The sequence below is a fragment of the Oncorhynchus tshawytscha genome, linkage group LG28, assembly GCF_018296145.1.
Source record: "Oncorhynchus tshawytscha isolate Ot180627B linkage group LG28, Otsh_v2.0, whole genome shotgun sequence".
In the NCBI taxonomy this organism is placed as follows: domain Eukaryota; kingdom Metazoa; phylum Chordata; class Actinopteri; order Salmoniformes; family Salmonidae; genus Oncorhynchus; species Oncorhynchus tshawytscha.
Genome location: NC_056456.1, coordinates 42,888,358 through 43,032,536, shown reverse-complemented (window position 1 = coordinate 43,032,536; position 144,179 = coordinate 42,888,358). Strand labels below are relative to the sequence as shown.

The following is a 144,179-nucleotide window of genomic DNA, read 5'->3' as shown; positions in this document are numbered from 1 at the left end:
CTAAACACATGACTATAGAACACATGACTATAGAACACTACGAATAAAGAACACTAAACACATGACTAAAGAACACTAAACACATGATAAAGAACACTAAACACATGACTATATGAACACTAAAGAACACTAAACACATGACTATAGAACACTAAACACATGACTATAGAACACTAAACACATGACTATAGACACTAAACACATGACTATAGAACACTAAACACATGACTAAAGAACACTAAACACATGACTAAGAACACTAAACACATGACTATAGAACACTAAACACATGACTATAGAACACTAAACACATGACTATAGAACACTGACTAAAGAACACTAAACACATGACTAAGAACACTAAAGAACACTAAACACATGACTATAGAACACTAAACACATGACTATAGAACACTAAAACACATGACTATAGAACACTAAACACTAAACACATGATGACTAAAGAACACTAAACACATGATAAAGAACACTAAACACATGACTATAGAACACTAAACACATGACTAAAGAACACTAAACACATGACATGACTATAGAACACTAAACACATGACTATAGAACACTAAACACATGACTATAGAACATAGAACACTAAACACATGACTATAGAACACTAAACACATGACTATAGAGAACACTAAACACATGACTATAGAACACTAAACACATGACTATAGAACACTAAACACATGACTATAGAACACTAAACACATGACTATAGAACACTAAACACATGACTATAGAACACTAAACACATGACTATAGAACACTAAACACATGACTATAGAACACTAAACACATGACTAACACTAAACACATGACTAAAGAACACTACATGACTATAGAACACTAAACAATGAAAGAACACTAAACACATGACTATAGAACACTAAACACATGACTATAGAACACTAAACACATGACTAAAGAACACTAAACACATGACTAAAGAACACATGACTATAGAAATAAAGAACACTAAACACATGACTATAGAACACTAAACACATGACTATAGAACACTAAACACATGACTATAGAACACATGACTATAGAAACACGAATAAAGAACACTAAACACATGACTATAGAACACATGACTATAGAACACTAAAACATGACTAGAACACGAATAAAGAACACACTAAACACATGACTATAGAACACTAAACACATGACTATAGAACACTAAACACATGATAAAGAACACTAAACACATGACTATAGAACACTAAACACATGACTATAGAACACTAAACACATGACTAAAGAACACTAAACACATGACTATAGAACACTAAACACATGACTATAGAACACTAAACACATGACTATAGAACACTAAACACTAAACACATGACTATAGAACACTAAACACATGACTATAGAACACTAAACACATGACTATAGAACACTAAACACATGACTATAGAACACTAAACACATGACTATAGAACACTAAACACATGACTATAGAACACACATGACTATAGAAAACACATGACTATAGAACACTAAACACATGACTATAGAACACTAAACACATGACTATAGAACACTAAACACATGACTATAGAACACTAAACACATGACTATAGAACACTAAACACATGACTATAGAACACATGACTATAGAACACTAAACACATGACTATAGAACACATGACTATAGAACACTAAACACATGACTATAGAACACTAAACACATGACTATAGAACACTAAACACATGACTAAAGAACACTACGAATAAAGAACACTAAACACATGACTATAGAACACTAAACACATGACTATAGAACACTAAACACATGACTATAGAACACTAAACACATGACTATAGAACACTAAACACATGACTAAAGAACACTAAACACATGACTATAGAACACTAAACACATGACTATAGAACACTAAACACATGACTATAGAACACTAAACACATGACTATAGAACACTAAACACATGACTATAGAACACTAAACACATGACTATAGAACACTAAACACATGACTATAGAACACTAAACACATGACTATAGAACACTAAACACATGACTATAGAACACTAAACACATGACTATAGAACACTAAACACATGACTATAGAACACATGACTATAGAACACTAAACACATGACTATAGAACACTAAACACATGACTATAGAACACTAAACACATGACTATAGAACACTAAACACATGACTATAGAACACTAAACACATGACTATAGAACACTAAACACATGACTAAAGAACACTAAACACATGACTATAGAACACTAAACACATGACTATAGAACACTAAACACATGACTATAGAACACTAAACACATGACTATAGAACACTAAACACATGACTATAGAACACTAAACACATGACTATAGAACACATGACTATAGAACACATGACTATAGAACACTAAACACATGACTATAGAACACTAAACACATGACTATAGAACACTAAACACATGACTATAGAACACTAAACACATGACTATAGAACACTAAACACATGACTATAGAACACTAAACACATGACTATAGAACACTAAACACATGACTAAGAACACTAAACACATGACTATAGAACACTAAACACATGACTAAAGAACACTAAACACATGACTATAGAACACTAAACACATGACTAAAGAACACTAAACACATGACTATAGAACACAAAACACATGACTATAGAACACTACGAATAAAGAACACTAAACACATGACTATAGAACACTAAACACATGACTAAAGAACACTAAACACATGACTATAGAACACTAAACACATGACTATAGAACACTAAACACATGACTATAGAACACTACGAATAAAGAACACTAAACACATGACTATAGAACACTAAACACATGACTATAGAACACTAAACACATGACTATAGAACACTAAACACATGACTAAAGAACACTAAACACATGACTATAGAACACTAAACACATGACTATAGAACACTAAACACATGACTAAAGAACACTAAACACATGACTAAAGAACACTAAACACATGACTAAAGAACACTAATGACTATAGAACACTAAACACATGACTATAGAACACTAAACACATGACTATAGAACACACTAAACACATGACTATAGAACACATGACTATAGAACACTAAACACATGACTATAGAACACTAAACACATGACTATAGAACACATGACTATAGAACACTAAACACATGACTAAAGAACACATGACTAAAGAACACTAAACACATGACTATAGAACACTAAACACATGACTATAGAACACTACGAATAAAGAACACTAAACACATGACTATAGAACACTAAACACATGACTATAGAACACTAAACACATGACTATAGAACACTAAACACATGACTATAGAACACTAAACACATGAACACTAAACACATGACTATAGAACACTAAACACATGACTATAGAACACTAAACACATGACTAAAGAACACTAAACACATGACTATAGAACACTAAACACATGACTAAAGAACACTAAACACATGACTATAGAACACTAAGAATAAAGAACACTAAACACATGACTATAGAACACTAAACACATGACTAAAGAACACTAAACACATGACTAAAGAACACTAAACACATGACTATAGAACACTAAACACATGACTATAGAACACTAAACACATGACTATAGAACACTAAACACATGACTATAGAACACTAAACACATGACTATAGAACACTAAACACATGACTATAGAACACTAAACACATGACTATAGAACACTAAACACATGACTATAGAACACTACGAATAAAGAACACTAAACACATGACTATAGAACACTAAACACATGACTATAGAACACATGACTATAGAACACTAAACACATGACTATAGAACACATGACTATAGAACACTAAACACATGACTATAGAACACATGACTATAGAACACTAAACACATGACTATAGAACACATGACTATAGAACACTAAACACATGACTATAGAACACTAAACACATGACTATAGAACACATGACTATAGAACACTAAACACATGACTAAAGAACACTACGAATAAAGAACACTAAACATAGAACATGACAAAATACTGACAATAAGTTGGGTGAACTTTAGCCCATTCCTCCTGACAGAGCTGGTGTAACTGAGTCAGGTTTGTAGGCCTCCTTGCTCACACATGCTTTTTCAGTTCAGCCCACACATTTTCTATAGGATTTGAGGTCAGGGCTTTGTGATGGCCACTCCAATACCTGGACTTTGTTGTCCTTAAGCCATTTTGCCACAACTTTGGAAGTATGCTTGGGGTCATTGTCCATTTGGAAGACCCATTTGCGACCAAGCTTTAACTTCCTGCCTGATGTCTTGAGATGTTGCTTCAATATATCCACATCATTTTTGTTCCTCATGAAGCCATCTATTTTGTGAAGTGCACCAGTCCCTCCTGCAGCAAAGCACCCCCACAACATGATGCTGCCACCCCCGTGCTTCACGGTTGGGATGGTGTTCTTCGGCTTGCAAGCATCCCCCTTTTTCCTCCAAACATAATGATGGTCATTATGGCCAAACAGTTCTTTTTTTGTTTCATCAGACCAGAGGAAATTTGTCCAAAAAGTACAATCTTTGTCTCATATGCAGTTGCAAACCATAGTCTGTCTTTTTTATGGTGGTTTTGGAGCAGTGACTTCTTCCTTGCTGAGCGGCCTTTCAGGTTATGTCAATATAGGACTCGTTTTACTGTGGATATAGATACTTTTGTACCTGTTTCCTCCAGCATCTTCACAAGGTCCTTTGCTGTTGTTCTGGGATTGATTTGCACTTTTCACACCAAAGTACGTTCATCTCTAGGAGACAGAACGTGTCTCTGTCTTGAGCGGTGTGATGGCTGCGCGGTCCCATGGAGTTTATACTTGCATATTATTGTTTGTACAGATAAACGTGGTACCTTCAGGCATTTGGAAATTGCTCCCAAGGATGAACCAGACTTGTGGAAGTCTACCATTTTTCTTCTGAGGTCTTGGCTGATTTCTTTTGATTTTCCCATGATGTCAAGCAAAGAGGCACTGAGTTTGAAGGTAGACATTTAAATACACAATTACACCTCCAAATGACTCAAATGATGTCAATTAGCCTATCAGAAGCTTCTAAAGCCATGATATCATTTTCTGGAATTTTCCAAGCTGTTTAAAGGCACAGTCAACTTACTGTATGTAAACTTCTGACCCACTAGAATTGTGACACAGTGAATTATAAATGAAGTCATCTGTTTGTAAACAATTGTTGGAAAAATGACTTATGTCATACACAAGGTAGATGTCCTAACTGACTTGCCAAAACTATAGTTTGGTTGAAAAACTAGTTTTAATGACTCCAACCTAAGTGTATGTAAACTAGTTGTAATGACTCCAACCTAAGTGTATGTAAACTTTCATGGGCCAGCATCCCTGTGGAGCGCTTTCGACACCTTGTAGAGTCAACATGGGCCAGCATCCCTGTGGAGCGCTTTCGACACCTTGTAGAGTCAAGATGGGCCAGCATCCCTGTGGAGCGCTTTCGACACCTTGTAGAGTCAAGATGGGCCAGCATCCCTGTGGAGCGCTTTCGACACCTTGTAGAGTCAAGATGGGCCAGCATCCCTGTGGAGCGCTTTCGACACCTTGTAGAGTCAAGATGGGCCAGCATCCCTGTGGAGCGCTTTCGACACCTTGTAAAGTCAAGATGGGCCAGCATCCCTGTGGAGCGCTTTCGACACCTTGTAGAGTCAAGATGGGCCAGCATCCCTGTGGAGCGCTTTCGACACCTTGTAGAGTCAAGATGGGCCAGCATCCCTGTGGAGCGCTTTCGACACCTTGTAGAGTCAAGATGGGCCAGCATCCCTGTGGAGCGCTTTCGACACCTTGTAGAGTCAAGATGGGCCAGCATCCCTGTGGAGCGCTTTCGACACCTTGTAGAGTCAAGATGGGCCAGCATCCCTGTGGAGCGCTTTCGACACCTTGTAGAGTCAAGATGGGCCAGCATCCCTGTGGAGCGCTTTCGACACCTTGTAGAGTCAAGATGGGCCAGCATCCCTGTGGAGCGCTTTCGACACCTTGTAGAGTCAAGATGGGCCAGCATCCCTGTGGAGCGCTTTCGACACCTTGTAGAGTCAAGATGGGCCAGCATCCCTGTGGAGCGCTTTCGACACCTTGTAGAGTCAAGATGGGCCAGCATCCCTGTGGAGCGCTTTCGACACCTTGTAGAGTCAAGATGGGCCAGCATCCCTGTGGAGCGCTTTCGACACCTTGTAGAGTCAAGATGGGCCAGCATCCCTGTGGAGCGCTTTCGACACCTTGTAGAGTCAAGATGGGCCAGCATCCCTGTGGAGCGCTTTCGACACCTTGTAGAGTCAAGATGGGCCAGCATCCCTGTGGAACGCTTTCGACACCTTGTAGAGTCCATACCCCGACCCATTGAAGCACCGACAAATTGAGGCTGTTCTGAGGGTGAAAAGGGGAACTCTATTAGGCAGGTGTTCTTAATGTTTTGTACACTCACTGTTTGTTTTTCACAAAATTGCTCAGGTTCAGTAAATTTAGTTGGGAACCATTATTAATTAACAGCAATCGTCAAACCTTGTCTCTGATTTTCAAGCAAATTTAAGTCAGGACTGAGACTAGACCACTCATGAAAACCTTTTGGAAAGCGACTCTGGTGTGTCTTTGACATAAACATTTGTAATTGTCCCGCTGAAAAATTTAACTATCCCAGGGTTATGTTTGAAGAAGACTGAGGATGGTTTTCCTCTAACTTTTTACCTCCTTTTCATATTTATTTTAATCCTGACAAACTCCCCAGTCCCTGCCGATGACAAGCATACCCATAACATGATGCTGCCACCAGAATACTAAAAAATACTGAGGGGTTGTGTTGGGTTTTACAAAACCTTTAGTATTTAATTCAGGACATAAAAGTTCATATCTTTGCCATGTTGTCTTGCAGTATTACATAATGGCCTTTTTGCAAAGGGAATAGATGATTTGGAGATTATATTTTTAAATAGGCTTCCTTTTCACTTTGTCCTACATGCCAGTAATGTTTTTTACATTTTTATTTAACCTTTATTTAACTCGGCAAGTCAGTTAAGAACAAATTCTTATTTCAATGACAGACTAGGAACAGTGGGTTAACTGCCTGTTCAGGGGCAGAACAACAGATTTGTACCTTGTCAGCTCAGGGAATCGAACTTGCAACCGTTACTAGTCCAACGCTCTAACCACTAGGCTACCCTGCCGCCCCAATGTGGAGTGAATCTAATGTTGTTGATCCCTTTGTGTTTTTTGAGTGTTGTGGTGGCAGCATCATGTTATGGTTATGGCTGTCACACCCATTCACACCCCTGATTTACACATGTGTTTTAGGTTATTGTCCTGCTGAAAGGTCCATTTGTCTCCAGTGTCTGGTGGACTGAACCAGGTTTTCCTAGAGGATTTTGCCTGTGCTTTGCTCTATTCTGTATTCTGCATCGCAGTGCTAGAGGAGTCACTCCAGACCCGAGGTCAATCCCGGGCTGTGTCGCAGCCGGCTGCAACTTGGAGACCCATGAGGCGGCGCACAATTGGCCCAGCGTCGTCCGAGTTAGGGGAGGGTTTGGCCGGGTGGGCTGTTCTTGTCCCATCTAGTGACTCCTTGTGGTGGGCCGGGCGCATAAACGCAGACTCCGGTCGCCCGCTGTACTGTGTTTCCTCACACATTGTTGCGGCTGGCTTCCGGGTTAAGCGAGCAGTGTCGCTTGGCGGGGTCATGTTTCGGAAAATGCATTGCTCTCGACCTTCACCTCTCCCGAGTCCGTACGGGAGTTGCAGTGATGGGACAACACTGTAACTACCAATTGGATACCACAAAATATATATACAGTACCAGTCTGGACACACCTACTCATTCAAGGGTTTTTCTTTATTTGTACTATTTTATACATTGTAGAATAATAGTGAAGACATCAACACTATGAAATAACACATATGGAATCATGTAGTAACCAGAAAAGTGTAATACAAATCAAAATATATTTTATATTTGAGATTCTTCAAAGTAGCCACCTTGATGACAGCTTCGCACACACTTGGCATTCTCTCAACCAGCTTCATGAAGTAGTCACCTGGAATACATTTCAATTAATAGGTGTGCCTTGTTAAATGTGAATTTATGGAATTTCTTTCATTTTTTAAATTTTTTAAAAATATATATTTTTTATTATTATTATTATTTTTTGAATTTTAGCCCTTTTATCTCCCCAATTTCGTGGTATCCAATTGTTGTAGTAGCTACTATCTTGTCTCATCGCTACAACTCCCATACGGGCTCGGGAGAGACGAAGGTTGAAAGTCATGCGTCCTCCGATACACAACCCAACGCTAGGCCACGGACCTCCCGGTCACGGCCGGTTATGACAGAGCCTGGGCGCGAACCCAGGGACTCTGATGGCACAGCTGGCGCTGCAGTACAGCCCTTAACCACTGCGCCACCCAGGAGGCCCTAGAATTTCTTTCATTTTTAATGCGTTTGAGCCAATCAGTTGTGTTGTGACAAAGTAGGGGTGATATACAGAATATTTGGTAAAAGACCAAGTCCATATTATGGCAAGAACAGCTCAAATAAACAAAGAGAAACGACAGTCCATCATTACTTTTAGAAATGAAGGTCAGTCAATCCGGAACATTTCAAGAACTTTGAAAGTTTCAAGTGCAGTCGCAAAAACCATCAAGTGCTAGGATGAAACTGGAAAGGAAGCCCCAAAGTTACCTCTGCTGCAGAGGATAAGTTCATTAGAGTTACCAGCCTCAGAAATTGCAGCCCAAATAAATGCTTCACAGAGTTCAAGTAACAGACACATCTCAACATCAACTGTTCAAAGGAGACTGTGTGATTTAGGCCTTCATAGTCAAATTACTGCAAGGAAAACACTTCTAAAGGACACCAATAATAAGAAGAGACTTGCTTGGGCCAAGAAACACGAGCATCGGACATTAGACCGATGGAAATCTGTCCTTTGGTCTGATGAGTCCAAATTTGAGATTTTTGGTTCCAACCACCAATTTTCATAAGAGCTTTTTTGTGGCACCTGACCACACAACTGAACAGTAGTCCAGGTGCAACAAAACTAGGGCCTGTAGGACCTGCCTTGTTGATAGTGCTGTTTAGAAGGCAGAGCAGCACTTTATTATGGACAGACTTCTCCCCATCTTAGCTACAGTTGTATCAATATGTTTTGACCATGACAGTTTCCAATCCAGGGTTACTCCAAGCAGTTTAGTCACCTCTACTTGCTCAATTTTCACATTATTTATTACAAGATTTAGTTGAGGTTTAGGTTTTAGTGAATGCTTTGTCCTAAATACAATGTGTTTAGTTTTAGAAATATTTAGGATTAACTTATTCTATGCCACCCACTCTGAAACTAACTGCAGCACTTTGCAACACTTAACAGTCATTTCAGTCACTGTTGTAGCTGACATGTATAGTGTGGAGTCATCTGCATACATAGACACATTGGCTTTTCTCAAAGAGTGAGTTTCAGAGATAGTCATCTGTTACTAGTGAATTATTGGTTTCATGAACCTTGTTTCTTAAGCTACATAAATTAACGTGGGTTATTTTGAGCACTTTTCTTCTGGGATGATTACTTGTTTTTATTGCTTTAATGGGAAGCTTAGCAGAAGTAGATGTGCTCATGTTATTGATGTTAGTGCAGGGTGAGCTGCACACAGTGGATGTCCTCCTAGGGCACACCGCCCCAGTGCTAACAGTATTTATCTGGTTCAGAGGCACATGATTACTGTATACAATAGCTGTAGGATCAGCAGAGGCATTCAGGGATTTATTTAGAATTCAAGGCACACTTAACCGGCCTGCCTACCACAGCATTCTGCAGCGATATGACATCCCATCTGCTTTGCGCTTAGTGGGACTATCATTTGTTTTTCAACAGGACAATGACCCAACAGAACTCCAGGCTGTGTAAGGGCTATTTGACCAAGAAGGAGAGTGATGGAGTGCTGCATCAGATAACCTGACCTCAACCCAAATGAGATGGTTTGGGATGAGTTGGAGAGCAGAGTGAAGGAAAAGCAGCCAACAATTGCTCATATGTGGGAACTCCTTCAAGACTGTTGGAAAAGCATTCCAGGTGAATCTGGTTGAGAGAATGCCAAGGGTGTGCAAAGTTGTGATCCATTATATTTTGATTTGTTTAACACTTTTTTTGGTTACTACATGATTCTATATGTGTATTTTATAGTTTTGATGTCTTCTACAATGTAGAAAATAAAGAAAAACCCTGGAATGAGTAGTTGTGTCCAAACTTTTGACTGGTACTGTGTATAATTTAATAACAGACACTCTTATCTGCAGCGACTTACATGAAGTAGTGAGTGCTTACATTTTCCTACTTTTCCCTTGTGAGAATTGAACGCACAGCCCCAGCGTTGCCAACGCCATGCCCTTACCAACTGAGCCGCACGGGACTTCCCGTTTTCACACGCACACTGAGTATACAAATCATTGAGAACACCTAGACTTTCCATGACATCGACTGACCAGGTGAATCCATGTCAAAGCCGTGATCCCTTATTGATGTCACTTAAATCCACTTCAATCCGTGTAGATCAGGCCTGGGTAACTCCAGTCCTCGGAGGCCTGATTGGTGTCACTGTTTTGACCCAGCCCCAGCTAACACACCTGACTCCAATAATCAACTAATCATGATCTTCAGTTTAGAATGCAATTTGTTTAAATCAGGTGTGTTTGCTAGGGATGGGGGTAAAAGTGTGACTCCAATCAGGCCCTAGGGATGGGGGTAAAAGTGTGACTCCAATCAGGCCCTAGGTATGGGGGTAAAAGTGTGACTCCAATCAGGCCCCCGAGGACTGGAATAGCCCAGGCCTGTTGTCGATGAAAGGGAGGAGACAGGTAAAAATATATATTTTCAAGCGTTGAGATAATTGAGACATGGATTGTGTATGTGTGCCATTCAGAGGGTGAATGGACAAGACAAAAGAGTGCCTTTGGGATATGGTAGTTGGTGACAGGCTCACCGGTTTAAGTGTGTCGAACTGCAATGCTGCTGGGTTTTTCACGCTCAACAGGGAATAGGGTGCACTATTTAGGGAATAACGTGCACTATTTAGGGAATAGGGTGCAATATTTAGGGAATAGGGTGCACTATTTAAGGAATAGCGTGCACCATCTAGGGAATAGCGTGCACTATCTAGGGAATAGCGTGCACCATCTAGGGAATAGCGTGCACTATCTAGGGGATAGCATGCACCATCTAGGGAATAGCGTGCACTATCTAGGGGATAGCATGCACCATCTAGGGAATAGCGTGCACTATCTAGGGGATAGCATGCACCATCTAGGGAATAGGGTGCACTATCTAGGGAATAGGGTGCCATTTGGGTAACTTCTCAGTCAAAAGCCGACATGGCTCAGCTCCTATAGATACCGATGTTGTGGCGCCCCCTGGTGGAACAGTCAAAGGTCATCTGTGTTTTAGTTACACTGTTATGTGTTAGTAACAGGCAGTAGTAGTTGGTTACAGCAGTTGTAGACACACACACACACACACACACAGTGGTGTAAAGTAACCAAGTACTTTAAGTATTTTTTGGGGGTATCTGTACTTTACATTACTATTTATATTTACTCCGCTACATTTACGAGGAGGACAGTTTGTGAATGATGTCTGAGTGTCGGAGCGTGCCCCTAGCCAGGGCCGTAACCAGGGAGATTTAAGTCAGGGAGGACAGTTTGTGAATGATGTCTGAGTGTCGGAGCGTGCCCCTAGCCAGGGCCGTAACCTGGGAGATTTAGGTCAGGGAGGACAGTTTGTGAATGATGTCTGAGTGTCGGAGCGTGCCCCTAGCCAGGGCCGTAACCAGGGAGATTTAGGTCAGGGAGGACAGTTTGTGAATGATGTCTGAGTGTCGGAGCGTGCCCCTAGCCAGGGCCGTAACCTGGGAGATTTAGGTCAGGGAGGACAGTTTGTGAATGATGTCTGAGTGTCGGAGCGTGCCCCTAGCCAGGGCCGTAACCTGGGAGATTTAGGTCAGGGAGGACAGTTTGTGAAAGTGGAACTCATTTATTACATTTACATACAATTAAAAAATGTTAAAACGCTGTTTGGAGAACAGCAACAACAAGCGAAAATGCCCCCAGCCATTATCACCTCGGCTGCTGTAGATTCATTCACCTCAGGAGATCTACAAACACGTTTGTATTTCATTTTTAGAACTGTATTGTTTGCTTTCTGATTATATTTTAATAGGATCTGTGGAGATGTTCCTATTGAAACATACAGGGGTTGTAGTTTAATGTCGGCCCGTGGGGAAGATAGGTCCTGTGGAGATGTTCCTATTGAAACATACAGGGGTTGTAGCTTAATGTCGGCCCGTGGGGAAGATAGGTCCTGTGGAGATGTTCCTATTGAAACATACAGGGGTTGTATTTTAATGTCTGCCCGTGGGGAAGATAGGTCCTGTGGAGATGTTCCTATTGAAACATACAGTGGTTGTATTTTAATGTCTGCCCGTGGGGAAGATAGGTCCTGTGGAGATGTTCCTATTGAAACATACAGTGGTTGTATTTTAATGTCGGCCCGTGGGGAAGATGGGTCCTGTGGAGATGTTCCTATTGAAACATACAGGGGTTGTAGTTTAATGTCGGCCCGTGGGGAAGATGGGTCCTGTGGAGATGTTCCTATTGAAACATACAGGGTTGTAGTTTAATGTCGGCCCGTGGGGAAGATAGGTCCTGTGGAGATGTTCCTATTGAAACATACAGTGGTTGTATTTTAATGTTGGCCCGTGGGGAAGATGGGTCCTGTGGAGATGTTCCTATTGAAACATACAGTGGTTGTATTTTAATGTAGACCTATAGGGAAGATAGGTCCTGTGGAGATGTTCATATTGATACAGTGGTTGTATTTTAATGTAGACCTATAGGGAAGATACAGTATATCACAAAAGTGAGTACACCCCTCACATTTTTGTAAATATTTGAGTATATATTTTCATGTGACAACACTGAAGAAATGACACTTTGCTACAATGTAAAGTAGTGAGTGTACAGCTTGTATAACAGTGTACATTTGCTGTCCCCTCAAAATAACTCCACACACAGCCATTAATGTCTAAACCGCTGGCAACAAAAGTGAGTACACCCCTAAGTGAAAATGTCCAAATTGGGCCCAAAGTGTCAATATTTTGTGGCCACCATAATTTTCCAGCACTGCCTTATGGAGTTCACCAGAGCTTCACAGGTTGCCACTGGAGTCCTCCTCCATGACGACATCACGGAGCTGGTGGATGTTAGAGACCTTGCACTCCTCCACCTTCCGTTTGAGGATGCCCCACAGATGCTCAATAGGGTTTAGGTCTGGAGACATGCTTGGCCAGTCCATCACCTTTACCCTCAGCTTCTTTAGCAAGGCAGTGGTCGTCTTGGAGAGGTGTGTTTGGGGTCGTTATCATGTTGAAATACTGCCCTGCAGCCCAGTCTCTGAAGGGAGGGGATCATGCTCTGCTTCAGTATTTCATTTTCTATGAAGGTATCTTTACTTTCACTGAAGTATGACAATTGGGTACTTTTTCCACCACTCTACACACACACACACACACACACACACACGGCTATATTTGCTCACTCATCACCTCTCTACACTGGGCCGTTTTGTGTTGAAACTGTTGGGCCTTTTTCCATGGTGTAAACAACATATCCAAATCTCGTTTCCTCCCCGTTGTCTAGTACGTTGGGTTACAAATGTTTATCATGAAAATATGTACAGTACCACGATGTAGCTAGCGGACTTAATGGATCAGGAAATGTAATGTGAATGTTACCCAGAACAATGAGGCCATTATAAATGATATACATTATATACATTAAAAGGACAGACATGTGCAGGTTTGAAAAGGGGCAAAACAAATCCCTCCACTCCCACATCTCCGCATGTTGTGTTACATTATAGAGGTCAACCTCTAATACACTATATAATGTGACTTTCCAAATGGCCCCCTATTCCGCCCTATAGGCCCTGGTCATAAGTAGCACACTATAAAGGGAATAGAGTGAAATTTGGGACTAAACAGGGAATAGGGTGCTATTTGAGACTAAATAGACAATAAGGTGCTATTTGGGACTAAATAGACAATAGGGTGCTATTTGAGACTAAATAGACAATAGGGTGCTATTTGGGACTAAATAGACAATAGGGTGCTATTTGGGACTAAATAGACAATAGGGTGCTATTTGGGACTAAATAGACAATAGGGTGCTATTTGGGACTAAATAGGGAATAGGGTGCAATTTGGGACTAAATAGGGACTAGGGTGCAATTTGGGACTAAATAGACAATAGGGTGCTATTTGAGACTAAATAGACAATAGGGTGCTATTTGAGACTAAATAGACAATAGGGTGCTATTTGGGACTAAATAGACAATAGGGTGCTATTTGGGACTAAATAGACAATAGGGTGCTATTTGGGACTAAATAGACAATAGGGTGCTATTTGGGACTAAATAGACAATAGGGTGCTATTTGGGACTAAATAGACAATAGGGTGCTATTTGGGACTAAATAGACAATAGGGTGCTATTTGGGACTAAATAGACAATAGGGTGCTATTTGGGACTAAATAGACAATAGGGTGCTATTTGGGACTAAATAGACAATAGGGTGCTATTTGGGACTAAATAGACAATAGGGTGCTATTTGGGACTAAATAGACAATAGGGTGCTATTTGGGACTAAATAGACAATAGGGTGCTATTTGGGACTAAATAGGGAATAGGGTGCAATTTGGGACTAAATAGACAATAGGGTGCTATTTGGGACTAAATAGGGAATAGGGTGCAATTTGGGACTATAGGTTTTCACCATATCATAGAAAACATAAGAGAGGTGAATGTGGAAAGAATCCACACAGTTAAGTCATGTTCAGATATCAACACACTCATTCGGACTGCATGCATGGCACATAGAAAAACATCAACCTATATCAATTATATTAACATTCACTTAGAAAGGGGTTTCATCTGTGAACATTCATCATTGTCCTTATGTGTGAGGAGGAGGAGAGGAGGAGGAGGAGAGAGAGAGAGGAGAGAGGAAGAGGAGAGAGGAGGATGAGAGAGAGAGGAGAGAGAGATGAGAGAGAGAGGAGAGAGGAGAGAGGAGGATGAGAGAGGAGGATGAGAGAGGAGAGAGGAGAGAGGGAGGATGAGAGAGAGGAGGATGAGAGAGAGGAGGATGAGAGAGAGAGAGAGGAGGGTGAGAGAAATGGAGAGAGAGAGAGGATGAGAGAGGAGGATGAGAGAGGGAGGAGAGGAGAGAGGAGGATGAGAGAGGGAGGAGAGAGAGGAGAGAGGAGGATGAGAGAGGGAGAGAGGAGGATGAGAGAGGAGGAGAGGAGGAGGATGAGAGAGAGAGAGAGAGAGAGAGAGAGAGAAAATGAGAGAGGAGAGGGAGAGAGGAGGATGAGAGAGGAGAGAGAGAGAGAGAGAGAGAGGAGAGGAGGGAGAGAGGAGGAGGATGAGAGAGAGAGAGGAGGAGGAGAGAGAGAGAGAGAGGAGAGAGGAGGATGAGAGGGAGAGAGAGAGATGAGAGAGAGAGAGAGGAGAGATGAGGAGAGAGGAGGATGAGAGAGAGGAGGAGAGAGAGAGAGAGAGAGGAGGATGAGAGAGAGAGAGAGGAGGAGGGAGAGAGGGAGAGAGGGAGAGAGGAGAGAGGGGAGAGAGGAGAGAGGAGGATGAGAGAGAGAGGAGAGAGGAGGATGAGAGAGAGAGAGAGAGGAGAGAGGAGGATGAGAGAGAGAGGAGAGAGAGAGAGAGAGAGAGAGAGAGAGAGGAGAGAGGAGAGAGGAAGAGGAGAGAGGAGGATGAGAGAGGAGAGAGGAGAGAGAGGAGGATGAGAGAGAGGAGAGAGGAGGATGAGAGAGAGAGAGGAGAGAGGAGGATGAGAGAAATGGAGAGAGAGAGAGGAGAGAGGAGGATGAGAGAAATGGAGAGAGAGAGAGGATGAGAGAGGAGGATGAGAGAGGGAGGAGAGGAGAGAGGAGGATGAGAGAGGGAGGAGAGAGAGGAGAGAGGGAGGATGAGAGAGGGAGGAGAGGAGGAGGAGAGGAGGATGAGAGAGAGAGAGAGAGAGGAAAATGAGAGAGAGGAGAGAGGAGGATGAGAGAGAGAATGAGAGAGAGGAGGGAGGAGGATGAGAGGTGAGAGAGGGAGAGAGAGTTTGTGTCTGAGGATGTCTGAGAGAGAGAGAGAGAGAGATACAGAGAGAGAGAGAGGATGAGAGAGAGAGAGAGAGAGGAGAGAGGAGGATGAGAGAGAGGGAGAGAGAGAGAGATGAGAGGGAGAGAGAGAGGAGAGAGGAGGAGAGAGAGAGAGGAGAGAGGAGGATGAGAGAGAGCGAGAGGAGAGGCAGGATGAGAGAGACAGTCTGAGAGAGGAGGGTTTTATCAGAGAGAGAGGAGGATGAGAGAGAGCGAGAGGAGAGAGCAGGATGAGAGAGAGAGAGGAGAAGGAGGATGAGAGAGAGCGAAGGAGAGTCACAGGATGAGAGAGAGAGAGAGGAGAGAGGAGGATGAGAGAGAGAGAGAGAGAGAGGAGAGGAGGATGAGAGAGAGAGAGGAGAGAGGAGGGAGAGAGAGAGGAGAGAGGAGGATAGAGAGAGACAGGAGAGAGAGAAGAGAGAGAGAGGAGGATGAGAGGGAGAGGAAGGAGAGAGAGGAGAGAAGAGGAGGAGAGTGTGAGAGCTGGCATGCTGATGTCACCCCTTTCTTTCTGTTGTCCAGGTGTGTCTGTGTTTGTGTCTGTATCCATGTCTGTTCTTCTAGGATACAGGTAAATGCCTCTTCAGGACATCCTTGGCGTTGCTGGGCAGGTTCTCTGGAAAGTTGACGTCAAACTCCACCACCAGGTCACCTCTCTGCTCGGGGTTCTTGGGTAAGGGGAGGCCCTGTCCTGCTACAGTCTGTTTCATGCCAGGTTTTATCACATCCGTGATCTTCATGTTACACGTCTTCCCGTCTATCGTAGACACCGTCACAGAGCAACCACACAGCGACTGGGAGAGGAGAGAAGAGAGAGTAGAGAGAGAGTAGAGAGAGAGAAGAGAGAGAGGAGAGAGTAGAGAGACGAGAGAGTAGAGAGAGGAGACGAGAGAGTAGAGAGAGGAGACGAGAGAGTAGAGACGAGAGAGTAGAGAGAGGAGACGAGAGAGTAGAGAGAGAGGAGAGTAGAGAGAGGAGAGGGAGAGAGGGGGGAGAGAGAGAGAGAGAGAGGAGAGGGTAGAGAGAGAGAGGAGGAGAGAGAGGAGAGGGTAGAGAGAGTAGAGGGAGAGAGTAGAGACAGGAGAGGGAGAGAGTAGAGACAAGAGAGGGAGAGAGTAGAGACAGGAGAGGGAGAGAGTAGAGACAGGAGAGGGAGAGAGTAGAGAGAGAGAGGAGAGAGGTAGAGAGAGGAGAGAGTAGAGAGGAGAGGGTAGAGACAGTAGAGAGAGAGGAGAGAGAGAGAGAGAGTAGAGCGAGAGAGGAGAGAAAGAGTAGGGAGAGGAGAGAGTAGAGAGAGAGAGGAGAGAGGGGAGAGGGTGGAGAGAGTAGAGAGAGAGGAGAGAGAGTAGAGAGAGAGAGGAGAGAGAGGAGAGAAAGAGTAGGAGAGGAGAGAGAGAGGAGAGAGGGAGGGAGGAGAGAGATAGGAGAGAGTCACACAGAGTGTTAAACACAGGGCACACATACATCACACAGTAACCTGCTAGTCATTAACAGAATGGGCATTTAGGTTTGTGGTTAGGTTTCTTTAACAGATTGCACTTGTGTTCTTCTGGTTTGGTGGTTTGCTAAAACAGGACTTTGCTTCTAAGCAGAAAATATGTTTCACTACTGATAAGCAAGGCTCAGGCAGTGATTTAAAGTAAAGCTGTTTTCATTGTATGAATTCCGACAACATTTCCAGAACATTCGCACAAGGGCGTCCCAAATGGCACCCTACTCCGTATTGTGGCACCCTACTCCCTGGTCGAAAGTAGTGCACCAAATAGGGAATAGGGTGTAATTTGGGATGCAAACACCATGACATTATACAGCATTACAGGCACTTTGTTGTTTTAATCAAAACACGACTGAGCTCAAGAGGAGGAGAGGGCAAGAGGAGAGAGAGAGAGGAGAGGACAAGAGGAGAGAGAGAGAGAGAGGAGAGGACAAGAGGAGAGGGTAAGAGGAGAGGGCAAGAGGAGAGGGCAAGAGGAGAGGGCAAGAGGAGAGGGCAAGAGGAGAGGGCAAGAGGAGAGGGCAAGAGGAGAGGGCAAGAGGAGAGGACAAGAGAAGAGGAGAGAGAGAGGAGAGGACAAGAGGAGAGGAGAGAGAGGAGAGGACAAGAGGAGAGCAAGAGAGGAGAGGACAAGAGGAGAGGAGAGAGGAGAGGACAAGAGGAGAGGAGGACAAGAGGAGAGGGCAAGAGGAGAGGGCAAGAGGAGAGGGACAAGAGGGAGAGGGCAAGAGGAGAGGACAAGAGGAGAGGGCAAGAGGAGAGGGCAAGAGGAGAGGACAAGAGAAGAGAGAGAGAGAGAGGAGAGGACAAGAGGAGAGAGAGAGAGGAGAGGACAAGAGGGAGAGAGAGAGAGGAGAGGACAAGAGGAGAGAGAGAGAGGAGAGGACAAGAGGAGAGAGAGAGAGGAGAGAGGAGAGGACAAGAGGAGAGAGAGAGAGGAGAGGACAAAGAGGAGAGGGTAAGAGGAGAGGACAAGAGGAGAGGGCAAGAGGAGAGAGAGAGAGAGGACAAGAGGAGAGGACAAGAGGAGAGGGCAAGAGGAGAGGAGAGGGCAAGAGGAGAGAGAGAGGAGAGGACAAGAGAGAGAGAGAGAGAGGAGAGGACAAGAGGAGAGGGTAAGTGGAGAGGGTAAGAGGAGAGGACAAGAGGAGAGGGTAAGAGGAGAGGACAAGAGGAGAGGACAAGAGGTGAGGGCAAGAGGAGAGGGAGAGAGGAGAGGACAAGAGGAGAGGGTAAGAGGAGAGAGAGAGGAGAGGACAAGAGGAGAGGGTAAGAGGAGAGGGAGAGAGGAGAGGGCGAGAGGAGAGGGCGAGAGGAGAGGGCGAGAGGAGAGGGCGAGAGGAGAGGGCGAGAGGAGAGGGCGAGAGGAGAGGGCAAGAGGAGAGGGGCAAGAGGAGAGAGAGAGAGGAGAGGGCAAGAGGAGAGGGCGAGAGGAGAGGGCAAGAGGAGAGGGCAAGAGGAGAGGGCAAGAGGAGAGAGAGGAGAGGAGAGAGAGAGAGAGGAGAGAGAGAGAGAGAGAGAGAGAGAGAGAGAGAGGGGGCAAGAGGAGAGGGCAAGAGGAGAAAGAGAGAGAGAGAGAGAGAGAGAGAGAGAGGAGGAGGGCAAGAGAGAGAGAGAGAGAGGAGAGGGCAAGAGGAGAAGAGAGGAGAGAGGCAAGAGGAAAGGGCAAGAGGAGAGAGAGAGAGACAAGGAGAGGGCAAGAGGAGAGAGAGAGGAGAGGGCAAGAGGAGAGAGAAGAGGGCAAGAGGAGAGAGAGAGAGAGAGAGAGAGAGGGCAAGAGAGAGAGAGAGAGCAAGAGGAGAGAGAGAGGGCAAGAGGAGAGAGAGAGAGGGCAAGAGGAGAGAAAGAGAGCGCAAGAGAGAGAGAGAGAGAGAGCAAGAGAGGGAGAGGGAGAGCAAGAGGAGAGAGTGAGAGCAAGAGAGAGAGAGGAGAGAGAGAGCAGGCCATATTAGTATTCCTAACTCAGTCAGTATGCGTGGGCTACCAGCCTGCTGTCTCTTCACACTCCTGAAGTGTTACTGCCTCCTCTCCTGTTTCTCTCCTTTACAGTGGGAATTACATAACATACTCCTTATATCATAATGTTCTCTGTCTGCACTGGTCTAAACCCTGTTCTCCCTCCAGTCTGCTGAACAATGACCAGGCTTGTGTTCAGTAGACCCGAAACAGGAGATTGTGAAATAAAGTGAAACAGGGAGGTATCACTTGAACTTGACCAACAAGATCAAAGATTTACATTTTCTGTTGCAAAATGTTTTGCTACGATGTGCCAACTGAACACGATCCAATCTGAATGCCTATTTCTATTGCATCTACACTAGCCAGACCAAGCTAGATTATTCCACACTGAACCACCTTCTACTGGAAGTGTTTCCCCTTACTCTCACTTTGAGGCGGGCCACCACGATCCGCCCCAAGCAAAACACATCTCACCTGTCGTAGACTAACTTTCACCGGGTACACAATGTCCGACCCCTCCCTTCTAAAGTGCATGTGGGGCTTGTCCTTGATGACGAACACGATATCAGCAGGGATGGTATTGGGCGACTCGTCTCCTTCTCTGGGGAATGTGATCTTGGTCCCCTCCTTCCACCCTCTCTTAATCTCTATGGTGAGAATCTTATCCTCCGTCCTCATGGTCCGTCCGTCAGGGTTCATCCTCTTCCTGCTGATCTTCATCCTCTTGGTGCAACCATGAAACACTTCCTCCAGCGATACCCGCAGCTCGTGATGAACGGCTGGGTCCTGCTTCCTCCTCTGCTGCCCACCAATCCCCACGTGACGGTCCCGAGGGAACCCGTTGAGGTTAAACGAGGTGAAGGAACCGAACGGGTCGTTGCCGTCCACCTCCATGTCCTCGTCGTCCCCGCCGCCTGGACCGCGTCCGTTGGCCTTACGGCCGAAGAACATCTCGAACGGGTTGGCGCCGCCGAAGAAGGTGGCGAAGGTAGCATGGGGGTCGCCGTGGAACGTGTAAGAGGTGAAGTTGCTGCCCTGTCCGTCTGGACCGTTGCCGGGGCCGCCACCTCCTTTGAGACCTGAGGGACAAAAGGGGGAACAAGGACACTGAAGTCATCAACAGTTCAGGTCATGATAATAACCTTTGTTTTGATAAAAGGGGGAACAAGGACACTGAAGTCATCAACAGTTCAGATAATATAGATGACAACCTACTATATACTGTACCAGACATAGGTCAAATATCCTTGAAATCCTTGAGCTGTACTTGAGTTTGCCCGGTATAATAAAATCAATTGAATACTCCCAAAAGTACAACCTCCTAAATCAAGTGCTCTGAACGTATTGTGTATGTGATCTGTACAGTCACAGAATAACCAGGTAGACTCTGTACAGTCACAGAATAACCAGGTAGACTCTGTACAGTCACAGAATAACCATGTAGACTCTGTACAGTCACAGAATAACCATGTAGACTCTGTACAGTCACAGAATAACCAGGTAGACTCTGTACAGTCACAGAATAACCATGTAGACTCTGTACAGTCACAGAATAACCAGGTAGACTCTGTCCCATACAGGGAAAGGGTTGCAATCCTACATTGATGCTGGTCTAATATAAACAGTAAGTTCATGAGTCCAATAGCCCCCAATGTCAAGACATCTGTCATATGGGGCAGGTCAGTGGATTCCTCCCACCCATAGCAAATCTGCTCTTTCCCCATCTGCTATTTGAAAGGGTCATGATGCCTTCAGCTAGTAACATTATCCATATTGACATGTTCAATATCAATTCATGTAATTGACAGTAGCCTAAAAATAATACAATCTGACATTTCCTGTATTTCTGACCAATCAACAGCCATGTCTACATGTTATGCGCAGACCGATATGCCACCCTGACAACAGGGTGGTTATTCTGCGTCTGCTTATTGGCTTTCTTATTATCATAAATGGTATGAATAAATAATGAGTGAAATGCTGTGTGGTCTCTTCTAACCAGTATGGTTAAAATATCGGTCTGTATGACTTGTATAATGGCCAATTATATTACAACATGTTCTGTTGTTTACTAAATAATGGACTGGATGAAATGACAAGAAACCCAGGAATTAATAAACATCCGAATGTGTCCTATTATCGTACCTTCCTCTCCATACTGATCATATATCTCCCTTTTCTTCGGATCACTGAGGACTTCATATGCCTCGGCGATCTCCTTAAATTTCTCCTCGGCGTTGGCTGCTTTGTTTTTGTCCGGGTGCCATTTCAGAGCCTGTTTTCTGTACGCCTTTTTAACGTCCTCGTCAGCCGCTCCTTTCACTATCCCCAGGATTTTATAATAGTCTTTCCCCATAGTTCCCCCGAAGCGGCCCCTCGCGGTAGCCAAAGAGAAGCTGCCTGTTAGTTTGATGGGGAAATATATCCAGGAGAGGAGAGACAAGAGACAAACCCCTCTGAGGAAGTTGATATGGCGACAAGCGAAAGAAAAACCCTGAACCGCTTCTCTCTGCCTCTCTGAACAACAATAACGAGTAGATAGACACGGAGACAGAGGAGGTTGAATCGTGAGAAGCTAGAGAACGGGATGTGATGTAGCGATGTTTAGAGTGGTTACTCAGCGCTGTGGATCCTGGGTTATTTATCCATCACCCTCCCCCGTTAGACTCCCTTTAAATAGCTGTGGCTCCCTCTCCTGCGTCCCGACCCACCGGCGGCGTTGCTCGCTGTCATCCAGGGGCTCTTCATAGATGCTAAATGCTGCTGAAGCACGTCATTTCCCATATTCGGCAAAGATTCCGGTTTTTATTTTATTATTTCTGTTTAAACACCCATCCACATGGAATTGACATCTCAACTTGAGTGAAAAGAACATGGTAGCCTACATAAAACAATAATTACACTGTAACAGCCTTGACAGGTTATTATAGGTCCTGTGATAAAGGGCTGGTGTTTGGTAAGAGGAGGACGATTTGAATTGAGAAATAGCCTAAATTTGGTGCCTTCCTGTTCAAATGATCAGCTACGCCAAGGAGGGGGTCCATAACCAGAGGACAGGCATCCTGTCAAGGCTTATCGACCTCTGACCTGTACCTACTGAGACAGACGCTAACCTCTGACCCGTACCTACTGAGACAGACACTAACCTCTGACCCGTACCTACTGAGACAGATACTAACCTCTGACCCATACCTACTGAGACAGACGCTAACCTCTGACCCGTACCTACTGAGACAGACACTAACCTCTGACCTGTACCTACTGAGACAGACACTAACCTCTGACCTGTACCTACTGAGACAGACGCTAACCTCTGACCCGTACCTACTGAGACAGACACTAACCTCTGACCTGTACCTACTGAGACAGACACTAACCTCTGACCTGTACCTACTGAGACAGACACTAACCTCTGACCTGTACCTACTGAGACAGACACTAACCTCTGACCTGTACCTACTGAGACAGACTCTAACCTCTGACCCGTACCTACTGAGACAGACTCTAACCTCTGACCCGTACCTACTGAGACAGATACTAACCTCTGACCCATACCTACTGAGACAGACACTAACCTCTGACCCGTACCTACTGAGACAGACACTAACCTCTGACCTGTACCTACTGAGACAGACGCTAACCTCTGACCTGTACCTACTGAGACAGACACTAACCTCTGACCTGTACCTACTGAGACAGACGCTAACCTCTGACCTGTACCTTCCGAGACAGACACTAACCTCTGACCTGTACCTACTGAGACTGACACTAACCTCTGACCCGTAGGCCTCCTGTCCAGGCTTATAGACAACACTTGAGACAGACACTAACCTCTGGCCCATAGGCCCACTAACCTTAAACCCTAACCCACACTGACTCACAGACTGTCCTTAAAATGATAAACTTGGATTAGCTAACACAACTTGCCATTGGAACACAGGAGTGATGGTTGCTGATAATGGGCCTCTGTACGCCTATGTAGATATTCCATTAAAAATCAGCTGTTTCCAGCTACAATAGTCATTTACAACATTAACAATGTCTACACTGTATTTCTGATCAATTTGATGTTATTTTAATGGACAAAAAAGTAGCTTTTCTTTCAAAAACAAGGACATTTCTCAGTGACCCCAAACTTTTGAACGCTAGTGTATATACTGTATTCTATTCTACTGTATCTTAGTCTATGCCTCTCTGACATTGCTCATCCAAATATTTATATATTCTTAATTCCATTCCTTTACTTTAGATTTGTGTGTATTGTTAGATTGCTGGATGACAGCGCAGCATTTGGTGTGCGCCAGGTGCAGAGAGAGGCTCAGGGAGGTTCACAGATATGAAATCAGTCATGATGTATCATATGCAGAGGCGGTAAGACCGGTTGTTGGCGCGACAGTGTAGGATTGATGGGAGCTTTACATGGATGTTCCTGTACTAAGTGGACCTACTGTCAGGCTGGTGTTTTTCTGGTCCTTCCGAGGCCTGTTCAGAAATTTTCAAGCTCAAGAACGTGAAGTGTCAAAGGAAACTTTGATAATGAAGTTGATAAGTTGACTTCATAGCATTTATTGGTAAGGTTATCAATATGACTTGGGTTGTGGAAAGCAGAAATGTCAGGTTGAAGGTTATTGTGGAGACAACAACAGATATTGTAGGTAGCGTTTTGGGGGGGAGAGGGTGTGGTAGAAGTTAGTCGGGATTTATTTTATTCATATTGTTGTTTCGAATTGTGTGGATCATGATTTAATCGTACATTCCAGCACAGTAGGTGGCGGCATGCACTTTAAACGTTTGTTTGCGGACCGCCATGATATCATCAAAGATGTTCTACTGTGATATCATAGTAGCAGCAAGCAGAATAATTCCACCTTCTTCTTTGATGGACGCATGACAGAGCCATTTCGCGAGATTTGTGTGGCCTTTTCTGCTGTGTCGCAGCACGCACAGCGACAGCAAATATTACTCAACCAAGACCACAGCCACAGTCGTTTCCAACCAGGAATAAATAAGTCAGAGTGGGCAGAACAAGCAAGTGGGTGGGCAGAGCCAAGCATATGTTAGCGAGATCCTATTGGCGCGTTCTAGCATTGATCTGCATATTTCCGTTAGGTAACACCTCCTCTGTGCAGTGCGCATGTGCATTAACTCAATTCGCCTTTGCACTCCTTCTGAACAACGATATTTTTTAAAACCTTTGCAAAGCGTAAAGTCTACAGAATTGAATACATTCTGTTCATAATATATTGTAGTTTTGAGAACAGAGTGCTGTATTGAAATCAAATGTTTAATCGATGAGAAAATGTGCAGAATATCGGACAAAATCAATCTCGTTCTATCTTCTGCCACAGCCGGCCAGTGGGCTTCCTCTCACTACCATATTTGGGTGTGGAAACGCCATAGCGGATGCTTCAGTTTTATACATCCGGTGAAAAATCTGTATCCTTGTTCTATCTGTGTGGTCAGGATCATTTCCGATGAGAACGGCCATTTTCTCTCTCTCCGGATTTGTTCATTTGCAACAGATATGGCCGACTATTCAAACGTGGCTCCGCCGTCGGGAAATGGCGCAGGAATGAACGACGCTTTTAAAGACGCACTTCAGCGAGCTAGACAGGTAAAGATAAATAATTTAATAGGGTTTTGTTGAAGCACGTCGAAATTGAAAACTCGTCAAAAGCAAATCAACTTTAGGCCTTAAACCTCCAACTTGGCAACGAGACGATTTTGCGGCCTTCGGGAAGATGCCTGTTGAATAAAGCTAAATAAATGTAGTTAAGTCTAGCTAATTAACCAGGTATTGCTACGCTAATTTAGCTATCAGTTTCAATGTGATGACCTTCGTCTGTGAATTGATCCACTAACTTACCGACTGTACAATGTTGATATCATTTTCTATAAGGGGGCTGTAAATCTAACAAAACTCTAAACTAAGTTAGCTCTCTACGATAACCATATTCCCTTATTAAAGTCCCTAATTGTATTGTTATTGAAAATCCTGTTGAATTCTGTGGAGTGTGATTGTGTGAAATGAATCAGAAAACGCACCCCACATGCCCTCTTAACTCTGCCGAGTTAGTTTATGCAGTATATGTAAGTTTTAGCTAACCAATTTGGAAACGCTTTGAGAAAATATTTAACGAAAGAAGTTGTGGTGTTTGTCGAGGAGCCTAGTTCAACGTTATGTTTCCGCTGGAACTGAGTGTTTTTGTGTTTCAGATTGCGGCAAAGATTGGGGGGGATGGCGTACCCCCCGCAGCGCCCTCAGGCAGTGAGTTTGGCTATGGAGGCCAGAAGCGACCCCTTGAAGATGCCGGTGAGTACGGTAGGCTACCCCCCCATTTCATACCTCCATTTCTTTATTGATCCATTATTTTGCCTGTCTGAATGTGCTTTTGCCTACTCTATTATCAAGACAGTACGTGTGTTAAAATAAACCCAACACATGGTTCAGTACCTATTGCTGTTTTGGGGTATTTTACTACAGAGGGAATATTTTGTTTAAGAAAAATGTTAGTTATGCCTTTTTCCATATATGAGTATATGCTTGATGAGAACACTATTCCTGAAAGACCTGCACGCACGCACAATGGTCTCACGCACAAGGGTCTCACGCACAAGGGTCTCACGCACAAGGGTCTCACGCACAAGGGTCTCACGCACAAGGGTCTCACGCACAAGGGTCTCACGCACAAGGGTCTCACGCACAAGGGTCTCACGCACAAGGGTCTCTGCGAACATGACAGGGTCATGAAACGTGACAAGTAACCAAACCACTAATATACTGATAGACATGGATTGTCTCAGAAATATGTGTAACAGTATAACTGTTCTCTCTCGCCCATACCCGGGCGCGAACCAGGGACCCTCTGCACACATCAACAACAGTCACCCACGAAGCATCATTACCCATCGCTCCACTAAAGCCGTGGCCCTTGCAGAGCAAGGGTAACCACTACTTCAAGGTCTCAGAGTGAGTGACGTCACCGATTGAACCGCTATTTAGCGCGCACCACCGCTAACTAAGCTAGCCGTTTCACATCCGTTACACATGATGACGCTATTTAGCGCGCAACACCGCTAACTAAGCTAGACGTTTCACATCCGTTACATATGCATAGTTCATCTTTAAAGGAGAAATCAAATCATTCTATTGGTCACATTCCCATATTTAGCAGTTATTGTGGGTGAAGCGAAATGCTTGTGTTCCTAGCTCAAACTGTGCAGTAATATCTAACAATTCAAACAATTCACAAATCCATGTCTGTTTATAGTGGGCAGCAGCCTATAAGGTGCAGAGTTGAGTAACCGGGTGATGGCCACTTAACAGTCTGATGGCCTTGAGATAGAAAGTGTTTTTCACTCTCTCCCAGCTTTTATGCACCTGTACTGACCTCAACTTCTGGATGGTAGTGGGGTGAACAGGCAGTGGCTCGGGTGGTTGTTGTCCTTGATGATCTTTTTGGCCTTCATGTGACGATCAACAGGGTGATATAGTCTGGTTAAACCCGCTAGCGGAACCAGCGTGTGAGACTCTGCCAGACCACTGACTCAAAGAGCTCTCATCCGGCCCCCCCCTTCACAGTAGAAGCCTGAAACAACGTTCTAAAGATGGTTGACCTCTAGTGGAAGTCTTAGGAAGTGCAACATGACCCATATCCCACTGTATATTCAATAGGGGCTGAGTTAAAAAACAACAAACCTCAGATTTCCCACTTCCTGTTTGGATTTTCAGGTTTTCGCCTGCCATATGAGTTTTGTTATACTCTCAAACAGTTTTAGAAACTTCAGAGTGTTTTCTATCCAATACTAATAATAGTATGCATATATTAGCATCTGGGACAGAGTATGAGGCAGTTCCCTCTGACTTTGATTTCATTTCATTAAAAAAATAACTTTTATTCAGTGCTTGCCACAAAATGCCTGACTTGTTTTAGTTCTATATTCCTTTAAAGGCAGGATAAAATCCCTGGTCGTGTATTCAGAGATGCCCCATTTTGTTTCTACAGAAATTCTGTTTTAATTCTATGGCTTGAAAGCTTTGCATTTCGCAGGGGGATTGTTGCCTAGGTCATAAACCGGGAACCCTTGCCTTTGTCCTTAAAAATAAATAAATAAATATATATATATATCGCACAGGAAGTGATGTCAAAAGGCCATTTTTCTTTCCAGAAGTATGAGCCCTCCCCAACTCACCGTTGACAGGGCTTTAACTCTGTCTTCATCTCAATAACGACAGTCTCCTCTTCTCCTTACAGACCAACCAGAGACCAAGAAGGTGGCACCTAATGACTGTGAGTATCTGCTAGGCCAGGGACCTCACAGTACAATGTTATCACCGTACTTAGGTGCGCCGCGATATGCCATTTTATTCCAGATTCTCACAATTCTATATGTATTGCGATTCGATGTTCCAGACGTCTTGTTCACCATGCAGGGGGGGACAAGGGGGAGATGGGAGAAAACGAACTTTGACCTTGGAACTAAAATGTCTGAAAACAAATTGGTTTCCTATTTATATAAATCAAGGAAAAATACAAAGATTTCTGGTGCAGCAAACTAGCGACAAAATGATAAGAATATATCGCCAATAATAATATCCTGTTAAGTGACCATCGATTGTTGTCCCTCATCTCTAGCTCGCTGTTAAAGGACAGGTGTAGGTTGTCCTGTCTAGACTAACCATGTAAGTGTTTTTAGTGATTCATCCTGTGGTAGCAGGATTACAAGATTCTGTTATATTTATGCACCAAATGGTTGTTTTTAATTAATAGAGTGAGGTTCTTAGGACCTCCCTCTCTGAGTTAGCTGAGGGGCCTTTTTTTTATGGAGCTTGGGCTAGCAACTGATTTTTAAGGGATGATTCCATAGATCAGATGTGGGTGTCACTGAGAGAGAGAGCCTGGAGCAACAGAACATAGGCCCCAGTGTTCATGATTATCCTAGCATCTAGGAGACGACACCTGAGGATGAACCCGAGGTGGCTTATGGTGCCCCTTAATATATTTGGGTTCGGAGGTTGAATCAGCTGAGACATTTTGGTATCGGGTATATATGGAACAGCATGGTCTGTGAGGGGTATGCTCTCAGCCCGACTTGTTTCATTATTGCAATAATGAATGGATATTGAATCAGGATGATTGATTGAAGAAATTACCGTCTCTTATTTGAATAGAATATTCCACCACAAGTCTCCTATTCTTCTCAATGTGTTGCATGGCAGCAATTAACGTTGGGTGGGCCTTGGGTCTTTCAGAGAGTAACTTGTCAACGTTGGGCCGTAAGATGAAAGGCTTTAGTCTAAAGTAGTGCACTGTATGTATAGTCGTGATGTGGGGGGAAAAGATTTGATATTTAAATAGCACAATATTATTTTGTGAGAATACTACATTGGTTCTTTGACTCGAAGTATCAATTTAGAAAAAGAAATTGGTAGGTAGCGTCAGCTAGTGCTAGTCGTCTGTACCTGCGCCAAAAGGCCTGCATTTTTCATGAGTCTTCTTGGGTTCGACGCTACAAGCTTGGCACACCTATATTTGGGGAGTTTCTCCCATTCTTCTCTGCAGATCCTCTCAAGCTCTGTCAGGTTGAAAGGGGAATGACTATGCAATATGTTCGGAACATCAAATTACAATAAAATCTCAGTATGGAATCGCATTACATAACGTATCGGCACCTAAGTACAATAGCTAATATCTTGTTGTGAGGTACCGGGTCATTCCCAGCCCTACTATATAGCGACTAGGGTTCCTGTTGGTACACCTGGACAGGGTCCTATTTTCAGCTTAGCTTCCTGTTCTACTTCAGTTCTGGTTATTTTACCAACGGGGTCTTTCTTCGTCGGTGCTCCCCCTTCTGATGTTTGTCTTTGGTTTCCTCGTTGCAGCGTTCTCAACAGCGATGGGAATGGGAGGAATGGGAGGTGGAGGAATGGGAGGTGGTGGACCACGATCGTCGTCAGAGGAGTTCAAGGTTCCTGACGGAATGGTTGGATTCAGTAAGTACCAACTCTTGCATGAGTTTTTATGCCCAACCCCTACCCATGCTCCATATGTTTAGGCCACATAACTTGGCCTGATTTGCTTGTGCCAAATGTTAGTCCCGAAACCTGAAATACTGGAATTTCCTTCCATTCGTAAATCTATTAGCTGCTCTTCTGTCATTTGCTCCCAGCTCGACTCTGGGTCTGAGTATCCATAGCAACGGTTCCGGTTGGGCCTGCTCTGCTCAATGACACGACTCGAGAGCGTTTGGCTCTTAGCTACTTTTCCTCCGTTTCCTCGGGAACTCACGACAACTCGAGGAACACTTAAAAAAATAAATGTTTTCCTGTGAAATGATCTTGGTTTTATGTTTTGACCTGCCTGCCCCCTAATGTAGTTTACTATCAGGGGCCTGCTGGCTAGCGGGGCTTTACCCCACACACACACACACACACACACACACACCGTGCAGATGGACGTTGGGGGGTTGATTGACAAATCTTCTCTGACCCCAGTTATTGGAAGAGGAGGAGAACAGATATCCCGCATGCAACAGGAAGCAGGCTGCAAAATCCAGATCGCCCCCGGTAAGGTTTCCTCCAGACTACTGATCTTATGTCCGGTAAGGTTTCCTCCAGACTACTGATCTTATGTCCGGTAAGGTTTCCTCCAGACTACTGATCTTATGTCCGGTAAGGTTTCCTCCAGACTACTGATCTTATGTCCGGTAAGGTTTCCTCCAGACTACTGATCTTATGTCCGGTAAGGTTTCCTCCAGACTACTGATCTTATGTCCGGTAAGGTTTCCTCCAGACTACTGATCTTATGTCCGGTAAGGTTTCCTCCAGACTACTGATCTTATGTCCGGTAAGGTTTCCTCCAGACTACTGATCTTATGTCCTGTAATAATGTATCCTGATTAGTGGGCACTTCTCCATATAACCTTGTCTTGTTTGTTGCACAGACCTGTAACTGAGGCCCAGAGTGTTTCCGGGTCATGAGACTCGTGACCCCTTGTCATAATGGGTTCATTTAACTGTCCTCTTGATCTCTCTGTGTTGTAGACAGTGGAGGAATGCCTGATAGGTCGGTGACACTGACTGGATCCCCAGACTCCATACTGTACGTATAGTTCCCCCCGCCCCCTGTTCTCTGTGGTGACTTTACATTAGTTGATATTTCCACTGCCATCGTTGTGTCCCTCGTCAGACACCGTAGCTGACTGTCCCTGATGTGTGTTACCCGGCTGTGCATAGTCCCACTGTCCATGCAGATGTTTTTGTCTCCAACCAGAGCTGCCAAGAGGCTGCTGACGGAGATCGTTGATAAGGGTCGTCCTTCTCCAGCCTTCCACCACAACGACGCCGGTGGCCCCGGTATGTCTGTCCAGGAGATGCTGGTCCCTGCCTCCAAGGCTGGCCTGGTCATCGGGAAGGGAGGAGAGACCATCAAACAGCTGCAGGAGAGGGCCGGGGTCAAGATGGTGATGATCCAGGAAGGGCCTCAGAACACAGGAGCGGACAAACCTCTACGCATCTCTGGGGAACCTTTTAAAGTCCAGGTTAGTGGTGCAGAGGGGACTGGTGTTGGTGGTGCAGAGGGGACTGGTGTTGGTGGTGCAGAGGGGACTGGTGTTGGTGGTGCAGAGGGGACTGGTGTTGGTGGTGCAGAGGGGACTGGTGTTGGTGGTGCAGAGGGGACTGGTGTTGGTGGTGCAGAGGGGACTGGTGTTGGTGGTGCAGAGGGGACTGGTGTTGGTGGTGCAGAGGGGACTGGTGTTGGTGGTGCAGAGGGGACTGGTGTTGGTGGTGCAGAGGGGACTGGTGTTGGTGGTGCAGAGGGGACTGGTGTTGGTGGTGCAGAGGGGACTGGTGTTGGTGGTGCAGAGGGGACTGGTGTTGGTGGTGCAGAGGGGACTGGTGTTGGTGGTGCAGAGGGGACTGGTGTTGGTGGTGCAGAGGGGACTGGTGTTGGTGGTGCAGAGGGGACTGGTGTTGGTGGTGCAGAGGGGACTGGTGTTGGTGGTGCAGAGGGGACTGGTGTTGGTGGTGCAGAGGGGACTGGTGTTGGTGGTGCAGAGGGGACTGGTGTTGGTGGTGCAGAGGGGACTGGTGTTGGTGGTGCAGAGGGGACTGGTGTTGGTGGTGCAGAGGGGACTGGTGTTGGTGGTGCAGAGGGGACTGGTGTTGGTGGTGCAGAGGGGACTGGTGTTGGTGGTGCAGAGGGGACTGGTGTTGGTGGTGCAGAGGGGACTGGTGTTGGTGGTGCAGAGGGGACTGGTGTTGGTGGTGCAGAGGGGACTGGTGTTGGTGGTGCAGAGGGGACTGGTGTTGGTGGTGCAGAGGGGACTGGTGTTGGTGGTGCAGAGGGGACTGGTGTTGGTGGTGCAGAGGGGACTGGTGTTGGTGGTGCAGAGGGGACTGGTGTTGGTGGTGCAGAGGGGACTGGTGTTGGTGGTGCAGAGGGGACTGGTGTTGGTGGTGCAGAGGGGACTGGTGTTGGTGGTGCAGAGGGGACTGGTGTTGGTGGTGCAGAGGGGACTGGTGTTGGTGGTGCAGAGGGGACTGGTGTTGGTGGTGCAGAGGGGACTGGTGTTGGTGGTGCAGAGGGGACTGGTGTTGGTGGTGCAGAGGGGACTGGTGTTGGTGGTGCAGAGGGGACTGGTGTTGGTGGTGCAGAGGGGACTGGTGTTGGTGGTGCAGAGGGGACTGGTGTTGGTGGTGCAGAGGGGACTGGTGTTGGTGGTGCAGAGGGGACTGGTGTTGGTGGTGCAGAGGGGACTGGTGTTGGTGGTGCAGAGGGGACTGGTGTTGGTGGTGCAGAGGGGACTGGTGTTGGTGGTGCAGAGGGGACTGGTGTTGGTGGTGCAGAGGGGACTGGTGTTGGTGGTGCAGGGGACTGGTGGTGGGACTAAAATTGTTGTTGCTGGTGCAGTTTAAACTTCACTCAACTTTCCTAGTTGACTGAAAGTGTAAATAGTTTGTTAGGAGCCTGGCATGGGCCTCTGTACCAGTTGGTTGAGCCTGGCACGTGCCTGGGACTGGTTGTTGGTGGCACGTGCCTGTATACCAGTTGGTTAGGAGTGGTGCACGTGCCTGGGACCTGGTTGTTGGTGGTGCCGAGGGGACTGGTGTTGGTGGTGCGAGGGGACTGGCATGTGCCTGTGCCGAGGGGACCAGTTGGTTGGAGCCTGGCATGTGCCTGTATACCAGTTGGTTGAGCCTGGCATGTGCCTCTGTACCAGTTGGTTAGGAGCCTGTGCCTGTATACCAGTTGGTTGGAGCCTGGCACGTGGACTGGTTGGTGGCACGTGGTACCAGTTGGGGACTGGTGGCCTGGTGGTGCCTGGCACGTGCCTGGACAGTTGGTTGAGCCTGGTGTGCCTCTGTACCAGTTGGTTAGGAGCCTGGCATGTGCCTGGTGGTTAGGAGCCTGGCATGTGCTGTATACCAGTTGGTTAGGAGCCTGGCATGCTGCGAGTTTAACCAGTTGGTTAGGAGCCTGGCATGTGCCTCTGTACCAGTTGGTTAGAAGCCTGGCATGTGCCTGACAAAGCCTGTAACCAGTTGGTTAGGAGCCTGGCATGTGCCTCTGTACCAGTTGGTTAGGAGCCTGGCATGTGCCTCTGTACCAGTTGGTTAGGAGCCTGGCATGTGCCTGTATACCAGTTGGTTAGGAGCCTGGCATGTGCCTGTACCAGTTGGTTAGGAGCCTGGCATGTGCCTGTATACCAGTTGGTTAGGAGCCTGGCATGTGCCTCTGTACCAGTTGGTTAGGAGCCTGGCATGTGCCTCTGTACCAGTTGGTTAGGAGCCTGGCATGTGCCTCTGTACCAGTTGGTTAGGAGCCTGGCATGTGCCTGTTTACCAGTTGGTTAGGAGCCTGGCATGTGCCTGTGTACCAGTTGGTTAGGAGCCTGGCATGTGCCTCTGTACCAGTTGGTTAGGAGCCTGGCATGTGCCTGTATACCAGTTGGTTAGGAGCCTGGCATGTGCCTGTTTACCAGTTGGTTAGGAGCCTGGCATGTGCCTCTGTACCCGTTGGTTAGGAGCCTGGCATGTGCTTGATTGACTGCGTTTACACCAGCAGCTCAATTCTAATCTTTTCCCACTAATTAGGAGAAGGTGTGTTGGGCTGCCAGTGCTGTCCCCTGAACAAGGTACCCGTGTGCTGCCATGCTGACTGGTCTCGTCTCTGGTCCTCAGCAAGCCAAGGACATGGTGATGGAGCTGATCAGAGAGCAGGGCTTCAGGGAGCAGAGAGGAGAGTATGGCTCCAGGATGGGAGGAGGAGGCGGCGGCGGTGGAGGAGGTGGTGGAGGAGGAGAGGGCCTAGATGTAAGTGTACAGTAACTCCCACACTACACTTGTCTTCACTGCCACATAATGGGTTCAGTTGACTCTGCGACTCAACCAGAAGCACGGCAGGTATTGAGCTTGCAGCGTCTCGCCATTTTTCCGTATTGAAGGTCAGTTGGTAAAGATCGGACCTGCCGTCTGGGATGGGAGACACTAACGGCTTTATTTTGAACGTGTAGGTTTATCTGAAGGCATTGGAGTTGACTTCCAACCAGGCCCGGTTTCCCGACAGCGATGACAATTAGAGTTACGAGTGTTTTTTTTCTTTTTTCTTTAACGATGCCTCTTTCCGACAATGGCCGAAGATGTAACGTGTGTTTTCCCAGAACACCACACTGAGAGAAGGTTCACTAAGTGTGTCCTTGAGGCGTAGCGTTGATACTGATAGGATGGAAACAAAGGGAGCTCTCAGATCAGCTCTCTCCATTCAAATCTGACCTTTAACATTAGAATTATTTCACCAAACTGACAATAGATCAGCTCCGAGAGAGAGATTACCAGCTGTGGCTGCAAGTAAATGAGGTGGCTTTTTCTAATGCTTAGCCAATAAAAATGCACTAAATCCCTGATTTGGCACATCATTGTGTTCATGTTAGGATACACATCATGAGACTAATTACAGACGGGAGCCGACAAGTAGTAAAATAGAACTCAACTGAATGAACATTAAATGTATTTCTATATGATTTGAAATAGGAATATATAGCTTACTGTGTATTTTATTGTGGTCCTCTCGTTTAAAAAAAATAATAATATTTGAAGCATATTTTTTTTAATGTCTTTTTTGTATCTATTGCGAAGACATTGACTCCTTTGTTCTGCTGTTGCCGCTGGTCACAGACCGGATCCCACGATCCAGCCGTGTTTATCAGCCATCTGTTATGCATAAAGTAACTAACGAGGCACTTGGTGGTTCTAGAGTGGTCTGATGCAGGAGTTGGATTACGAGCGTTTTCTTTAGAGTGCCGCGTTAACCACGGTTTTGGTAAATTGCTTTAATGATGCTCCTACAAAGTTTGAAACAATTAACTTAGCCTTTTAGATGCTTTTCGGGAAACTGGGCCTGCCTGTCCTCCCTCCTCAGGTTCCTGTCCCCAGGTTTGAGTTGATTTCTAACCTCAGGGTCCCCAGGTTTGTGTCCTCCTCCCTCCTCAGGGTCCCCAGGTTTGAGTTGACCTCTAACCGGGCCCGTGTCCTCCCTCCTCAGGTTCCTGTCCCCAGGTTTGAGTTGATTTCTAACCTGGCCTGTGTCCTCCTCCCTCAGTTGATTGTCCTCCCTCCTCAGGTTCCTGTCCCCAGGTTTGAGTTGATTTCTAACCTGGCCTGGCCCGTGTAACCGGGCCCTCCCCTCCCTTAGGTTCCTGTCCCCAGGTTTGAGTTGACCTCTGACCTGGCCTGTGTCCTCCCTCCTCAGGATTGAGTTGACCTCTAACCTGGCCTGTGTCCTCCCTCAGGTTCCTGTCCCCAGGTTTGAGTTGACCTCTAACCTGGCCTGTGTCCTCCCTCCCTTAGGTTCCTGTCCCCAGGTTTGCGGTAGGAATCGTGATCGGGAGAAACGGAGAGATGATCAAGAAGATCCAGAGCGACACAGGAGTCAGGATCCAGTTCAAACCAGGTGAGACCTCACTGACTGACAGTCTGTGCTTGTAAAGTTGGTTCAGTCGCGGGTCTCCAACCCTGTTCCTGGAGATCTACCGTCCTGTAGGTTTTACAGTCCAACCCTGTTCCTGGCTCTACCATGGTCAAGCCACTTGGGTGTTATATTGTACTGACAACCCATCATAAGTTCTGCTGCTTTCATGAAGACAAACCGGTGATTTAGTCGGACCCAGTTTCAATGTACAGTTAAGTGTCTCCCTAGAGGGAGACTTTACTGACAGTGCAGCTGACCAGGAGAGAGAGCCTGTCCTTAGTCTGACAATGGAAAGCACCAGAAACTAACCCTTTACGGCTGGGGGGGGGCGGCGCTGCTGAGGGAAATGCTAACATCTCTTAATCTCCTTTTTCTCTCTCCTCTCCCTTCCTCCCCTTCTCCAGATGACGGCACTACCCCGGAGAGGATAGCCCAGATCATAGGTCCTCCAGACCAGTCCCAGCATGCAGCAGAAATCATCACTGACCTTCTGAGGAGTGTCCAGCAGGGGGGCCGGGCGGTCCTAACGGAGGGGGCAGAGGGAGAGGCAGGGGGTAACGGGGGTGGTAACTGGAACATGGGTCCTCCGGGAGGATTGCAGGAGTTCACCTTCACCGTCCCGACCATGAAGACTGGACTCATCATCGGCAAAGGTAGATTAACTTAGATTGAGCTAGAGACACCTATGGGCTTTATAGGACCCTGTTATACCTCCTTCCTGTTATACCTCCTTCCTGTTCTACGTCCTTCCTGTTCTACGTCCTTCCTGTTCTACCTCCTTCCTGTTCTACCTCCTTCCTGTTCTACCTCCTTCCTGTTCTACCTCCTTCCTGTTCTACCTCCTTCCTGTTCTACCTCCTTCCTGTTCTACCTCCTTCCTGTTCTACCTCCTTCCTGTTCTACCTCCTTCCTGTTATACCTCCTTCCTGTTATACCTCCTTCCTGTTCTACGTCCTTCCTGTTCTACGTCCTTCCTGTTCTACGTCCTTCCTGTTCTACCTCCTTCCTGTTCTACGTCCTTCCTGTTCTACGTCCTTCCTGTTCTACGTCCTTCCTGTTCTACCTCCTTCCTGTTATACCTCCTTCCTGTTTTTAAAGGTTGGACGATTTAACAAAACATATCTGATACTTTCATACACAAGGTAGAACACACACACACACACACACACACACACAGCTATAACACTGTACTACACAGGCCTCGTACCAGGGTTGTAGTCACTAAACTTAGTCCTTAACTGGAGTAGTACAACATCGCCAAAAGCTGATGCAGCCTAGTCCGTTAGATGCTTGTGAGGACCGGCGATGCACGTTTCACAGTAAATTTGACCAACTTAGAGGAAAGATGGTTTGCTAGTTGAATTTCTTCTTCCTCGTGCCTGCTTCAGTGAGAATATGTTGACTAATATAGTTAATTGTGGGCAGCTGTGCCCCCTCCCAGCTCTCTCTGTAGTAGAGGGTCTGCCTCCACAGCTGCCCCAGAGCAAAGCAGAGGGTTTCTGTCCCGCCACCCAGAGAACCAGTGGAGGGTTCGTTCCCCTTCTCACACCCATCCCATGTCTAGGTCTCGATCTCCTTCTGGAATGGGATTTTTTCCCAGATTTAAAAAATAAAGTTGAATCCTCCATTCTTATAAATAATAGGAACTGAAACTACGTCCCCCTAGAAAACATTCCGGTTTTTATTATGTTTCCATGTTTGTCCTGATCACTTGTCTGTCGTAGGACAGTGTTTGTCCTGATCACTTGTCTGTCGTAGGACAGTGTTTGTCCTGATCACTTGTCTGTCGTAGGACAGTGTTTGTCCTGATCACTTGTCTGTCGTAGGACAGTGTTTGTCCTGATCACTTGTCTGTCGTAGGACAGTGTTTGTCCTGATCACTTGTCTGTCGTAGGACAGTGTTTGTCCTGATCACTTGTCTGTCGTAGGACAGTGTTTGTCCTGATCACTTGTCTGTCGTAGGACAGTGTTTGTCCTGATCACTTGTCTGTCGTAGGACAGTGTTTGTCCTGATCACTTGTCTGTCGTAGGACAGTGTTTGTCCTGATCACTTGTCTGTCGTAGGACAGTGTTTTTATAGTAGAATCCAAACCTCTTCGTAGGACAGTTTTGCCCTGTCCTTGTCTCCAGGAGTGAGAGACCATCGTAGGAAGTGGCATCACTTGTCTGTCAGGACAGTCTGGAGTCTGTCGTAGGACAGTGTTTGCCCTGACTTGTCTGTCAGAGAAGTGTTTGCCCTCCCCAACTCCGATCCTTGTCAACATAGGACAGTGTTTTCCACCTTGTCCGAGGATCTCACTTGTCAGGACAGTTTGACTCACTTGTCTGTCGTAGGACAGCTGGTCGAGGACAGTGTTTTATAAGATCGGGTTCTCTGTCCCTCTCCAGGAGTGGTTTTCAGTGTCCGTGTGTCTGTAGTAGATATCCTACATATCAATGTGACGCTCAGTCACCGGACGCTGGTGTAGAAGACTAGTTTAACTAGTAGAAGTGGCTGGTCGGTGAGCACTAAGCCTAGTTTAACTAGTAGAGGTGGCTGGTCGGTGAGCACTAAGCCTAGTTTAACTAGTAGAGGTGGCTGGTCGGTGAGCACTAAGCCTAGTTTAACTAGTAGAGGTGGCTGGTCGGTGAGCACTAAGCCTAGTTTAACTAGTAGAGGTGGCTGGTCGGTGAGCACTAAGCCTAGTTTAACTAGTAGAGGTGGCTGGTCGGTGAGCACTAAGCCTATAACTGGTATCTGTCTGGTTCGTTGACACGCCTGTCCTGTCCGCCTCTCCAGGGTCCAGTCAGTCCAATGGGTGGTCCTCACGGCCCCCCCGGCCCCCACGGAGGTCCCTCTCCCCACGGGCCCCCCGGCCCACCTGGACCCCCTGCTCAAATGGGCCCCTACAACCCCGGCCCCTACAACCAGGGACCCCCTGGACCACAGTAAGAGCACTTCTGCCGGCGGCTGGCCTTTCTCCCTACATATCTCGGTTGATCTGAAGTTCATTTAAGATAATTTGCACATGATTCATTAACGATACAATCAGAGGGAAAGCAATATAAAAAATCTCAAATCTAAACGAGTCTGACACAGGCTTGTATGGTGTTGTAATGGTTCTCTTCTTCTTCTCTTAGTGGTCCTCCGGCTCCCTACCAGCCTCAGGGTTGGGGCAACGGCTTCCCCCATTGGCAGCAAGGACAGCCAGACCCTGGTGAGATTGTGTAGCCACCATCTGTTCTGATGGTGCCGGTTTTGAGCACTTTGTGTCCGTTGTGTTTTTGTACAGTTCTGCTGTGCGAATACTGGTCAAAATAGATAAACAAATGGTCCTTTTTGCCTAGAAAAGACAGTTGCTAGTGTTTTAGCCCTTATCTCCTGTTGATTTGCCCCTTATGTGTTGCAAGACCATAAGATAAAGCAAGTTTAACCCGTTTGTAGGTAAGGCAACCCGGGATGTATCTCATGTTTGTTTTGTTTGTAGGTAAGGCAGCCCGGGATGTATCTCATGTTTGTTTTGTTTGTAGGTAAGGCAGCCCGGGATGTATCTCATGTTTGTTTTGTTTGTAGGTAAGGCAACCCGGGATGTATCTCATGTTTGTTTTGTTTGTAGGTAAGGCAGCCCGGGATGTATCTCATGTTTGTTTTGTTTGTAGGTAAAGCTGCAGCTGATGCCAACGCGGCGGCCTGGGCAGCGTATTACTCCCAGTACCAGCAGCAACCCCAGGCTCCCATGACACCCACCGGCGGAGCCCCCGGCAACCCACAGGCCAATGGGCAAGGTAGCTACCACCTCCTCCAATCTCAACCTCAGCCTGTGGTTTTCTGCTGGACTGTGTTCACTAGGAACCAAATGGGGAGGGACCAACCTCAATTTGTCTCCTTTTCAACCTCGCGTAGTGTCCGTGTCTCAAATCTGTCTGGCCTACGACTTACTAAAACGATATACTGTGTACGAATCATGCTACGTGCTATTTAGAAACGTACTGTTGGGTTGAAAGATATGCTGTTAGCAACATATATCAACATACCACTCGTTCAATTAATTTTTACCTTAATTTAACTAGGCAAGTCAGTTAACAACAAATTCTTATTTTCAATGACGGCCTAGGAACAGTGGGTTAACTGCCTGTTCAGGGGCAGAACGACAGATTTGTCGGGGGATTTGAACATGAAACCTTCCGGTTACTAGTCCACCGCTCTAACCACTAGGCTACCCTGCCGCCCCATACCACTCGTTCATACTGAGAGGGCGTCACTGAATACGCAATCGCACTTGTTCCATTCATTCATTATTTTTTTTGTAGAGTTTGTCCCCTATTCAAATGTTGTCGCAGACACGTGGGTGTTGGAAGTCATCTGACAACGTAGCACCCATCTTGACTGCATCAAACCGAGAGAGCTAGCCAGTGAGGCTAATCGAGACTACAGTTAATAATTACCTGTTGGCTCTTGGTGGTGTCGCCTGTCCTTCTCGTTTAACTTGTACTTCTGTCATTTTAGTGCCGTCTTCCATTGACTAGATATCTCCTATCTTGCCTCGTGCCGGTTTGATGAGGCCCAAGAACAAGGCCAGCAGCAGCATAAATGATAACATTTCTCTCGTCAAGGAAGCCCGATGTCTTCCATCTGTAGTCCATCCACATTGTGGAGTTATGTTTATTTTTTTTCTTGTTTAATGGAAAACCTGGTGAATTAAAACGATAAGTGTTTAGCCATTTGTCATCCGGAGCATAAACATAAATCAATGTTTTGCGGCCTGCGTTTGATCTTTCTAGTAGGACTAACCAGGGATCCGTGTGTACAGCTGTTGTGCTTTGAAAGTCGTCAGTCCGTTTTCCACCTGAATGTGGTGTGATGAGAGCCGTGGTGATCAGCTGTGGTTGTGGTCCACTCACTGTTATGTTTATAGCTGTTTAGACTGCTGTTTTGTCTACCCATCAGTCTTGCTTTCCACAGGTCCAGGTTATACTGGGAATGCAGAAGAGCTTTATTTCAAGAGGAGACAACCAGCCGTATGGATTCGTTCGGGCCCATACCGATTTCTGTGGGTCAATGAACCAGTGTTTTTGTTGTAATTTCAGGTCAGCAACCACAGGACTACACTAAGGCCTGGGAAGAGTACTATAAGAAACAAGGTGAGAAACGACAAAATATCAGTTGAAACTTATGTTTATAATAGTTTAGTAAGGCCAGCTGTCATTGGTCATGTTGTGGGCAGCTGTGCCCCCTCCCAGCTCTCTCTGTAGTAGAGGGTCTGCCTCCACAGCTGCCCCAGAGCAAAGCAGAGGGTTTCTGTCCCACCACCCAGAGAACCAGTGGAGGGTTCGTTCCCCTTCTCACACTCGCAAGAAAATATAAACGCAACAATGTAAAAAATGATAGTTACAGTTCACGTAGGGAAAGAGTTAAATTAAAATAAATAAATGATTCACTAATCTATGGATTTCACATGACGGAGTTCAGACATGCCTCCGTTGGTCACAGATGCCTTAAAAATTAAAAAAAAAAAAAAATAAGGTAGGGACTCGTATCAGAAAACCAGTCAGTATCTGGTGTGACCACCTCGTGCAGCGCGACACATCGCCTAGAGTTGATCAGGCCTGTGGAAATGTTGTCCCACTCCTCTTGTGGGAGTGTTGATTCTCTAGCAACAGCCCTGGTGGACAGTCAGCATGCCAATTGTACTAAGAGCCATTGTGTTTGAAAACTGCACATTTTAGTGACCTTTTATTGTCCCCAGCACAAGGTGCACCTGTGTAATGATTGTGCTGTTTTTATTTATTCATTTTACCCCCTTTTCTCCCCAATTTCGTGGTATCCAATTGTTTAGTAGCTACTATCTTGTCTCATCGCTACAACTCCCGTACGGGCTCGGGAGAGACGAAGGTTGAAAGTCATGCGTCCTCCGATACACAACCCAACCAAACCGCACTGCTTCTTAACACAGCGCCATCCAACCCGGAAGCCAGCCGCACCAATGTATCGGAGGAAACACTGTGCACCTGGCAACCTTGGTTAGCGCGCACTGCGCCCTGCCCGCCACAGGAGTCGCTGGTGCGCGATGAGACAAGAATATCCCTACCTGGTCCCCCCAGTAGCGTTGTCCCCCCAGTAGCGTTGTCCCCCCAGTAGCGTGGTCCTGCATGATCTCCTCTGGTCCAGTTTGGTTGCCTTGGGTACTGATTATAATCCCAAAGTTTTTACATTTGACTATTAGTTCTTATTGTTGCTGTTTTTAATCCTTATTGACGATGACCTTGTTGCTTAGGCAACATTAACCTTGTCATTTGTCCCCTTAAATCATATTGAAATTAGTGTTAATGCTGTTACCACCTCCCCCAGGTCAAGCTGCCCCCCAGGCATCAGCAGCAGGTGGTCAGCCAGGCGGTCAGCCAGCCGGGCAGCCAGCCGGTCAGCCGGACTACAGTGCTGCCTGGGCAGAGTACTACCGTCAGCAGGCTGCTTACTACGGACAGGGAAGCCCACAGGCCATGGGAGCCCAGCCGCAAGCACCTCAGGTACACCCCCAATAAGACCAATACCGTCCACCTGTACCCCCCTCTTGCCCTGGTTCCCTCCCCTCTCACCCCCTCGTTCGACGTCTCAACTACCGGTTTCTGTTTTACTGTATTGCCCATTTTGTCCGAGCTATTTTTGATGCTTGTGCTGTGACTATGAACGACTGATTTCTCCTACTGTGTTTTATAAAGCGTCTGTGACCCGCTTCCTTCCTCCTAGGTGTTCTAGGGAACAGGAGTCGTCGGTGTAGCCCAGAAGAAACTAATGCTACTCTTACCTCCTTTTAAACAGGGTTAATATTATATATACATATACATATACACAGTCCAGTCAAATGTTTTGATGCACCTACTCATTCACTCAGGGTTGTTTTACTTTTTAAAATGCTTTTTTTTAACCATTTGCTACGTTGTACAATAATAGTAGGAGACTTCAACTATGAAATCATAAAATATATTTGAGATTCTTTAAATTAGTCACCCATTGCCTTTGACAGCTTTGCACATTCTTGGCATTCTCTCAACCAGCTTCACCCGGAATGCTTTTCCAACAGTCTTGAAGAAGTTCCCACATATGCTGAGCATTTTTTTGGCTGCTTTTCCTTCACTCTGCGCTCCAAACCATCTCAATTGTGTTGAGGTCAGGTGATTGTGGAGGTCAGGTCATCTGATGCAACACTCCATCACTCTCCTTCTTGGTCAAATAGCCCTTACACAGCCTGGAGGTGTGTTGGGTCCTTGTCCTGTTGAAAATATAGTCCAATTAAGCGCAAACCAGATGGGATGGAGTATCGCTGCAGAATGCTGTGGTAGCCATGCTGGTTAAGTGTGCCTTGAATTCTAAATAAATCAGACAGTGTCACCAGAAAAGCACCCCCAAAATATCACACCTCCTCCTCCATGCTTCACGGTGGGAACCACACATGCGGACATCATCCTTTCACCTACTCTGCGTCTCACAAAGACACAGCAGATGAACCAAAAATCTTACATTTGGACTCATCAGACCAAAGGACAGTTTTCCTCCGGTCTAATGTCAATTGCTCGTGTTTCTTGGCCCAAGCAAGTCTCTTCTTATTGGTGTTCTTTAGTAGTGGTTTCTTTGCAGAAATTTGACCATGAAGGCCTGATTCACACAGTCTCCTCTGAACAGTTGATGTTGAGATGTGTCTGTTTCTTGAACTCTGAAGCATTTATTTGGGCTGCAATTTCTGAGGCTGGTAACTCTAATGAACTTATCCTCTTCAGCAGAGGTAACTCTGGGTCTTCCTTTCCTGTGGCGGTCCTCATGAGAGCCAGTTTCATCATAGCACTTGATGTTTTTGCGACTGCACTAGAAATGGACTTTCGTTTCTCTTTTCTTATTTGAGCTGTTTTTTGCCATAATATGGACTTATCCCTATTTGGTCAAAGACCATCTTCTGTCCCAACACAACAAACGCATAAAGACGTTCCACAAACCTGTTGAAATGTATTCCAGGTGACTACCACATGAAGCTGGTTGAGAGAATGCCAGGAGTGCAACACTGTAAAGGCAAAGGGTGGCTACTTTGAAGAATCTGAAATATAAACTATATTTTGATTTTTAACACTTAAAAAAACAAACATTTTTACTACATGATTCCATAATGTGTTATTTCATAGTTTTGATGTCTTCACTATTATTCTACAATGTAGAAAATAATAAAAAATGAGTAGGTGTGTCCAAACTTGTGACTGATACTGTCTATACAAATATGTGTGTGTATACATAGGTATCTGGAGAGAGAAGCTCTGTGTTCTGCTGTTAACATGGCCTGTATGTTCTATGTATTCTGCACAGGGCCAGTAATGTGAAGTGGACAAAAAGTTCATGCTACATTGTCGAGAAAAAAAACAAACAAAAAAAGTCCTTTTTTGTTAAATGTGTTGGATGGTGCAGATGACGTCTTGATGAAGATCTTAATATCCCCCCTGTTGGTTGGTTTAAAAAAAAAAAAAATGTTTCACAATAGATGTGTTGGCCACGAAGTCACTCCGGAGACACGACACAAACCACCGTCCTATTTATCTCTTTTGTTTGTTGATTTTCTTGTAAATTAACGGTTTTGTTTTTAGTGAGGTAATATGGTGATTTCTATTCTTCTGTCATGCTATGTGGTTAGAGCTCCTGTTATTATCTCTAGTCGTCTACCATGTGATATCAGCTCCATTTTTAAATAATATGCCTGTGTTTTGCAATAAACTAAAGTGAAACCTACTGTGTTGGTAAGTTGGGTCGGTAATAGATGTGACTAAATATGAACTCAACTTAAAAAATCATGTACATATATTCTTTGTTTTGACCGTAATGGAAACTTGGGAAAAATGTTTTAAAAAAAACTAAATGCAGGGCCCTCACTTCTCTCTCTACTCTCGCTCTCCTTTGACTGTCAAAATGATTTTTTCTGACTGCCTGAAAGTTGTTGTCCTGTCTCTCCAACGGTCTACACATCTCCTGGTAACAGTACGGTGGTTTATTTAGATGTGAGTTCATCGTTCTGCCTGTCTTTGACTGGGGTCTGGTTTCGGTGTTCCCCAAGGTTCTGTTCTAGGACCAATTTTGAAATATTACCCAGTCTCGACTTGTTTATATTATTAGTCTTTGTTTTTCTGCCTGTACTGCTCTGCCTGTACTGCTCTGCCTGTTCTGTATGACCAGGCAGATGTCTCCTTATCCCATAATGTAGTACTGGTAGAGTTGGTGGCTTTACCGTTCTGATCTACGTGTCTCATTACCTGCAGTGTTCTGGCATCTCTGTCAAACTCAACTGATGTAATCTGACTGTCTGCGGCCCTAACGTGTTACCCTATTCCAGTTATAGTGCACTTGGCTCCCTATGGCTCTGGTCTAAAGTAGTGCACTATACTGTGAATAGGGTGCCATTTGGGGAGGGACTCAACCTGAACTAAGGTAACTATAAGGTTGCGTTTTACACATGCAGCCCATTTTTCAGATTATCGTTTCGTCTCACCAACTGGTATTTTGACCAATTTTGGATCAGCATTGAATCCAGATCTGATGTGATTGGTCCAAAGGCCAATTAGTGGACAAAATATTGGATTTGGGCTGCCTGTGTCAACACGGCCTTCGTGTGCTTTACTGTTTATATAATGAGTTACTTCCTCCCTCACACTCAAGCTTAGACAAGCGGTAAGCAAAGCAAGTATATATTATAATTTTTTTTTAAACAATCCAAAATGTTCCTCAGAAAAAAAATGTCTCACTGCAAAAATGTTGCGTTAGTGTATTTCTGTTCTACTCCCTCTGTCTTCCAGGACAGGTAACTGGTCTGTTATGCTGCCTTTGAGACATGCCCTGCATTGAAACGTTTGTTCTCTCCCCTACCCCTCTAAAATGTGTACATACATTTATTTGCTGGCATTTTCTAAACTCTTTTTTTTGATACTATAAAAACAATGCAGAAGACGTGTGTAAATTGACTCTACCCAATGCATTGTTCTGTTTAGTCAACGTAAGAACGTAGGTTGTTGGTAGGGCCGAGGGTTTGGCTGGTCTGAGCGGTGCCAACAGTTGACCTCTTACTCTGTTTGTACAATACTGTGACTATAACAACCCCTGTGACTGAGCACTACTGCCGTGACGATATAACAACCCCTGTGACTGAGCACTACTGCCGTGACGATATAACAACCCCTGTGACTGAGCACTACTGCCGTGACAATATAACAACCCCTGTGACTGAGCACTACTGCCGTGACTATATAACAGTGACTGAGCACTACTGCCGTGACTATATACAGTGACTGAGCACTACTGCTGTGACTATATAACAGCCCCTGTGACTGAGCACTACTGCTGTGACTATATAACAACCCCTGTGACTGAGCACTACTGCTGTGACTATATAACAACCCCTGTGACTGAGCACTACTGCTGTGACTATATAACAGTGACTATATAGCAACCCCTGTGACTGAGCACTACTGCTGTGACTATATAACAGCCCCTGTGACTGAGCACTACTGCCGTGACGATATAACAACCCCTGTGACTGAGCACTACTGCTGTGACTATATAGCAACCCCTGTGACTGAGCACTACTGCCGTGACTATATACAGTGACTATATAGCAACCCCTGTGACTGAGCACTACTGCCGTGACGATATAACAACCCCTGTGACTGAGCACTACTGCCGTGACTATATAACAACCCCTGTGACTGAGCACTACTGCCGTGACTATATAACAATCCCTGTGACTGAGCACTACTGCCGTGACTATATAACAGTGACTGAGCACTCCTGCCGTGACTATATAACAATCCCTGTGACTGAGCACTACTGCCGTGACTATATAACAGTGACTGAGCACTACTGCCGTGACTATATAACAGTGACTGAGCACTACTGCCGTGACTATATAACAGTGACTGAGCACTACTGCCGTGACTATATAACAATCCCTGTGACTGAGCACTACTGCCGTGACTATATAACAGTGACTGAGCACTACTGCCGTGACTATATAACAGGGACTATATAGCAGCCCCAATGACTGAGCACTACTGCAGTGACGATATAGCAGCCCCTGTGACTGAGCACTACTGCAGTGACGATATAGCAGCCCCTGTGACTGAGCACTACTGCAGTGATGATATAACAGTGACTGAGCACTACTGCAGGGACTATATTGTCTTGCTGTCGATGTATTTATTTGACTGATTGCAAAACATACAAAACTGTAGTGTTTTTGTCAAATTGCAAATGTTTTCCTTAAGTACCGGGTAAGTATCAAGTTCTGGTACAGAAAGTAAAGTACAATGGAATTTTGTCCTTCCTGAACTAAACTTGCATTATTATTTTTTGGACTGTTTTGTTTCCCCCTGCAATAACTCCCATGATGCATTTAGAGTATATTGAATTATAGCTTGTGTTCAATCGGGACTCTACGTAGGAACCTGTTCTATCACAATACCAGTCAGACTGTTCTGTTTGAACTCTGAAGTGTAAGCATCGTTTCCTGTCAGATTTTAGTACATGTACTATCGACAGACTGCTCTGTGCATTCATCATGTAGGAATGTAATCATTTATTGGTTATGTAAGAGGTTTTGCTTAGTCAGAATATAGAGATGGTAATTATTGATAAATTATTTGAAGAAGAGAAGAGAAAAAAAAAGAATTGATTTTAATGGCCCCCCCAAAAAAATGTACTTTTCTATTGGAAATGCATATTCTCTCTGAATTGTTCTCGTTTTTCCCATTCAGCATGTTGACGTTGTTTCAATGCTGCTTATTGATGTCTCCTATCATCAGCATGTGGGTTATTGGTTCAGTACAATGTTCTACAAGTGACACAGATCCATTGATTTGATTTTTCTATCTCCGATGTGACACGCTGTTCTGTTGATATTCAGCACTGTAACTGAACTAAGGCTGGTTTTGAACTGAGTGAGTGCATACAGTTGCAATGTCATCTGTGTGATTGTTGCAGTGTCACTGTCACCCCAGACCTTGACCCATAGGTTCTGCTGCTGGCAGTGAGTCACACAGGTAAGGAAAACGCCCGACCCTGTCACATACATTTTGTATACACCCAGATTTGCTCACCTGAACGTACCTGATAAAAGCCTTTAACTGCCCAGCATACCATGTTCAATCTAGCTATGCTGAAGATCTTAATAAGCTAGGTAGGATTTGTAGTGATATCAACAGTCGTTTGTTCATTATATAAAGTTGTGATGGTAATGAATGACTTGCATGGAACATGTTGAGTTGTGTGGGTTTTGTTTTAGAGCAGCAACATTTTTTCCCCCTCTGAAGCTAATGCAACATTCTTTATGATGGCTTGTCCCACCTCTGACTGATCTTTAGTACAATTTGACATTTCTTCCTATATGTTGCTTTAGTTCTAGTAATGCTCTGATTTAAAGAAACTAGTTTTATTGAAGGTTGCGTAGCATAGTCTCCCCCATGGTAAGCCCTACTATAATGCGTTACTCTCCCGGTAAGTCCTGCAGCTTGCCTGAAGCATAGCTGGTCTACTTTAACATTTAGCCTGGGTACCTGTCTGTTTAGCTGTCGTTCCACTCGTTGCCACTCCTTGGTATGACCTCAGGGTGGCTAGGAGTAGAATGTTAGCATAAAACAGGCCACTTTTTAACATGCCTATAATATAAGACTGCTACTGTTGGCAGAAAGCCAGACTTGATGTGCATACAAGTACATGATGCTGTAATCTAATGATGCTCATGCTGTTAAACTGACTGATCATTGGTGTGATGCAAAGCTTTCATTATCTATAATATAATGCCCCACAATGCAATGATGCAGTGTTGTTTAAAATATATATATATAAACCCCCTGCTGCCTTGCCTGCCTCCCTCCCACCTCTCACTCAGATGCTGTTGGAAGACTGAGGTTCCACATTCTAGATCTGGTTCTTCATCTAGTATGTTCTAGATTCAGGAACAGGCCCCCAGCCAGGCTGGGCTAGTTGTCCTGTAGAGGAGACTACTGAGAGGCGTCACACCTTTTTTGAGTCTGTCTGATGATCGAGGTGTAGGTGACCATTTGAGAGCGAGCTCCAGATAAGGTAAACTAAAACAAAGCAATGCAATGAAATGGGGTGGGGGGGATTCTGTGATTTGATAAATTGACCGTGATGCTGTTTGTTAGGGATGTCTTATCTTTGTACAGCTAAAAGATGTCATAGCATTTCTGATCACCTGGTGACGTATCTATCACATTTATCTCATGATTCTCCTCTGCCACTTCCTTCCTGCATCCCAAATGGCACCCTATTCCCTATGCGTGTCACTTCTGCCCTGGTCAGTAGTGCATTTTTACATAGGCAATAGGGTGCTATTCTCAATGCTGCCGTTGTCATGAGCTAGGGCGTGTTGCTTAGTTGTGCTGAACCACCAATGCTTTAGAGAGTTGGATGAGAAATAACCAGGAAGTGCTGTTGTGTTTTTTTTAACGTTCAAATGTCAGGCTCGTTCAAACCTTTTTGGCAGTAAATTGGAGAGTTTCCTTCTAGTTCTGTTTGTCCTTCATTCATTAGAACTCTTATGTCCTCTTGCTAGTCATTTTGCTCCTAGCATATTCTGTGTTCTAATTCTTTGCTCAGAGATCAGCATCTCACACGTATACAGTTTGAGGTCAGGGGGCACGTTTGGGTGGTGTGGAAGACTCAGAAGGGAGAAATATGGAACATGCCTTTATAAGGTAAACAAATGAAAGGTTTAATGTTTTATCGAATGCAACTTTGTTTTGTTTTTCTGTCTGACTGTTCTGGATCTTTGTTGCCCTGTCCAGTAATGGTAATAAAGACGGTGTTTATCTGTTCCCTTTGAGTCTTTCTCTACAATATACCTCCAGTTAACAACTCTATAGCCAGATACTCATTGACTGTCTTGCAATGATTTGCTTGCTTAGGCTGGGGGGGGTTAGGCTGGATTGGGGGTTCACCTGGTTTAGAGGGAGTCAGGCTGGGGGGGTGCTGCATGTCCTGCCTCTCCTCATTGGCTTTTAGAAGCATATACCTACTTGCCATCTCATTGGTTATACCCACGTGAAAGAGGAACTGAGGTCGGTTGTTAATACACCTTATGATGAAAGTTCGTTACCAATATAAAGGCCTGGAAGGAGGAGACTAGAAATGATTCGGTTGACTGTTTTATGTGTGGATTATGTTGAAGTCGGAAGTTTACATACACTTTAGCCAAATACATTTAAACTCAGTTTCTCATAATTCCTGACATTTAATCCTAGTAACAATTCCCTGTTTTAGGTCAGTTAGGATCACCACTTTGTGAAATGTCAGAATAATAGTAGTGATTTTATTTCATCACATTCCCAGTAGGTCAGAAGTTTACATGCTACCAAGTACTAATTGAGTGTATTGCCTTTAAATTGTTTAACTCGGGTCAAACGTTTCGGGTAGCCTTCCACAAGCTTCCCACAACAAGTTTGGTGAATTTTGGCCCATTCCTCCTGACAGAGCTGGTGTAACTGAGTCAGGTTTGTAGGCCTCCTTGCTCACACATGCTTTTTCAGTTCTGCCCACACATTTTCTATGGGATTGAGGTCAGGACTTTGTGATGACCACTCCAATACCTAGACTTTGTTGTCCTTAAGCCATTTTGCCACAACTTTGGAAGTATGCTTGGGGTCATTGTCCATTTGGAAGACCCATTTGCGACCAAGCTTTAACTTCCTGCCTGATGTCTTGAGATGTTGCTTCAATATATCCACATAATTTTTGTTCCTCATGAAGCCATCTATTTTGTGAAGTGCACCAGTCCCTCCTGCAGCAAAGCACCCCAACAACATGATGCTGCCACCCCCGTGCTTCACGGTTGGGATGGTGTTCTTCAGCTTGCAAGCCTCCCCCTTTTTCCTCCAAACATAACGATGGTCATTATGGTCAGACCAGAGGACATTTCTCCAAAAATCATTGTCCCAATGTGCATTTGCAAACTGTAGTCCGGCTTTTTGTTGTGGTTTTGGAGCAGTGGCTTCTTCCTTGCTGAGTTGCCTTTCAGGTTGTCGATATAGGACTCGTTTTACTGTGGATATAGTTAATTTTGTACCTGTTTCCTCCAGCATCTCCACAAGGTCCTTTGCTGTTCTGAGATTGATTTGCACTTCTTGCACCAAAGTACGTTCATCTCTAGGTGACAGAACGTCTCCTTCCTGAGCGGTATGACGGCTGCATGGTCCCACGGTGTTTATACTTGCGTACTATTGTTTGTCCAGATGAGAGGTACCTTCAGGCTTTTGGAAATTGCTCCCAATGGTGAACCAGACGTGTGAAGGTCTACAATTTTTTTCTGAGGTCTTGGTTGATTTCTTTTGATTTTCCCATGATGTCAAGCAAAAGAGGCACTGAGTTTGAAGGTAGACATTGAAATACATCCACAGGTACACCTCCAATTGACTCAAATGATGTTAATTAGCCTATCAGAAGCTTCTAAAGCCATGACATAATTTTCTGGAATTTTCCGAGTTGTTTAAAGGCACAGTCAACTTAGTGTATGTAAACTTCTGACCCACTGGAATTGTGATACAGTGAATTATAAGTGAAATCTGTAAACAATTGTTGGAAAAATGACTTGCCATGCACAAAGTAGATGTCCTAACTGACCTGCCATGCACAAAGTAGATGTCCTAACTGACTTGCCATGCACAAAGTAGATGTCCTAACTGACTTGCCATGCACAAAGTAGATGTCCTAACTGACCTGCCATGCACAAAGTAGATGTCCTAACTGACTAGCCAAAACTACAGTTTAACGAAACTTGTGGAGTTGAAAAACGAGTCCAAGGGTATGTACATTTCCGATTGACACTATATGTGAGCTCAATCCGGAAACAATAGACTGATTTTTTTTTTCAATGAGTGTGCTTTCATACAGAACAGCTATGGTTTATTACACACGCAGAAAACATGGAACAAAAAAACCTATTTGTCTCTGGTACATCATTCATCTAGCCTATACTCAAAAATTAAATAACTTCAGTTGGCCTACATTTAGTCAATTTATTTGATTTTGTATAGCCTTGTGATTGATTTAAAATGTATTCTTAATGGATAGGCTAATATGACCTTTAGACAGTTAAATAAAATGTTTAGAGAAACATGTTTCTCTCGATGTTCCCGGAAAGATTTCACTCTGTTTCCCAAATGTAAGAACTGCAAGAACAACGTCGGAGAGCCCAACGTTTGGGTGTAATATCACCTGTCGGGCAGCGGTGGTTAACGTGTGGAGTGAAATATCCAGCCGACCCCGCATGAAAAGACAAACCGGCAGGTAAGTGGCCTCCATCCGCTATTGGAGTGCGTCATCTCCTTCACTTGGCCATCTGAAAAATCGGCCATTATAAATATCAACTCATTTGACATATTAATACATTATTCAATTGAGAATAGTTTTATGTAGGATGAGAGCATTTTGTAATACCAAAATGCGTGACAACAGGGTGATTTTTGTGGGACCTTGTAAATGAATAAAAACATTTGGCAGCATTTGCATATCCATCTTTATATCCCGATTGACTGTTGTGAGCAGATGGTGTTAAACTACACTGAACCAAAATATTAATATAACGTTTTTTTATTTTTTAGATTTACACTTAAGGTAATCAGTGAATTAAAATGTATTAGGCCCTAGTTTATGGAATAAACAGGACTGAGAATAGTGATGCATCTGTTGGTCACATAAATCATTTTATTTGTCACATACACATGGTTAGCAGATGTTAATGCGAGTGTAGCGAAATGCTTGTGCTTCTAGTTCCGACAATGCAGTAATAACGAACAAGTAATCTAACTAACAATTCCAAAACTACTGTCTTATACACAGTGTAAGGGGATAAAGAATATGTACATAAGGATATATGAATGAGTGATGGTACAGAGCAGCATAGGCAAGATACAGTAGATGGTATCGAGTACAGTATATACATATGAGATGAGTATGTAAACAAAGTGGCATAGTTAAAGTGGCTAGTGATACATGTATTACATACGGATGCAGTAGATGATATAGAGTACAGTATATGCGTATGCATATGAGATGAATAATGTAGGGTATGTAACATTTTATATTAGGTAGCATTGTTTAAAGTGGCTAGTGATATATTTACATCATTTCCCATCAATTCCCATTATTAAAGTGGCTGGAGTTGAGTCAGTGTCAGTGTGTTGGCAGCAGCCACTCAATGTTAGTGGTGGCTGTTTAACAGTCTGATGGCATTGACATAGAAGCTGTTTTTCAGCCTCTCGGTCCCAGCTTTGATGCACCTGTACTGACCTCGCCTTCTGGATGACAGCGGGGTGAACAGGCAGTGGCTCGGGTGGTTGTTGTCCTTGATGATCTTTATGGCCTTCCTGTAACATCGGGTGGTGTAGGTGTCCTGGAGGGCAGGTAGTTTGCCCCCGGTGATGCGTTGTGCAGACCTCACTACCCTCTGGAGAGCCTTACGGTTGAGGGCGGTGCAGTTGCCGTACCAGGCGGTGATACAGCCCGACAGGATGCTCTCGATTGTGCATCTGTAGAAGTTTGTGTCCTTTTGGTGACAAGCTGAATTTCTTCAGCCTCCTGATGTTGAAGAGGCGCTGCTGCGCCTTCTTCACGATGCTGTCTGTGTGAGTGGACCAATTCAGTTTGTTTGATGTGTATGCCGAGGAACTTAAAACTTGCTACCCTCTCCACTACTGTTCCATCGATGTGGATAGGGGGGTGTTCCCTCTGCTGTTTCCTGAAGTCCACAATCATCTCCTTAGTTTTGTTGACGTTGAGTGTGAGGTTATTTTCCTGACACCACACTCCGAGGGCCCTCACCTCCTCCCTGTAGGCCGTCTCGTCGTTGTTGGTAATCAAGCCTAACACTGTTGTGTCGTCCGCAAACTTGATGATTGAGTTGGAGGCGTGCGTGGCCACGCAGTCGTGGGTGAACAGGGAGTACAGGAGAGGGCTCAGAACGCACCCTTGTGGGGCCCCAGTGTTGAGGATCAGCGGGGTGGAGATGTTGTTGCCTACCCTCACCACCTGGGGGCGGCCCGTCAGGAAGTCCAGTATCCAGTTGCACAGGGCGGGGTCGAGACCCAGGGTCTCGAGCTTGATGACGAGCTTGGAGGGTACTATGGTGTTGAATGCCGAGCTGTAGTCGACGAACAGCATTCTCACATAGGTATTCCTCTTGTCCAGATGGGTTAGGGCAGTGTGGTTGAGATTGCATAGTCTGTGGACCTATTTGGGCGGTAAGCAAATTGGAGTGGGTCTAGGGTGTCAGGTAGGGTGGAGGTGATATGGTCCTTGACTAGTCTCTCAAAGCACTTCATGATGACGGAAGTGAGTGCTAGTGGTAGTCGTTTAGCTCAGTTACCTTAGCTTTCTTGGGAACAGGAACAATGGTGGCCCTCTTGAAGCATGTGGGAACAGCAGACTGGTATAGGGATTGATTGAATATGTCCGTAAACACACCGGCCAGCAAGTCTGCGCATGCTCTGAGGGCGCGGCTGGGGATGCCGTCTGGGCCTGCAGCCTTGCGAGGGTTAACACGTTTAAATGTCTTACTCACTTCGGCTGCAGTGAAGGAGAGTTCGCATGTTTTCGTTGCAGGCCGTGTCAGTGGCACTGTATTGTCCTCAAAGCGGGCAAAAAGTTATTTAGTCTGCCTGGGAGCAAGACATCCTGGTCCCTGACTGGGCTGGGTTTCTTCCTGTAGTCCGTGATTGACTGTAGACCCTGCCACATGCCTCTTGTCTGAGCCGTTGAATTGAGATTCTACTTTGTCTCTGTACTGGCGCTTAGCTTGTTTAATAGCCTTGCGGAGGGAATAGCTGCACTGTTTGTATTCAGTCATGTTACCAGACACCTTGCCCTGATTAAAAGCAGTGGTTTGCGCTTTCAGTTTCACGCGAATGCTGCTATCAATCCAAGGTTTCTGGTTAGGGAATGTTTTAATCGTTGCTATGGGAACGACATCTTCAACGCACGTTCTAATGAACTCGCACACCGAATCAGCGTATTCGTCAATGTTGTTATCTGGCGCAATACGAAACATCTCCCAGTCCACGTGATGGAAGCAGTCTTGGAGTGTGGAGTCAGCTTGGTCAGACCAGCGTTGAACAGACCTCAGCGTGGGAGCTTCTTGTTTTAGTTTCTGTCTGTAGGCAGGGATCAACAAAATGGAGTAGGGGCCTGGATTAAAAACTATTTGCCTTGTGCAGCACGACACCTGAATAGAGTTGATCAGGTGGAGTTGCTGAATATTTTCAGGAACTGAGACATGCTGTCGATTCCAGAGCATCCTAAACATGCTCAATGGGTGACATGTTTGGTGAGTGCGCAGGCTATGAAAGACCTGGGACATTTTCAGCTTCCAGGAATTGTGTACAGATCGTTATGGGTAGTGCATTATCATGCTGAAACATGAGGTGATGGTGGCCTATGAATGGCATAACAACGGGCCTCGGGATTTCGCCATGTTATCTCTGTGCATTTATATTGCCATCAATAAAAAGCAATTGTGTTCGTTGTTTGTAGCTTATGCCTGCACATACCATAACACTTTGTGTAGAAATAATTTGGTTCTGCAAAATCTGTTTCATCAGCTGTCCGACGTGCTGCCATGGAGGCTTATGGTAGAGAAATTAACATTCAATTCTGTGGCAACAGCTCTGGTGGACATTCTTGCAGTCAATATGCCAATTGTTGCTCCTTCACATCCTGAGACATCTTTTTGTGTTTGTGACAGCTGCACATTTTACTGGAACTGTATTGTCCACAGCACAAGGTGCACCTGTTAAACAGCATGATCATTAAATCAGCTTCTTGATATACCACAGCTGTCAGGTGGGAGGCCTTATCTCAGCTCACTGGTCACCATAGCAACACCCACCCGTAGCACGCGCTCCAGCAGGTATATTTCACTGGTCATCCCCAAAGCCAGCACTTCCTTTGGCTGCCTTTCCTTCCAGTTCTCTGCTGCCAATGGCTGGAACGAATTGCAAAAATCACTGAAGCTGGAGTCATATCTCCCTCTATAACTTTAAGCACCAGCTGTCAGAGCAGCTTACCGATCACTGTACCTGCACCTCCATCTGTAAATAGCACACCCAACTACCTCATCCCCATATTATTACTTACCCTCTTGTTCTTTTGCACCCCAGTATCTCTACTTGCACATCCGTCACTCCAGTATTACTGCTAAATTGTCATTATTTTCACCTAGGGTGTATTTATTTCCTTTACCTCCCTACTCTTCTACATTTGCTCACACTGTACCGAGATTTTTCTATTGTGTTATTGACTGTACGTTTTGTTTGTTTAACTCTGTTTTTGTCTCACTGCTTTGCTTTGTCTTGGCCTGGTTGCAGTTGTAAATGAGAACTTGTTCTTAACTGGCCGACCTGGTAAAATAAAGGTGTTCTCAACTGGCCGACCTGGTAAAATAAAGGTGTTCTCAACTGGCCGACCTGGTAAAATAAAGGTGTTCTCAACTGGCCGACCTGGTAAAATAAAGGTGTTCTCAACTGGCCGACCTGGTAAAATAACGGTGAAATTAAAAAATCTAAAAGGTGAAATGCTAACCGCTAAAACAAAAGTTTTATATTTGTCTCCTAATGGAAGATTTCTGGGTTCTCTTATTTCAGCTCATGAAACATGGGACCAACACAGGTTCAGGCATTTCAAAATTGTTGCTTTAATATTTTTGTTCGGCAGACAAAAGAAACATGAAAATGATAACGCAGTAAACTGATTTAAAATGCTGGAATTAAACTAGTTTTGTAGCACATGGACTACTGTTCAGTCATGTGGTCAGGTACTACAAAGAGGGACTTAGGAAATGTATAGCTGGCCCAGAACGGGGTAGCACGGCTGGCCCTTAAATGTATAGCTGGCTCAGAACGGGGCAGCACGGCTGGCCCTTAAATGTACCCAGAGAGCTAACATTAATATGCATGTCAATCTCATAGCTCAAAGTGGAGGAGATAATGACTTCATCGCTACTTGTTTTTGTAAGAAGTATTGACATGTTGAATACACTGTTCAATCCACATGCACAGAGCTCAGACACCCATACATACCCCACAAGACATGCCACCAGAGGTCTGTTTTAAACCAATAGCACAGAGCTCAGACACCCAGACACCCAGGTATACATACCCCACAAGACATGCCACCAGAGGTCTGTTTAAACTACTAACACACAGCTCAGACACCCATACATACCCCACAAGACATGCCACCAGAGGTCTGTTTAAACTACTAACACACAGCTCAGACACCCATACATACCCCACAAGACATGCCACCAGAGGTCTGTTTAAACAAGACATGCCACCAGAGGTCTAACACACAGCTCAGACACCCATACATACCCCACAAGACATGCCACCAGAGGTCTGTTTAAACTACTAACACACAGCTCAGACACCCATACATCCCCAAGTCCAGAACAGACTAGCACACAGGGAGACATGTGCACAGTACTACATAGAGCCATGACTACATGGAACTCTATTCTACAGCCATGTGGAACTATTCCACACATAGAGCCATGACTACATGGAACTCTATTCCACAGTACTACATAGAGCCATGACTACATGGAACTCTATTCCACATCAGGTAACTGATGCAGCAGTAGAATCAGATTTATAAACCGATACAAACACACCTTATGTAGCGGGGACTGTGAAGAGACACGAACACACAGGTACAAACACACATTAACACCCATACTAACTAAGCTGCTGCCTTGGCAGGAACTAATGGGGATCCATAATAAACCCCCGGAAGAGTAGCTGCTGCCTTGACAGGAACTAATGGGGATCCATAATAAACCCCTGGAAGAGTAGCTGCTGCCTTGGCAGGAACTAATGGGGATCCATAATAAACCCCAGGAAGAGTAGCTGCTGCCTTGGCAGGAACTAATGGGGATCCATAATAAACCCCAGGAAGAGTAGCTGCTGCCTTGGCAGGAACTAATGGGGATCCATAATAAACCCCAGGTATTGTAGCTTCTGCCGTGGCAGGACCAGCAGGTAGCCTAGTGGTTAGCGCATTGGGGTAGTGACCAGCAGGTAGCCTAGTGGTGAGAGCGTTGGGCCAGTGACCAGCAGGTAGCCTAGTGGTTAGAGCGTTGGGCCAGTGACCAGCAGGTAGCCTAGTGGTTAGAGCGTTGGGCCAGTGACCAGCAGGTAGCCTAGTGGTTAGAGCGTTGGGCCAGTGACCAGCAGGTAGCCTAGTGGTTAGAGCGTTGGGCCAGTGACCAGCAGGTAGCCTAGTGGTTAGAGCGTTGGGCCAGTGACCAGCAGGTAGCCTAGTGGTTAGAGCATTGGGCCAGTGACCCAAAGGTTGCTGGATCAGATCCCCGAGCTGACAAGTCAGGTCAGTAAGGAACAAATTCTTATTTACAATGACGGCCTGGGAACAGTGGGTTAACTGCCTTGTTCAGGGGCAGAAAAACATTTTTACCTTGTCAGCTCAGGGATTCAATTTAGCAACCTCTCGGTCACTGCCCCAACGCTCTAACCACTAGGCTACCTGCCACCTCTACACTCTAACCACTAGGCTACCTACCGCCCCTACCCTCTAACCACTAGGCTACCTGCCACCCCTACACTCTAACCACTAGGCTACCTACCGCCCCTACCCTCTAACCACTAGGGCTACTCTAACCACTAGGCCACCCTGCCTCCACTACACTCTAACCACTAGGCTACCCTGCCTCCTCTACACTCTAACCACTAGGCTACCTGCCTCCTCTACACTCTAACCACTAGGCCACCTGCCTCCACTACACTCTAACCACTAGGCTACCCTGCCTCCTCTACACTCTAACCACTAGGCTACCTGCCTAACCCTCTATACTCTAACCACTAGGCTACCTGCCACCCCTACACTCTAACCACTAGGCTACCTGCCTCCACTACACTCTAACCACTAGGCCACCCTGCCGCCTCTACACTCTAACCACTAGGCTACCTGCCTCCTCTACACTCTAACCACTAGGCCACCCTGCCGCCTCTACACTCTAACCACTAGGCTACCTGCCTCCTCTACACTCTAACCACTAGGCTACCTGCCACCTCTACACTCTAACCACTAGGCTACCCTGCCTCCTCTACACTCTAACCACTAGGCTACCTGCCTCCACTACACTCTAACCACTAGGCTACCTGCCGCCTCTACACTCTAACCACTAGGCTACCTGCCTCCTCTACACTCTAACCACTAGGCTACCTGCCACCTCTACACTCTAACCACTAGGCTACCTGCCTCCACTACACTCTAACCACTAGGCTACCTGCCTCCACTACACTCTAACCACTAGGCTACCTGCCGCCTCTACACTCTAACCACTAGGCTACCTGCCACCTCTACACTCTAACCACTAGGCTACCTGCCACCCCTACACTCTAACCACTAGTCTACCTGCCACCTCTACACTCTAACCACTAGGCTCCCTGCCGCCTCTACACTCTAACCACTAGGCTACCTGCCTCCTCTACACTCTAACCACTAGGCTACCTGCCACCTCTACACTCTAACCACTAGGCTACCTGCCACCTCTACACACTAACCACTAGGCTGCCGCTAGGAATAAAGGTTCAAGTCAAATCTAAGAAGTTTGTGCATTAGATTATGTTCACCGAACTTCACCAATGACATTATGCTACAGAGACCTGATTATTCACTGTTAATTGTTTATACACATTTTACATGACTATTATTACAGCTTACATGAAAAGGTGGGCATTATTGACACTGGAAAGCTGCTGTCTGATCCCATGTAGACCCCCCACCTGCCAGTGTGCCCTTGAACAAGGCACTTAGCCCCCCCCCACATAGAACTTCACTGTTAGTCACATGTGGTCAACCCTCCATCTAGACGGCTTCTGGGCATGCAGGCTTGGCTTTTTCAACATTACAGCCAAAATACTTTTGTCTTTTATAAAAGTATTCTCTCATTCAATAAATCAGGAATCAAATTGATAAGGTAGACGGGCTACTTCAAAGCAAGGTATCTAACTACATTTGTTTATATATATAATGCTAAAATATTAATGTTTCGGGGGAGGGTTATTTTTCAATTGGGAATTAACATTTTTATTGTTGTCATGGCTACTGTTTAATTGAAAGGAATCCCAGCTTTCTAAGGGTGAAGATTTATTTAGGCTCTACAGTGCCAGAGGAAAGGCGAAAAGGAAATGAATGTTTAGTTAGCTATATTTTACTAGCTAGAACTGCAACAAGTTATGCTTTGATTTGGGGATCTAATTAGTCTCATTATTTCATACCGTCGTACAGAGACACACGCAGCACCACAGGCTGAAGGCTCATACCTGCTGGCGAAATGTACTCTCTCCTCCAACGGCCCGTCGTACAGAGACACACGCAGCACCACAGACTGAAGGCTCATACCTGCTGGTGAAATGTACTCTCTCCTCCAACGGCCCGTCGTACAGAGACACACGCAGCACCACAGACTGAAGGCTCATACCTGCTGGTGAAATGTACTCTCTCCTCCAACGGCCCGTCGTACAGAGACACACGCAGCACCACAGGCTGAAGGCTCATACCTGCTGGCGAAATGTACTCTCTCCTCCAACGGCCCGTCGTACAGAGACACACGCAGCACCACAGACTGAAGGCTCATACCTGCTGGCGAAATGTACTCTCTCCTCCAACGGCCCGTCGTACAGAGACACACGCAGCACCACAGACTGAAGGCTCATACCTGCTGGCGAAATGTACTCTCTCCTCCAACGGCCCGTCGTACAGAGACACACGCAGCACCACAGCTGAAGGCTCATACCTGCTGGCGAAATGTACTCTCTCCTCCAACGGCCCGTCGTACAGAGACACACGCAGCACCACAGACTGAAGGCTCATACCTGCTGGTGAAATGTACTCTCTCCTCCAACGGCCCGTCGTACAGAGACACACGCAGCACCACAGACTGAAGGCTCATACCGGCTGAGATGTCGTTTTTTTTAATCGATTGATAAAATTTGTGTGCTTCCATGAATTACATTAACAACAATCATGAAACTAATTTCCATTATTTATTCATGACCTTACAAACCCTCATTTGACAACTTGGAACAAATCAAATTGATTTATAAAGCCCCTTTTTTAATTTATTTTTTTACATCAGCTGATGTCACACAGTGATCATACAGACGCCTAAAACCACAGACAACATGCTTCGGGCTGCCACATTTTCAATCTGAGCAATCTGGAACAGCCTACTGTCACTCAGATTCACAGACGAGCGGCAAATTAATCTGAACAAAGACAAATCAGGAAATGAATGCCCCGTCATTCCGTTTTGATCAACATTTTTTTGCCTCTGTGTGTGAATCTGGACCAGCAATAGAGGAGCCGGTAAGCAATCTCCCAAAAAATAGACGTGTCGTTCCTGACAGCTTCCACCCAAATCAAGCACTGGTATTAGCAATCCCTTCAGACATAGTGACTCAACCATTGGTGACTTGAACTCGACTCGGATTTAACCATAGGGATCCGTGACTCGACTCCAACACAGGGGACTTGACTCGGACTCAAGGTTTAGTGAGTCGACAACAATACTGTCCTGAACATGTGAAAGTTAGTTTGGTGTCTCTAAGTCGAACGGTTTGAGTTACTGTTGGTTAGGGGCCTGAGGTCTTCAGTAGGTAGCGATACAGAGATGGGCCTGAGAGATGAGGTCTTCAGTAGGTAGCGATATATAGAGATGGGCCTGAGAGATGAGGTCTTCAGTAGGTAGCGATATAGAGATGGGCCTGAGAGATGAGGGGCCTGAGAGATGAGGTCTTCAGTAGGTAGCGATATAGAGATGGGCCTGAGAGATGAGGTCTTCAGTAGGTAGTGATATAGAGATGGGCCTGAGAGATGAGGTCTTCAGTAGGTAGCGATACAGAGATGGGCCTGAGAGATGAGGTCTTCAGTAGGTAGTGATACAGAGATGGGCCTGAGAGATGAGGTCTTCAGTAGGTAGTGATATAGAGATGGGCCTGAGAGATGAGGTCTTCAGTAGGTAGTGATATAGAGATGGGCCTGAGAGATGAGGTCTTCAGTAGGTAGCGATATAGAGATGGGCCTGAGAGATGTTTGCTGCTGGAGTCTGTACCAGTAAATCTTCAATCAGTAAGGTCATGCCAGTGTTGCAAAGGGGTGATTTTCAAAATAAAAGTCAGGTGGAGCGCTTGGGAATCCGGTTCTGAAATACAAGGTGAAAATAAAATCCACCTTTTTCTTATTTGTTGTTTTTGGCATTAAAAAAATAAATCGAAACATGATTTTTACAAATAAAAAAAAAAGAAGAAAAACCTGCAGATGTAAATTTGAAATCCAAGTAAATGTGTTTATTGGTCAGTAGGGAAAGCTTTGGGCTGGGAATGTGCAGAATCAGATTGAGGTTATTCCACTGTTGACCGCCAGGTGGCGCGGCGACACCCGGTTCACACACCACCGGAAAACGGCCGTTGTTGTGTCAAAAGGCGGATCTTCAACCTGGAAGTTTTTTTTGCGTTACGGTCAAACGGGAACTGTGACATTTTCCAAAGCATTACCGTTTGAAATAATGTCACAGATATATATTTAATTGCCGTGTTTAACTTTCAGGATCAGTTCCCTTTGAGCTGTAACTTCATAAAGTGCAGGTAAGAGCCAAGAGCTCCTTTTCCGGGTTTGTTTCACGCTGCAAAAGAGAAGAAGAAGCTGTTTTATTAGAGTGACTAGCTAGCTAATGTTAGCATGACAGCTCAATCCATCTATTCCCATCAATACAACTATTGTTTAGCTAGCACGATTTGATCCGAGAACTTTTCTTGATTCTCACACATCGGAATTTAATTGGACCCGAAAACATATTTAATATCGACCGGTTTAGCCTCTTGGATAACTAGTTAATATCACAGGGGCCATCTGCCCGTTAGCCTCTTGGATAACTAGTTAATATCACAGGGGCCATCTGCCCGTTAGCCTCTTGGCTAACTAGTTAATATCACAGGGGCCATCTGCCCGTTAGCCTCTTGGATAACTAGTTAATATCACAGGGGCCATCTGCCCGTTAGCCTCTTGGATAACTAGTTAATATCACAGGGGCCATCGTTAGCCTCTTGGATAACTAGTTAATATAGGGGCCATCTGCCCGTTAGCCTCTTGGATAACTAGTTAATATCACAGGGGCCATCTGCCCGTTAGCCTCTTGGATAACTAGTTAATATCACAGGGGCCATCTGCCCGTTAGCCTCTTGGCTAACTAGTTAATATCACAGGGGCCATCTGCCCGTTAGCCTCTTGGATAACTAGTTAATATCACAGGGGCCATCTGCCCGTTAGCCTCTTGGATAACTAGTTAATATCACAGGGGCCATCTGCCCGTTAGCCTAGCCTCTTGGATAACTAGTTAATATCACAGGGGCCATCTGCCCGTTAGCCTCTTGGATAACTAGTTCACAGGGGCCAAGCCTCTTGGATAACTAGTTAATATCAGGGGCCATCTGCCCGTTAGCCTCTTGGATAACTAGTTAATATCACAGGGGCCATCTGCCCGTTAGCCTCTTGGATAACTAGTTAATATCACAGGGGCCATCTGCCCGTTAGCCTCTTGGCAGTGAGTGTCGCAGCGACTGATCTGCATGTGATGTCCGCCCTGTGGCCCCTTTTTGATGACTGAATAGTAGCTTCCTTCACTAAATACATTACATCCACATTGTCAGTAACTGTTTTAACATGCTGGGGTTTGTTGGTAGCTAGCCCATTCATAGAAGATAAACTATCATCAAAGACAGTACAGGAGGTGTCGAAACTCTGTTCTTAGCGCCTGTTGAAGGTATCGTCTTGAGGGAGGTTTTGTTGAAGGATAATTACCTGATCTGGCCTCGTTGTTCATCAGTGCTCATTAAGACATGTGAGTTGGGAGTTGTCTATGATTAGATGTGAGGGTGTCTTAATAACAGAACATTATTACAAATCATTTCATAGACCTCAACAAGCTTCTTGTTGAGGTCTGCGGATGGCCCTACCAGACCGTGTGTGGGAGGGTTTATTTCATCAGGAGGGGCTTCTTGTTGAGGTCTGCGGATGGCCCTACCAGACCGTGTGTGGGAGGGTTTATTTCATCAGGAGGGGCTTCTTGTTGAGGTCTGCGGATGGCCCTACCAGACCGTGTGTGGGAGGGTTTATTTCATCAGGAGGGGCTTCTTGTTGAGGTCTGCGGATGGCCCTACCAGACCGTGTGTGGGAGGGTTCATTTCATCAGGAGGGGCTTCTTGTTGAGGTCTGCGGATGGCCCTACCAGACCGTGTGTGGGAGGGTTTATTTCATCAGGAGGGGCTTCTTGTTGAGGTCTGCGGATGGCCCTACCAGACCGTGTGTGGGAGGGTTTATTTCATCAGGAGGGGCTTCTTGTTGAGGTCTGCGGATGGCCCTACCAGACCGTGTGTGGGAGGGTTTATTTCATCAGGAGGGGCTTCTTGTTGAGGTCTGCGGATGGCCCTACCAGACCGTGTGTGGGAGGGTTTATTTCATCAGGAGGGGCTTCTTGTTGAGGTCTGCGGATGGCCCTACCAGACCGTGTGTGGGAGGGTTTATTTCATCAGGAGGGGCTTCTTGTTGAGGTCTGCGGATGGCCCTACCAGACCGTGTGTGGGAGGGTTTATTTCATCAGGAGGGGCTTCTTGTTGAGGTCTGCGGATGGCCCTACCAGACCGTGTGTGGGAGGGTTTATTTCATCAGGAGGGGCTTCTTGTTGAGGTCTGCGGATGGCCCTACCAGACCGTGTGTGGGAGGGTTTATTTCATCAGGAGGGGCTTCTTGTTGAGGTCTGCGGATGGCCCTACCAGACCGTGTGTGGGAGGGTTTATTTCATCAGGAGGGGCTTCTTGTTGAGGTCTGCGGATGGCCCTACCAGACCGTGTGTGGGAGGGTTTATTTCATCAGGAGGGGCTTGACCTGAGATGTCTGGATCTTCTTGTTGAGGTGCAGCGTCCACCTATAAGGTTGTGTTCCGCACCCTACTGGGTGTCAGCTGGTGCTCTGTTTACTGGCTCCGTGTGCGGAAATGCTCCTCTATTTCTCTGCTCTTCCTCAAAAGATCTCCTGTTCCTCCTGAAGACATTTCCTTGTTCTGTCTTCACGTCGTAGGACCTTTGCTCCACAGGTCTGACTACTGTGGCCCTCTGCCACCACTGTGTCTGTCCTGTGAGTGGCTGGACTCTCACCCTGTCATCTCATTGGCAGCTCTGTGAGATCCTCAGCGGAGGTGTCGTAGCACGTTGCCCGTCTCTGCTGTCTTTCTGTGAACTTCTCCTGCTGACAGTTTGTCATCACTGGTCTCAGCAGATTTTCAGTCATTAGCAGTAGTGTCTGTGTACGTCTTCCCATGAGCACCATGGCAGGGCTGCTGTCTGTTCCTTGTGAAGGGTATCCCTGTGATCCAGCAGGGCCAGGTACGGGTCAGAACCTGCTCTCTTTGCTTTTGCCATCAGTCTTTTGGCTGTTTTCACTGCCGATTCCACTTTCCCATTACTTTGCAGGTATCCTGGAGACGATGTTTTAAAGTCCCGAACCTTGCTGAAACCTGGGAACTCGTCTGAAGAGTACTGGGGACCTGTCTGAGGATGTCATTTATCCCATAGCGTGCAAAGTATGTCTTGTGTTTTTTGAATGACCGTTTTCGACTGTGTCTTCTCCAAATGGTCCACTTCCCAGAAGTTGGAGAGATAATCAACTGTGGCCATGTAGTGTCTGTCGTTGAACTTGGACAGGTCAGTCCCTATTGGTGTCTCTTTCGTATGTTTCACACCCTCATGCAGTGCAGGTGCCACATTGTGCCATGTTTGTTCTCAGCTGTGCATTCATGCCTGGCCAGTAGACACCAGCTCTTCTCAGACATCCCTCTGTTCCTATGTGTGAGAAATAGATTCTCTGCATTATCTCTGACCAGAGGTCGGCAGGCACAATGACTCGCTCATCTCTCTTGTGAAAATACATGGCTACTTCCAAGGGTACATGTTATTACACTCCAGGCCACTTCTGCAGGATCACATGTTTCAGTGTCTGGAGCTCCTGGTCCAGGTCAGTGGCTCTCTGGATGTGTCTGGAGCTCCCGGTCCAGGTCAGTGGCTCTCTGGATGTGTCTGGAGCTCCCGGTCCAGGTCAGTGGCTCTCTGGATGTGTCTGGAGCTCCTGGTCCAGGTCAGTGGCTCTCTGGATGTGTCTGGAGCTTCTGGTCCAGCTCAGTGGCTCTCTGGAGCTCCTGGTCCAGGTCAGTGGCTCTCTGGAGTGTCTGGAGCTCCTGGTCAGTGGCTCTCTGGATGTGTCTGGAGCTTCTGGTCCAGGTCAGTGGCTGTCTGGAGCTCCTGGTCCAGGTCAGTGGCTCTCTGGATGTGTCTGGAGCTCCTGGTCCAGTGGCTCTCTGGATGTGTCTGGAGCTCCCGGTCCAGGTCAGTGGCTCTCTGGATGTGTCTGGAGCTCCCGGTCCAGCTCAGTGGCTCTCTGGATGTGTCTGGAGCTCCCGGTCCAGCTCAGTGGCTCTCTGGATGTGTCTGGAGCTCCCGGTCCAGCTCAGTGGCTCTCTGGATGTGTCTGGAGCTCCCGGTCCAGGTCAGTGGCTCTCTGGATGTGTCTGGAGCTCCCGGTCCAGCTCAGTGGCTCTCTGGATGTGTCTGGAGCTCCCGGTCCAGCTCAGTGGCTCTCTGGATGTGTCTGGAGTGTCTGGAGCTCCAGGTCAGTGGCTCTCTGGATGTGTCTGGAGCTCCCGGTCCAGCTCAGTGGCTCTCTGGATGTGTCTGGAGCTCCTGGTCCAGCTCAGTGGCTCTCTGGATGTGTCTGGAGCTCCTGGTCCAGCCAGTGGCTCTCTGGATGTGTCTGGAGCTCCCGGTCCGGCTCAGTGGCTCTCTGGATGTTTTCTGGAGCTCCCGGTCCGGCTCAGTGGCTCTCTGGATGGCCTTTAGTCTCTCACTTGACACAGGCAGGTAGTGAATCATATTGATTGATTCCACTTCAACCTCCACAGGGCCTCTGTTGTCTTGTTCTGTGAGGTATGCCCTGCTCAGGGTGTCGGCCAGCACCACGTTTTCCCGGAACGTATCGGAGACTGACCTCGTAGTTTTGGAGTCTCATGAACATGCGCTGTAGTCTTTTTGGTGCGCTGAGGAGAGGCTTTATCATGATGCTCTCTAGAGGCTTGTGATCTGACTGCACTTCCACAGTTCATCCATGTGTGAATTGGTGGAACCTCTCCATGCCAAACACCAAGCAGCTCCTTCTCTATCTGTGCATACCCTTTATCAGTCTCTGTCAGGGCTCTGCTAGCTGCTCCTTCTCTGTCTGTGCATACCCCTTTTCAGTCTGTCAGGGCTCTGCTAGCTGCTCCTTCTCCATCTGTGCATACCCTTTATCAGTCTCAGACTACCAGCTCTCTGTAACCTAGAGGGCAACCAGTGGGTCCATCTCCTCTATACCACTCACCTGGTAGTGTGGTGGATGGGACTACCAGCTCTCTGTAACCTAGAGGGCAACCAGTGGGTCCGTCTCCTCTATACCACCCACCTGGTAGTGTGGTGGATGGTACTACCAGCTCTCTGTAACCTAGAGGGCAACCAGTGGGTCCGTCTCCTCTATACCACCCACCTGGTAGTGTGGTGGATGGTACTACCAGCTCTCTGTAACCTAGAGGACAACCAGTGGGTCCATCTCCTCTATACCACCCACCTGGTAGTGTGGTGGATGGTACTACCAGCTCTCTGTAACCTAGAGGACAACCAGTGGGTCCATCTCCTCTATACCACCCACCTGGTAGTGTGGTGGATGGGACTACCAGCTCTCTGTAACCTAGAGGGCAACCAGTGGGTCTGTCTCCTCTATACCACCCACCTGGTAGTGTGGTGGATGGGACCACCAGAGGCAAGGCAGATCACCTATAAAGGGTGTGGCCAGGGTTTGTTTGAGGGGGTCTAGGTTGGTGGGGATGTGGTCTGGTCCTTTTGGTGCAGGTCCTCCGGGATGGGATCTCGCTGGTCTGGGCCGGGTGTCTCGCTGGTCTGGGCCGGGTGTCTCGCTGGTCTGGGCCGGGTGTCTCGCTGGTCTGTTGCTCCTGTGTGAGGTGTTGGGACTACGGTTGAGGGTGACGTCCTTCAGGGTCCTGGCGAAGGTGTGGACTGTTGTCTTGTAGAGATGGATTTGTTTTGTACTTGTGCGTATGAAATTTGCTCCAGTTCTTGTCTGACTGAACCAGTAATGAATGAATGAGTTTTCTTGTTTTGCTTTGTTAGGTTCTGTCTGTCTCTGTCTGTCTGAGAGAGAAGGACCCCATATGACAGACACCCCCTAGTCTAAGGGTATGCTGTACCGTAGGGATAGGTGCACATCGATTCACTGGAGTATCACATCTTCTATACCTTGGCCTCAATCTTCTTTTTTAACTGTTGAGCCAAAATATTTTCAACACTTTTTATTTTATTTCCATGATTGATCAAAACTAATTTGCTCATATGATGATATGTGTATTTTGGACTGCCTCTTTAGTCCTCACAACTAGTCAGAGATGAAGGTTGTCAGGCCTCTAGCCCCATTAGTACTAACGGGAGATCATAGGGCCACGGATTATATCTCTCTCTGAGAGATAAGAGGAAGTTGCTTACTATGCGGTACGACGTACACAGAGCAGACCTGGAAAAACCAGTTATGCTGTCTGGAGCCTCCGGTTCCAACGCTGACAAGCAGACAGACAGCTTGGTGTTTGACAGGCAGGCAGGCAGACAGCTTGGTGTTTGACAGGCAGGCAGGCAGACAGCTTGGTGTTTGACTGGCAGGCAGGCAGACAGACAGCTTGGTGTTTGACTGGCAGGCAGGCAGACAGACAGCTTGGTGTTTGACTGGCAGGCAGGCAGACAGCTTGGTGTTTGACTGGCAGGCAGGCAGACAGCTTGGTGTTTGACTGGCAGGCAGGCAGACAGCTTGGTGTTTGACTGGCAGGCAGGCAGACAGCTTGGTGTTTGACTGGCAGGCAGGCAGACAGCTTGGTGTTTGACTGGCAGGCAGGCAGGCTGACAGGCAGGCAGGCAGGCAGGCAGGCAGACGGACAGCTTGGTGTTTGACAGGCAGGCAGACGGACAGCTTGGTGTTTGACAGGCAGGCAGACGGACAGCTTGGTGTTTGACAGGCAGGCAGACGGACAGCTTGGTGTTTGACAGGCAGGCAGGCAGACGGGCAGGCAGGCTGACAGGCAGGCAGGCGGACGGACAGCTTGGTGTTTGGCTGGCAGGCGGACGGACAGCTTGGTGTTTGACAGGCAGGCAGGCTGACAGCTTGGTGTTTGACTGGCAGGCAGGCAGACAGCTTGGTGTTTGACTGGCAGGCAGGCAGACAGCTTGGTGTTTGACTGGCAGGCAGGCAGACAGCTTGGTGTTTGACTGGCAGGCAGGCAGACAGCTTGGTGTTTGACTGGCAGGCAGGCAGACAGCTTGATGTTTGACTGGCAGGCAGGCAGGCTGACAGGCAGGCAGGCAGGCAGGCAGGCAGACGGACAGCTTGGTGTTTGACAGGCAGGCAGACGGACAGCTTGGTGTTTGACAGGCAGGCAGACGGACAGCTTGGTGTTTGACAGGCAGGCAGACGGACAGCTTGGTGTTTGACAGGCAGGCAGGCAGACGGGCAGGCAGGCTGACAGGCAGGCAGGCGGACGGACAGCTTGGTGTTTGGCTGGCAGGCGGACGGACAGCTTGGTGTTTGACAGGCAGGCAGGCTGACAGGCAGGCAGGCAGGCTGACAGGCAGGCAGGCAGGCTGACAGGCAGGCAGGCAGGCAGGCAGGCGGACGGACAGCTTGGTGTTTGGCTGGCAGGCGGACGGACAGCTTGGTGTTTGACAGGCAGGCGGACGGACAGCTTGGTGTTTGGCTGGCAGGCGGGCAGACTGACAGGCTGGTGTTTGACTGGCAGGCAGACAGACAGCTTGGTGTTTGACTGGCAGGCAGGCAGACAGCTTGGTGTTTGACTGGCAGGCAGGCAGACAGCTTGGTGTTTGACTGGCAGGCAGGCAGGCTGACAGGCAGGCAGGCAGGCAGGCAGGCAGACGGACAGCTTGGTGTTTGACAGGCAGGCAGACGGACAGCTTGGTGTTTGACAGGCAGGCAGACGGACAGCTTGGTGTTTGACAGGCAGGCAGGCAGACGGGCAGGCAGGCTGACAGGCAGGCAGGCGGACGGACAGCTTGGTGTTTGGCTGGCAGGCGGACGGACAGCAGTGTTTGACAGGCAGGCGGATGGACAGCTTGGTGTTTGGCTGGCAGGCGGGCAGACTGACAGGCTGGTGTTTGACTGGCTGGCAGACTGACAGGCTGGTGTTTGACTGGCAGGCAGACGGACAGCTTGGTGTTTGACAGGCAGGCAGACGGACAGCTTGGTGTTTGACAGGCAGGCAGACGGACAGCTTGGTGTTTGACAGGCAGGCAGACGGACAGCTTGGTGTTTGACAGGCAGGCAGACGGACAGCTTGGTGTTTGACAGGCAGGCAGGCGGACAGCTTGGTGTTTGACAGGCAGGCAGGCGGACAGCTTGGTGTTTGACAGGCAGGCAGGCGGACAGCTTGGTGTTTGACAGGCAGGCAGGCTGACAGGCAGGCAGGCTGACAGGCAGGCAGGCAGGCTGACAGGCAGGCAGGCAGGCAGGCAGACGGACAGCTTGGTGTTTGGCTGGCAGGCGGACGGACAGCTTGGTGTTTGACAGGCAGGCGGACGGACAGCTTGGTGTTTGGCTGGCAGGCGGGCAGACTGACAGGCTGGTGTTTGACTGGCTGGCAGACTGACAGGCTGGTGTTTGACTGGCAGGCAGACGGACAGCTTGGTGTTTGACAGGCAGGCAGACGGACAGCTTGGTGTTTGACAGGCAGGCAGACGGACAGCTTGGTGTTTGACAGGCAGGCAGACGGACAGCTTGGTGTTTGACAGGCAGGCAGACGGACAGCTTGGTGTTTGACAGGCAGGCAGACGGACAGCTTGGTGTTTGACAGGCAGGCAGGCGGACAGCTTGGTGTTTGACAGGCAGGCAGACGGACAGCTTGGTGTTTGACAGGCAGGCAGGCTGACAGGCAGGCAGGCTGACAGGCAGGCAGGCAGGCTGACAGGCAGGCAGGCAGGCAGACGGACAGCTTGGTGTTTGGCTGGCAGGCGGACGGACAGCTTGGTGTTTGACAGGCAGGCGGACGGACAGCATTGGTGTTTGGCTGGCAGGCGGGCAGACTGACAGGCTGGTGTTTGACTGGCTGGCAGACTGACAGGCTGGTGTTTGACTGGCAGGCAGACGGACAGCTTGGTGTTTGACAGGCAGGCAGACGGACAGCTTGGTGTTTGACAGGCAGGCAGACGGACAGCTTGGTGTTTGACAGGCAGGCAGACGGACAGCTTGGTGTTTGACAGGCAGGCAGACGGACAGCTTGGTGTTTGACAGGCAGGCAGACGGACAGCTTGGTGTTTGACAGGCAGGCAGGCGGACAGCTTGGTGTTTGACAGGCAGGCAGACGGACAGCTTGGTGTTTGACAGGCAGGCGGACGGACAGCTTGGTGTTTGCTTGGTTCATTAACAGTATTTCAGGATTCCTGTTGTGGTCCAAGCTGGTTTAGAAGGACATGAACAATAGGGGATTGTCTATTGTTGTCCACATCGGCACTCTTTTTCTTGTTGATCTTACTAATGTCATTGTTGCTTGAATGCCCATGACTGTGTGTTTACCTCGCTCTCTCTCTCCCCCCTCAGACAGGTGAGGTGCAGGTGAGTGATGCCTGTGTGTTCTAGCAGTGACTGTCCCCATCTACAGTGTGTTGGAGAGATCACCAAGGAAGAACTCATCCTCAAGTCTCATGTGAGTCCACCTGTCCTGATGTTAACTAGGCTAGCTAAACTATCTTTATCATTATTTAATAGATGTTAACTAGGCTAGCTAAACTATCTTTATCATTATCTAATAGACGTTAACTAGGCTAGCTAAACTATCATTATCTAATAGATGTTAACTAGGCTAGCTAAACTATCATTATCTAATAGACGTTAACTAGGCTAGCTAAACTATCATTATTTAATAGATGTTAACTAGGCTAGCTAAACTATCTTTATCATTATCTAATAGATGTTAACTAGGCTAGCTAAACTATCATTATTTAATAGATGTTAACTAGGCTAGCTAAACTATCATTATTTAATAGATGTTAACTAGGCTAGCTAAACTATCATTATCTAATAGATGTTAACTAGGCTAGCTAAACTATCTTTATCATTATCTAATAGATGTTAACTAGGCTAGCTAAACTATCTTTATCATTATCTAATAGATGTTAACTAGGCTAGCTAAACTATCTTTATCATTATCTAATAGATGATAACTAGGCTAGCTAAACTATCATTATTTAATAGATGTTAACTAGGCTAGCTAAACTATCATTATCTAATAGACGTTAACTAGGCTAGCTAAACTATCTTTATCATTATCTAATAGATGTTAACTAGGCTAGCTAAACTATCATTATTTAATAGATGTTAACTAGGCTAGCTAAACTATCATTATTTAATAGATGTTAACTAGGCTAGCTAAACTATCATTATCTAATAGATGTTAACTAGGCTAGCTAAACTATCTTTATCATTATCTAATAGATGTTAACTAGGCTAGCTAAACTATCTTTATCATTATCTAATAGATGTTAACTAGGCTAGCTAAACTATCATTATTTAATAGATGTTAACTAGGCTAGCTAAACTATCTTTATCATTATCTAATAGATGTTAACTAGGCTAGCTAAACTATCATTATCTAATAGATGTTAACTAGGCTAGCTAAACTATCTTTATCATTATCTAATAGACGTTAACTAGGCTAGCTAAACTATCATTATTTAATAGATGTTAACTAGGCTAGCTAAACTATCTTTATCATTATCTAATAGACGTTAACTAGGCTAGCTAAACTATCTTTATCATTATCTAATAGATGTTAACTAGGCTAGCTAAACTATCTTTATCATTATCTAATAGATGTTAACTAGGCTAGCTAAACTATCTTTATCATTATCTAATAGATGTTAACTAGGCTAGCTAAACTATCATTATATAATAGATGTTAACTAGGCTAGCTAAACTATCATTATCTAATAGACGTTAACTAGGCTAGCTATCATTATCTAATAGCATTCGCTGAAATAGAAACAATGATTAAATGTCCAAGGCCTGGATGTTTCCCAAGAAATGAGGATGTTGTCATTGGAGAAGGCCTTGCTCTATCATGTTACTGTTTTTTAGCTGCTGTCTGTCTGGGATTATTATGTTGTCTCACCGGTCTGGCCTGGTCACTGGAGCTAGTTGGTTTTGTTTGTTTGTGTTTCAAGGGCCAGTGCCAAGACTGCAAAGTTGGAGGACCGAATCTGTGGGCGTGTCTGGAGGTGAGTGGAAAGTTGTAACTCGTTGGGACTTTTATTTAGAAAGTTGTGATTTACCATTTTGGCCTCCATGCAAATTGACTGTTGTATAAATCCATTGTTTTCTGTGTTTGTAGAACGGCTGTGTGTATGTGGGCTGTGGAGAATCTCACACTGACCACAGCACCATCCACTCACAGGTGAGTGACCCTTGACCTCTACAACTCCCACATATAGCTACAGGATTAGAGCAGTACAACGGGATGAGTAACCCCCTGACCTTTACACTTCCCATACACACCTACAGGACTAGATCAATATTCAGGATGGTTCAGGAGACACCTACAGGACTAGATCAATATTCAGGATGGTTCAGGAGACACCTACAGAACTAGATCAATATTCAGGATGGTTCAGGAGACACCTACAGAACTAGATCCATATTCAGGATGGTTCAGGAGACACCTACAGGACTAGATCAATATTCAGGATGGTTCAGAAGACACCTACAGGACTAGATCAATATTCAGGATGGTTCAGAAGATAATGAGAAAAGAGGTGTGATGGGGGAGGGGGGAAGAAAGAATGGGAGGGAGGTTGGAGGAGACGAGAGTCCCAGTTCCTAGAGAGGGGAAAGGGATGTTGGAGGAGACGAGAGTCCCAGTTCCTAGAGAGGGGAAAGGGATGTTGGAGGAGACGAGAGTCCCACTTCTTAGAGAGGGGAAAGGGATGTTGGAGGAGACGAGAGAGTCCCACTTCCTAGAGAGGGGAAAGGGATGTTGGAGGAGACGAGAGAGTCCCACTTCCTAGAGAGGGGAAAGGGATGTTGGAGGAGACGAGAGAGTCCCACTTCCTAGAGAGGGGAAAGGGATGTTGGAGGAGACGAGAGAGTCCCACTTCCTAGAGAGGGGAAAGGGATGTTGGAGGAGACGAGAGAGTCCCACTTCCTAGAGAGGGGAAAGGGATGTTGGAGGAGACGAGAGAGTCCCACTTCCTAGAGAGGGGAAAGGGATGTTGGAGGAGACGAGAGAGTCCCACTTCCTAGAGAGGGGAAAGGGATGTTGGAGGAGACGAGAGAGTCCCACTTCCTAGAGAGGGGAAAGGGATGTTGGAGGAGACGAGAGAGTCCCACTTCCTAGAGAGGGGAAAGGGATGTTGGAGGAGACGAGAGAGTCCCAGTTCCTAGAGAGGGGAAAGGGATGTTGGAGGAGACGAGAGAGTCCCAGTTCCTATTGCAGCACATGAGTGTACAAAACATTAGGATTTTTAATCCTTGAGACATGGATTGTGTATTTGTTTGATTCAGAGGGTGAATGGGCAAGACAAAATATTTTCAACCTTTTGAACGGGGTATGGTAGTACGTGGCAGTTGCACCGGTTTGTGTCAAGAACTGCAACACTGCTGGGTTTTTACGCTCAACAGTGTTAGAAATGAGGCTTTCCTGTTTAGTCTCTACCCTCGCAGAAGGATTTTCAGGTCTAGTCTCTACCCTCGCAGAAGGATTTTCAGGTCTAGTCTCTACCCTCGCAGAAGGATTTTCAGGTCTAGTCTCTACCCTCGCAGAAGGATTTTCAGGTCTAGTCTCTACCCTCGCAGAAGGATTTTCAGGTCTAGTCTCTACCCTCGCAGAAGGATTTTCAGGTTTAGTCTCTACCCTCGCAGAAGGATTTTCAGGTCTAGTCTCTACCCTCGCAGAAGGATTTTCAGGTCTAGTCTCTACCCTCGCAGAAGGATTTTCAGGTCTAGTCTCTACCCTCGCAGAAGGATTTTCAGGTCTAGTCTCTACCCTCGCAGAAGGATTTTCAGGTTTAGTCTCTACCCTCGCAGAAGGATTTTCAGGTCTAGTCTCTACCCTCGCAGAAGGATTTTCAGGTCTAGTCTCTACCCTCGCAGAAGGATTTTCAGGTCTAGTCTCTACCCTCGCAGAAGGATTTTCAGGTCTAGTCTCTACCCTCGCAGAAGGATTTTCAGGTCTAGTCTCTACTCTCGCAGAAGCCAAAGCCCCTCCCCGGTCTATGTGGTCACACACACGTCAGGCACTCCTGGCGAAGAAGTTTAAGCACCGCCTTCTCCCAATCCTGATAGGTCCAAATAGCCAGTGAGAAAATCCTCAAAACCTCCTCCAGGGATGGCAGGTGTCCTAGTGGTTAGAGCATTAGGCCAGTAACTGAAAGGTTGCTAGATCGAATCCCCTGAGCTGACAAGGTAAAAATCTGTCATTCTGCCCCTGAACAAGGCAGTTAACTCACTCATCCCGTTCAGTCCTGACAGATTCTGTCTACACACTGAAGCTCTGCTCCTTAGGGGTGGGTGTTGTCATCCTTGCCCCTTTCTACCAACAGTAATGCAGACACATGAATAATGTGTCGGTCTGTCTGACCTGTCTGTCTGACCTGTCTGTCTGACCTGTCTGACCTGTCTCTGTCTGACCTGTCTCTGTCTGACCTGTCTGACCTGTCTCTGTCTGACCTGTCTGACCTGTCTCTGTCTGACCTGTCTGACCTGTCTCTGTCTGACCTGTCTCTGTCTGACCTGTCTGACCTGTCTCTGTCTGACCTCTCGGTCTGTCTGACCTCTCTGTCTGTCTGACCTGTCTGACTTCTCTGTCTGTCTGACCTGTCTGACTTCTCTGTCTGTCTGACCTGTCTGACCTGTCTGTCTGTCTGACCTGTCTGTGTGTCTGTCAACAACAACAATATACTGTATTTGTTTATTTGCTTATACCACCTTTATACATTCTATTACACCTTATAAATATCTAGAAACATTAACATGTTTATAACCCCTCTATAACAGGAGACTGGGCACAACCTGACAGTGAACCTGACCACTCTGAGGGTGTGGTGTTATGCCTGTGGGAAAGAGGTGTTCCTGGAGCGTAAACTGGGCCCTCACTGCCCTGTCCCCAGCACCAAGACCCTCACATCACCTCTCACCAACAACACACAGGTAATGTTATGCTCTGAAACCAACGTTGGTTGGTTGATATGCCGATTGGTTGGTCGATTTATTTATTGGTTGATTGGTCGGTCGGTTGATTGATACATTCATTGATGCAGTCATTGAGTAATTGATAGATTGATCCCTGAATTCATTGTGATTGATACCTAGATTGATTGATATCTAGATTGATTAATACCTAGACTGATAACTGATTGATTGATACCTGAATTGATTGATAGATTGACTGATGCTTTGATTGGTTGACTAATTAATGACTGAATCTCAAATCACAATCTCAAGTTCCCTCATTATTGAAACCGTTGTCTAGCTAAAGCCACAACCCCGACCAAATCAACCTATAACATGAACACTGTACAGATTCAGTCATTGTTGTTAATTATTTCACATCCTTTGAGACCGGGGCGGCAGGGTAGCCTAGTGGTTAGAGCGTTGGACTAGTAACCGGAAGGTTGCAAGTTCAAATCCCCAAGCTGCCAAGGTACAAATCTGTCGTTCTGCCCCTGAACAGGCAGTTAACCCACTGTTCCTAGACCAGTTAACCCACTGTTCCTAGACCAGTTAACCCACTGTTCCTAGACCAGTTAACCCACTGTTCCTAGGCCGTCATTGAAAATAAGAATTTGTTCTTAACTGACTTGCCTAGTTAAATAAAGGTAAAAATCATAATCATTCAGTTGTAGCTTTGTTTCTTTCTCTCTGTAAAATGCAGCCAAAGCAGGTGGAGCTCCTCCCACTGTTGCAGCCAAAGCAGGTGGAGCTCCTCCCACTGTTGCAGCCAAAGCAGGTGGAGCTCCTCCCACTGTTGCAGCCAAAGCAGGTGGAGCTCCTCCCACTGTTGCAGCCAAAGCAGGTGGAGCTCCTCCCACTGTTGCAGCCAAAGCAGGTGGAGCTCCTCCCACTGTTGCAGCCAAAGCAGGTGGAGCTCCTCCCACTGTGCAGCCAAAGCAGGTGCTCCTCCCAGCCAAAGCAGGTGGAGCTCCTCCCACTGTTGCAGCTAAAGCAGGTGGAGCTCCTCCCACTGTTGCAGCCAAAGCAGGTGGAGCTCCTCCCACTGTTGCCGCCAAAGCAGGTGGAGCTCCTCCCACTGTTGCCGCCAAAGCAGGTGGAGCTCCTCCCACTGTTGCAGCCAAAGCAGGTGGAGCTCCTCCCACTGTTGCAGCCAAAGCAGGTGGAGCTCCTCCCACTGTTGCAGCCAAAGCAGGTGGAGCTCCTCCCACTGTTGCAGCCAAAGCAGGTGGAGCTCCTCCCACTGTTGCAGCCAAAGCAGGTGGAGCTCCTCCCACTGTTGCAGCCAAAGCAGGTGGAGCTCCTCCCACTGTTGCAGCCAAAGCAGGTGGAGCTCCCACTGCCGCCACTGTCCCACTGTTGCCGCCAAAGCAGGTGGAGCTCCCACTCCCACAGGTGGAGCTCCTCCCACTGTTGCAGCCAAAGCAGGTGGAGCTCCTCCCACTGTTGCAGCCAAAGCAGGTGGAGCTCACTGCCCACTGTTGTTGCAGCCAAAGCAGGTGGAGCTCCCACTCCCACTGTCCCACTGTGCAGCCAAAGCAGGTGGAGCTCCCACTCCCACTGCTCCTCCCACTGTTGCAGCCAAAGCAGGTGGAGCTCCTCCCACTGTTGCAGCCAAAGCAGGTGGAGCTCCTCCCACTGTTGCAGCCAAAGCAGGTGGAGCTCCTCCCACTGTTGCAGCCAAAGCAGGTGGAGCTCCTCCCACTGTTGCAGCCAAAGCAGGTGGAGCTCCTCCCACTGTTGCAGCCAAAGCAGGTGGAGCTCCTCCCACTGTGCAGCCAAAGCAGGTGTCTGTCCCACTGCCAAAGCAGGTGGAGCTCCTCCCACTGTTGCAGCCAAAGCAGGTGGAGCTCCTCCCACTGTTGCAGCCAAAGCAGGTGGAGCTCCTCCCACTGTTGCAGCCAAAGCAGGTGGAGCTCCTCCCACTGTTGCAGCCAAAGCAGGTGGAGCTCCTCCCACTGTTGCAGCCAAAGCAGGTGGAGCTCCCACTTCCCACTGGAGTTGCAGCCAAAGCAGGTGGAGCTCCTCCCACTGTTGCAGCCAAAGCAGGTGGAGCTCCTCCCACTGTTGTCGCCTCAAGCTGCTGTGTTTCGAAGCTTATGGTTCTAATTGGGTTCTTCTGTCCCCCAGGAGGGTAGCAGGGGGTCGGGCCGCTCCACCTCTCTGAGACTGCCCCCTACTGGTGGCTGTGAAGACCTGGGCATGGAGACGGAGGAGGAGGAGGAGGAGCTCCGCCCCAGAGGTAACAGCATCATGTTGAAGCCCTGTGTTTACACAATGTGACATGCCTGCATTCTTACCTTTTTAAAAAAAAAAATATTTAAAGCTGCAATATGTCCATATTTGGGCGACCCTGACCAAATTCACATAGAAATGTGTGTTATAGATCTACCATTCTCATTGAAAGCCAGTCTAAGAAGCGGTAGATCTGTTCTATGCGTTCTAATTCTGCTTCCCGTTCTTAAGTTTAATTTGCGAGTCTTTTATCTTCGTTATTTTTTTACACTTCTAACAGCTGAAAATACCATTTTTTTGGTTCTGGAAAATGTATTTCTCAACGGTTTAGATGGTACAATGATTCTCTACACTATACTTGCTTGTTTTTTGTCACATAAACTGAAATGAGGTCAACTATTAGAATTTTAACAACCAGGAGAAGGCGGAGCCATTTCACTTTTAAAGCGGTTTCATTAAACAGCATCTTCATTTCAATCAAATCAAATGTATTTATAAAGCCCTTCTTACATCAGCTGATGTCTCAAAGTGCTGTACAGAAACCCAGCCTAAAACCCCAAACAGCAAGCAATGCAGGTGTAGAAGCACATTTCTGACCTGGGCTTTAAAATACAACATTAAATCACACATAATATGACTAATATCACTGAACTATAATATAATATATATAGTCCAGCTGCTGTCACATTTCTGACCTGGGCTTTAAAATACAGGATGTTAAACTGACATGGTATGACTAATATCACTGTTAAACTGAGTGCCTCTAGACCATAGTTCCCAAGTCTCTCAGCTGATCTCCTTGTGCTAAATCAAACTACTAGGAGTTGAACATTGACTAATGAATCGAGGCTAGTAGCTGTCAAGGTGACATTCAGGATAGATGTGTGTGTGGTTAGTGTGTGTCTCAGGATAGATGTGTGTGTGTGTGTGTGTGTGTGGTTAGTGTGTGTCTCAGGATAGATGTGTGTGTGGTTAGTGTGTGTCTCAGGATAGATGTGTGTGTGGTTAGTGTGTGTCTCAGGATAGATGTGTGTGTGGTTAGTGTGTGTCTCAGGATAGATGTGTGTGTGTGTGGTTAGTGTGTGTCTCAGGATAGATGTGTGTGTGTGTGGTTAGTGTGTGTCAGGATAGATGTGTGTGTGTGGTTAGTGTGTGTCTCAGGATAGATGTGTGTGTGTGTGTGTGTCTCAGGATAGATGTGTGTGTGTGTGTGTGTGTCTCAGGATATTGTGTTTGTGTGTGTGGTTAGTGTGTGTCTCAGGATAGATGTGTGTGTGTGTGGTTAGTGTGTGTCTCAGGATAGATGTGTGTGTGTGTGGTTAGTGTGTGTCTCAGGATAGATGTGTGTGTGTGTCTCAGGATAGATTGTGTGTGTGTGTGTCTCAGGATAGATGTGTGTGTGGTTAGTGTGTGTCTCAGGATAGATGTGTGTGTGGTTAGTGTGTGTCTCAGGATAGATGTGTGTGTGGTTAGTGTGTGTCTCAGGATAGATGTGTGTGTGTGTGGTTAGTGTGTGTCTCAGGATAGATGTGTGTGTGTGTGGTTAGTGTGTGTCTCAGGATAGATGTGTGTGTGGTTAGTGTGTGTCTCAGGATAGATGTGTGTGTGTGTCTCAGGATAGATTGTGTGTGTGTGTGTGTGTGTGTGTGTCTCAGGATATTGTGTTTGTGTGTGTGGTTAGTGTGTGTCTCAGGATATTGTGTTTGTGTGTGTGGTTAGTGTGTGTCTCAGGATAGATGTGTGTGTGGTTAGTGTGTATCTCAGGATAGATGTGTGTGTGGTTAGTGTGTATCTCAGGTGTGTGTGTGTGTGTGTGTGTGGTTAGTGTGTGTCTCAGGATAGATGTGTGTGTGGTTAGTGTGTGTCTCAGGATAGATGTGTGTGTGGTTAGTGTGTGTCTCAGGATAGATGTGTGTGTGTGTGTCTCAGGATATTGTGTTTGTGTGTGTGTGGTTAGTGTGTGTCTCAGGATAGATGTGTGTGTGTGTGGTTAGTGTGTGTCTCAGGATAGATGTGTGTGGTTAGTGTGTGTCTCAGGATAGATGTGTGTTGTGTGTGTGTGGTTAGTGTGTATCTCAGGATGTGTGTCTCAGGATAGATGTGTGTGTGTGTGTGTGTGTGGTGTGTGTCTCAGGATAGATGTGTGTGTGTGGTTAGTGTGTGTGTGTGTGGTTAGTGTGTATCTCAGGATAGATGTGTGTGTGGTTAGTGTGTGTCTCAGGATAGATGTGTTTGTGTGTGTGTGTGGTTAGTGTGTATCTCAGGATGTGTGTGTGTGTGTGTGTCTCAGGATAGATGTGTGTGTGTGTGTGGTTAGTGTGTGTCTCAGGATATATGTGTGTGTGTGTGTGTGTATCTCAGGATATGTGTGTGTGGTTAGTGTGTATCTCAGGATATGTGTGTGTGGTTAGTGTGTATCTCAGGATAGATGTGCGTGTGTGTGTGGTTAGTGTGTATCTCAGGATAGATGTGTGTGTGTGTGTGGTTAGTGTGTATCTCAGGATAGATGTGTGGTTAGTGTGTATCTCAGGATAGATGTGGTTAGTGTGGGTATCTCAGTATAGATAGGTGTGTGTGTGTGTGTGTGTGTGTGTGTGTGTGTGTGTGTGGTTAGTGTGTATCTCAGGATAGATAGGTGTGTGTGTGTGTGTGTGTGTGTGTGTGTGTGTGTGTGTGTGTGTGTGGTTAGTGTGTATCTCAGGATAGATGTGTGTGGTTAGTGTGTATCTCAGGATAGATGTGTGTGTGTGTGTGGTTAGTGTGTATCTCAGGATAGATGTGTGTGTGTGTCTCAGGATAGATGTGTGTGTGTGTGGTTAGTGTTTATCTCAGGATAGATGTGTGTGTGGTTAGTGTGTATCTCAGGATAGATGTGTGTGTGGTTAGTGTGTATCTCAGGATAGATGTGTGTGTGTGTCTCAGGATAGATGTGTGTGTGTGTGGTTGTGTATCTCAGGATAGATGTGTGTGTGTGTGGTTAGTGTGTATCTCAGGATAGATGTGTGTGTGTGTGTGGTTAGTGTGTATCTCAGGATAGATGTGTGTGTGTGTGGTTAGTGTGTATCTCAGGATAGATGTGTGTTTGTGTGTATCTCAGGATAGATGTGTGTGTGTGTGGTTAGTGTGTATCTCAGGATGATGTGTGTGTGTTTGTGTGTATCTCAGGATAGATGTGTGTGTGTGTGTGGTTAGTGTGTATCTCAGGATAGATGTGTGTGTGTGGTTAGTGTGTATCTCAGGATAGATGTGTGTTTGTGGTTTGTGTGTATCTCAGGATAGATGTGTGTGTGTGTGTTTGTGTGTGTGGTTAGTGTGTATCTCAGGATAGATGTGTGTGTGTGGTTAGTGTGTATCTCAGGATAGATGTGTGTGTGTTTGTGTGTATCTCAGGATAGATGTGTGTGTGTGTTTGTGTGTATCTCAGGATAGATGTTTGTGTGTGTGGTTAGTGTGTATCTCAGGATAGATGTGTGTGTGTGGTTAGTGTGTATCTCAGGATAGATGTGTGTGTGTGTGTGTTTGTGTGTGGTTAGTGTGTATCTCAGGATAGATGTGTGTGTGTGTGGTTAGTGTGTATCTCAGGATAGATGTGTGTGTGTGTGGTTAGTGTGTATCTCAGGATACAGTGCCTTGCGAAAGTATTCGGCCCCCTTGAACTTTGCGACCTTTTGCCACATTTCAGGCTTCAAACATAAAGATATAAAACTGTATTTTTTTGTGAAGAATCAACAACAAGTGGGACACAATCATGAAGTGGAACGACATTTATTGGATATTTCAAACTTTTTTAACAAATCAAAAACTGAAAAATTGGGTGTGCAAAATTATTCAGCCCCCTTAAGTTAATACTTTGTAGCGCCACCTTTTGCTGCGATTACAGCTGTAAGTCGCTTGGGGTATGTCTCTATCACTTTTGCACATCGAGAGACTGACATTTTTCCCATTCCTCCTTGCAAAACAGCTCGAGCTCAGTGAGGTTGGATGGAGAGCATTTGAGAACAGCAGTTTTCAGTTCTTTCCACAGATTCTCGATTGGATTCAGGTCTAACACCTGGATATGTTTATTTTTGAACCATTCCATTGTAGATTTTGCTTTATGTTTTGGATCATTGTCTTGTTGGAAGACAAATCTCCGTCCCAGTCTCAGGTCTTTCGCAGACTCCATCAGGTTTTCTTCCAGAATGGTCCTGTATTTGGCTCCATCCATCTTCCCATCAATTTTAACCATCTTCCCTGTCCCTGCTGAAGAAAAGCAGGCCCAAACCATGATGCTGCCACCACCATGTTTGACAGTGGGGATGGTGCGTTCAGGGTGATGAGCTGTGTTGCTTTTACGCCAAACATAACGTTTTGCATTGTTGCCAAAAAGTTCCATTTTGGTTTCATCTGACCAGAGCACCTTCTTCCACATGTTTGGTGTGTCTCCCAGGTGGCTTGTGGCAAACTTTAAACAACACTTTTTATGGATATCTTTAAGAAATGGCTTTCTTCTTGCCACTCTTCCATAAAGGCCAGATTTGTGCAATATACGACTGATTGTTGTCCTATGGACAGAGTCTCCCACCTCAGCTGTAGATCTCTGCAGTTCATCCAGAGTGATCATGGGCCTCTTGGCTGCATCTCTGATCAGTCTTCTCCTTGTTTGAGCTGAAAGTTTAGAGGGACGGCCAGGTCTTGGTAGATTTGCAGTGGTCTGATACTCCTTCCATTTCAATATTATCGCTTGCACAGTGCTCCTTGGGATGTTTAAAGCTTGGGAAATCTTTTTGTATCCAAATGCGGCTTTAAACTTCTTCACAACAGTATCTCGGACCTGCCTGGTGTGTTCCTTGTTCTTCATGATGCTCTCTGCGCTTTTAACGGACCTCTGAGACTATCACAGTGCAGGTGCATTTATACGGAGACTTGATTACACACAGGTGGATTGTATTTATCATCATTAGTCATGTAGGTCAACATTGGATCATTCAGAGATCCTCACTGAACTTCTGGAGAGAGTTTGCTGCACTGAAAGTAAAGGGGCTGAATAATTTTGCACGCCCAATTTTTCCGTTTTTGATTTGTTAAAAAAGTTTGAAATATCTAATAAATGTCGTTCCACTTCATGATTGTGTCCCACTTGTTGTTGATTCTTCACAAAAAAATACAGTTTTATATCTTTATGTTTGAAGCCGGAAATGTGGCAAAAGGTCGCAAAGTTCAAGGGGGCCGAATACTTTCGCAAGGCACTGTATATGTGTGTGTGTGGTTAGTGTGTATCTCAGGATAGATGTGTGTGTGGTTAGTGTGTATCTCAGGATAGATGTGTGTGTGGTTAGTGTGTATCTCAGGATAGATGTGTGTGTCTCTCTCCAGGTCTGACGGGACTGAAGAACATAGGAAACACCTGCTTTATGAACGCGGCCCTGCAGGCCCTCTCTAACTGGTGAGAACCTATACTAAACCCCTCTCTAACTGGTGAGAACCTATACCAAACCCCTCTCTAACTGGTGAGAACCTATACTAAACCCCTCTCTAACTGGTGACAACCTATACCAAACCCCTCTCTAACTGGTGAGAACCTATACCAAACCCCTCTCTAACTGGTGACAACCTATACCAAACCCCTCTCTAACTGGTGAGAACCTATACCAAACCCCTCTCTAACTGGTGAGAACCTATACCAAACCCCTATCTAACCTTTCACCCTGACCCCAGCCCTGCAGGCCCTCTAACTGGTGAGAGCTGGTTGATGTCAACCACCTTCCTAACCTCTGGCCCTCCAGCCCATTAAATGGAGAGAGAGAGACACAAAAAGAAAGAGGTGGGATGGGTTCACACTCATGGAATGTTGCATAAAGCTTACTTCATTAATCAATGTTTTACTGCATCAGGGATTGTGTACACAGACGTTTCGGCTTTACCAGCCTTCAGAGTGGAGGTACAATTTACTTTAATTAAAACAGAATTTATAAAGAACCACAGATGAGCAGCAGGTGTTTCTAAGCAGGGTTGCCATAACAGACGAGCAGCAGGTGTTTCTAAGCAGGGTTGCCATAACAACAGACGAGCAGCAGGTGTTTCTAAGCAGGGTTGCCATAACAACAGACGAGCAGCAGGTGCTTCTAAGCAGGGTTGCCATAACAACAGACGAGCAGCAGGTGCTTCTAAGCAGGGTTGCCATAACAACAGATGAGCAGCAGGTGCTTCTAAGCAGGGTTGCCATAACAACAGACGAGCAGCAGGTGCTTCTAAGCAGGGTTGCCATAACAACAGATGAGCAGCAGGTGCTTCTAAGCAGGGTTGCCATAACAACAGATGAGCAGCAGGTGCTTCTAATCAGGGTTAGAAGCACCCGGACACCTGGCCTTATGAAACCCCAAAACGTGAACAGAAACCAGTTACTTCATGAATCCCAGCAAGAACAGAATAAACTGTTTTCTGTTAACTACTTAGTTACTTTCAATGATGGCCGTAATGGCATCAAATCTATTGGCTGTTATATGTTGTGTTTTTGCTGCCAAACACGAAGGCTGTTTATATTTAGTGTTTTGGCAGAGTTGCAAAGAAAAAGCCACATCTCAGACTGGCCAATAAAAGATTAAGATGGACAAAAGGCCACAGCCACTGGACTGCCTAGAAGGCCAGCATCCCGGAGTCGCCTCTTCACTGTTGACGTTGAGACTGGGGTTTTGCGGGTACTATTTAATGAAGCTTCCAGTTGAGGACTTGTGAGGCATCTGTTTCTCAAACTAGACACACAATGTACTTGTCCTCTTGCTCAGTTGTGCACCGGGGCCTCCCACTCTTTCTATTCTGGTTAGGGCCAGTTTGCTCTGTGAAGGGAGTAGTACACAGCGATGTACGAGATCTTCAGTTTCTTGGCAATTTCTCACATGAAATAGCCTTCATTTCTCAGAACAAGAATAGACTGACATATATACATATTAATGTTGCAGGAGAATAGAACAAAGACCAGTCGAAGGCCATATACACTTTATTTGGATAGTCTGACGGGTTTCAGAAGAAAGGTCTTTGTTTCTGGCCATTTTGAGCCTGTAATCGAACCCACAAATGCTGATGCTCCAGATACTCAACGAGTCTAAAGAAGGCCCGTTTTATTACTTCTTTAATCAATAAAATGGCGGTAGGGAAGCCTAGTGGTTAGAGAGTTGGACTAGTAACCAGAAGGTTTCAAGTTCAAATCCCTGAACAAGGTACAAATCTGTCGTTCTGCCCCTGAACAGGCAGTTAACCCACTGTTCCTAGGCCGTCATTGAAAATAAGAATTTGTTCTTAACTGACTTGCCTAAATAAAGACAAAGGTAAAATAAAAATAAAAATCATCACAACAGTTTTCAGCTGTGCTAAGATAATTGCAAAAGGGTTTTCTAATGATCAATTAGCCTTTTAAAATGATAAACTTGGATTAGCTAACACAACGTGCCATTGGAACACAGGAGTGATGGTTGCTGATAATGGGCCTCTGTACGCCTATGTAGATATTCCATTAAAAATCTGCAGTTTCCAGCTACAATAGTCATTTACAACATTAACGATGTCTACACTGTATTTCTGATCCATTTGATGTTATTTAATGGACACATTTTTTTGCTTTTCTTTCAAAAACAAGGACATTTCTCAGCGTTACATTACTAGATCCCTTTCTCAGTGTTACATTACTAGATCCCTTTCTCAGCGTTACATTACTAGATCCCTTTCTCAGTGTTACATTGCTAGATCCCTTTCTCAGTGTTACATTGCTAGATCCCTTTCTCAGTGTTACATTGCTAGATCCCTTTCTCAGTGTTACATTGCTAGATCCCTTTCTCAGTGTTACATTGCTAGATCCCTTTCTCAGTGTTACATTGCTAGATCCCTTTCTCAGTGTTACATTGCTAGATCCCTTTCTCAGTGTTACATTGCTAGATCCCTTTCTCAGTGTTACATTGCTAGATACCTTTCTCAGTGTTACATTGCTAGATACCTTTCTCAGTGTTACATTGCTAGATCCCTTTCTCAGTGTTACATTGCTAGATCCCTTTCTCAGTGTTACATTGCTAGATCCCTTTCTCAGTGTTACATTGCTAGATCCCTTTCTCAGTGTTACATTGCTAGATCCCTTTCTCAGTGTTACATTGCTAGATCCCTTTCTCAGTGTTACATTGCTAGATCCCTTTCTCAGTGTTACATTGATCATGAACAGGATAAGACACATAAGAGGTGTCTGTTGAATATAATATATTACAGAATGTGGTGCGAGGACAATCTCGCTCTTTCTCAGTCTCACTTGTTTTCTTTCTCTCTCTCTCTAGTCCTCCTCTTACCCAGTTCTTTGTGGAGTGTGGAGGTCTGGTGAGGACAGACAAGAAGCCTGCTCTGAGTAAGAGCTACCAGAAACTGGTGTCAGACCTCTGGCACAAGAACAGGTACACATCTCATTCTCTCAGTTTAGTCCACACACGTATCTACTTGCTCGGGTGCTGTTTTACCCTGCCAGTTTATAACATGTTAGGGTCTGTGGCCTCAGAAATGAGGGCAATCCTGGAATGACCTACAGGTATCTCTCTCATGGCTCAAAGTAGAGGAGATAGTGACTTCATCACTACTTGTTTTTGTAAGAAGTATTGACATGTTGAATGCACTGAGCTGTCTGTTTAAACTACTAGCACACAGCTCAGACACCCATACATACCCCACAAGACATGCCACCAGAGGTCTCTTCACAGTCCCCAAGTCCAGAATAGACTATGGGAGGAGCACAGTTCTACACAGAACCATGACTACATGGAACTCTATTCCACATCAGGTAACTGATGCAGCAGGAGAATCAGATTTAAAAAACAGATAAAATACACCTTATGGAAAAGCGGGGACTGTGAACACACACACACACGATAACATATGCACTATACACATATGTATGTTGTGTTGTAGTTCTGCTGCCTTGGCAGGAACTAATGGGGATCCATAATAAACCCCAGGAAGAGTAGCTGCTGCCTTGGCATGAACTAATAGGGATTCATAATAAACCCCAGGAAGAGTAGCTGCTGCCTTCGCAGGAACTAATGGGGATCCATAATAAACCCCAGGAAGAGTAGCTGCTGCCTTGACAGGAACTAATGGCATACTTAATAAACCCCAGGAAGAGTAGCTGCTGCCTTGACAGGAACTAATGGGGATCCATAATAAACCCCAGGAAGAGTAGCTGCTGGCTTGGCAGGAACTAATGGGGATCCATAATAAACCCCAGGAAGAGTAGCCGCTGCCTTGGCAGGAACTAATGGGGATCCATAATAAACCCCAGGAAGAGTAGCTGCTGCAGGAACTAATAGGGATCCATAATAAACCCCCGGAAGAGTAGCTGCTGCCTTGGCAGGAACTAATGGGGATCCATAATAAACCCCAGGAAGAGTAGCTGCTGCCTTGGCAGGAACTAATGGGGATCCATAATAAACGCCAGGAAGAGTAGCTGCTGCCTTGGCAGGAACTAATGGGGATCCATAATAAACCCCAGGAAGAGTAGCTGCTGCCTTGGCAGGAACTAATGGGGATCCATAATAAACCCCAGGAAGAGTAGCCGCTGCCTTGGCAGGAACTAATGGGGATCCATAATAAACCCCAGGAAGAGTAGCTGCTGCCTTGGCAGGAACTAATGGGGATCCATAATAAACCCCAGGAAGAGTAGCTGCTGCCTTGGCAGGAACTAATGGGGATCCATAATAAACCCCAGGAAGAGTAGCCGCTGCCTTGGCAGGAACTAATGGGGATCCATAATAAACCCCAGGAAGAGTAGCTGCTGCAGGAACTAATGGGGATCCATAATAAACCCCAGGAAGAGTAGTTCTGCCTTGACAGGAACTAATGGGGATCCATAATAAACCCCAGGAAGAGTAGCTGCTGCAGGAACTAATGGGGATCCATAATAAACCCCAGGAAGAGTAGCTCTGCCTCGACAGGAACTAATGGGGATCCATAATAAACCCCAGGAAGAGTAGCTGCTGCCTTGGCAGGAACTAATGGAGATCCATAATAAACCCCAGGAAGAGTAGCTGCTGCCTTGGCAGGAACTAATGGGGATCCATAATAAACCCCAGGAAGAGTAGCTGCTGCCTTGGCAGGAACTAATGGGGATCCATAATAAACCCCAGGAAGAATAGCTGCTGCCTTGGCAGGAACTAATGGGGATCCATAATAAACCCCAGGAAGAGTAGCTGCTGCCTCTGTAGGAACTAATGGGGATCCATAATAAACCCCAGGAAGAGTAGCCGCTGCCTTGGCAGGAACTAATGGGGATCCATAATAAACCCCAGGAAGAGTAGCCGCTGCCTTGGCAGGAACTAATGGGGATCCATAATAAACCCCAGGAAGAGTAGCTGCTGCCTTGGCAGGAACTAATGGGGATCCATAATAAACCCCAGGAAGAGTAGCCGCTGCCTTGGCAGGAACTAATGGGGATCCATAATAAACCCCAGGAAGAGTAGCTGCTGCAGGAACTAATGGGGATCCATAATAAACCCCCGGAAGAGTAGCTGCTGCCTTGGCAGGAACTAATGGGGATCCATAATAAACCCCAGGAAGAGTAGCTGCTGCCTTGGCAGGAACTAATGGGGTTCCATAATAAACCCCAGGAAGAGTAGCTGCTGCAGGAACTAATGGGGATCCATAATAAACCCCAGGAAGAGTAGTTCTGCCTTGACAGGAACTAATGGGGATCCATAATAAACCCCAGGAAGAGTTGCTGCTGCAGGAACTAATGGGGATCCATAATAAACCCCAGGAAGAGTAGCTCTGCCTCGACAGGAACTAATGGGGATCCATAATAAACCCCAGGAAGAGTAGCCGCTGCCTTGGCAGGAACTAATGGGGATCCATAATAAACCCCAGGAAGAGTAGCTGCTGCAGGAACTAATGGGGATCCATAATAAACCCCAGGAAGAGTAGCTGCTGCAGGAACTAATGGGGATCCATAATAAACCCCAGGAAGAGTAGCTGCTGCCTTGGCAGGAACTAATGGGGATCCATAATAAACCCCAGGAAGAGTAGCTGCTGCCTTGGCAGGAACTAATGGGGATCCATAATAAACCCCAGGAAGAGTGGCCGCTGCCTTGGCAGGAACTAATGGGGATCCATAATAAACCCCAGGAAGAGTAGCTGCTGCCTTGGCAGGAACTAATGGGGATCCATAATAAACCCCAGGAAGAGTAGCTGCTGCCTTGGCAGGAACTAATGGGGATCCATAATAAACCCCAGGAAGAGTAGCTGCTGCAGGAACTAATGGGGATCCATAATAAACCCCAGGAAGAGTAGCTCTGCCTCGACAGGAACTAATGGGGATCCATAATAAACCCCAGGAAGAGTAGCCGCTGCCTTGGCAGGAACTAATGGGGATCCATAATAAACGCCAGGAAGAGTAGCTGCTGCCTTGGCAGGAACTAATGGGGATCCATAATAAACCCCAGGAAGAGTAGCTGCTGCCTTGGCAGGAACTAATGGGGATCCATAATAAACCCCAGGAAGAGTAGCCGCTGCCTTGGCAGGAACTAATGGGGATCCATAATAAACCCCAGGAAGAGTAGCTGCTGCCTTGGCAGGAACTAATGGGGATCCATAATAAACCCCAGGAAGAGTAGCTGCTGCCTTGGCAGGAACTAATGGGGATCCATAATAAACCCCAGGAAGAGTAGCCGCTGCCTTGGCAGGAACTAATGGGGATCCATAATAAACCCCAGGAAGAGTAGCTGCTGCAGGAACTAATGGGGATCCATAATAAACCCCAGGAAGAGTAGTTCTGCCTTGACAGGAACTAATGGGGATCCATAATAAACCCCAGGAAGAGTAGCTGCTGCAGGAACTAATGGGGATCCATAATAAACCCCAGGAAGAGTAGCTCTGCCTCGACAGGAACTAATGGGGATCCATAATAAACCCCAGGAAGAGTAGCTGCTGCCTTGGCAGGAACTAATGGAGATCCATAATAAACCCCAGGAAGAGTAGCTGCTGCCTTGGCAGGAACTAATGGGGATCCATAATAAACCCCAGGAAGAGTAGCTGCTGCCTTGGCAGGAACTAATGGGGATCCATAATAAACCCCAGGAAGAATAGCTGCTGCCTTGGCAGGAACTAATGGGGATCCATAATAAACCCCAGGAAGAGTAGCTGCTGCCTTGGTAGGAACTAATGGGGATCCATAATAAACCCCAGGAAGAGTAGCCGCTGCCTTGGCAGGAACTAATGGGGATCCATAATAAACCCCAGGAAGAGTAGCCGCTGCCTTGGCAGGAACTAATGGGGATCCATAATAAACCCCAGGAAGAGTAGCTGCTGCCTTGGCAGGAACTAATGGGGATCCATAATAAACCCCAGGAAGAGTAGCCGCTGCCTTGGCAGGAACTAATGGGGATCCATAATAAACCCCAGGAAGAGTAGCTGCTGCAGGAACTAATGGGGATCCATAATAAACCCCAGGAAGAGTAGCTGCTGCCTTGGCAGGAACTAATGGGGATCCATAATAAACCCCAGGAAGAGTAGCTGCTGCCTTGGCAGGAACTAATGGGGTTCCATAATAAACCCCAGGAAGAGTAGCTGCTGCAGGAACTAATGGGGATCCATAATAAACCCCAGGAAGAGTAGTTCTGCCTTGACAGGAACTAATGGGGATCCATAATAAACCCCAGGAAGAGTTGCTGCTGCAGGAACTAATGGGGATCCATAATAAACCCCAGGAAGAGTAGCTCTGCCTCGACAGGAACTAATGGGGATCCATAATAAACCCCAGGAAGAGTAGCCGCTGCCTTGGCAGGAACTAATGGGGATCCATAATAAACCCCAGGAAGAGTAGCTGCTGCAGGAACTAATGGGGATCCATAATAAACCCCAGGAAGAGTAGCTGCTGCAGGAACTAATGGGGATCCATAATAAACCCCAGGAAGAGTAGCTGCTGCCTTGGCAGGAACTAATGGGGATCCATAATAAACCCCAGGAAGAGTAGCTGCTGCCTTGGCAGGAACTAATGGGGATCCATAATAAACCCCAGGAAGAGTGGCCGCTGCCTTGGCAGGAACTAATGGGGATCCATAATAAACCCCAGGAAGAGTAGCTGCTGCCTTGGCAGGAACTAATGGGGATCCATAATAAACCCCAGGAAGAGTAGCTGCTGCCTTGGCAGGAACTAATGGGGATCCATAATAAACCCCAGGAAGAGTAGCTGCTGCAGGAACTAATGGGGATCCATAATAAACCCCAGGAAGAGTAGCTCTGCCTCGACAGGAACTAATGGGGATCCATAATAAACCCCAGGAAGAGTAGCCGCTGCCTTGGCAGGAACTAATGGGGATCCATAATAAACGCCAGGAAGAGTAGCTGCTGCCTTGGCAGGAACTAATGGGGATCCATAATAAACCCCAGGAAGAGTAGCTGCTGCCTTGGCAGGAACTAATGGGGATCCATAATAAACCCCAGGAAGAGTATCCGCTGCCTTGGCAGGAACTAATGAGGATCCATAATAAACCCCAGGAAGAGTAGCTGCTGCCTTGGCAGGAACTAATGGGGATCCATAATAAACCCCAGGAAGAGTAGCTGCTGCCTTGGCAGGAACTAATGGGGATCCATAATAAACCCCAGGAAGAGTAGCCGCTGCCTTGGCAGGAACTAATGGGGATCCATAATAAACCCCAGGAAGAGTAGCTGCTGCAGGAACTAATGGGGATCCATAATAAACCCCAGGAAGAGTAGTTCTGCCTTGACAGGAACTAATGGGGATCCATAATAAACCCCAGGAAGAGTAGCTGCTGCAGGAACTAATGGGGATCCATAATAAACCCCAGGAAGAGTAGCTCTGCCTCGACAGGAACTAATGGGGATCCATAATAAACCCCAGGAAGAGTAGCTGCTGCCTTGGCAGGAACTAATGGAGATCCATAATAAACCCCAGGAAGAGTAGCTGCTGCCTTGGCAGGAACTAATGGGGATCCATAATAAACCCCAGGAAGAGTAGCTGCTGCCTTGGCAGGAACTAATGGGGATCCATAATAAACCCCAGGAAGAATAGCTGCTGCCTTGGCAGGAACTAATGGGGATCCATAATAAACCCCAGGAAGAGTAGCTGCTGCCTTGGTAGGAACTAATGGGGATCCATAATAAACCCCAGGAAGAGTAGCCGCTGCCTTGGCAGGAACTAATGGGGATCCATAATAAACCCCAGGAAGAGTAGCCGCTGCCTTGGCAGGAACTAATGGGGATCCATAATAAACCCCAGGAAGAGTAGCTGCTGCCTTGGCAGGAACTAATGGGGATCCATAATAAACCCCAGGAAGAGTAGCCGCTGCCTTGGCAGGAACTAATGGGGATCCATAATAAACCCCAGGAAGAGTAGCTGCTGCAGGAACTAATGGGGATCCATAATAAACCCCAGGAAGAGTAGCTGCTGCCTTGGCAGGAACTAATGGGGATCCATAATAAACCCCAGGAAGAGTAGCTGCTGCCTTGGCAGGAACTAATGGGGTTCCATAATAAACCCCAGGAAGAGTAGCTGCTGCAGGAACTAATGGGGATCCATAATAAACCCCAGGAAGAGTAGTTCTGCCTTGACAGGAACTAATGGGGATCCATAATAAACCCCAGGAAGAGTTGCTGCTGCAGGAACTAATGGGGATCCATAATAAACCCCAGGAAGAGTAGCTCTGCCTCGACAGGAACTAATGGGGATCCATAATAAACCCCAGGAAGAGTAGCCGCTGCCTTGGCAGGAACTAATGGGGATCCATAATAAACCCCAGGAAGAGTAGCTGCTGCAGGAACTAATGGGGATCCATAATAAACCCCAGGAAGAGTAGCTGCTGCAGGAACTAATGGGGATCCATAATAAACCCCAGGAAGAGTAGCTGCTGCCTTGGCAGGAACTAATGGGGATCCATAATAAACCCCAGGAAGAGTAGCTGCTGCCTTGGCAGGAACTAATGGGGATCCATAATAAACCCCAGGAAGAGTGGCCACTGCCTTGGCAGGAACTAATGGGGATCCATAATAAACCCCAGGAAGAGTAGCTGCTGCCTTGGCAGGAACTAATGGGGATCCATAATAAACCCCAGGAAGAGTAGCTGCTGCCTTGGCAGGAACTAATGGGGATCCATAATAAACCCCAGGAAGAGTAGCTGCTGCAGGAACTAATGGGGATCCATAATAAACCCCAGGAAGAGTAGCTCTGCCTCGACAGGAACTAATGGGGATCCATAATAAACCCCAGGAAGAGTAGCCGCTGCCTTGGCAGGAACTAATGGGGATCCATAATAAACCCCAGGAAGAGTAGCTGCTGCAGGAACTAATGGGGATCCATAATAAACCCCAGGAAGAGTAGCTGCTGCAGGAACTAATGGGGATCCATAATAAACCCCAGGAAGAGTAGCTGCTGCCTTGGCAGGAACTAATGGGGATCCATAATAAACCCCAGGAAGAGTAGCTGCTGCCTTGGCAGGAACTAATGGGGATCCATAATAAACCCCAGGAAGAGTGGCCGCTGCCTTGGCAGGAACTAATGGGGATCCATAATAAACCCCAGGAAGAGTAGCTGCTGCCTTGGCAGGAACTAATGGGGATCCATAATAAACCCCAGGAAGAGTAGCTGCTGCCTTGGCAGGAACTAATGGGGATCCATAATAAACCCCAGGAAGAGTAGCTGCTGCAGGAACTAATGGGGATCCATAATAAACCCCAGGAAGAGTAGCTGCTGCAGGAACTAATGGGGATCCATAATAAACCCCAGGAACAGTAGCTGCTGCCTTGGCAGGAACTAATGGTGATCCATAATAAACCCCAGGAAGAGTAGCTGCTGCAGGAACTAATGGGGATCCATAATAAACCCCAGGAAGAGTAGCTGCTGCAGGAACTAATGGGGATCCATAATAAACCCCAGGAACAGTAGCTGCTGCAGGAACTAATGGGGATCCATTATAAACCTACATACTTAATAAATAGAATATACCTAATACAAAATAGTTTCTCACATTGTTTGAATGGATGTTGTCAGGGCACCATTGGAAATGAGACCCTGGTCTCAGTGGGTTCTCCTGGTTAAATCAAGGTTCATAATAAAAGCAAATGTACGCTTTCTTCTTCTGTGGTGTTTCACACAGTCCTAACCTTTTCTTCTGTGGTGTTTCACACAGTCCTAACCTTTTCTTCTGTGGTGTTTCAGACAGTCCTAACCTTTTCTTCTGTGGTGTTTCAGACAGTCCTAACCTTTTCTTCTGTGGTGTTTCACACAGTCCTAACCTTTTCTTCTGTGGTGTTTCAGACAGTCCTAACCTTTTCTTCTGTGGTGTTTCAGACCATCCTATGTCGTCCCTACCAGTCTGTTCCAGGGGATCAAGGCTGTTAACCCCATGTTCAGAGGATACTCACAACAGGTAGGTTGTCTTCTCATTGTGATAATATCATTTATAATACGCTAAAACGGATGCTTGTAGGAAAGATACTGGCAGAGAGATGGGCTCCTCTTGTTCTTCTTCTCTAGGGCTGTTCCTGAACCAGTGAAGGTCCTGTCTCTGTCTTTCCTCAGCCCACCATCGCGAGCATTGAACTGATTCAACAGTCCGTTTCTCTTAAGGTTGACACCATTCTGTGGTCGATACAGTGTCAGTTATATCATTATAACTATCATTATAACTAATATAACTATCATTATAACTAATATAACTATCATTATAACTAATATAACTATCATTATAACTATATACAGTGTCAGTTCACTGTTTGTTCTGCAGTTTATGTCAGGGGATATTCATGCTGCTCTGTAAGGCAGGCTGTTATAACTATATCATTATAACTATCATTATAACTATACCATTATAACTATATCATTATATTATAACTATCATTATAACTATACCATTATAACTATCATTATAACTATATCATTATATTATAACTATCATTATAAGTATACCATTATAACTATCATTATAACTATCATTATAACTATACCATTATAACTATATCATTATATTATAACTATCATTATAACTATACCATTATAACTATCATTATAACTATATCATTATATTATAACTATCATTATAAGTATACCATTATAACTATCATTATAACTATATCATTATAACTATATAAATATATTATTATAAATATGTCATATTATAACTATCATTATAACTATACCATTATAACTATCATTATATTATTATAAATATATCAGTATATCATTATAAATATCATTATATTGTTATAACTATATCATTATATTATAACTATATAAATATATTATTAACTATCATTATATTATTATAACTATCATTATAACTATCATTATATTATAACTATCATAACTATATCATTATAACTATCATTATATTATTATAAATATATCATTATAACTATATCATTATATTAACTATATCATTATATCATGAACTATATCATTATAACTATATCATTATAACTATATCATTATAACTATCATTATATTATTATAAATATATCATTATAACTATATCATTATATTAACTATATCATTATATCATGAACTATATCATTATAACTATATCATTATAACTAAATCATTATATTATAACTATATCATTATATTATTAACTATATCATTATATTATTATAACTATTATTATAACTATATCATTATATTATTATACTATATCATTATATTATTAACTATATCATTATATTATCATTATATTATTATAACTATATCATTATATTATCATTATATTATTATAACTATATCATTATATTATTATAACTATATCATTATATTATTATAATTGTATCACTATATTATTATAACTATATCATTATATTATCATTATATTATTATAACTATTTCATTATATTATCATTATATTATTATAACTATATCATTATATTATCATTATATTATTATAACTATCATTATAACTCATTATATTATTTTAAATATATCATTAACTATATCATTATATCATTAACTATATCATTATATCATTATCTATATCATATCATTTTAACTATATCAACTATATCATTATAACTATCATAACTATATCATTTTATCATTATAACTATATCATTATATCGTTATAACTATATCGTTAACTATATCATAACTATATCATTACTATATCATTATAACTATATCATTATATTATTATAACTATATCATTAACTATATCATAACTATATAACCATATCATTATAACTATAACATTATAACTATATCATAACTGTATAACCATATCATTATAACTATAACATTATAACTATATCATAACTATATAACCATATCATTATAACTATAACATTATAACTATATCATAACTGTATAACCATATCATTATAACTATAACATTATAACTATATCATAACTATATAACCATATCATTATAACTATCATTTTAACATTAACTATATCATAACTATATAACTATCATTATAACTATATCATAACTGTATAACTATATCATTATAACATTATAACTATATCATAACTATATAACCATATCATTATAACTGTATCATTATAGCATTATAACTATATCATAACTATATAACCATAACATACCTATATCATTATAACTATATCTTTATACCTATATCTTTATAACTATATCATTATATTATTATAACTATATCATTATATTATTATAACTATATCATTATATTATTATAACTATATCATTATATTATTATAACTATATCATTATATTATTATAACTATATCATTATATTATCATTATATTATTATAACTATATCATTATATTATCATTATTATTATAACTATCATTATATTATCATTATATTATTATAACTATCATTATATTATCATTATATTATTATAACTATCATTATAACTATCATTATAACTCATTATATTATTTTAAATATATCATTATATCATTATAACTATATCAACTATATCATTATAACTATCATAACTATATCATTATAACTATATCATTATATCGTTATAACTATATCGTTAACTATATCATTAACTATATCATTATATTATTATAACTATATCATTATATTATTATAACTATATCATTATATTATCATTATATTATTATAACTATATCATTATATTATCATTATATTATTATAACTATATCATTATATTATCATTATATTATTATAACTATATCATTATATTATCATTATATTATTATAACTATATCATTATATTATTATAAATATATCATTAACTATATCATAACTATATCATTACTATATCATTATAACTATCATAACTATATCATTATATCATTATAACTATATCATTATATTATCATTATATTATTATAACTATATCATTATATTATCATTATATTATTATAACTATATCATTATATTATTATAAATATATCATTAACTATATCATAACTATATCATTACTATATCATTATAACTATCATTTTAACATTATAACTATATCATAACTATATAACCATAACATACCTATATCATTAACTATATCATTAACTATATCATTAACTATATCATTATAACATTATAACTATATCATAACTATATAACCATATCATTATAACTATATCATTATAACATTATAACTATATCATAACTATATAACCATAACATACCTATATCATTAACTATATCATTAACTATATCATTAACTATATCATTATAACTATATCTTTATACCTATATCTTTATAACTATATCATTATAACTATATCATTATAACTATATCATTATATTATTATAACTATATCATTATATCATTTTAACTATATCATTACAACTATATCATTATAACTATATCATTATATTATTATAACTATCATTATAACAACTATATCATTATATTATTATAACTATATCATTATATTATTATAACTATATCATTATAACATAACTATCATAACTATATCATAACTATATAACTATCATCATAACTATATCATTAACTATATCATTATATTATTACCTATCATTATATCATTAACTATATCATAACTATATAACCATATCATCATAACTATATCATAACTATATCATAACTACATAACCATATCATTATATTATAACTATATCATTATATTATAACTATCATAACTATATCATAACTGTAACTATATAATTAACTATCATAACTATAACACTATTATTCTATTATTCTCTGTATCATTAACTATATCATATTATAACTATCGTTATAACTATCATTATAACTATATAACCATATCATAACTATATCAGTATAAATATATTAACTATATCATCGTAACTCATTATACCTATATAACTATATCACTATACCTATATAACTATATCACTATACCTATATAACTATATCACTATACCTATATAACTATATCACTATACCTATATAACTATATCACTATATAACTATAACTATATAACTATATCACTATACCTATATAACTATATCACTATAACTATATAACTATATCATTATACCTATATAACTATATCACTATACCTATATAACTATATCACTATAACTATATCATTATACCTATATAACTATATCATTATACCTATATAACTATCATTATAACTATATAACTATATCACTATACCTATTTAACTATATCACTATATAACTATATCACTATACCTATATACCTATATAACTATATCATTAACTATATCACTTTACCTATATAACTATCACTATACCTATATAACTATATCACTATATAACTATATCACTATACCTATATTACTATATCATTATAACTATATAACTATATCACTATACCTATATACCTATATCATTATAACTATATCACTATATAACTATATCACTATACCTATATAACTATATCACTATAACTATATAACTATATCACTATATCAATATACCTATATCATTATAACTATATCACTATATAACTATATCACTATACCTATATAACTATATCACTATAACTATATAACTATATCACTATACCTATATACCTATATCATTATAACTATATAACTATATCATTATAACTATATAACTATATCATTATAACTATATAACTATATCATTATAACTATATAACTATATCACTATACCTATATACCTATATCATTATAACTATATCACTATATAACTATATCATTATAACTATATAACTATATCACTATACCTATATACCTATATCATTATAACTATATCACTATATAACTATATCACTATACCTATATAACTATATCACTATAACTATATAACTATATCAGTATACCTATATAACTATATCACTATACCTATATAACTATCACTATACCTATATAACTATATCACTATATAACTATATCACTATACCTATATAACTATATCACTATATAACTATATCACTATACCTATATAACTATATCACTATAACTATATAACTATATCACTATATCAGTATACCTATATAACTATATCACTATACCTATATAACTATCACTATACCTATATAACTATATCACTATATAACTATATCACTATACCTATATAACTATATCACTATAACTATATAACTATATCACTATATCAGTATACCTATATAACTATATCACTATACCTATATAACTATACCTATATAACTATATCACTATACCTATATCACTATATCATTATAACTATATAACTATATCACTATAACTATATAACTATCACTATAACTATATCACTATACCTATATAACTATATCACTATACCTATATAACTATATCACTATAACTATATCACTATACCTATATAACTATATCAATATATCACTATACCTATATAACTATATCATTATAACTATATCACTATACCTATATAACTATACCTATATAACTATATCACTATACCTATATCACTATACCTATATAACTATATCACTATACCTATATCACTATACCTATATAACTATATCACTATACCTATATAACTATATCACTATACCTATATAACTATATCACTATATCACTATACCTATATAACTATATCACTATACCTATATAACTATATCAATATATCAATATACCTATATAACTATATCACTAACTATATCACTAACTATATAACTATAACTATACCTATATAACTATATCACTAACTATATCATTAACTATATCACTAACTATATCACTAAATATATCACTATACCTATATAGCTATCACTATACCTATATAACTATATCACTATACCTATATAACTATATCATTAACTATATCACTATACCTATATAACTATATCACTATACCTATATAACTATATCACTATATCACTATACCTATATAACTATATCACTATATCACTATACCTATATAACTATATCACTATACCTATATAACTATATCAATATATCAATATACCTATATAACTATATCACTAACTATATCACTAACTATATAACTATAACTATACCTATATAACTATATCACTAACTATATCATTAACTATATCACTAACTATATCACTAAATATATCACTATACCTATATAGCTATCACTATACCTATATAACTATATCACTATACCTATATAAATATATCACTATACCTATATAACTATATCATTAACTATATCACTATATCACTATACCTATATAACTATATCACTATACCTATATAACTATATCACTATACCTATATAACTATATCACTATACCTATATAACTATATCATTAACTATATCACTAACTATATCACTAAATATATCACTATACCTATATAGCTATCACTATACCTATATAACTATATCACTATACCTATATAACTATATCATTAACTATATCACTATACCTATATAACTATATCACTATACCTATATAACTATATCATTAACTATATCACTATACCTATATAACTATATCACTATACCTATATAATTATATCACTATACCTATATAACTATATCATTAACTATATCACTATACCTATATAACTATATCATTAACTATATCACTATAACTATATCATTAACTATATCACTATACCTATATAACTATATCATTAACTATATCACTATAACTATATCATTAACTATATCACTATACCTATATAACTATATCACTATACCTATATAACTATCACTATACCTATATAACTATATCACTAACTATATCACTATACCTATATAACTATATCACTATACCTATATAACTATATCACTATACCTATATAACTACATCACTATACCTATATAACTATATCACTATACCTATATAACTATATCACTATACCTATATAACTATATCACTATACCTATATAACTATATCACTATACCTATATAACTATATCACTATACCTATATAACTATATCACTATACCTATATCACTATACCTATATAACTATATCACTATATCACTATACCTATATAACTATATCACTATATCACTATACCTATATAACTATATCACTATATCACTATACCTATATAACTATATCACTATACCTATATCACTATACCTATATCACTATACCTATATAACTATATCACTATACCTATATCACTATACCTATATAACTATATCACTATATCACTATACCTATATAACTATATCACTATACCTATATCACTATACCTATATCACTATACCTATATACCTATATTATATACCTATATAACTATATCACTATACCTATATAACTATATCACTAATAACTATATCACTATACCTATATAACTATATCACTATATCACTATACCTATATAACTATATCACTATATCACTATACCTATATAACTATATTACTATAACTATCACTATACCTATATAACTATATCACTATAACTATATAACTATCATTATCATTATAGCTATCACTATATCATTATACATTTCCTCTAAACCTCCAGTAATATCTGCACTGATGCTCAGATGCTCATTTGAGCAGCAAGCAGAATTCACTGTTATGTTATGTTCATGGCATTTTACTGTTGAAAAAATATATATATACTTGCAGATGGATACACTGCTACCATGAAGGGATGCACCTGATTGGCTATGATGTTCAGATATCCTGTGGCATTCAAACGTAGCTCCACTTTTATCAAGGGGCCCAATGTGTACCATGAAAACACAGCCCACACCAGCCTGTAATGTTGACGCACGGCATTATGGATGCAGGTGCTCGTGGTTTTCTCCCTACCCTAGTCCTCCAATCCGCGTAAAACAGCAGGAACCAGGATTTATTAGACCAGGCAATGTATTTTCATTTCTCAAGAATCCAGTGTTTTCCTTCTTAAGCCCACTGCAACCACATTATCTTATTTGCTGAAAGAAGTCGATCTCTTTCAGGTCGTCGGCTGCCATACACCCATTCGTGTCAAGGTTCATCGAGTTGTACAGTATTTTATGGGTCTTTGGGCACCAATGTTGTACTGGACTGTCAGTTGACTAACTATAGCCTGTCTGTTGCTCTTGAGTGTGGAAAAACCCAGCAGTGTTGCAATTCTTGACCAAATCAAACTGGTTCGCCTGTCTCCTACGACCATTTCCCTGTTCAAAGGCACTTCAATCTTTTGTCTTGCCCGTTCACCTTCTGAATGGCACACATACAATCCATGTCTCAAGGTTTAAAAATCCTTCTTTAACCTTAATGGATCATTCTTTAACCGGTCTCCTCCCCTTCATCTACACTTATTGAAGTGGATTTAACAGGTGGCACCAATAAGGGATCATGGCTTTCACCTGGATTCACCTGGATTCACCTGGATTCACCTGGATTCACCTGGATTCACCTGGTCAGTCATGTCGTGGAAAGAAAGAGCAGGTGTTCCTAATGTTTTGTCCAGTGTATACTAACTATATATGATCTATGTCTACTTCAGGACTCTCAGGAGTTCCTGCGCTGTCTGATGGACCAGCTCCACGAGGAGCTCAAGGAGCCACTGTCCGAGCCCCCTGACAATGACCTACACTCTCACGCCATCGTTATGGACGACGGCGGCCCCGACGGCAACAGCCCCAGCCAATCGGACAACGACTTTCAGTCGTGCGAGTCGTGCGGCGGCAGCAGCAGCGAGCGGATGGACAGCGAGGGTCAGGGTGGGAGCGGGGACAGGCAGGCGGCGCCGTCAAGGGAGGAGTCTAACGAGGCAGAGATGCTGATCCCCGACGGGCCTGACTCCTCCCACTCCTCCGGCCAGACCAATAGGGAGTTGCATAAAGAGAAGAACCTGATCAACGACCTCTACGGGGGGTCAGGGGGAGACCTGGATAAAGACGTGGATACCGCTCCCACCAACGAGGCCACGTCTATCGTCAGAAGGCAGGGGACAATCAAAGTCCAAATACAGAGCCGTTTGGCTGGTAGGTGGGATGGCTGGGAGGTGGGATGGCTGGGAGGTGGGATGGCTGGGAGGTCTGGTAGGTGGGATGGCTGGGAGGTGGGATGGCTGGGAGGTGGGATGGCTGGGAGGTGGGATGGCTGGGAGGTGGGATGGCTGGGAGGTCTGGGAGGTGGGATGGCTGGGAGGTGGGATGGCTGGGAGGTGGGATGGCTGGGAGGTGGGATGGCTGGGAGGTCTGGTAGGTGGGATGGCTGGGAGGTGGGATGGCTGGGAGGTGGGATGGCTAGGTCTGGAGGTGGGATGGCTGGGAGGTGGGATGGCTGGGGGTCTGGTAGGTGGGATGGCTGGGAGGTGGGATGGCTGGGAGGTGGGATGGCTGGGAGGTGGGATGGCTGGTAGGTCTGGTAGGTGGGATGGCTGGTAGGTGGGATGGCTGGGAGGTGGGATGGCTGGGAGGTCTGGTAGGTGGGATGGCTGGGATGGCTGGTAGGTCTGGTAGGTGGGATGGCTGGGAGGTGGGATGGCTGGGAGGTGGGATGGCTGGGAGGTCTGGTAGGTGGGATGGCTGGTAGGTGGGTGGGGTGGCTGGTGGGTGGCACTGATTGTAAGTTGTTCTGGATAACGGTCTCCTCCTCTCTGCACCTCTCTGTTCCCAGAGCTGCAGGTAGTGTCCAGCAGCACCCGGACCCAGAGTCCAGTCCATACGGAGGGACACTGCCTCACCAAGATGTCCTCCAGCCCCCCCAAGACTAACTCTGTCTGGCCAGGAATGTCCTCCAGCCCCCCCAAGACTAACTCTGTCTGGCCAGGAATGTCCTCTAGCCATAAGAAAGGTATAGTATGAAAATGAAAATGTATTTTTGCGCCAAATGAAAATACACGAAGGCAACAATACAGAACAGAGTCATTAGAGTATCTCTCTACGGCCTCCCGAGTGGCGTAGTGGTCTAAGGCAACAATACAGAACAGAGTCATTAGAGTATCTCTCTACGGCCTCCCGAGTGGCGTAGTGGTGGTCTAAGGCAACAATACAGAACAGAGTCATTAGAGTATCTCTCTACGGCCTCCCGAGTGGCGTAGTGGTGGTCTAAGGCAACAATACAGAACAGAGTCATTAGAGTATCTCTACGGCCTCCCGAGTGGCGTAGTGGTGGTCTAAGGCAACAATACAGAACAGAGTCATTAGAGTATCTCTCTACGGCCTCCAGAGTGGCGTAGTGGTGGTCTAAGGCAACAATACAGAACAGAGTCATTAGAGTATCTCTCTACGGCCTCCCAGAGTGGCGTAGTGGTGGTCTAAGGCAACAATACAGAACAGAGTCATTAGAGTATCTCTCTACGGCCTCCCGAGTGGCGTAGTGGTGGTCTAAGGCAACAATACAGAACAGAGTCATTAGAGTATCTCTCTACGGCCTCCCGAGTGGCGTAGTGGTGGTCTAAGGCAACAATACAGAACAGAGTCATTAGAGTATCTCTCTACGGCCTCCCGAGTGGCGTAGTGGTGGTCTAAGGCAACAATACAGAACAGAGTCATTAGAGTATCTCTACGGCCTCCCGAGTGGCGTAGTGGTGGTCTAAGGCAACAATACAGAACAGAGTCATTAGAGTATCTCTCTACGGCCTCCCGAGTGGCGTAGTGGTGGTCTAAGGCAACAATACAGAACAGAGTCATTAGAGTATCTCTCTACGGCCTCCCGAGTGGCGTAGTGGTGGTCTAAGGCAACAATACAGAACAGAGTCATTAGAGTATCTCTCTACGGCCTCCCGAGTGGCGTAGTGGTGGTCTAAGGCAACAATACAGAACAGAGTCATTAGAGTATCTCTCTACGGCCTCCCGAGTGGCATAGTGGTGGTCTAAGGCAACAATACAGAACAGAGTCATTAGAGTATCTCTCTACGGCCTCCCGAGTGGCGTAGTGGTGGTCTAAGGCAACAATACAGAACAGAGTCATTAGAGTATCTCTCTACGGCCTCCCGAGTGTCGCAGTGGTCTAAGGCAACAATACAGAACAGAGTCATTAGAGTATCTCTCTACGGCCTCCCGAGTGTCGCAGTGGTCTAAGGCATCACAGTGCTAGCTGTGCCACTAGAGATTCTGGGTTCGAGTCCAGGCTCTGTCTCAGCCGGCCGCGACCAGGAGACTCATGGGGCTGCGCACAATTGGCCCAGCGTCGTCCGGATTAGGGAGGGTTTGGCCCAGCGTCGTCCGGATTAGGGGAGGGTTTGGCCCAGCGTCGTCCGGATTAGGGAGGGTTTGGCCCAGCATCGTCCGGATTAGGGGAGGGTTTGGCCCAGCGTCGTCCGGGTTAGGGAGGCTTTGGCCCAGCGTCGTCTGGGTTAGAGGAGGGTTTGGCCCAGCGTCGTCCGGGTTAGGGGAGGGTTTGGCCCAGCGTTGTCCGGGTTAGGGAGGGTTTGGCCCAGCGTCGTCCGGGTTAGGGGAGGGTTTTGCCGGCAAGGATGTCCTTGTCCCATCGTGTACTAGCGACTCCTGTGGCGGGCCGGGCGCAGTGCACGCTGACACGGTCGCCAGGTGTACTGTGTTTCCTTCGACACATTGCGGCGGGCTTCCGGGTTAAGTGGGCATTGTGTCAAGAAGCAGTGCGGTAACTATCAATCGGATATCAGGAAATTGGGGAGAAAAAAGGGGTACAAATAAATAAAAAAGATGATCTATCATCGAGCAATTCAATCAACACACTGCCTCTCTGACTCTCTCTGACTCTCTGACTCTCTGACTCTCTCTCTCTGACTCTCTCTCTGTCAATCTGTCTCTCTCTGTCTCTGTCTCTCTGACTCTCTCTCTGACTCTCTGACTCTCTCTCTCTCTGACTCTCTCTCTCTGACTCTCTCTCTCTCTGTGACTCTCTCTCTGTGACTCTCTCTGTGACTCTCTCTCTGACTCTCTCTCTCTGAATCTCTCTCTCTCTGACTCTGTCTCTGACTCTCTGACTCTCTGACTCTCTCTCTCTGACTCTCTCTCTCTCTGACTCTCTCTCTGACTCTCTCTCTCTCTCTGACTCTCTCTCTCTGACTCTCTCTCTCTGACTCTCTCTCTCTCTGACTCTCTCTCTCTGTCTTTCTCTCTCTCTCTGTGACTGTCTCTCTGTCTCTCTCTCTGTCTCTCTCTCTGTCTCTCTCTCTCTGACTCTGTAGTGTCCTCATTCTCCTCAACAAAGAGCCAGAAGAAGTATCGTAGTGTGATATCAGATGTGTTTGATGGGACCATTGTCAGCTCAGTACAGTGTCTGACCTGCGATAGGGTGAGTATTTTGTCTAGCCATCTTGTGGGGCTCCTTCCTCCTCTCAGGCCTTAACTCTCTCACCCCCCATGTTAACTTGACTCGCGTCTCTCTGCCTCATCTTTGGAGTATGGAGTCACTCTGAACCCACACTGTTCTGCGGGAAGGCCTGCCAGTTTGGACTTGATGGAGTACAGCAGGAGTGACTTTATGTAGCAGGTTAGGAGAGTTAACGTAGCAGGTTAGGAGAGTGAACGTAGCAGGTTAGGAGAGTGAACGTAGCAGGTTAGGAGAGTTAACGTAGCAGGTTAGGAGAGTTAACGTAGCAGGTTAGGAGAGTTAACGTAGCAGGTTAGGAGAGTTAACGTAGCAGGTTAGGAGAGTTAACGTAGCAGGTTAGGAGAGTTAACGTAGCAGGTTAGGAGAGTTAACGTAGCAGGTTAGGAGAGTTAACGTAGCAGGGTAGGATGATTCGGTTAATGTTGGGTAAAGGGTTAGCTAAAATGCTACAATAGTTCTCGACGTAACTCGAACATATCTAGCAACAACCTGGCCTTCCCTCAGAACAGCCTTTGTTTCCATTCATGCAATTCTACCTCATCTTTACATATCACTCCTCCCTCCAGGTGTCAGTGACCCTTGAGAACTTCCAGGACCTGTCCCTGCCCATCCCAGGTAAGGAGGACCTGGCTAAACTCCACTCCTCCTCCCATCAGACGTCTCTGGTCAAGGCTGGGTCCTGTGGTGAGGCCTACGCTGCTCAGGGATGGGTCGCCTTCGTCATGGAATACATCAAGAGGTACGGACAGCCTGGGGACCCTAACTATTATACCCTTTAATGGGTACGGACAGCCTGGTGACCCTAACTATTATACCCTTTAATGGGTACAGACAGCCTGGTGACCCTAACTATTATACCCTTTAATGGGTACAGACAGCCTGGGGACCCTAACTATTATACCCTTTAATGGGTACAGACAGCCTGGTGACCCTAACTATTATACCCTTTAATGGGTACAGACAGCCTGGTGACCCTAACTATTATACCCTTTAATGGGTACGGACATCCTGGCGACCCTAACTATTATACCCTTTAATGGGTACAGACAGCCTGGGGACCCTAACTATTATACCCTTTAATGGGTACAGACAGCCTGGTGACCCTAACTAGAAAACCCTTTAATGGGTACGGACAGCCTGGGGACCCTAACTATTATACCCTTTAATGGGTACAGACAGCCTGGTGACCCTAACTAGAAAACCATTTAATGGGTACGGACAGCCTGGTGACCCTAACTACAAAACCCTTTAATGGGTACAGACAGCCTGGTGACCCTAACTATTATACCCTTAAATGGGTACAGACAGCCTGGTGACCCTAACTAGAAAACCCTTTAATGGGTACGGACAGCCTGGTGACCCTAACTAGAAAACCCTTTAATGGGTACAGACAGCCTGGTGACCCTAACTAGAAAACCCTTTAATGGGTACGGACAGCCTGGTGACCCTAACTATTATACCCTTTAATGGGTACAGACAGCCTGGGGACCCTAACTATTATACCCTTTAATGGGTACAGACAGCCTGGGGACCCTAACTATTATACCCTTTAATGGGTACAGACAGCCTGGTGACCCTAACTAGAAAACCCTTTAATGGGTACAGACAGCCTGGCGACCCTAACTATTATACCCTTTAATGGGTACAGACAGCCTGGTGACCCTAACTATTATACCCTTTAATGGGTACGGACAGCCTGGGGACCCTAACTAGAAAACCCTTTAATGGGTACAGACAGCCTGGTGACCCTAACTAGAAAACCCTTTAATGGGTACGGACAGCCTGGTGACCCTAACTATTATACCCTTTAATGGGTACAGACAGCCTGGGGACCCTAACTATTATACCCTTTAATGGGTACAGACAGTCTGGTGACCCTAACTATTATACCCTTTAATGGGTACAGACAGCCTGGTGACCCTAACTATTATACCCTTTAATGGGTACAGACAGCCTGGGGACCCTAACTATTATACCCTTTAATGGGTACAGACATCCTGGCGACCCTAACTATTATACCCTTTAATGGGTACAGACAGCCTGGTGACCCTAACTATTATACCCTTTAATGGGTACAGACAGCCTGGTGACCCTAACTATTATACCCTTTAATGGGTACGGACAGCCTGGTGACCCTAACTAGAAAACCCTTTAATGGGTACGGACAGCTCAGGGATGGGTCGGCTTCGTCATGGAATACATCAAGAGGTTTATGTCATATACAGAATGTACCTGATCAGTGTTATGGATGAGGCTTAATACTGGTCAAAACAACGTGTTTAGAGTCCTATAACGTTATAAGGATATGAATGATGTGATGAGGCAGTCCTATAACGTTATAAGGATATGAATGATGTGATGAGGCAGTCCTATAACGTTATAAGGATATGAATGATGTGATGAGGCAGTCCTATAACGTTATAAGGATATGAATGATGTGATGAGGCAGTCCTATAACGTTATAAGGATATGAATGATGTGATGAGGCAGTCCTATAACGTTATAAGGATATGAATGATGTGATGAGGCAGTCCTATAACGTTATAAGGATATGAATGATGTGATGAGGCAGTCCTATAACGTTATAAGGATATGAATGATGTGATGAGGCAGTCCTATAACGTTATAAGGATATGAATGATGTGATGAGGCAGTCCTATAACGTTATAAGGATATGAATGATGTGATGAGGCAGTCCTATAACGTTATAAGGATATGAATGATGTGATGAGGCAGAGTGAGTCAGCAGGTTGAAGATCATGTGACCAGCCGTACAGATCAGTCATGTCAGGGCCCCTATGTCCCCCAACACACACTTCCTATGTCCCCCAACACACACTTCCTATGTCCCCCAACACACACTTCCTATGTCCCCCAACACACACTTCCTATGTCCCCCAACACACACTTCCTATGTCCCCCAACACACCCCTATGTCCCCCAACACACACTTCCTATGTCCCCCAACACACACTTCCTATGTCCCCCAACACACACTTCCTATGTCCCCCAACACACACTTCCTATGTCCCCCAACACACACTTCCTATGTCCCCCAACACACACTTCCTATGTCCCCCAACACACACTTCCTATGTCCCCCAACACACACTTCCTATGTCCCCCAACACACACTTCCTATGTCCCCCAACACACACTTCCTTACCACTTTTATATTGTCTGCATCAGTGGTGTAAAGTACTTCAGTAAAAATACTTTAAAGTACTACTGAAGTAGTTTATTTTGGGGAATCTGTACGTTACTGTACTGTTTATTATTTTTTGGCTACTTTTACTTCACTACATTCCTTAAGAAAATATTGTACTTTTTACTCCTTACATTTTCCTTGACAGGGTTGGGGTCAACATTAATACATTGTTAGTAGGAGTCAGGGTTGGGGTCAACATTAATACATTGTTAGTAGGAGTCAGGGTTGGGGTCAACATTAATACATTGTTAGTAGGAGTCAGGGTTGGGGTCAACATTAATACATTGTTAGTAGGAGTCAGGGTTGGGGTCAACATTAATACATTGTTAGTAGGAGTCAGGGTTGGGGTCAACATTAATACATTGTTAGTAGGAGTCAGGGTTGGGGTCAACATTAATACATTGTTAGTAGGAGTCAGGGTTGGGGTCAACATTAATACATTGTTAGTAGGAGTCAGGGTTGGGGTCAACATTAACACATTGTTAGTAGGAGTCAGGGTTGGGGTCAACATTAATACATTGTTAGTAGGAGTCAGGGTTGGGGTCAACATTAATACATTGTTAGTAGGAGTCAGGGTTGGGGTCAACATTAATACATTGTTAGTAGGAGTCAGGGTTGGGGTCAACATTAACACATTGTTAGTAAGAGTCAGGGTTGGGGTCAACATTAATACATTGTTAGTAGGAGTCAGGGTTGGGGTCAACATTAATACATTGTTAGTAGGAGTCAGGGTTGGGGTCAACATTAATACATTGTTAGTAGGAGTCAGGGTTGGGGTCAACATTAATACATTGTTAGTAGGAGTCAGGGTTGGGGTCAACATTAACACATTGTTAGTAGGAGTCAGGGTTGGGGTCAACATTAATACATTGTTAGTAGGAGTCAGGGTTGGGGTCAACATTAATACATTGTTAGTAGGAGTCAGGGTTGGGGTCAACATTAATACATTGTTAGTAGGAGTCAGGGTTGGGGTCAACATTAACACATTGTTAGTAGGAGTCAGGGTTGGGGTCAACATTAATACATTGTTAGTAGGAGTCAGGGTTGGGGTCAACGTCCAGGTCAGGGTGTTGACATTGTTAGTAGGAGTCAGGGTTGGGGTCAACATTAATACATTGTTAGTAGGAGTCAGGGTTGGGGTCAACATTAATACATTGTTAGTAGGAGTCAGGGTTGGGGTCAACATTAATACATTGTTAGTAGGAGTCAGGGTTGGGGTCAACATTAATACATTGTTAGTAGGAGTCAGGGTTGGGGTCAACATTAATACATTGTTAGTAGGAGTCAGGGTTGGGGTCAACATTAACACATTGTTAGTAGGAGTCAGGGTTGGGGTCAACATTAATACATTGTTAGTAGGAGTCAGGGTTGGGGTCAACATTAATACATTGTTAGTAGGAGTCAGGGTTGGGGTCAACATTAACACATTGTTAGTAGGAGTCAGGGTTGGGGTCAACATTAACACATTGTTAGTAGGAGTCAGGGTTGGGGTCAACATTAATACATTGTTAGTAGGAGTCAGGGTTGGGGTCAACATTAATACATTGTTAGTAGGAGTCAGGGTTGGGGTCAACATTAATACATTGTTAGTAGGAGTCAGGGTTGGGGTCAACATTAATACATTGTTAGTAGGAGTCAGGGTTGGGGTCAACATTAATACATTGTTAGTAGGAGTCAGGGTTGGGGTCAACATTAATACATTGTTAGTAGGAGTCAGGGTTGGGGTCAACATTAATACATTGTTAGTAGGAGTCAGGGTTGGGGTCAACATTAACACATTGTTAGTAGGAGTCAGGGTTGGGGTCAACATTAATACATTGTTAGTAGGAGTCAGGGTTGGGGTCAACATTAATACATTGTTAGTAGGAGTCAGGGTTGGGGTCAACATTAATACATTGTTAGTAGGAGTCAGGGTTGGGGTCAACATTAATACATTGTTAGTAGGAGTCAGGGTTGGGGTCAACATTAATACATTGTTAGTAGGAGTCAGGGTTGGGGTCAACATTAATACATTGTTAGTAGGAGTCAGGGTTGGGGTCAACATTAATACATTGTTAGTAGGAGTCAGGGTTGGGGTCAACATTAATACATTGTTAGTAGGAGTCAGGGTTGGGGTCAACATTAATACATTGTTAGTAGGAGTCAGGGTTGGGGTCAACATTAATACATTGTTAGTAGGAGTCAGGGTTGGGGTCAACATTAATACATTGTTAGTAGGAGTCAGGGTTGGGGTCAACATTAATACATTGTTAGTAGGAGTCAGGGTTGGGGTCAACATTAATACATTGTTAGTAGGAGTCAGGGTTGGGGTCAACATTAACACATTGTTAGTAGGAGTCAGGGTTGGGGTCAACATTAACACATTGTTAGTAGGAGTCAGGGTTGGGGTCAACATTAACACATTGTTAGTAGGAGTCAGGGTTGGGGTCAACATTAACACATTGTTAGTAGGAGTCAGGGTTGGGGTCAACATTAATACATTGTTAGTAGGAGTCAGGGTTGGGGTCAACATTAATACATTGTTAGTAGGAGTCAGGGTTGGGGTCAACATTAACACATTGTTAGTAGGAGTCAGGGTTGGGGTCAACATTAATACATTGTTAGTAGGAGTCAGGGTTGGGGTCAACATTAATACATTGTTAGTAGGAGTCAGGGTTGGGGTCAACATTAATACATTGTTAGTAGGAGTCAGGGTTGGGGTCAACATTAACACATTGTTAGTAGGAGTCAGGGTTGGGGTCAACATTAATACATTGTTAGTAGGAGTCAGGGTTGGGGTCAACATTAACACATTGTTAGTAGGAGTCAGGGTTGGGGTCAACATTAACACATTGTTAGTAGGAGTCAGGGTTGGGGTCAACATTAACACATTGTTAGTAGGAGTCAGGGTTGGGGTCAACATTAACACATTGTTAGTAGGAGTCAGGGTTGGGGTCAACATTAATACATTGTTAGTAGGAGTCAGGGTTGGGGTCAACATTAACACATTGTTAGTAGGAGTCAGGGTTGGGGTCAACATTAATACATTGTTAGTAGGAGTCAGGGTTGGGGTCAATTCCATATCAATTCCAATAAATAAAAAACACTTCAATACAAATTCAAAGTGTTTAAGAGAAACTGGAATTTTAGTGTACTTCCTGAATTGAAATGGAATTGAACCCAACCCTGGTAGGAGCCATCAGTGAGTTGTGTGAAGTCTATTCTGATAACAGTAAAACTCTTGTGATTATGTCCTTGTGTTCCAGCTGGTGGTGGGGTCCTGTGGTGACCTTACAGGACTGTCTGGCTGCCTTCTTCACCAGAGACGAGCTGAAAGGTGAGGACCTTGACTGTCTCTGTACCTCGATGCTTCAGGTCTCTGGTACCTGTTCAGTCTGGAGCGTTACTGTGTTGTTTCTGTGTGTCCCTAGGTGACAACATGTACAGCTGTGAGAAATGCAAGAAGTGAGTATCCGAACACCCCCACCCCCCCCCAACAAAATTATATTTACAGTGGGGCTAAAAAGTATTTAGTCAGCCACCAATTGTGCAAGTTCTCCCACTTAAAAAGATGAGAGAGGCCTGTAATTTTCATCATAGGTACACTTCAACTATGACTGACAAAATGAAAATCCAGAAAATCACATTGTATGATTTTTAATGAATTTATTTGCAAATTATGGTGGAAAATAAGTATTTGGTCAATAACAAAAGTTTATCTCAATACTTTGTTATATACCCTTTGTTGGGAATGACAGAGGTCAAATGTTTTCTGTAAGTCTTCACAAGGTTTTCACACACTGTTGCTGGTATTTTGGCCCATTCCTCCATGCAGATCTCCTCTAGAGCAGTGATGTTTTGGGGCTGTTGCTGGGCAACATGGACTTTCAACTCCCTCCAAAGATATTCTATGGGGTTGAGATCTGGAGACTGGCTAGGCCACTCCAGGACCTTGAAATGAACCCCCCCCCCCTCCAACAACAAAATATGTAAATCATTAGATAGATGACTGAATGGAACTTCTTCATGGTTTAACTCAGGAAACATGAATAAAAGATTTAATTAAGACTGTGATTTTTCTCTGCTAGATTACGGAATGGAGTGAAATTCTGCAAAGTTCAGAGTGTACCAGAGGTGAGTGTTCAAACACTTTAGAAAACCCACGAGACTCATATTACAGCTGATATTACAGGATGTACAGTATATACAGTATATACAGTATATTACAGCTGATATTACAGGATGTACAGTATATACAGTATATACAGTATATTACAGCTGATATTACAGGATCTACAGTATATACAGTATATTACAGGATGTACAGTATATTACAGGATGTACAGTATATACAGTATATTACAGGATCTACAGTATATACAGTATATTACAGGATCTACAGTATTACAGCTGATATTACAGGATCTACAGTATATACAGTATATTACAGGATCTACAGTACAGTATATTACAGGATGTACAGTATATTACAGGATGTACAGTATATACAGTATATTACAGGATCTACAGTATATACAGTATATTACAGGATCTACAGTATTACAGCTGATATTACAGGATCTACAGTATATACAGTATATTACAGGATCTACAGTATTACAGCTGATATTACTGATATTACAGGATGTACAGTATTACAGCTGATATTACAGGATGTTACAGCTGATATTACAGGATGTACAGTATTACAGCTGATATTACAGGATGTTACAGCTGATATTACTGATATTACAGGATGTACAGTATTACAGCTGATATGACTGATATTACAGGATGTTACAGCTGATATTACAGGATGTACAGTATCTTACAGCTGATATTACAGGATGTACAGTATCTTACAGCTGATATTACTGATATTACAGGATGTTACAGCTGATATTACAGGATGTACAGTATCTTACAGCTGATATTACAGGATGTTACAGCTGATATTACAGGATGTATAGTATTACAGCTGATATTACAGGATGTACAGTATATTACAGCTGATATTACAGGATGTATAGTATTACAGCTGATATTACAGGATGTACAGTATCTTACAGCTGATATTACAGGATGTACAGTATCTTACAGCTGATATTACAGGATGTACAGTTACAGCTGATATTACAGGATGTACAGTATTACAGCTGATATTACAGGATGTACAGTATCTTACAGCTGATATTACAGGATGTACAGTATATTACAGCTGAGTATTACTGTATATTACAGGATGTTACAGCTGATATTACAGGATGTACAGTATCTTACAGCTGATATTACAGGATGTTACAGCTGATATTACAGGATGTTACAGCTGATATTACAGGATGTATAGTATTACAGCTGATATTACAGGATGTACAGTATATTACAGCTGATATTACAGGATGTATAGTATTACAGCTGATATTACAGGATGTACAGTATCTTACAGCTGATATTACAGGATGTACAGTATCTTACAGCTGATATTACAGGATGTACAGTATATTACAATTCAATCTACACACAATACCCCATAATGACATCACAATACCTATAAAGACATCTGTCTCTGTACCTAAAGACATCACAAAGACATCACAATACCCCATAACGACATCACAAAGACATCACAATACCCCATAACGACATCACAAAGACATCACAATACCCCATAACGACATCACAATACCCCATAAAGACATCACAATACCCCATAAAGACATCACAATACTCCATAAAGACATCACAATACCCCATAAAGACATCACAATACTCCATAAAGACAAAGTGAAAACAGGTTTTCAGAATAAAATAAAAAACTGATATCTTATTTACGTAAGTATTCAGAAATACCTGTTTACCAATTCAGACCCCTTTGCTATGAGACTTGAAATTGAGCTCAGGTGCACCTTGTTTCCATTGATCAGCCTTGAGATGTTTCTACAACTTGATTGGAATCCACCTGTGGTAAATTCAATTGATTGGACATTATTTGGAAAGGCACACACCTGTCTATATAAGGTCCCACAGTTGACAGTGCAGGTCAGAGCAAAAACCAAGCCATGAGGTCGAAGGAATTGTCCGTAGTTCTCAGAGACCGGATTGTGTCGAGGCACATATCTGGGGAAGGGTCCCAAAAATGTCTGCAGAATTGAAGGTCCCCAAGAACACAGTGGCCACAGTGGCATCATTCTTAAATGGAAGAAGTTTGGAACCACCAAGACTCTTCCTAGAGCTGGCTGCCTGGCCAAACTGAGCAATAGGGGGAGAAGGGCCTTGGTCAGTGAGGTGACCAAGAACCCGATAGTCACTCTGACAGAGTTCCTCTGTGGAGATGGGAGAACCATCCAGAAGGACAACCATCTCTGCAGCACATGAAAGCCCGCTTGGAGTTTGCCAAAAGACACAAGAATCTCTGGTCTGATGAAACCAAGATTGAACTCTTTGGCCTGAATTCCAAGCCTCACATCTGGAGGAAACCTGGCACCATCTCTACGTGCTGTGGAGATGTTTTTCAGAGGCAGGGACTGGGAGGCTAGTCAGGATCGAGGGAAAGATCAACGGAGCAAAGTACAGAGAGATCCTTGATGAAAACCGGCTCCAGAGCGAAGGTTCACCTTCCAACAGGACAACAACCCTCAGCGCACACCCAAGAAAGACAAGTCTCTGAATGTCCTAGAGTGGCCCAGCCAGAGCCCTGACTTGAACTCGATCGAACATCTTAGGAGAGACCTGAAAATAACTATGCAGCGATGCTCCCCATCCACCCTGACAGAGTTTGAGAGGATTTGCAGAGAAGAATGGGAGAAACTCCCCAAATACAGGTGTGCCAAGCTTGTAGCATCATACCCAAGAAGACTCGAGGCTGTAATCACTGCCAAAGGTGCTTCAACAAAGTACTGCGTAAAGGGTCTGAATACATATGTAAATGTGATATTTCAGTTTTAAAAAATAATTGTAAAAAAAAATCCTGTTTTTGATTTGTCATTATGGGGTGTTGTGTGTAGATTGATGAGGACAAATATATATATATATATATATATTAGAATAAGGTTGTAACAAAATGTGGAGAAAGTCAAGGGGTCTGAATACTTTAAGAATGAGCTGAATATACACAACATGGCCAAAAGTATGTGGACACCCCTTCAAATTAGTGGGCTCAATTTCAGCCACACACATTGCTGACAGGTCTATTTTTTATTTTACCTTTATTTAACTAGGCAGTTCTTATTTTCAATGACGTCCTACCCCGGCCAAACCCGGACGACGCTGGGCCAATTGTCTTAATTCTCAATGACGTCCTACCCCGGCCAAACCCGGACGACGCTGGGCCAATTGTCTTAATTCTCAATGACGGCCTACCCCGGCCAAACCCGGACCACGCTGGGCCAATTGTCTTAATTCTCAATGATGGCCTACCCCGGCCAAACCCCCGGACCACGCTGGGCCAATTGTCTTAATTCTCAATGATGGCCTACCCCGGCCAAACCCGGACGACGCTGGGCCAATTGTCTTAATTCTCAATGATGGCCTACCCCGGGCAAACCCGGACGACGCTGGGCCAATTGTCTTAATTCTCAATGATGGCCTACCCGGCCAAACCCGGACGACGCTGGGCCAATTGTCTTAATTCTCAATGATGGCCTACCCCGGGCAAACCCGGACGACGCTGGGCCAATTGTCTTAATTCTCAATGATGGCCTACCCCGGCCAAACCCGGACGACGCTGGGCCAATTGTCTTAATTCTCAATGATGGCCTACCCCGGCCAAACCCGGACGACGCTGGGCCAATTGTCTTAATTCTCAATGATGGCCTACCCCGGCCAAACCCGGACAATGCTGGGCCAATTGTCTTAATTCTCAATGATGGCCTAGGAACAGTGGGTTTAACTGTTATAGCAGCAATGTTCCTACATCTAGTGGAAAGCCTTCCCAGAAGAGTGGAGGCTGTTATAGCAACAATGTTCCAACATCTAGTGGAAAGCCTTCCCAGAAGAGTGGAGGCTGTTATAGCAGCAATGTTCCAACATCTAGTGGAAAGCCTTCCCAGAAGAGTGGAGGCTGTTATAGCAGCAATGTTCCATCATCTAGTGGAAAGCCTTCCCAGAAGAAGGCTGTTATAGCAGCAATGTTCCAACATCTAGTGGAAAGCCTTCCCAGAAGAGTGGAGGCTGTTATAGCAGCAATGTTCCAACATCTAGTGGAAAGCCTTCCCAGAAGAGTGGAGGCTGTTATAGCAGCAATGTTCCAACATCTAGTGGAAAGCCTTCCCAGAAGAATGGAGGCTGTTATAGCAGCAATGTTCCAACAAGAGCCTTCCCAGAAGAGTGGAGGCTGTTATAGCAGCAATGTTCCATCATCTAGTGGAAAGCCTTCCCAGAAGAGTGGAGGCTGTTATAGCAGCAATGTTCCAACATCTAGTGGAAAGCCTGAGTGTGTGTCTGTGATTTATTGTCACATACATCAGATAGGTGCAGTGAATTGTTTTACAGGGTCAACAATCATTTGTTTTCATTCCCTTTCCAGATCCTGTGCATCCACCTGAAGCGGTTTAGACACGAGCTGATGTTCTCCACTAAGATCGGGACTCACGTCTCCTTCCCATTGGAGGGCCTGGAACTGCAGCCCTTCCTGGCCAAAGATAGCTCCGCCCACACCACCTCCTATGACCTGCTGTCCATCATCTGTCACCATGGCACCGCCAGCAGTGAGTGGGCTCTGGATCAACGGCTAGAAACTTGTTCTAGCATGTTGTTCTAGCATGTTGTTCTAGCATGTTATTCTAGCATGTTGTTCTAGCATGTTATTCTAGCATGTTGTTCTAGCATGTTATTCTAGCATGTTGTTCTAGCATGTTGTTCTAGCATGTTGTTCTAGCATGTTATTCTAGCATGTTGTTCTAGCATGTTATTCTAGCATGTTATTCTAGCATGTTGTTCTAGCATGTTGTTCTAGCATGTTGTTCTAGCATGTTGTTCTAGCATGTTGTTCTAGCATGTTGTTCTAGCATGTTGTTCTAGCATGTTGTTCTAGCATGTTGTTCTAGCATGTTGTTCTAGCATGTTGTTCTAGCATGTTCTAGCATGTTGTTCTAGAATGTTGTTCTAGCATGTTGTTCTAGCATGTTGTTCTAGCATGTTGTTCTAGCATGTTGTTCTAGAATGTTGTTCTAGCATGTTGTTCTAGCATGTTGTTCTAGAATGTTGTTCTAGCATGTTGTTCTAGAATGTTGTTCTAGCATGTTGTTCTAGCATGTTGTTCTAGCATGTTGTTCTAGCATGTTGTTCTAGCATGTTGTTCTAGAATGTTGTTCTAGCATGTTGTTCTAGAATGTTGTTCTAGCATGTTGTTCTAGCATGTTGTTCTAGCATGTTGTTCTAGCATGTTGTTCTAGAATGTTGTTCTAGCATGTTGTTCTAGCATGTTGTTCTAGCATGTTGTTCTAGCATGTTGTTCTAGCATGTTGTTCTAGCATGTTGTTCTAGCATGTTGTTCTAGAATGTTGTTCTAGCATGTTGTTCTAGCATGTTGTTCTAGCATGTTGTTCTAGCATGTTGTTCTAGAATGTTGTTCTAGCATGTTGTTCTAGCATGTTGTTCTAGCATGTTGTTCTAGCATGTTGTTCTAGAATGTTGTTCTAGCATGTTGTTCTAGCATGTTGTTCTAGCATGTTGTTCTAGAATGTTGTTCTAGCATGTTGTTCTAGCATGTTGTTCTAGCATGTTGTTCTAGCATGTTGTTCTAGCATGTTGTTCTAGCATGTTGTTCTAGCATGTTGTTCTAGCATGTTGTTCTAGAATGTTGTTCTAGCATGTTGTTCTAGCATGTTGTTCTAGCATGTTGTTCTAGAATGTTGTTCTAGCATGTTGTTCTAGCATGTTGTTCTAGCATGTTGTTCTAGCATGTTGTTCTAGCATGTTGTTCTAGAATGTTGTTCTAGCATGTTGTTCTAGCATGTTGTTCTAGCATGTTGTTCTAGCATGTTGTTCTAGCATGTTGTTCTAGCATGTTGTTCTAGAATGTTGTTCTAGCATGTTGTTCTAGCATGTTGTTCTAGAATGTTGTTCTAGCATGTTGTTCTAGCATGTTGTTCTAGAATGTTGTTCTAGCATGTTGTTCTAGCATGTTGTTCTAGCATGTTGTTCTAGCATGTTGTTCTAGCATGTTGTTCTAGCATGTTGTTCTAGCATGTTATTCTAGCATGTTGTTCTAGCATGTTGTTCTAGCATGTTATTCTAGCATGTTGTTCTAGCATGTTGTTCTAGCATGTTGTTCTAGCATGTTGTTCTAGCATGTTGTTCTAGAATGTTGTTCTAGCATGTTGTTCTAGCATGTTGTTCTAGAATGTTGTTCTAGCATGTTGTTCTAGCATGTTGTTCTAGCATGTTGTTCTAGCATGTTGTTCTAGAATGTTGTTCTAGCATGTTGTTCTAGCATGTTGTTCTAGCATGTTGTTCTAGCATGTTGTTCTAGAATGTTGTTCTAGCATGTTGTTCTAGCATGTTGTTCTAGAATGTTGTTCTAGCATGTTGTTCTAGCATGTTGTTCTAGCATGTTGTTCTAGAATGTTGTTCTAGCATGTTGTTCTAGCATGTTGTTCTAGCATGTTGTTCTAGCATGTTGTTCTAGCATGTTGTTCTAGCATGTTGTTCTAGCATGTTGTTCTAGCATGTTGTTCTAGCATGTTGTTCTAGAATGTTGTTCTAGCATGTTGTTCTAGCATGTTGTTCTAGCATGTTGTTCTAGAATGTTGTTCTAGCATGTTGTTCTAGCATGTTGTTCTAGCATGTTGTTCTAGCATGTTGTTCTAGCATGTTGTTCTAGCATGTTGTTCTAGAATGTTGTTCTAGCATGTTGTTCTAGCATGTTGTTCTAGCATGTTGTTCTAGCATGTTGTTCTAGAATGTTGTTCTAGCATGTTGTTCTAGCATGTTGTTCTAGAATGTTGTTCTAGCATGTTGTTCTAGCATGTTGTTCTAGAATGTTGTTCTAGCATGTTGTTCTAGCATGTTGTTCTAGCATGTTGTTCTAGCATGTTGTTCTAGCATGTTGTTCTAGCATGTTGTTCTAGCATGTTGTTCTAGCATGTTGTTCTAGCATGTTATTCTAGCATGTTGTTCTAGCATGTTGTTCTAGCATGTTGTTCTAGCATGTTGTTCTAGCATGTTGTTCTAGCATGTTGTTCTAGCATGTTGTTCTAGCATGTTGTTCTAGCATGTTGTTCTAGCATGTTGTTCTAGCATGGACCTTGAGGGCTTTCACTATTTTTGTAATTTTTTTAATGTAATCAACTTCATGGGGATTGTTATCCTTTTCTCTTCTTGCAAACCCCAGGTTGACCTCCTTTCTCTTCCTCCTCTCCCTATCCTCCTCCTCCTCTCCCTATCCTCCTCCTCCTCTCCCTATCCTCCTCCTCCTCTCCCTATCCTCCTCCTCCCTCTCCCTATCCTCCTCCTCCTCTCCCTATCCTCCTCCTCCTCTCCCTATCCTCCTCCTCCTCTCCCTATCCTCCTCCTCCTCTCCCTATCCTCCTCCTCCTCTCCCTATCCTCCTCCTCTCACCAGGTGGCCACTACATAGCCTACTGTAGGAATGACCTGAACAACCTGTGGTATGAGTTTGATGACCAGAGCGTCACCGAGGTGTCAGAGTCCTGCGTCCAGAACGCTGAGGCCTACGTACTGTTCTACAAGTAAGACAAACAGCATATCATATAACCAACACACCCTAGGAGTGGTATTATTATAACTATCTCTAGGAGTGGTGTTATTATAACTACATCCTCCTCTAGGAGTGGTGTTATTATAACTACCTCATCCTCTAGGAGTGGTGTTATTATAACTACCTCCTCTAGGAGTGGTGTTACTATAACTACCTCATCCTCTAGGAGTGGTGTTATTATAACTACATCCTCCTCTAGGAGTGGTGTTATTATAACTAAATCCTCCTCTAGGAGTGGTGTTATTATAACTACCCCATCCTCTAGGAGTGGTGTTATTATAACTACCTCCTCTAGGAGTGGTGTTATTATAACTACCTCATCCTCTAGGAGTGGTGTTATTATAACTACATCCTCCTCTAGGAGTGGTGTTATTATAACTACCTCTAGGAGTGGTGTTATTATAACTACCTCCTCCTCTAGGAGTGGTTTATTATAACTACCTCCTCTAGGAGTGGTGTTATTATAACTACATCCTCCTCTAGGAGTGGTGTTATTATAACTACATACTCCTCTAGGAGTGGTGTTATTATAACTACATCCTCCTCTAGGAGTGGTGTTATTATAACTAAATCCTCCTCTAGGAGTGGTTTATTATAACTACCTCCTCTAGGAGTGGTGTTATTATAACTACCTCTAGGAGTGGTGTTATTATAACTACCTCCTCTAGGAGTGGTATTATTATAACTACCTCCTCTAGGAGTGGTTTATTATAACTACCTCCTCTAGGAGTGGTGTTTATTATAACTACCTCCTCTAGGAGTGGTGTTATTATAACTACATACTCCTCTAGGAGTGGTGTTATTATAACTACATCCTCCTCTAGGAGTGGTGTTATTATAACTAAATCCTCCTCTAGGAGTGGTATTATTATAACTACCTCCTCTAGGAGTGGTGTTATTATAACTACCTCCTCTAGGAGTGGTATTATTATAACTACCTCCTCTAGGAGTGGTGTTATTATAACTACCTCCTCTAGGAGTGGTATTATTATAACTACCTCCTCCTCTAGGAGTGGTGTTATTATAACTACCTCTAGGAGTGGTGTTATTATAACTACCTCCTCCTCTAGGAGTGGTTTATTATAACTACCTCCTCCTCTAGGAGTGGTGTTATTATAACTACCTCCTCCTCTAGGAGTGGTGTTATTATAACTACCTCCTCCTCTAGGAGTGGTGTTATTATAACTACCTCCTCTAGGAGTGGTGGTATTATAACTACATCCTCCTCTAGGAGTGGTGTTATTATAACTACCTCCTCCTCTAGGAGTGGTGTTATTATAACTACCTCTAGGAGTGGTGTTATTATAACTACCTCCTCCTCTAGGAGTGGTGTTATTATAACTACCTCCTCCTCTAGGAGTGGTATTATTATAACTACATCCTCCTCTAGGAGTGGTGTTATTATAACTACATCCTCCTCTAGGAGTGGTGTTATTATAACTACATCCTCCTCTAGGAGTGGTGTTATTATAACTACCTCTAGGAGTGGTGTTATTATAACTACCTCTAGGAGTGGTGTTATTATAACTACCCCTCCTCTAGGAGTGGTGTTATTATAACTACCTCCTCTAGGAGTGGTGTTATTATAACTACCCCTCCTCTAGGAGTGGTGTTATTATAACTACCCCCTCCTCTAGGAGTGGTGTTATTATAACTACCTCCTCTAGGAGTGGTGTTATTATAACTACCTCCTCTAGGAGTGGTGTTATTATAACTACCTCTAGGAGTGGTTTATTATAACTACCTCCTCCTCTAGGAGTGGTGTTATTATAACTACCTCATCCTCTAGGAGTGGTGTTATTATAACTACCTCCTCTAGGAGTGGTGTTATTATAACTACATCCTCCTCTAGGAGTGGTGTTATTATAACTACCTCTAGGAGTGGTATTATAACTACCTCCTCCTCTAGGAGTGGTGTTATTATAACTACCTCTAGGAGTGGTGTTATTATAACTACCTCCTCCTCTAGGAGTGGTGTTATTATAACTACCTCCTCCTCTAGGAGTGGTGTTACTATAACTACCTCCTCTAGGAGTGGTGTTATTATAACTACCTCTAGGAGTGGTGTTATTATAACTACATCCTCCTCTAGGAGTGGTGTTATTATAACTACCTCATCCTCTAGGAGTGGTGTTATTATAACTACCTCCTCTAGGAGTGGTGTTATTATAACTACCTCCTCCTCTAGGAGTGGTGTTATTATAACTACCTCCTCCTCTAGGAGTGGTGTTATTATAACTACATCCTCCTCTAGGAGTGGTGTTATTATAACTAAATCCTCCTCTAGGAGTGGTGTTATTATAACTACCCCTCCTCTAGGAGTGGTGTTATTATAACTACCTCCTCTAGGAGTGGTGTTATTATAACTACCTCATCCTCTAGGAGTGGTGTTATTATAACTACCTCCTCTAGGAGTGGTGTTATTATAACTACCTCCTCCTCTAGGAGTGGTGTTATTATAACTACCTCTAGGAGTGGTGTTATTATAACTACCTCCTCCTCTAGGAGTGGTGTTATTATAACTACCTCTAGGAGTGGTGTTATTATAACTACCTCTAGGAGTGGTGTTATTATAACTACCTCTAGGAGTGGTGTTATTATAACTACCTCTAGGAGTGGTGTGATAGAAGAGGACTTATCACACAAAGCAACACAGCATAGGACCACCACACTAAGAACAGTTATGAGACTTAATCCTTAATCCTTTCTTGTTTTTTGTAAACAGGAAGTTTCCGTGCTCTGGCACCGACCACGTCCGTTTAGTTGATTTAGTGCACGGTTATTAATGTGTACTGTTTGAGTCCCTCCAGGAAAAGCAACGAGGAGGCGCTGAAGGAGAGGAGGAAAGTGACAGGTCTACTCGGCGTGACGGAGCCCAGTCTGCTACAGTTCTACGTCTCCAGACAGTGGCTCAACAAGTTCAAGACCTTCGCTGAGCCTGGACCCATCTCCAATGACGACTTCCTCTGTTCACACGGAGGTACGGAGCTATGGACTTATCTTTCCAACTATCCATGTCTGTCTCTATCAGACATTTATATATCTTTCTCTCTATCTGAATCAGCCAGCCAGACAGCAAGCCAGACAGACAGCCAGCCAGTCAGACAACCAACCAGCCAGACAGTCAGACACAGACAGACAGACAGTCAGACAGACAGCCAGTCAGACACAGTCAGACAGACAGACAGACAGACAGACAGCCAGCCAGTCAGAGACAGTCAGAGACAGTCAGACAGACAACCAACCAGCCAGACAGACACAGACAGACAACCAACCAGATAGACAGTCAGACACAGTCAGACAGTCAGACACAGACAGGCAGTCAGATAGACAGTCAGGCACAGTCAGACAGTCAGACACAGACAGACAGCCAGTCAGACACAGTCAGACAGACAGACACAGTCAGACAGACAGACACAGTCAGACAGACAGTCAGACAGACAGTCAGACAGACAGACACAGTCAGACAGACAGTCAGACAGACAGTCAGACACAGTCAGACAGACAGACAGACAGCCAGTCAGACACAGTCAGACAGACAGACAGACAGACAGTCAGACAGTCAATCAAAGCAACTGGGGGAAATTAAGACCAAACAAATCCACGTTTACAGAGGATTTAATGTGAGTGGTAGCCATTACCCATAATGACTTGTGACAAAGTTCTTTTTAAATGTTGTGTTGTCAGGCGTGCCGCCTGCCAAGGCCGCGTACATCGATGATCTGGTAGTGATGCTGCCTCAGAACGCGTGGGACCACCTCTACAGCAGGTCAGCTTCATACAGCGACACGACACCTTTCATACAGCGACACGACACCGTTCATACAGCGACACGACACCGTTCATACAGCGCCACGGCACCGTTCATACAGCGACACGACACCGTTCATACAGCGACACGACACCGTTCATACAGCGACACGACACCGTTCATACAGCACGACACCGTTCATACAGCACGACACCGTTCATACAGCGACACGACACCGTTCATACAGCACGACACCGTTCATACAGCGACACGACACCGTTCATACAGCGACACGACACCGTTCATACAGCGACACGACACCGTTCATACAGCGACACGACACCGTTCATACAGCGACACGACACCGTTCATACAGCACGACACCGTTCATACAGCACGACACCGTTCATACAGCGCCACGACACCGTTCATACAGCGACACGGCACCGTTCATACAGCGACACGACACCGTTCATACAGCGACACGGCACCGTTCATACAGCACGACACCGTTCATACAGCGACACGACACCGTTCATACAGCACGACACCGTTCATACAGCGACACGGCACCGTTCATACAGCGACACGGCACCGTTCATACAGCGACACGGCACCGTTCATACAGCACGACACCGTTCATACAGCACGACACCGTTCATACAGCACGGCACCGTTCATACAGCGACACGACACCGTTCATACAGCGACACGACACCGTTCATACAGCGACACGACACCGTTCATACAGCGACACGACACCGTTCATACAGCGACACGACACCGTTCATACAGCACGGCACCGTTCATACAGCGCCACGACACCGTTCATACAGCGCCACGACACCGTTCATACAGCACGGCACCGTTCATACAGCGCCACGACACCGTTCATACAGCGACACGACACCGTTCATACAGCACGACACCGTTCATACAGCGACACGACACCGTTCATACAGCGACACGACACCGTTCATACAGCGACACGGCACCGTTCATACAGCGACACGACACCGTTCATACAGCGCCACGACACCGTTCATACAGCGCCACGACACCGTTCATACAGCACGGCACCGTTCATACAGCACGGCACCGTTCATACAGCGACACGGCACCGTTCATACAGCGACACGGCACCGTTCATACAGCGACACGACACCGTTCATACAGCGACACGACACCGTTCATACAGCGCCACGACACCGTTCATACAGCACGGCACCGTTCATACAGCGCCACGACACCGTTCATACAGCACGACACCGTTCATACAGCACGACACCGTTCATACAGCACGACACCGTTCATACAGCGACACGACACCGTTCATACAGCGACACGGCACCGTTCATACAGCGACACGACACCGTTCATACAGCACGACACCGTTCATACAGCACGGCACCGTTCATACAGCACGACACCGTTCATACAGCACGGCACCGTTCATACAGCACGACACCGTTCATACAGCACGGCACCGTTCATACAGCACGACACCGTTCATACAGCGACACGGCACCGTTCATACAGCGCCACGACACCGTTCATACAGCGCCACGGCACCGTTCATACAGCGACACGACACCGTTCATACAGCACGGCACCGTTCATACAGCGCCACGACACCGTTCATACAGCACGACACCGTTCATACAGCGCCACGACACCGTTCATACAGCACGACACCGTTCATACAGCGACACGGCACCGTTCATACAGCGACACGGCACCGTTCATACAGCGCCACGGCACCGTTCATACAGCGACACGGCACCGTTCATACAGCGACACGGCACCGTTCATACAGCGCCACGACACCGTTCATACAGCGACACGGCACCGTTCATACAGCGACACGGCACCGTTCATACAGCGCCACGGCACCGTTCATACAGCGACACGGCACCGTTCATACAGCGACACGGCACCGTTCATACAGCGCCACGACACCGTTCATACAGCGACACGGCACCGTTCATACAGCGACACGGCACCGTTCATACAGCACGGCACCGTTCATACAGCACGGCACCGTTCATACAGCACGGCACCGTTCATACAGCGACACGACACCGTTCATACAGCGACACGACACCGTTCATACAGCGACACGGCACCGTTCATACAGCGACACGACACCGTTCATACAGCACGACACCGTTCATACAGCACGGCACCGTTCATACAGCACGGCACCGTTCATACAGCACGGCACCGTTCATACAGCACGGCACCGTTCATACAGCGACACGACACCGTTCATACAGCACGGCACCGTTCATACAGCACGGCACCGTTCATACAGCGACACGGCACCGTTCATACAGCGACACGGCACCGTTCATACAGCGCCACGGCACCGTTCATACAGCGCCACGACACCGTTCATACAGCGCCACGACACCGTTCATACAGCGCCACGACACCGTTCATACAGCACGGCACCGTTCATACAGCACGGCACCGTTCATACAGCGACACGGCACCGTTCATACAGCGCCACGACACCGTTCATACAGCGCCACGACACCGTTCATACAGCACGGCACCGTTCATACAGCACGGCACCGTTCATACAGCGACACGACACCGTTCATACAGCGACACGGCACCGTTCATACAGCGACACGGCACCGTTCATACAGCGACACGACACCGTTCATACAGCGACACGACACCGTTCATACAGCGACACGACACCGTTCATACAGCGACACGACACCGTTCATACAGCGACACGACACCGTTCATACAGCGACACGACACCGTTCATACAGCGACACGGCACCGTTCATACAGCGACACGACACCGTTCATACAGCGACACGACACCGTCATTAAGTGGGATTATTGACTATGTTTACATGACGAAGTATTAAACAGGATTGTTATGGAAATCCTTTTTCTTGCATACTATGTTTTAATCAAACCTATATTAATTAATCAAGAGGTATTCACAATAATCACATTATGGTGTCAGTGTCACCGTACCCATAGTTGATAAAGTCATGGTTTATAAGGTGTATTTTTACGGCTAGGAGCTTTGTCTGACGTCAGACAGCACGACGGCCGTCTCCTGGCATCGCTTGCGGCTAAGGGGAGTGCTTACGGGTTCTGAGAGGTTTATTCACTGAGCTGTGTTTCAAGGCCTAAATTCTGGGACTGTGGTCCCTGGTCTAGGTGTTACTAAGCTGTGATTGGTCTGCCAAGGTGTGTTACTAAACTCTGATTGGTATGTCAAGGTTTTACTAAGCTGTGATTGGGCTGTCAATGTTTTACTAAGCTGTGATTCGTCTGTCAAGGTTTTACTAGGCTGTGATTGGTCTGTCAATGTTTTACTAGGCTGTGATTGGTCTGTCAAGGTTTTACTAGGCTGTGATTGGTCTGTCAAGGTTTTACTAGGCTGTGATTTGTCTGTCAAGGTGTGTTACTAAGCTGTGATTGGTTTGTTGTCTAGGTATGGAGGCGGGCCTGCTGTCAACCACCTGTATGTGTGTCACACTTGTCAGACAGAGATTGAGAAGCTGGAGAAGAGACGCAGGACAGAGCTGGACATGTTTGTCTGGGTAAGGACTTTCACGGATACTTTCCTTTGCAGGATTTTTTCCACCCCAGCACTAACACACCTGTTTTTATGTTCTCAATTAATTGAAATGATAAACTTTCTTTCTCAACTCTTTCTTCCCGTCCTCTCCCCTTCCATCGCTCTTCTCCCTATCCTCCCCTTCCCTCGCTCTTCTCCCTATCCTCTCCTTCCCTCGCTCTTCTCCCTATCCTCCCCTTCCCTCGCTCTTCTCCCTATCCTCCCCTTCCCTCGCTCTTCTCCCTATCCGCCCCTTCCCTCGCTCTTCTCCCTATCCTCCCCTTCCCTCGCTCTTCTCCCTATCCTCCCCTTCCCTCGCTCTTCTCCCTATCCTCCCCTTCCCTCGCTCTTCTCCCTATCCTCCCCTTCCCTCCCCTCTCTCCCCCCATCCCCTCTTCCTTCCTCTGTTCAGCTGAACAAGGCGTTCCAAGAGGAGGAGTCTCCACTGATCATCTACTGCATCAGCATGCAGTGGTTCAGAGAGTGGGAGGGCTTCGTCAAGGGAAAGAACAATGGTGAGTGGCTGGTTCAGAGGACGGGAGGGATTCGTTAAGGGAAAGGACAATGGTGAGTGGCTGGTTCAGAGAGTGGGAGGGCTTCGTTAAGGGAAAGAAAAATGGTGAGTGGTTGGTTCAGAGAGTGGGTAATGGGATACAGCTTTTGTCAAATATATATATTTTTTTGCATTTTAGCTAACCCTAACCCTTATCCTAACCTTAACCTAATTCTCCTAACCTGCTGCGTAAGTTCTTGTAACCTGATTTGAAAAGTTAATTTTGACAAAACCTGGGAAGGCTTCGTTAAGGGAAAGGACAATGGTGAGTGGCTGGTTCAGAGGACGGGAGGGATTCGTTAAGGGAAAGGACAATGGTGAGTGGCTGGTTCAGAGGACGGGAGGGATTCGTTAAGGGAAAGGACAATGGTGAGTGGCTGGTTCAGAGGACGGAGGGATTCGTTAAGGGAAAGGACAATGGTGAGTGGCTGGTTCAGAGGACGGGAGGGATTCGTTAAGGGAAAGGACAATGGTGAGTGGCTGGTTCAGAGGACGGGAGGGATTCGTTAAGGGAAAGGACAATGGTGAGTGGCTGGTTCAGAGGACGGGAGGGATTCGTTAAGGGAAAGGACAATGGTGAGTGGCTGGTTCAGAGGACGGGAGGGATTCGTTAAGGGAAAGGACAATGGTGAGTGGCTGGTTCAGAGGACGGGAGGGATTCGTTAAGGGAAAGGACAATGGTGAGTGGCTGGTTCAGAGGACGGGAGGGATTCGTTAAGGGAAAGGACAATGGTGAGTGGCTGGTTCAGAGGACGGGAGGGATTCGTTAAGGGAAAGGACAATGGTGAGTGGCTGGTTCAGAGGACGGGAGGGATTCGTTAAGGGAAAGGACAATGGTGAGTGGCTGGTTCAGAGGACGGGAGGGATTCGTTAAGGGAAAGGACAATGGTGAGTGGCTGGTTCAGAGGACGGGAGGGATTCGTTAAGGGAAAGGACAATGGTGAGTGGCTGGTTCAGAGGACGGGAGGGATTCGTTAAGGGAAAGGACAATGGTGAGTGGCTGGTTCAGAGGACGGGAGGGATTCGTTAAGGGAAAGGACAATGGTGAGTGGCTGGTTCAGAGGACGGGAGGGATTCGTTAAGGGAAAGGACAATGGTGAGTGGCTGGTTCAGAGGACGGGAGGGATTCGTTAAGGGAAAGGACAATGGTGAGTGGCTGGTTCAGAGGACGGGAGGGATTCGTTAAGGGAAAGGACAATGGTGATTGGCTAAACAGATACACTATATGACCAAAACTATGTGGACACCTGCATGTCGAACATCTCATTCCAAAATCATGGGCTTTAAAAGGGAATCGGTCCCCATCTTTGCTACTACAACAGCCTCCACTGTTGGAACATTGCTGCAGGGACTTGCTTCCATTCACCCACAAGAGCATTAGTGAGGTCGGCATTTATGTTGGGAGATTAGGCCTGGCTCGCAGTCTGTGTTCCAATTCATCCCAGAGGTGTTCGATGGGGTTGACCATTCATCCCAGAGGTGTTCGATGGGGTTGACCATTCATCCCAGAGGTGTTCGATGGGGTTGACCATTCATCCCAGAGGTGTTCGATGGGGTTGACCATCCCAGAGGTGTTCGATGGGGTTGACCATTCATCCCAGAGGTGTTCGATCTCGACAAACCATTTCTGTATGCACCTCGCTTTGTGCACTAGGGGACTTCTCATGCTGAAACGGGAAAGGGCCTTCCCCAAACTGTTGCCACAAAGTTGGAAGCACAGAATGGTCTAGAATAACTAATTGCACCGGAGGAGATGGCTGCCGTTTTAAGGGCTCTTAACCAATTGTGCGTGTTTTTGTGCGTTATTTGTAACTTATTTTGTACATAATGTTTCTGCCACTTATGACTGAAAATTCCTTCTAGATATCAGCCATTTATGACCGAAAAGTCCTTCTAGACATCAGGATAGCGATAACTCACCTCGTACTGGACAAAGATGTTTTCTTTAACGAGTCGGACGTGAAGGATTTACTTCAGACATCGTAATTCGCAGGAGAAAGAGACGGAGATATTGGGTCGTAGGTCGGGGTGCCTCGTTAGGATCCGACAGGAGAAAGAGACGGAGATATTGGGTCGTAGGTCGGGGTGCCTCGTTAGGATACGACAGGAGAAAGAGACGGAGATATTGGGTCGTAGGTCGGGGTGCCTCGTTAGGATCCGACAGGATAAACCAATGCTGGCACTAAGACCGCACTAAACGAGCTGTAATAGGCCATAATCAAACAGGAAAACACTCGTCCAGAGGTGGCGCTCCTAGTGGCCGGGGTCTTTAATGCAAGGAAACTTAAATCCGTTTTACCTCATTTCTACCAGCATGTCACATGTGCAATCAGAGGGGAAAAAACTCTGGACCACCTTTACTCCACACACAGAGATGCATACAAAGCTCTACCTCACCATTTGGCAAATCTGACCATTAATTATATCCTCCTGATTCCTGCTTACAAGCAAAAACTAAAGCAGGAATCACCAGGGCATCGCTCAATACAGAAGTGGTCAGATGACACAGATGCTAAGCTACAGGACTGTTTTGCACAGATTGGAATATGTTCTGGGATTCTTCCGGTGGCACTGAGGGGTACACCACTGGCTTCATCAATAAGTGCATTGATGACGTCATCCGCCCAGTGACTAAAAGTACATACCCCAACCAGAAGCCATGGATTACAGGCAACATCTGCACTGAGCTAATGGGTAGAGCTGCCGCTTTCAAGGAGCGGGACTCTAACCCAGACACTTAGAAGAAATCCCGCCCTCAGACGAACCATCAAAAGCATCAATACAGGACTAAGATTGAATCGTACTACACCGGCTCCCACGCTCGTCGGATGTGGCAGGGCTTGCAAACTATTAGACTACAAAGGGAAGCACAGCCGCAAGCTGACCAGTGACAAGAGCTTACTAGATGAGATAAATTACTTCTATGCTCGCTTCAAGGCAAGCAACACTGAAGCATGCATGAGAGCATCAGCTGTTCCGGATGACTGTGTGATCACGCTCTCCGTAGCCGATGTGAGTAAGACCTTCAAACAGGTCAACATTCACAAGGCCGTAGAGCCAGACGGATTACCAGGACGTGTGCTGACCAACTGGCAAGTATCTTCACTGACATTTTCAACATGTCCCTGACTGAGTCTGTAATACCAACATGTTTCAAGCAGACCACCATAGTCTCTGTGCCCAAGAACACTAAGGTACCCTGCCTAAGTGACTACTGACCCATAATACTCACGTGAGTAGCCATGAAGTGCTTTGAAAGGCTGGTCAGGGCTCACATCAACCCCATTATCCCAGAAACCCTAGACCCACTCAAATTTGCCTACCGCCCCAACAGATCTACAGATGATGCAATCTCTATTGCACTCCACACTGCCCTTTCACACCTGGACAAAAGGAACACCTATGTGAGAATGCTGTTCATTGACTACAGCTCAGCGTTCAACACCATAGTGCCCTCAAAGCTCATCACTAAGCTAAGGACCCTGGGACTAAACACCTCCCTCTGCAACTGGATCCTGGACTTCCTGACGGGCCGCCCCCAGGTTGTAAGGGTAGGTAGCAACACATCCGTCACGCTAATCCTCAACACGGGGGCCCCTCAGGGGTGCGTGCTCAGTCCCCTCCTGTACTCCCTGTTCACTCATGACTGAACTGCCAGGCATGACTCCAACACCATCATTAAGTTTGCTGATGACACAACAGTGGTAGGCCTGATCAACGACGAGACAGCCTATAGGGAGGAGGTCAGAGACCTGGCCGTGTGGTGCCAGGACAACAACCTCTCCCTCAACGTAAACCAAGACTAAGAAGATGATTGTGGACTACAGGAAAAGGAGGACCGAGCACGCCCCCATTCTCATCGACGGGGCTGTAGTGGAGCGGGTCGAGAGTTTCAAGTTCCTTGGTGTCCACATCACCAACAAACTAACATGGTCCAAACACACCAAGAAAGTTGTGAAGAGGGCGCAACAAAGCCTATTCCCCCCTCAGGAGACTGAAAAGATTTGGCATGGGTCCTCAGATCCTTAAATAGTTCTACAGCTGCACCATCGAGATCATCCTGACTGGTTACATCATGCTAGGCACTACAGAGGGTACATCACTGGGGCCAACTTTCCTTCACTTTAACTCTACCTACATGTACATATTACCTCAATTACGTTGACTAAACCCCTCCGCACATTGACTCTGTACCGGTGCCCCCTGTATATAGTCTCATTACTAACCTGTACCCCCGCACATTGACTCTGTACTGGTATCCCCTGTATATAGCCTCCACATTGACTCTGTACCGGTACCCCCTGTATATAGCCTCCACATTGACTCTGTACTGGTACCCCCTGTATATAGCCTCCACATTGACTCGGTACCAGTACCCCTGTATATAGCCTCCACATTGACTCTGTACCGGTACCCCCTGTATATAGCCTCCACATTGACTCTGTACTGGTACTCCCCCTGTATATAGCCTCCACATTGACTCTGTTCCAGTACCCCCTGTATATAGCCTCCACATTGACTCTGTTCCAGTACCCCCTGTATATAGCCTCCACATTGACTCTGTACCGGTACCCCCTGTATATAGCCTCCACATTGACTCTGTACCGGTACCCCCTGTATATAGCCTCCACATTGACTCTGTACCGGTACCCCCTGTATATAGCCTCCACATTGACTCTGTACCGGTACCCCCTGTATATAGCCTCCACATTGACTCTGTACCGGTACCCCCTGTATATAGCCTCCACATTGACTCTGTACCGGTACCCCCTGTATATAGCCTCCACATTGACTCTGTTCCAGTACCCCTGTATATAGCCTCCACATTGACTCTGTACTGGTACCCCCTGTATATAGCCTCCACATTGACTCTGTACCGGTACCCCCTGTATATAGCCTCCACATTGACTCTGTACCGGTACCTCCTGTATATAGCCTCCACATTGACTCTGTACCGGTACCCCCTGTATATAGCCTCTACATTGACTCTGTACCGGTACCCCCTGTATATAGCCTCCACATTGACTCTGTACCGGTACCCCCTGTATATAGCCTCCACATTGACTCTGTACCGGAACCCCCTGTATATAGCCTCCACATTGACTCTGTACCGGTACCCCCTGTATATAGCCTCTACATTGACTCTGTACCGGTACCCCCTGTATATAGCCTCCACATTGACTCTGTACCGGTACCCCCTGTATATAGCCTCCACATTGACTCTGTACCGGTACCCCCTGTGTATAGCCTCCACATTGACTCTGTACCGGTACCCCCTGTATATAGCCTCCACATTGACTCTGTACCGGTGCCCCCTGTATTTAGCCTCACTACTGTTATTGTACTGCTGCTCTTTAACTGTTTATTTTTTTCTTAACACTTATTTTTCTTTAAACTGCGTTGTTGGTTAAGGGCTTGTCAGTAGTGTGGTATTCAGCATTTCACGGTCTACAGCTGTTGTATTCGGCGCATGTGACAAATAACATTTGATTTGAATGTCATTGTATGCTGTAGCGTTAAGATTTCCCTTCACTGGAACTAAGGGACCTAGTCCAAACCATGAAAAACAGCCCCAGACCATTATTCCTCTTCCACCAAACTTTACAGTTGACACTATGCATTCAGGCAGGTCGCGTACTCCTAGCATCTCCTAAACCCAGATTTGTCCGTCGGACTGCCAGATATTGAAGCGTGATTCATCGCTCCGGAGATCTCGTGTCAACTGCTCCAGAGTCCACTGGCATCGAGCTTTACACTCCAGTCGACGCTTGGCATTGTGCATGGTGATCTTAGGCTTGTGTGCGGCTGCTCGGCCATAGAAACCCCTTTCATGAATCTCCTGACGAACAGTTCTTGTGCTGACGTTGGTTCCAGAGGCAGTTTGGAACTTGGTAGTGTTGCAACCGAGGACAGACCATTTTTATGCGCTACGTGCTTCAGGACTCGGCGGTCCCGTTCTGTGAGATGGCGTGGCCTACCACTTCGCGGCTGAGCCGTTGTTGCTCCTAGACGTTTCTACTTCACAATAACAGCACTTACAGTTGCCCGTGGCAGCTCGAACAGGGCAGAAATTTGATAAACTGACTTGTTGGAAAGGTGGCATCCTATGACGGTGCCAAGTTGAAAGTCACTGTGCTCTTCTGTAAGGCCATTATTATTATTATTATTATTATTCCTCCAGTGTTTGTCTATGGAGATTGCATGGCTGTGTGGCTTTCGTTGAGAAATCCACTCATTTGAAGGGTGTCTAGATACTGCTGTATGGATAGAGTAGTAGGTGTGATTTGGAGTCTCCACCCCCAGCTGTTGAAAGGAGTGCTATAATGTGCTATATAATGTGCTATAATGTGCTATATTATGTGCTATAATGTGCTATATTATGTGCTATATTATGTGCTATATTATGTGCTATAATGTGCTATAATGTGCTATAATGTGCTATATTATGTGCTATAATGTGCTATAATGTGCTATAATGTGCTATATTATGTGCTATAATGTGCTATATTATGTGCTATATTATGTGCTATATTATGTGCTATAATGTGCTATAATGTGCTATAATGTGCTATATTATGTGCTATAATGTGCTATAATGTGCTATATTATGTGCTATATTATGTGCTATAATGTGCTATAATGTGCTATAATGTGCTATATTATGTGCTATAATGTGCTATAATGTGCTATATTATGTGCTATATTATGTGCTATAATGTGCTATAATGTGCTATATTATGTGCTATATTATGTGCTATAATGTGCTATATTATGTGCTATAATGTGCTATATTAGGCTGCTTTCAGACTACATTTTATGTGTCATAATAATTTATTTCCCTCTCCCTTGCAGATCCACCGGGACCAATCGATAACTCCAAGATCGCGATCAACAAGAATGGCCATCTAACACTCAGACAAGGTAACAGCCTGACCCAAGTCAACTCTTCTGTCTTCTCTAAATCCCCTGCTTATATAATGTCCTATCAGTGTGATGCTGATGGAACTGTTGTGGACACACTTGATCAAGATAGAAAAGCTACTAAATGTGTGCGTTATTTCAGTCTCATTAAATCTGTGTGCTATTTACTCCCTCAAGGAGCTGACTCGGGACAGATCTCTGAGGAGACGTGGAACTTTCTCCACTCCGTCCACGGAGGAGGTCCGCTCGTAACAGTCCGGCCCAACGTCTCTCACCCCGAACTAGAGGCCTCCTCGCAGTCTAAGGAGAAGATATAGGTGGAGGCGTGCAACGTTTAAATCTACCTACCCACCAACCCCTTAACAGGAAACTACCTACCAACCCCTTAACAGGAAACTACCTACCCACCAACCCCTTAACAGGAAACTACCTACCCACCCCTTAACAGGAAACTACCTACCCACCAACCCCTTAACAGGAAACTACCTACCAACCCCTTAACAGGAAACTACCTACCAACCCCTTAACAGGAAACTACCCACCAACCCCTTAACAGGAAACTACCTACCAACCCCTTAACAGGAAACTACCTACCAACCCCTAACAGGAAACTACCTACCAACCCCTTAACAGGAAACTACCTACCTACCCCTTAACAGGAAACTACCTACCCACCAACCCCTTAACAGGAAACTACCTACCAACCCCTTAACAGGAAACTACCTACCAACCCCTAACAGGAAACTACCTACCCACCAACCCCTAACAGGAAACTACCTACCCACCAACCCCTTAACAGGAAACTACCTACCAACCCCTTAACAGGAAACTACCTACCAACCCCTTAACAGGAAAATACCTACCAACCCCTAACAGGAAACTACCTACCAACCCCTAACAGGAAACTACCTACCAACCCCTTAACAGGAAACTACCTACCAACCCCTAACAGGAAACTACCTACCAACCCCTTAACAGGAAACTACCTACCAACCCCTTAACAGGAAACTACCTACCTACCAACCCCCTAACAGGAAACTACCTACCAACCCCTTAACAGGAAACTACCTACCAACCCCCTAACAGGAAACGACCTACCAACCCCTAACAGGAAACTACCTACCCACCAACCCCTTAACAGGAAACTACCTACCCACCAACCCCTTAACAGGAAACTACCTACCAACCCCTTAACAGGAAACTACCTACCAACCCCTTAACAGGAAACTACCCACCAACCCCTTAACAGGAAACTACCTACCAACCCCTTAACAGGAAACTACCTACCAACCCCTAACAGGAAACTACCTACCAACCCCTTAACAGGAAACTACCTACCTACCCCTTAACAGGAAACTACCTACCCACCAACCCCTTAACAGGAAACTACCTACCAACCCCTTAACAGGAAACTACCTACCAACCCCTTAACAGGAAACTACCCACCAACCCCTAACAGGAAACTACCTACCCACCAACCCCTTAACAGGAAACTACCCACCAACCCCTTAACAGGAAACTACCTACCAACCCCTTAACAGGAAACTACCTACCAACCCCTTAACAGGAAACTACCCACCAACCCCTAACAGGAAACTACCTACCTACCAACCCCTAAACAGGAAACTACCTACCAACCCCTTAACAGGAAACTACCTACCAACCCCTTAACAGGAAACTACCTACCAACCCCTTAACAGGAAACTACCTACCAACCCCTAACAGGAAACTACCTACCAACCCCTAACAGGAAACTACCTACCAACCCCTTAACAGGAAACTACCTACCAACCCCTAACAGGAAACTACCTACCAACCCCTTAACAGGAAACTACCTACCAACCCTTAACAGGAAACTACCTACCTACCAACCCCTAACAGGAAACTACCTACCAACCCCTTAACAGGAAACTACCTACCAACCCCCTAACAGGAAACGACCTACCAACCCCTAACAGGAAACTACCTACCAACCCCTAACAGGAAACTACCCACCAACCCCTTAACAGGAAACTACCTACCTACCAACCCCTTAACAGGAAACTACCTACCAACCCCTAACAGGAAACTACCTACCCACCAACCCCTTAACAGGAAACTACCTACCCACCAACCCCTTAACAGGAAACTACCTACCAACCCCCTAACAGGAAACTACCTACCCACCAACCCCTTAACAGGAAACTACCTACCAACCCCTCACCATCCCCTAACAGGAAACCACCTACCCACCAACCCCTTACCATCCCCTAACAGGAAACCACCTACCCACCAACCCCTTACCATCCCCTAACAGGAAACTACCTAACTACCAACCCCCTAACAGGAAACGACCTTCCATCCCCCTAATAGGAAACTACCTACCCACCAACCCCTTAACAGGAAACTACCTACCCACCCCTTAACAGGAAACTACCCACCAACCCCTTAACAGCAAACTACCTAACTACCAACCCCTAACAGGAAACTACCTTCCATCCCCCTAACAGGAAACTACCTACCAACCCCTTAACAGGAAACTACCTACCAACCCCTTAACAGGAAACTACCTACCTACCCCTTAACAGGAAACTACCTACCAACCCCTAACAGGAAACTACCTACCTACCAACCCCTTAACAGGAAACTACCTACCCACCCCTTAACAGGAAACTACCTACCTACCAACCCCTAACAGGAAACTACCTACCTACCAACCCCTAACAGGAAACTACCTACCAACCCCTAACAGGAAACTACCTACCAACCCCTTAACAGGAAACTACCTACCAACCCCTAACAGGAAACTACCTACCAACCCCTTAACAGGAAACTACCTACCAACCCCTTAACAGGAAACTACCTACCTACCAACCCCTTAACAGGAAACTACCTACCTACCAACCCCTAACAGGAAACTACCTACCTACCCCTTAACAGGAAACTACCTACCAACCCCTTAACAGGAAACTACCTACCTACCAACCCCTAACAGGAAACTACCTACCAACCCCTTAACAGGAAACTACCCACCAACCCCTTAACAGGAAACTACCTACCCACCAACCCCTTAACAGGAAACTACCTACCAACCCCTTAACAGGAAACTACCTACCAACCCCTTAACAGGAAACTACCTACCAACCCCTTAACAGGAAACTACCTACCAACCCCTAACAGGAAACTACCTACCCACCCCTTAACAGGAAACTACCTACCAACCCCTTAACAGGAAACTACCTACCAACCAACCCCCTTAACAGGAAACTACCTACCATCCCCTAACAGGAAACTACCTACCAACCCCTAACAGGAAACTACCTACCCACCCCTTAACAGGAAACTACCTACCATCCCCTAACAGGAAACTACCTACCCACCAACCCCTTAACAGGAAACTACCTACCCACCCCTTAACAGGAAACGACCTACCAACCCCTAATAGGAAACTACCTACCCACCAACCCCTTAACAGGAAACTACCTACCCACCAACCCCTAATAGGAAACTACCTACCAACCCCTTAACAGCAAACTACCTAACTACCAACCCCTAACAGGAAACTACCTTCCATCCCCCTAACAGGAAACTACCTACCAACCCCTTAACAGGAAACTACCTACCCACCCCTTAACAGCAAACTACCTAACTACCAACCCCTTAACAGGAAACTACCTAACAACCCCCTAACAGGAAACTACCTACCCACCAACCCCTTAACAGGAAACTACCCACCAACCAACCCCTTAACAGGAAACTACCTAACTACCAACCCCTTAACAGGAAACTACCTACCCACCAACCCCTTAACAGGAAACGACCTACCAACCCCTAACAGGAAACTACCTACCCACCAACCCCTTAACAGGAAACTACCCACCAACCCCTTACCAGGAAACTACCTACCAACCCCTTAACAGGAAACTACCTACCCACCAACCCCTTAACAGGAAACTACCTAACTACCAACCCCTAACAGGAAACTACCTACCCACCAACCCCTTAACAGGAAACTACCTACCCACCAACCCCTAACAGGAAACTACCTACCCACCAACCCCTAACAGGAAACAACCTACCAACCCCCTAATAGGAAACTACCTACCCACCCCTTAACAGGAAACTACCTACCCACCAACCCCTAACAGGAAACTACCTACCCACCAACCCCTAACAGGAAACGACCTACCAACCCCTAATAGGAAACTACCTACCAACCCCTTAACAGGAAACTACCTACCCACCAACCCCTAACAGGAAACTACCTAACTACCAACCCCTTAACAGGAAACTACCTACCCACCAACCCCTAACAGGAAACTACCTAACTACCAACCCCTAACAGGAAACTACCTACCCACCAACCCCTAACAGGAAACGACCTACCAACCCCTAATAGGAAACTACCTACCCACCAACCCCTTAACAGGAAACTACCTACCCACCAACCCCTAACAGGAAACTACCTACCCACCAACCCCTTAACAGGAAACTACCTACCCACCAACCCCTAACAGGAAACTACCTACCCACCAACCCCTTAACAGGAAACTACCTACCCACCAACCCCTAACAGGAAACTACCTACCCACCAACCCCTAACAGGAAACTACCTACCCACCAACCCCCTAACAGGTAACCCCCAACATCAGCCCTGAGTAAAACAACAACTAAAGCATTTTATTTTGCACTTTTTATTTAAAAAGCGTTTGAACAAAGGATTTCCCTTCCTTGACCACCACAAAATGAACAGCCCTTCTTGACAACTGGGCGGAAGAATAAACATGTCAGAAAATAACATGATGACATGTTTCTCCATAAATGTAGAATAATACCTGGGAACTGTGTCTGGTAATTTCCAGAACCTTTAGCATTTATTCATTTTGTTTGCAGTGTTTACAAAAAGCTTTTCTCTCTTGGACCAAAATTGAGACAATGTCACTCTATCAGGGACGGGAAACTTTAATGGGGGTGGGGGCTATAAAGAAATCGGAACTCATTATGAGGGGCCATAATGGTTCATGGGCCTGCATACCCACATCCATTCCCACACATGTAATCAGAGCCAGCCCTCTCCTTTTGGGGGCCCTGAGTGAAATTTTGATGACCCCCCCCCTCCCTCTTGCGATTAAAACATTTTAGCGGCACCCTTCTTGACAGTGGAGAGAGAGAATGTATGTTTTAGTTCATTTCCTGTAATTCTATACATTTTGCCTTGGGGCGGTGAGAACATTTTTCAATTTTATAACAAATTTCATGCAATTCTAATTTTTAAAAAATGTAATGGGGCAGAGAGGACATGTTTCAGTTTTACAGCTAATTCCCTGCAATTCTACACATTTTGCCATAGGGTGGAGATAAATGTCTGCAGTTTTTAATATGATATCTGAGTGAGAGTAATTAACAAAATCAACGGAGGCCCCCCTGGTCAGTAATTCGACCATGATTACTACAAATTTAGGTAGCTGGCTAGACTAATTTACCAGTCTACATTTTTTTTTTTAGCTGATATGGGCTAATTGAGTGGCTGTCAGTGACTTACATAACTGCTGATGCACAACCAACATTTTGAAATGACACCTTGGTGTATTCTACTATTCTACCTAGCAACAGTAAGTTGAGACCCCGACTGAGTTCCCTGGAAGGGGTTCTATATGATGTCACTCTTATGTTTTGTGTGTCGCAAACGACAAAAGAAGAATCACAATGCATCTAACTGTAGATATCAAAATTGTTCTCTTTTAATACATGTTCTAAGAAAATAACATATTGTTGAAGTGAATGGTTCTAAAAAAAAAAAAGCTCAAGCTCTTACATTTTCCATAAAAGTGAAGAAGAGAAATCTCCGTCCACACATTTTAAGAGACCCTCCTCTAGTTTGCAGAAAACAATGTAGCTGTTTGTAAAAGCTAATTTCCTACAATGCTACAGATTTTGCCATACCGTGTTCTTGTGCTATCTGGGCAAACATAACAAAATCAATGGGGGCCCCATACCAAGACATCTTGGGAATTTTAAATTCTCCTGTTTTTTTTGGAGTGGCGGCAAGTGAATGGAAAAAAGGGAAACACTGCTAAGGATGTGTTTACACAGGCAGCCTAATTCTGATCTTTTAACCAATCAGATCAGGTATTTTGCCAATAATTGGTCAAAAGATCAGAATTGGGCTGCCTGTGTAAACTAAGTAGTCTCAGGAAGGATTTGTATGTTTTTTTTTTACTATAGTCAGGTTAAGATACGTGGCATGTTCACACAATGTCTGTTTATTTGAATGTACTAGTGAGTCCAGGGGTGTATTCACTTGGATCTAAAAGGAAGGAAACGTGTAGGAACCCACCTACCTGAATTTGTCCAATATAAACTCTTGTTTCTGTTGTAAAACCTGGTGTGTGTTACCTAATGAATACACCCCTGGTGTACTACGGCCCCAGAACTTCATTGTTATTTACCCCCCTGTTGGCCAGACCAGGGGGTGGATTAACTGTATACTAAATGGCACCCTATTCCCTAAATAGTGCACTGCTTTTGACCAGGGCCCCATGGGGCATAGTGTTCCATTTGGGAGGCACCTATATGATGTTAATATACTTTAAAAAAAATGGAATATGTGGCTGGCAGGCATGCTTTAGAGGGGATCCCACTCACTCAGCCGGGGTTGGGGTCAATCCCATTTCAATTCAGGAAGTGAACTGAAATTCCAAATCAAATTTTACTCAAATGTGAGACAAATGTGGAATTGAAATGGGAATTGACCCCCAACCCTAACGTACGAATAATTTGAAAAAACTTGATGGCCACATGTCACATTAAATGACATGTAAGCTGCCCACTCACTGCATTATATGTACACAATGAATCACAAACTTCTGTGGCCATCTTTGTCTTTGAAATGTACAGAAATACATGACAAGCTTTCAAATCATAACATTCATCAGTTTTGTCAGTTGAAGAAAGCATTAACTTGTGTATAAGGGCATGGTGTTGCCTTTTGGTATGTGGTCACTGAAGACCGAAGAAGCAATGTGAAGAATGCTGTAGGTATATGGAGTACTGCATCCTGATTTACTAAACTAAACACAACTGTTCTGATTCAGAATGGTTGATATGATTCTGGTTCTATTAAACACAAATGTTCTGATTCAGAATGGTTGATATGATTCTGGTTCTATTAAACACAAATGTTCTGATTCAGAATGGTTGATATGATTCTGGTTCTATTAAACACAAATGTTCTGATTCGGAATGGTTGATATGATTCTGGTTCTATTAAACACATCTGTTCTGATTCGGAATGGTTGATATGATTCTGGTTCTATTAAACACAACTGTTCTGATTCAGAATGGTTGATATGATTCTGGTTCTATTAAACACAAATGTTCTGATTCGGAATGGTTGATATGATTCTGGTTCTATTAAACACAAATGTTCTGATTCAGAATGGTTGATATGATTCTGGTTCTATTAAACACAAATGTTCTGATTCGGAATGGTTGATATGATTCTGGTTCTATTAAACACAAATGTTCTGATTCAGAATGGTTGATATGATTCTGGT

The 144,179-nt window shown here is 44.7% G+C and overlaps 3 protein-coding genes and 1 long non-coding RNA gene across 4 annotated transcripts; 2 read left to right on the top strand and 2 right to left on the bottom strand.

Annotated features, from left to right (window-relative positions):
• Positions 1-12,900: 12,900 nt before the first annotated feature.
• Positions 12,901-13,067, bottom strand: LOC112227275. Its single transcript, XR_002949841.2, has 2 exons — positions 13,000-13,067; positions 12,901-12,934 (listed from the first exon to the last, which is right to left on the bottom strand). It is a non-coding gene; the product is annotated as an uncharacterized LOC112227275 (long non-coding RNA).
• A 3,630-nt stretch (positions 13,068-16,697) lies between these two features.
• LOC112227273 (dnaJ homolog subfamily B member 4) lies at positions 16,698-22,526 on the bottom strand. The gene is made up of 3 exons (XM_042308229.1): positions 21,936-22,526; positions 20,265-20,869; positions 16,698-17,130 (listed from the first exon to the last, which is right to left on the bottom strand). The coding sequence occupies exons 1-3, from the start codon at positions 22,144-22,146 to the stop codon at positions 16,897-16,899; spliced, it is 1,050 nt and encodes a 349-aa protein (XP_042164163.1). The 5' UTR covers positions 22,147-22,526; the 3' UTR covers positions 16,698-16,896.
• A 2,717-nt stretch (positions 22,527-25,243) lies between these two features.
• Positions 25,244-49,597, top strand: LOC112227272 (far upstream element-binding protein 1-like). The gene is made up of 16 exons (XM_042307882.1): positions 25,244-25,404; positions 26,007-26,103; positions 28,046-28,081; positions 29,674-29,784; positions 30,286-30,357; positions 30,835-30,892; positions 31,064-31,331; positions 33,976-34,107; positions 35,641-35,743; positions 36,166-36,420; positions 38,485-38,689; positions 38,882-38,958; positions 39,401-39,526; positions 40,829-40,882; positions 42,090-42,265; positions 44,088-49,597. The coding sequence occupies exons 1-16, from the start codon at positions 25,315-25,317 to the stop codon at positions 44,094-44,096; spliced, it is 1,869 nt and encodes a 622-aa protein (XP_042163816.1). The 5' UTR covers positions 25,244-25,314; the 3' UTR covers positions 44,097-49,597.
• A 12,672-nt stretch (positions 49,598-62,269) lies between these two features.
• On the top strand, positions 62,270-137,103 carry LOC112226423 (ubiquitin carboxyl-terminal hydrolase 33-like). Its single transcript, XM_042308320.1, has 24 exons — positions 62,270-62,434; positions 71,532-71,637; positions 73,154-73,207; positions 73,321-73,383; positions 75,981-76,133; positions 78,285-78,396; positions 83,745-83,814; positions 86,684-86,797; positions 94,693-94,771; positions 103,162-103,642; positions 104,280-104,456; positions 106,777-106,883; positions 107,489-107,661; positions 113,376-113,446; positions 113,541-113,574; positions 114,198-114,243; positions 118,634-118,814; positions 121,672-121,798; positions 124,638-124,807; positions 125,515-125,596; positions 129,045-129,153; positions 129,583-129,685; positions 136,576-136,644; positions 136,822-137,103. The coding sequence occupies exons 2-24, from the start codon at positions 71,554-71,556 to the stop codon at positions 136,959-136,961; spliced, it is 2,799 nt and encodes a 932-aa protein (XP_042164254.1). The 5' UTR covers positions 62,270-62,434; positions 71,532-71,553; the 3' UTR covers positions 136,962-137,103.
• Positions 137,104-144,179: the final 7,076 nt, after the last annotated feature.

What these genes read in the sequence shown, in the direction of transcription:
- LOC112227272 (XM_042307882.1), top strand. Translation starts at nt 25,315, where the DNA reads ATGGCCGACTATTCAAACGTGGCTCCGCCGTCGGGAAATGGCGCAGGA. An exon ending in GGGAACCTTTTAAAGTCCAG is followed by an intron (nt 31,332 to 33,975) that starts GTTAGTGGTGCA and finishes TCTGGTCCTCAG; the next exon opens with CAAGCCAAGGACATGGTGAT. An exon ending in CCCACAGGCCAATGGGCAAG is followed by an intron (nt 39,527 to 40,828) that starts GTAGCTACCACC and finishes TTGTAATTTCAG; the next exon opens with GTCAGCAACCACAGGACTAC.
- LOC112226423 (XM_042308320.1), top strand. Translation starts at nt 71,554, where the DNA reads ATGCCTGTGTGTTCTAGCAGTGACTGTCCCCATCTACAGTGTGTTGGA. An exon ending in ATCTGTGGGCGTGTCTGGAG is followed by an intron (nt 73,208 to 73,320) that starts GTGAGTGGAAAG and finishes CTGTGTTTGTAG; the next exon opens with AACGGCTGTGTGTATGTGGG. An exon ending in GACCTCTGGCACAAGAACAG is followed by an intron (nt 86,798 to 94,692) that starts GTACACATCTCA and finishes GTGGTGTTTCAG; the next exon opens with ACCATCCTATGTCGTCCCTA.
- LOC112227273 (XM_042308229.1), bottom strand. Translation starts at nt 22,146, where the DNA reads ATGGGGAAAGACTATTATAAAATCCTGGGGATAGTGAAAGGAGCGGCT. An exon ending in TGATCAGTATGGAGAGGAAG is followed by an intron (nt 20,870 to 21,935) that starts GTACGATAATAG and finishes TTTGTCCCTCAG; the next exon opens with GTCTCAAAGGAGGTGGCGGC. An exon ending in TGAAAGTTAGTCTACGACAG is followed by an intron (nt 17,131 to 20,264) that starts GTGAGATGTGTT and finishes CTCCTCTCCCAG; the next exon opens with TCGCTGTGTGGTTGCTCTGT.